Below are 144,179 nucleotides of genomic sequence, written 5' to 3'. Positions count from 1 at the left end.
AAGCGTCAATTCTTCTGCACTCAGCTTTCTTTATAGTCCAACTCTCACATCCATCCATGACCACTGGAAAATCCATCGCCTTGACTAGACAGACCTTTGTTGACCTTGTGATATCTCTGCTTTTTAATATGCTGTTTAGGTTGGTTATAACTTTCCTTCCAAGGAGTAAGCGTCTTTTAATTTCATGACTGAAATCATGATCTGCAGTGGTTTTGGAGCCCCCAAAAATAAAGCCTGACACTGTTTCCACATCTATTTGGCATGAAATGATGGGACCAGATGTTATGATCTTAGTTTTCTGAATGTTGAACTGTAAGCCAACTTTTTCACTCTCCTCTTTCAGTTTCATCAAGAGGCTCTTTGGTTCCTCTTCACTTTCTGCCATAACGGTGGTGTCATCTGCATATCTGAGGTTATTGATATTTCTCCCAGCAATCTTGATTTCAGCTTGTGCTTCATCCAGCCCAGTATTTCTCATGATGTACTTTGCATATAAGTTAAATAAGCAGGGTGACTGTATGGTAGTGACTTTTATTTGAGGCTGGACATCATGAATATAAGATGAAGCCCCTATATAAATTATGTCTCTTGGTTCTGATTGAAATTCAAGCCCTATGATTCATATAGAGCTTGCACACTTAGGAGTTCAAAACTTCAGTCTATAGACTTAATGGAGACATACAGTAAAAGCACAAACACTGTTACAATTTCTAGGTGAGGCTCCACTGGAACTAAATTATTCTTTCCTCTCAGGTTTCACCATTTCTTTAGTGTACTGAGAAATGTAATGCCCAGTTATGTCCACAGCCTATATTATAAATTTCTCATGCCTGGCTTTGTTAGGTCTTTGTAACTGATGCTTACCAAGGCCTGAGATGAAAACCATATGGTTTATCCATAGCAAAAACCTCAGTTGTTTTAGTTACCTCATTCTACACTTAATTTTATCTGTGAAAATGTCAAGCGAGCTCACCAATAAATAGCATTCTTCTCTTGCTCACCTTAAAAGAGAGAGAGGAAGAGGAATTTTGAGATGAAAAATGACAGGTAAAACCACAAATTTCTACTTCCAGGCCATCTTCTCTGGTGGCTCAGATGGTAAAGAATCTTCCTGCAATGAAGGAGACCCAGGTTCGATCCCCCGTCATGAAGATCCCCCAGAGAAGGGAATGGCAACCTACTCTAGTATTCCTGCCTGGAGAATTCCATGGACAGAGGAACTTGGCAGGCTATAGTGCAAGGGGTCACAAAGACTTAGAAATGACTAAGTGACTATCACTTTCACTTCACTACTTACAGGGCATGATATAAGGGGTTTGGATATATTGGTTGGCCAAAAAGTTCGTTGTTTTGTTGTTGTTGTTGTTTTCCTGTTAGATGACTCTGCTGCTGCTGCTGCTGCTGCTAAGTCACTTCAGTCGTGTCCGACTCTGTGTGATCCCATAGACGGAAGCCCACCAGGCTCCCCTGTCCCTGGGATTCTCCAGGCAAGAACACAGGAGCAAGCTGCCATTTCCTTCTCCAATGTGTGAAAGTGAAAAGTGAAAGTGAAGTCGCTCAGTCGTGTCCGACCCTTAGCGACCCCATGGACTGCAGCCTACCAGGCTCCTCCATTCATGGGATTTTCTAGGCAATAGTACTGGAGTGGCTTGCCATTGCCTTCTCCGGTTAGATGACTCTAATTGTGTTCAATTGTCTTTAACTGCATTTGAAACATTGTTGTTAGATTGTATTGTGACTGCTGTCATATCAATGTGCACTCAAAAAGAAAATAAAAATTAGTGAATTTTTGTGTGTCCACTTTAATGTTAAAGATGGAAGGAAAAAAGCAACATTTTGTTATATTATGCTTTATTATTTCAAAAAGATAAAAATGCAACTGACACAGTACAAAAGATTTGTGCAGAATATGGAGAAGGTGCTATGACTGATCAAATGTGTCAAAGGTGGTTTGCAAAGTTTCATGCTAGAAATTTCTCACTGACTATAATACACAGTTGGGTAGACCAGTTGAAGTTGAGAGCGATCATATCGAGGCATCAGTTGAAAATAATCCACATTATGCAGGAAATAGCCAACATACTTAAAATATCCAAATCAAGTGCTGAAAATCATTTGCACTGGGTTGGTTATATTAATCACATTGATGTTTGGGTTCTACGTAAGTTAAATGAAAGAAAACTTCTTGACCATATTTCCATATGAAATTCTCTGCTTGTTTGAAGAACAAATACATCCTTCAGTAGGTGAGTGTATAAATAAACTGTAGTAGATGAAGACAATGGAGTAGTATTCAGTGCTAAAAAAGAAATGAGCCATCAAGCCACAAAAAGACATGGAGGAACCTGAAATCTCTCTTACTGAGTGAAAGAAGCCAGTCTTAAAAGGTGACATGCTGTATAACTCCAACTGTATGGAAAATGCTACACTATAGACAATAAACAGATCAATGGTTTCCAAGGCTTCCAGGATGAAGGATGAATAGTTGGAGCACTGAATATTTTTTAGGGCAGTAAAAGTAATCTGCATGATATCATAATGATGACTGCAAGTCAATATACATTTGTACAAACTCAAATAACATACAAGAGCTTCCTTGGTGGCTCAGATGGTAAAGAATCTGCCTGCAATTAAAAGAGACCCAGGTTCTATCCCTGAGTGGAGACAGTCCCCTGGAGAAGGAAATGGCAACCCACTCCAGTATTCTTGCCTGGAGAATTCCATGGACAAAGGAGCCTGGCAGGCTACAGTCCATGGAACTGCAAAGAGTTGGATATGGCTGATCAACTAACACAATAACAAATAACGTACAATACCAACCCTGAACCATAATGTAAACTATGGACTTTGGATGATTATGATATGTCAGTATGAGTTAGTCAGTTGTAACAAACCATTCTGGTGGAGAGATATTACTAGGGGGAGAAGCTATGCATGTGTGAGAGTAGGGAGTATAAGTGAAATCTCTGCACCTTCTCATTTCTGCTGTGCATTATTAAAATGCTCTAAAAATAAAGTCAATTTAAAAAAAAAGTCTGTTTGATATGTTTTTTTAATATGCCTCATTTTAAAATAGCTTTCTTTTATATACTTTTATCAACTAAATATGAAAGAAACCTTATTAAATTCGTTATTATTTTGCAAGCTGTAAACATAGTATTTTAGATAACCTGCAACACAAGACTTGAACTAGGAGGGCTACCATATAGTTTTGATAAATATACAACAAAAATAAGAACATATTGTAAGGTATTATAGAAAAACTGTTGTGTGTCAGTCTTTCCCCTGCAATTGAAGGGTCACTGGCTGGAATGTGTAAGAAGTTTCTCATCTCTGACAGTTGATACTGAAGACTCACTGACAGTACAATACTATCATACGGCTGGGCATCATATTAGGTGTCAACATTTCAGTACAAATCCAAAACTCTTTGTAGCATGATTTTTTAAGCCAAAGGTACAATTAGTTTCCTTAAGCCTTTCTGCTGACCTCAAAAGTCTCTCTTTTTAATCTTCTGAATGGTCTAAAACCTAATACAGACATTTTTATTATTAGTATTAACATTGTATACAGGGCTGTGTTTTAATTAAACTTAGGAGTCAAAAATGCCAATAGTGAAGATTTTTTACGTATGTCTATCTACCTGCTTAAATTACTCATTAATTATTAAAGTCAATGTGGATAGGCATTTAAATTAGTTTCATCAATAATAGAATATATTAATCCCATATATCTTATCTGTCATATCTAACTGATATCTGATGATAATTTTCTTATCAATATAAATATTTTAAAACAACCTAATTTAAAAGATTTAAATAAGATGGCAAAATGTTTGGAGAACTATAGGAGATTCCAGAGATTGAGTAAGAAATTTCACTATATATATATATCTCTCACATATATGTATGCACTTATATATAAGGACAAATCTATCTATATATCTTTTTTATGTGTTAAGAATACTATGGACAATATATTGTTAAATATAGATACATTGTTGTACAGCAGCTGTCTAGAACTTTTTCAGATTGCATTACTGAAAGTTTATACCCTTTGAACTCCACAATTGCCCCTCCCCCCAGCCCTTAGCTACCATTCTACTCTCTGCTTCTGTGAGTTTGACTTCCTTGGATTCCTTACATAAGTGGAATCATAAAATATTTGTCCTTCTGCAAATGGCATGTTTCACTTAGAATAATGCTCCCCAGTTTCATTCATTCACATTTTTTTTTATTGTAAGTCATATCATTTTTTTAAATTTTTAAATATAAAAGCAGTTTATTTGTAAGGTCAAAAATGATAAGCAAAAAAGCAAACAAACTAGCAATATTTAAAGCTATTTGAGGTAAAAATTTAGCATAGTGCCTGCAACACAGGAGACATGGGTTCAAACCTTGGGTGGGGAAGATCCCCTGGAGGAGGGCCTGGAAACCCACTCCAGTATTCTTGCCTGGAGAATCTCCATGGACAGAGAAGCCTGGTGGACTGCAGTCCATAAGGTCGCAAAGAGTTGGACACAACTGAGTGACTAAGCACATCAGTTCAGTTCAGTTCAGTCGCTCAGTCTGTCCGACTCTTCGCGACCCCATGAATCACAGCAAGCCAGGCCTCCCTGTCCATCACCAACTCCCGGAGTTCACTCAAACTCATGTCCATCGAGTTGGTGATGCCATCCATCCATCTCATTCTCTGTCGTCCCCGTCTCCTCCCGCCCCCAATCCCTCCCAGCATCAGAGCCTTTTCCAGTGAGTCAACTCGTCGCATGAGGTGGCCAAAGTATTAGTGACTAATAATCTGTCTCCCACCCTCTAGTTAGAGGCGGTCGCTATGTAGATTTAATGTGTATCCTTCCAGACACTTATACCAGTTTTAATCTTTTAAGCCATTAATAGAATGAATTATACGAATAGAATTTTTAATATTACAATATTATTTAATTCCTGCAATAAGCTATAATTGGTCAGAATGCATTACTCTTTTAATATCCTGCTACAATTTGTTAGAATATATTGAAACTTGTTGCTTCAGTATTCAAAATGAGATTTTTGTGCCATTTTCTTTTATGTTCTTTATCAGATGTTGGTGTCTGTGTTATTCTGTCTTTATATAAATGTTTATGGATTGTATATTTTGCATCAATTTAAGCAGCTGTATCAAAGATTGCATCTTGTGTTTGAGACAATGCATACATGGAATTTTCTTACCTGCTGATTTTTGGAAAAGGTGATATTTTGATTTTTTTTTTCTGTCCAAATAATTGAATAGTATGAGTTTCCCAGTTTCCTTGGGATCAGTGTTTTCATAAAGTATGAATTTCACTAAAATGGTCAAATTTATAAACATGTATATAGGCTTTTATCTCTTTGTACTTAAAATCTTGTGTGTTATAACTTATGTTCTCCTTTTTTAATTCAGTTAGCTTTCAGAATATTTTTCAATGCTTGTTTTTACAGAGCAACTCGATAGTATTAATTTTCTTAATTTATAAATAATTGTAATTTATATTTATAGTTTATCTCTGGATTATTTCAGATTTTTAACATTATTTTCAGGCTTTTTAACTAACTAACCAGTTTTGCCTTCTTAAAAAATTTACATGTGTTTTCTGAATTTTCCTCTCATTGCCAGTGCAGACATAATGTACAGGATATGTATTCAATATTTCATTGTTTTTATTTCTCTTACCTACTTATAATACAATTCTCTCTTTTTCCCCTTTCCTCCTTTTTCTCCTCCTCTAATATTCTCCTTCTCCTACCAATTATCTCCCCAATCCCTTTCTACTGCCTTTTCCTTCCTCTTCTTGCTCCTCTTTCTCTCCTGTCTCCTGCTTTTCTTTTTTTCCCTTGGCCCTCAGATGCAGGGATATGAGTTAGTTCCACCTCACTGCTCATTTGATGTTGTTTAGTCACTAAGTCGTGTCTGACTCACTGCTTACAGTTTATTATTATCATCAGTCTCATTAATCCCTCTGTCCTTTTCCTTTTTTTCTGATGTATTTGCTTATCCATTTATTTATTCCCATTTTTCTTTTCCAATTCCTTTTTTTATTCCTCACTATTGGCAACTTTTGTTATTGTTTTCAATGGGTATCTTAATTCATGTATATCAAGCCAAAAAAATAGCTATGGTTTAACTTTCTCCACTCTTTGACACTGAAAGCTATACTGCTTCTAATTCACTGCAACCACTGCTGATATTGAGATAGCAATCTTTGCACCTATTCCTTTGCTAATTCAGTTCAGTTCAGTCACTCAGTTGTGTCTGACTATGCAACCCCATGGACTGCAGCATGCCTGGCTTCCCTATCCATCACCAACTCCAGAGTTTACTCAAACTCAAGTCCATTGAGTCAGTGATGCCATCATCCTCTGTCGTTCCCTTCTTCTCCCACCTTTAATCTTTCCCAACATCAGTGTCTTTTCAAATGAGTCAGCTCTTCCCATCGGGTGGCCTAAGTATTGAGTTTCAGCTTCAATATCAGTCCTTCTAATGAACATTCAGGACGGATTTCTTTTAGGATGGACTGGTTGGATCTCCTTGCAGTCCAAGGGACTCTCAAGAGTCTTCTCCAGCACCATCCTTTACTAGAGGTTGCACCATTTTGTAGTTGCAGTGCTGATCTGCCGATGAGCTGAAGTAATATAGTTGAGCTCCCACAGAATGCTAAATAGTTGTGTATTATTTAACAACTGAATTTACAAACATTATGGGCATACACTGTTTTTACTTCATTACCAATCATTATCAAACTTTTAATATAACAATGCACATTGGGAATCTTCAAATAATGGTACACTATACTATTGCAAATGTATTTGAGCGTGTAATTCTTATCTAAAAAGTGTCAGGTAAGGCCAAAAATATTGGAAAACCACTTCAAAAGTTGTTGTTTTTTTTCTTAATTCTAACTCTACATTTTTAGTGACTTTTTCTTTGTCTTTTCTTTTTTTCCTTTTCTATATGGGTAAAGGCTATATTATTTTGTTTTTTTCTGAACTGATTAATGAATCAATTCTGCATATATACATATATATATGTATATGGGCTTTCCAGGTGGTGCAGTGGTAAAGAATCCACCTTCAGGAGATGCAGCTTCTATCCCTGGGTGGGGAAGATCCCCTGGAGAAAGGAGTGACAACCCACTCTAGTATTCTTGTCTTGGAAATCCCATGGATAGAGGAGCCTGTCAGGCTATGGTCCATGGGGCCACAAGAGTTTGGCATGACTGAGGGGTTAAAACAACAAACAGCAGCAACAATATATGTAAGTATGTGTGTGTGTATAGTAAGTCACTAAGCGACTTAGTATGTGTGTAACTGAAGGAGATGGGAATACCAGACCACCTGACCTGCCTCTTGAGAAACCTGTATGCAGGTCAGGAAGCAACAGTTAGAACTGTACAAGGAACAACAGACTGGTTCCAAATAGGAAAAGGAGTACGTCAAGGCTGTATATTGTCACCTTGCTTATTTAACTTATATGCAGAGTACATCATGAGGAACACTGGGCTGGAAGAAGCACAGCTGGAATCAAGATTGCAGGGAGAAATATCAATAACCTCAGATATGTAGATGACACTACCTTTATGGCAGAAAGTGAAGAGGAACTCAAAAGCCTCTTGATGAAAGTGAAAGAGGAGAGTGAAAGTTTGGCTTGAAGCTCAACATTCAGAAAACAAAGATCATGGAATTTGATCCCATCATTTCATGGGAAATAGATGGAAAAACAGTGGAAACAGTGTCAGACTTTATTTTTGGGGGGCTCCAAAATCACTGCGGATGCTGATTGCAGCCATGAAATTAAAAGACGCTTGCTCCTTGGAAGGAAAGTTATGATCAACCTTGATAGTATATTGAAAAGCAGAGACATTACTTTGCCAACAAAGGTCCGTCTAGTCAAGGCTATGGTTTTTCCCGTGGTCATGTATGGATGTGAGAGTTGGACTGTGAAGAAAGCTGATCGCCAAAGAATTGATGCTTTTGAACTGTGGTGTTGGAGAAGACTCTTGAGAGTCCCTTGTACTTCATGGAGATCCAACCAGTCCATTCTAAAGGAGATCGATCCTGGGTGTTCATTGGAAGGACTGATGCTAAAGCTGAAACTGCAATACTTTGACCACCTCATGTGACGAGTTGACTCACTGGAAAAGACTCTGATGCTGGGAAAGGTTGGGGTCAGGAGGAGAAGGGGACAACAGAGAATGAGATGGCTGGATGGCATCACCGACTCTGTGGAGATGAGTTTCAGTGAACTCCAGGAGTTGGTGATAGACAGGGAGGCCTGGCATTCTGTGATTCATGGGGTCGCGGAGAATCGGACACAACTGAGCGACTGAACTGAACTAATGACTGAACACATGAGAATGTGATCATTCCTATGACAATATATCCCTTCCTCTTCTAATCTAAAGGTAACCATTATTGCTAGCTTGTCTTTATACTCTTACTAGAGATATAAATATTATATTTCCACACTATATATGGCATTTTGTTAGTTTGTTTCCATTTTATTCAAATGTAAAAATAATCAACTGTATTATTATTAATAGCCTATTAATAATAATACCCTAGTAAATGCAATAATAATACCCTATTATTCTGCTACTTGCTTTTTTTACTCAACATTATTTTTGAGTAGTTATTCATAGAGAACACATTATTCAGCATCATTATTGTAATTACTGTGTCCCTGGTTTCTCAGTCAGTAAAGAATCTGCCTGCAATGCAGGAGACCCAGTTATGATTCCCTGGATCAGGAATATCCCCTGGAGAAGGAAATGGCAACCCACTCCAGTATTCTTGCCTTGGAAATCCCAGGAACCGAGGAGCATGGAGGGGTACAATCCATGTGATTGCAAACAGTCGGACACAACTGAACGATTAAACCTACCAACCTACTGTACAAAATCACATTGTATGAATACACCATAAGTGGTGTATTTATTTTCCTTCTCTTAGCAAAATTTATTGTTTTGATTTTTGTAATATTGCATACAATGGAGATACAAATTTTGTATATACATATATATGCATTTCCATTCTAGAAAGTAGATAGAAAGATATTGATGTAGGTTAATATGGGGAAAAGCCTATCTATAATCATAATTTTGATTTCAGGTGGCCTCCTGAGAGGCCTGTAACAGCTTGGAGCAGGGCATGGGTTCTCAGCCAGAGACTAGACTGAGTCACAGAAGTGAGAGTACCAGATTCTAGCTACTAAGCTACTAGACCAGTATTCAGGGACACAAGCCTGGACAAAGATGGAAAGCAGTAAAGCAAGTAAAGTATTTATGAAGAGGAGAAAGAGTACTGCACATGTGTATAGGCACATAGACAGAGGGAGAGTCCCTGAGTTGCTGAGTCGTGTACTCATGGCAGATTTTTTTATCATTATTATGGGGGCATTTCTCCTGGTTTTCTCTTGGCCAGTCATTTCATTTTGCTTAGTTCCCAGTCCATAGTCGGTATATCCAAGGATCCTCTCATATGTGCACATCCATTTCTTGGCCAAAATGGATTCTACTAAAGAAGTATCTGGGTAGAACATCCCTTGACATTGCTCCCCATTTGGCCTCCAAGGAGCCTTTTCTGTTCTTGTGTGTTTGGGTAGATCTTCTGACTTTGGAAATGAGAAATATGTGGTCTACGTAGGGCCCAGCCTTCTCTCTTAATGTCCTGCTGTTCTCATCTTGGAGTTTTGGTCAATAGGGAATGTATCTCCAATTGCTTTACCCTGGGGGAGGGGGCATTCGCTTCCTGCCTCAGTTTGACTACTCTCTTGTTCTGCTCCATTCTGTTCATTAATTTATAGTAGCATAAGAGTAAATATATTAATGCTAGAAAATAGACATTTTATATTTATTATAAAAGAAATTCAAATATAGCCATATAACTTCAGAAAACAATTATTTTAGCTGTAAACACAAAAGGTTAATATCAGTTCAGTTCAGTTCAGTTCAGTCACTCAGTTGTGACCAACTCTTTGTGACCCCATGAATCACAGCACGCCAGGCCTCCCTGTCCATCACCAACTCCCGGAGTTCATGCAAACTCTTGTCCATCGAGTTGGTGATGCAATCCAGCCATCTCATTCTCTGTCGTCCCCTTTTCCTCCCGCCTCCAAGTTTTTGCTTTTGTAAAATATATCACCTAACTCTATTCACTAATATGAGCAGTGATACTCTAGTTAAAATGGACACTCCTACTGCCCATATCTTGATTTTTAAAGTATCATTCTCCAACTAAAAAGAAAAAAAGGAAAAAATCCAAGGCTCCTCAAAGAAATGTCTAAACTAAGTCGGAGGCAGTGGACATATAAGTCAGTTTCTAGTATCTTGTGCCAAAAAGCAAAGAAGTGTTCAAAGATGAACGAAAGTGAAACAAATGGACATAGGCTCCCAGTCATAAAATTCCAGACAATCTGAACATGAAAAATAAAGATTTTAATTGATTTTAAATGTTGAATAAATAAAAGTTTATGCATCCATTGTGCTAATCAAGTAAGAGTTTACAATTTTATATGTTTCCATTTTAGATGACTATATAAAAAATCTTTCATCTAAAAATGGGTCCAATTTTCTGGTCCAATGGGCACTTTCCAGAATGATTATAATTCCACTCAGTAATATAGAAGTAACATTCCAAATATGCACAATGTTATGAAACAACAGGCATATGCATATCCTGCTACTGCAGCTGTGTCTACAATTTGTTATCCAATGCCAACAGAAAATTCTCAATAAATCTTTAGAATTATGTAAATGTATATTTTCCATACTTGCTCTTTGTGTGTTATCAAACAAGACAGTTACTTAAGAAACATGGGAAATGCAGGACTAACCATAGTAAACATGGTGCTCTTTTTCATCATTAAAATTGTATAGTTTCCTACATTACAGAAAAAAAAATAATTTTTGGTACTAGAAGGTAGGTAATGCTGTCAAAAAAGTAAATGTACCATTATTAAACAGAAAATTAAGGCAATGCATGGCCTTCCATTGAAAAAAATGAAGACAATTATAAGAGAAAAAACATTTAAAATACAGTATTTCCATTTTATGAAAAAAAAATATCACCACAGTTGATGAGGAAACCTCTATTTTGTAGAGGAATCCCAAATATTGAATGTAGAAGGGGATGTAAAATTAACAGATAGTATATTTATAATATTCTATAGTGGTATATGTTTACAAGGAGAATCAATGAGTGCTAAAAATTACGTATAATATGATGGTAAATAGGCTACTCCCATAATGTCACTTTATCACCTTATAAATGAGATGTAAATTGCATACAAGATCAAACAGTGTCAATAATTATGAGTAAATCATACTGATATGTCTTCTAATGTGATTCAACATAAAATACATAGCCTCACTTAATATTACTGAAAAAAAATACTACATTTTACCTAAATTTAATTAAAGTTTAATTAATTTAATTAACCTGTATACAGGTCAAGAGGCAACAGTTAGAATCTGACATGGAACAATGGACCGGGTCCAAATTGGGAAAGGAGTACATCAAGGTTGTATATTCTCACTCTCTTTATTTAACTTCTATGCAGGATACATCATGAAAAATGTCAGACTTGACGAATCACAAGCTAGAATCAAGATTGCCAGGAGAAATATCAATAACTTCAGATATGCAGATGATACCACTGTAGTGACAGAATGAAGAGGAACTGAAGAGCCTTTTGATGAAGGTGAAAGAGAATGGTGAAAATGCCAGTTTAAAGCTCAACATACAAAAAACTGCATCCGGTCCCATCACTTCACAGCAAACAGATGGGAAAAAAGTGGAAATGGTGACAGATTTTACCTTCTTGGGCTTTAAAACCACTGCGGACAATGACTGAAGCCATGAAATTAAAAGTCACTTGCTTCATGGTAGAAAAACTATGACAATCCAAGACAGCATATTTAAAAGCAGAGACATCACTTTGCTGGCAAAGGTTTGCATAGACAAAACTGTGGTTTTTCTATTAGTCATGTACAGATGTGAGATTTGGACCATAAGCAACTCTGAACTCTGAAGAACTGATGGTTGTGAACTGTGGTTCTGGAGAAGACTCTTGAGAGTCCCTTGGACAACAAAGAGATCAAACCATCCAATCCTAAAAGAAATCAACCCTGAATATTAATTGGAAGGATTGATGCTGAAGCTGAAGTTCCAATATTTTGGCCACCTGATGGCTAAAAGTCGATTCATTAGAAAAGATCCTGATGCTGGGAAAGAGTGAGAGCAGGAGGAGAAGGAGACAACAGAGGTTAAGATAATTGGATTGGCATCACTGACTCAATGGACATGAGTTTGAGTAAACTGAGAGACAGTGAAGGACACAGAAGCCTTGCATTCTGCAGTCAATGGGGCCACAAAGATTTGGACTTGACTTAGCAACTGAACAACAACAGTTAAGTGTTTAAGCATGAATTTCAGTCTATACAAAATTTAGAAGATGGAACTTTTTTTAGAGATTTGTCTGGTTTCCTCAAAAAGTTAATGTTATATTGAAAACGTGAGGAGGGACCCATGCTTCTATTAAAAGGAATTAGATTGACAAATGTCTATAGCAAAGTGGGAAGCTTGATTGGATTTTTTATTTAAAACATCAATTTGAGGAATTTGAATATGATTGAATAGTAGGCATTTAGATGTCATAAAGCTACTGTATTTATATAAGAGAAATTTGTTGAGTTTATGATATGCATGCTGTGTTGCAGTGCTGTAACTGAGTCATGGCCAACTCTCTGTAGCCCCACTGACTGTAACCCACCAGGCTCCTCTGTCCATATAAGTTTCTAGGCGAGAATAATGGAGAATTGACATTTCCTACTCCAGGGAATCTTCTCTACCCAGAGATTGAACATGTGTCTCCTTGGTCTCTTGCATTGGCAGGTGGAATTTTTACCACTAGCACCACCTTGGAAGCACTTCATGATATGCATGCTAAAGTATTTCAGGTCACTTTGCCTATAAATATTTTCCCCAAATATATCTGCATTTTTCCACAAATGCCACACATACAAATACATGTTAAATTACACTTGTCTGTATGTGTATATTGTTGTTGTTCAGTCATTCAATCCTGTCAGACTCTGTGCAACTACATGGACTGTAGCATGCCAGTCTTCCCTGTCCTTCACTATATCCTGGACCTTGCTCAAACTCATGACCATTGAGTCCGTGATGCCATCCAAACAGCTCATCCTCTGTCATCCCCTCTCCTCTTGCCTTCAATCTTTCCCAGCATCAGGATCTTTTCCAATGAGTCAGTTCTTCCATTCAGATGGCCAAGTATTGGAGCATCAGTTCCAGCATCAATCCTTCCAATGAATATTCATAATAGATTTCCTTTAGGATTGACTGGTTTGATCTCCTTGCAGTCCAAGGGACAATTAGAGTCTTCTCCTAAACCTCAGTCCAAAAGCATTAATTCTTCAGTGCTCAGGGTTGGACACGACTGAGCGACTTCACTTTCACTTTTCACTTTCACACATTGGAGAAGGAAATGGCAACCCACTCCAGTGTTCTTGCCTGGAGAATCCCAGGGATGGGGGACCCTGGTGGGCTTCTGTCTATGGGGTCACGCAGAGTCAAACACGACTGAAGTGACGCAGCAGCAGCAGCCTTCTTCATGGTCCAACTCTCACATCCATGCATGACTATGGGGAAAACCATAGCTTTGACTAGATGGACCTTTGTTGGCAAAGTAATGTCTCTGCTTTTTAATATGCTGTCAGTTATGCCATAGCTTTTCTTCCAAGGAGCAAGCGTCTTTTAATTTCATGACTGTAATGACTTTGAAGCCCAAGAAAATAAAATCTGTCACTGCTTCCATTGTTTCTCTATTTGCCATGAAGTGAAGGGACCAGATGCATGATCTTTGTTTTCTGAATGTTGAGTTTTAAGTCAGCTTTTTCACGCTCCTCTTTCAACTTCATCAAGAGTCTCTTTAGTTCCTCTTTGCTTTCTGCCATAAGGGTGATGTCATCTGTATATCTGAAGTTATTGATATTACTCCCAGAAATCTTAATCCTAGCTTGTGCTCCATCCAGCCCAGTATTTTACATGAAGTACTCTGCATATAAATTAAATAAGCAGGGTGACAACATACAGCCCTGACATACTCCTTTCCCAATTTCAAATCAGTCTGTAGTTCCATGTGTGGTTCTAACTGTTACTTCTTGACCTGCATACTGGTTTCTAAGGAGGCAGGTAATTGGTCTGGTATTCCTATCTCTTTAAGAATTTTCCACAATTTTTCATGATCCACACAGTGAAAGGCTTAAGCCTAGTCAAGGAAGCAAAAGTAGATGTTTTTCTGGAATTCTCTTGCTTTTTCTATGTTCCAATGGTTGTTGGCAATTTGGTCTCTTGTTCCTCTGCCTTTTCTAAATCCAGCTTGAACATCTGGAAGTTCTTGGTTCATGTACTGTTGAAGCCTGGCTTGGAAAATTTTAAGCATTAATTTGGTAGCATGTGAAATGAGCGCAATTGTGTGGTAGTTTAAGCCTTCTTTGGCATTTTCTTCTTTGAGACTGGAATGAAAACTGACCTTTTCCAATCCTGTGGCCACTTCAGAGTTTTCCATATTTGCTGGCAATATGCAACACTTTCACAGTATCATCTTTTAGGATTTGAAATAGCTCAGCTGGAATTCTATCACCTCCACCAGCTTTCTTCACAGTCATGTTTCCTAAGGCCCACTTGACTTCACATTGCAGGATTCTTCATATTGCAAGATTTTGGCTCTAGGTAGTGATCACACCATCATGGTTATCTGGGTCTTTAATATTCTTTTTGTATAGTTCTGTGTATCCTTTCTACCTCTTCTTAATATCTTCTGCTTCTATTAGCTCCATACCGTTTTTGTCCTTTATTGTGCCCATCTTTGCATGAAATGTTCCCTTGGTATCTCTAATGTGATACCACACACACACACACACACACACATATATGTGTGTGTGTGTGTGTGTGTGTGTGTGTGTATGAAGGGATTCTCAGTTGGCACCAGTGGTTAAGAACCCACCTGACAATGCAGGAGACCTAAGAGAGGCAGGTTTGATCCCTGGGTCGGGAAGAGCCCTTGGAGAAGGGCATGACAACACACTCCACTATTCTTGTCTGGAGAATCTCATGGACAAAGGAACCTGACGGCCTAGGGTTCATGGCGTTGCAAAGAGTTGGACACGGCTGAAGCAACTTAACACAGGCACATATGTATTATACATGTGTATATATGCATATTATATATGCATATATATACACCATGAACTAGGATGACAAATATTGATAACTGTGGAATCTAGGTCATCTAGGTGATTAGAATGTAGGTAGCCTTACTTTTTACCTTGAATGTTAATATTTTCAATTTAAACATTGAAAACCTTTAATTTTGGCTAAAGTCATGTTCTGATCTTTTGTTGGGAAGCTTATCTTTTTTAACATTATAAATATTAGGTTTCTTATATGTTGGAAATTTGTTTTTGTGCCACTTTTTGAAAAAGTTGAAAGAAAGTTTTTGTTTTTGCTATATTTTTTTTCTATATATACATATATTTTCACATTTTTGCAGGTTTGTGTTGCCTCTGCCTCGTTCTAAGCCTCTGTCCTGAGCCAGGTGTAGTATACACAAGCTGTTGCTAGTGCTTTGTAGTCGCTTTTGGGTTAGAAATTCATTCCGGTGTCCAGTGGGAGAAATGGATCAACTTCTGCTTGCAAAGCTTCTTTTCCTCTACCATTCAGAGGCTTGCATCTTACTCTAAAGTTATCACATCGGGCTTAGAGTGCAAAGCTTTTATTTTTAGCAGGATTCTAGGATAGAGAAACCTCACGTGACCTGCTGATTTTAAAGTCTGAAACTGGCTTCAGGCTCTCCTTTCACATTAAGCACTTCAGGCTGATGATCTGAGTATTTTTTGAGTATTTTGTGCCATCCTGCTACTGTTTTTATTAGTATCTAGAGCATGGTAACCCACTCCAAAATTCCTATGGAAGGAGGAGCCTAGTGGGTCCCAATCCATGGGGTCACAAAGAGTCGGACACAACTGAGCAACTAACACACTCACTCAGGGCTCAACAGACCCACAGATTCTACTTACAGCTTTGAATTTTGTTCCTTTTTAGGCAAAAAAGATGTGCATATTCTTTTAGTCTTTAAGTGTCTTTTTCTTATTTATTTATGTATTTATGTATCATTTTTCTGTATGCTTGCCATCTATTGGTCAACATGTAATAACTTGTGTATTACATTTTAGACATCTAGATATCAATCGGTCTTCCCTAGTGACACAGACAGTAAGAATCTGCCTTCAATGTAGGAGATCTGGGTTCAATCCCTGAATTTGGAAGATCTCTTGGAGTAGGGCATGGCAACCCACTCTGGTATTCTTGCCTGGAAAATCCACATGGACAGAGGAGCTTGGCGGGTTACAGTTCATGGGTTACAAACAGTTGGACACAACTGAGCAAACTAAGTACAGCACAGATATAAATTATTTTCAGGCTTTATCACTTCATAAGACAATTTGCTTATATTTTCTTCAGTGCTTTAGTGTTGAGAATGCAATGGCACCCCACTCCAGTACTCTTGCCTGGAAAATCCCATGGACGGAGGAGCCTGGTAGGCTGCAGTCCATGGGGTCGTAACGAGTCGGACACGACTGAGCGCCTTCACTTTCACTTTTTTTTTCATGCATTGGAGAAGGAAATGACACCCCACTCCACTGTTCTTGCCTGGAGAATCCCAGGGGCGGGGGAGCCTGGTGGGGTGCCATCTATGGGGTTGCACAGAGTTGGACATGACTGAAGCGACTTAGCAGCAGCAGTAGCAGTGCTTTAGTGATTCACTTTTTAAAATTTCAATGCTTATTCTTTCACTTTGGAGTTAAATAGATTAAAAAAAAAAAGAATATCACATCAAATCCAAACCATGAAAAAAATTCTAAAAATCTACAAAATGTGGTGTTCATGGACCCATTTCCATACTGAGTTCTCAAGGCAATCAGGTGAACTTAATTTGAAAGGGTGATATACCCCTTCACGAAAAGACTCACAAGGTGTTTTCCTACCTTCAGTGTTAAAGGAAAAAGCTTGCTGCCATACAAGCAGAGAGCTAAGAATTGTTCATGGAGAGATGGAAATTTTAGTGGAGATAACAAAGCTATGAAAAGTGAATAAAACAGACGATAGATTTTTTTTAATGTTAGTAATTGTGTGGATCACAATAACCTGTGGAAAATTCTGAAAGAGATGGGAATACCAGACCACCTGACCTGCCTCTTGAGAAACCTATATGCAGGAGAGGAAGCAACAGTTAGAACTGGACATAGAACAACAGACTGGTTCCAAACAGGAAAAGGAGTACATCAAGGCTGTATATTGTCACCCTGTTTAATTAACTTATATGCAGAGTACATCATGAGAAACGCTGGACTGGAAGAAGCACAAGCTGGAATCAAGATTGCTAGGAGAAATATCAATAACCTCAGATATGCAGATGACACCACCCTTATGGCAGAAAGTGAAGAGGAACTAAAAAGCCTCTAGATGGAAGTAAAAGAGGAGAGTTAAAAAGTTGGATTAAAGCTCAACATTCAGAAAACGAAGATCATGGCATCTGATCCCATCACTTCATGGGAAATAGATGGGGAAACAGTGTCAGACTTTATTTTTTTGGGGCTCCAAAATCACTGCAGATGGTGATTGCAGCCATGAAATTAAGACGCTTACTACTTGGAAGGAAAGTTATGACCAACCTAGATAGCGTATCAAAAAACAGAGATATTACTTTGCCAACAAAGGTCTGTCTAGTTAAGACTATGGTTTTCCAGTGGTCATGTATGGTTGTGAGAGCTGGACTGTGAAGAAAGCTGATCACCGAAGAATTGATGGTTTTGAACTGTGGTGTTGGATAAGACTCTTGAGAGTCCCTTGGACTGCAAGGAGATCCAACCAGTCCATTCTAGAGGAGACCAGTCCTTTTTGTTCATTGGAAGAATGATACTGAGGCCGAAACTCCAATACTTTGGCCACCTCATGCGAAGATTTGACTCATTGGAAAAGAACCTGATGCTCATAGGGATTGCAGGCATGAGGAGAAGGGGGCGACAGAGGATGAGATGGCTGGATGGCATCACCGACTCAATGCACATGAGTTTAGGCAAACTCCACGAGTTGATGATGGACAGGGAGGCCTGTCGTGCTGGGATTCATGAAGTTGCAAAGAGTCGGACAAGACTGAGCGACTGAACTGAACTGATTGAAGACTATTTTTTATTGACTTAACAAAGACCTGAGAAAAGAATTCATGAAAGTAATGGCAAGTAATAGAAATTATCCAAATTGAAGTATAGAGGGGAAAAAAAGTGAAAAAAATTAAAAAAAAAAAAAACCAGAATATCAGAATTCTGTTAGACATCAAGGAGTCTAACACTGTTTGGACTCGCACATTTAAAAGAAAGAAAGGAACTGAATAGAAACCTAGAAGCATTTCCTTTTGTCTCACTGAGGTGAAGTGTTACCTTACCTTATCATATACAAAATTCCTATATGTATTTATATCTTTCTATGAGCTATTGTTTTTTTTTATTTAGCTGTTTATTTCACATTCAGTAGGGTTTTGCATTAATAAATGAAAATTTATAATATATTTTAATATCTGATTTGACAACCCCCCTTTTTTTTCCTTTTGTTTTGTTTTACTTAATACTGGTTCTAAAATTATTTTCCTTGTAACTTAAAGAATTAACTTATCTAGTGTAAGAAATATGTTAAAATCAGTTTATTCACTGGAATCACCTCAGGTTTTTAAATTAACTTAAGAGAGGCTTGTCATATTTAATATAGAAATTTTCTTTTCGATAAATGCTATATTTTCTCCTTTTTAGAGACTATTTTAGTGTATTTGGTAATATGTCAGTTTTTCCTCATATGGGTTTTGAACATTTTTTGTTAATGGAGTATATTTTCACAAAAACTAGTGATCCTAAGCTGCATGTTCATTTTAAGATAAGGATTATGAAGTGCTACTCCACTGAATGGAAATTGGATGAGGACCAAAACCTTTGTTGGGAATCATCAAAAGGTTGTCTGTTATTTGGACATAGACAGGATATTTACTTCACATATTATTCATTACTTTTTACTCACTACTCATGTTCTATTAAGCTTTCTGGTGGAAATAGAATTAAATACTCTTAAACACTGCAGAGCATACTGATTAAAATCATCATACTATTTTGGAGCCAGAGAAATTCTTAAATTTGGTGTTGTTTTCAAAAAATGCAAAAACTGAATAGTGTTAGAGTATGAAAAGATAAATGTGAATTTAAAATGATAATAGCACAGATATTTTTCAAAGAAATATATATAAGGAAATTTATTAAATATATATATGTGAAATTTGAGGATTACGGAAGGAAATATATGACTGAATGAAAAAGCAAATGCTATACCAAAAAAAAAAAATGATTAATGTTGATGTTGCAAAATAAAGAAAATGAAAAGTAATTTATATCTCCTTATGATTTTGTATTTCTGCTTCATTGACTATGACAAAGCCTTTGACTGTGTGGATCACAACAAACTGTGGAAAATTCTGAAAGAGATGGGAATACCAGACCACCTAACCTGCCTCTTGAGAAACCTGTATGCAGGTCAGGAAGCAACAGTCAGAACTTTACATGGAACAACAGACTGGTTCCAAATAGGAAAGGTAGTGTGTCAAGGCTGTATATCGTCACCTTGCTTATTTAACTTATATGCAGAGTACATCATGAGGAACGCTGGGCTGGAAGAAGCAGAAGCTGGAATCAAGATTGCTGGGAGAAATATCAATAATCTCAGATATGCAGATGACACTACCTTTATGGCAGAAAGTGAAGAGGAACTAAAAAGCCTCTTGATGAAAGTGAAAGAGGAGAGTGAAAAGGTTGGCTTGAAGCTCAACATTCAGAAAACAAAGATCATGGCATCTGGTCCCATCACTTCATGGGAAATAGATGGGGAAACAGTGGAAACAGTGTCAGACTTTATTTTTTTGGGCTCCAAAATCACTGTAGATGCTGATTGCAGCCATGAAATTAAAAGACGCTTACTCCTTGGAAGGAAAGTTATGACCAACCTTGATAATATATTAAAAAGCAGAGACATTACTTTGCCAACCAAGGTCCGTCTAGTCAAGGCTATGGTTTTTCCCGTGGTCATGTATGGATGTGAGAGTTGGACTGTGAAGAAAGCTGATCGTCAAAGAATTGATGCTTTTGAACTGTGGTGTTGGAGAAGACTCTTGAGAGTCCCTTATACCGCAAGGAGATCCAACCAGTCCATTCTAAGGGAGATCGATCCTGGGTGTTCATTGGAAGGACTGATGCTAAAGCTGAAACTGCAATACTTTGGCCACCTCATGCGACGAGTTGACTCACTGGAAAAGACTCTGATGCTGGGAAGGGTTGGTGGGGGGAGGAGAAGGGGACGACGGAGAATGAGATGGCTGGATGGCATCACCGACTCTGTGGACATGAGTTTGAGTGAACTCCGGGAGTTGGTGATGGACAGGGAGGCCTGGCGTGCTGTGATTCATGGGGTCGCAGAGAGTCGGACACGACTGAGCGACTGAACTGAACTGAACTGATGATTTTGTGTGTGTGCAGATGGTTCGCCAGTTATTGAAACACATATGTAAACATTACATTCAGCAATACTTCATTTTAAATACAATTGCAGGTCTATATATTTGTATTGTTTTATTCTTAAAATACAATACTTTTTTTAAGTTATACTCTGAATTTCCGTCTTTGCTTCTTTCAGTTGGGCCTGAGCAGTTGCTCAAAATATGATTTTCATTTCTCTATTCATTTTCTCTCATTCCTTATTAATGTATGAAAATAGTGCTATGCATAGCTATTAAATTATATCCTATAAATGAATATCTTATCAAGATGTTAAAGTGAATTTTTTGTGAAAATATTTCCCTCAGTTCTTTTTTTCACATGACAGTCCTAAACTTCTCTAAATTTTATGTCAATTAGGGTTTGTACTCTAGAGTTATGAAATCAATTTAGATAAATCTGAGATAATGCCATTAAACTGCTCAGTGAGGCCCTTTTGTATAACTGATTCTGATTTTATATTCTGATTCAATTTTATTTTGAGGTATTCATATCCAACTGTTGATTTATTTCATGTAATGTTATATGACAATCAATTGTCACATCATTGTTTTATATGTCGATGTTGATTTCAAAATTATTCTATTTTCCATAAACATCTTCTTGTTGCTTTGTTATTCTAAATTTTATTTAGCTATATAAAATTTGAATTAAATCTTAAAAAATAATAGATATTTTCCCCCATTACATCACTTTGAATTACTAAAAGGAAAAAGATGAAGAAGGTAAGCTCTCAGATGTCTGTTATGAGTATTTTTGACATTTTAGAAATAGGGAATCATCAGATTTTATTCTCAAAGGATGTTCAGTCTCTTAGGATTATTAGGCAGTGTAATATAAGAAAAAACAGTCAGAAAAGGTGTCCTAAATAATTGGACAAAGTTTGCTATTCCTCTGCAAGAGGTAACGGATGGCATCAGTTTGCATGATATAATTGTTAGTAATTGGATGTCATAGGTAAGAGTTGTCCTGATTAGAACCTTTGACATGAAGATTGATAAAATTGATAAATCATTGTGCTCATTTAGTGGAAATTATTTGATACTATAACTAAATTTTTGGTATGGCAACAAAATATCCAATGGAACAGTGCAATTCGTTTCAGTTCAGTCACTCAGTCGTGTTTGACTCTTTGCGACCCCATGAACCACAGCATGCCAGACCTCCTTGTCCATCACCAACTCCGGGAGTCCACCCAAACCCATGTCCATTGAGTTGGTGATGCCATCCAACCATCTCATCCTCTGTCAACCCCTTCTCCTCCTGCCCTCAATCTTTCCCAGCATCAAGGTCTTTTCAAATGAGTCAGCTCTTCGCATCAGGTGGCCAAAGTATTGGAGCTTCAGCTTCAGCATCTGTCCTTTCAATGAATATTCAGGACTGATTTCCTTTAGGATGAACTGGTTGGATCTCCTTGCAGTCAAACCAGGGCGTCTCAAGAGTCATCTCCAAAACCACAGTTCAAGAGCTTCAATTCTTCTATGTTCAGCTGCCTTTATAGTCCAATTCTCACATCTACATGACTACTGGAGAAACCATAGCCTTGACTAGATGGACCTTTGTTGGCAAAGGAATGTCTCTTTTTTTTAATATGGTGCCTAGGTTGGTCATAGCTTTTCTTCCAAGGAGCAAGTGTCTTTTAATTTCATGGCTGCAGTCACCATCTGTAGTGATTTCAGAGCCCAAGAAAAGAGAGTCTGTCACTGTTTCCATTGTTTCCCCATCTATTTGCTATAAAATGATGGAATGGTTTCCTGCTTTTTAGTTACTTGTTTTTTCTGATAAAGGTACTAAACCTTTCAGACCCAAAGTTGTATTTCTGAATAAAACAAAAGTAACTCTGTTTGTTAGTTCTCTATCCAGTACTGTTGGGAAAAGCATAAGCATGAAGCTGTTGTTTTAAGCATAATTTTTATTATTATAGTAGTAAATTTTGCAGTAACCAAGATATTATATTTTTAAAAGAAAAATATTTTATCCATAAAGTACAAAGTATGCCATTATAACTTTTTACTTTTAAAATTTTTATTATTTTCAACTTGCCTTTTTTAATTTTTTTAATGTTTTGCTATTTTATTTTATTTCTTGTTAATTTTTTAATTTTAATTGGAGGCTAATTACTTTACATTATTATAGTGGTCTTGCCATACATTGACATGAAAATGGATAAGAAAGCTGTGGTACATATACACAATGGAGGATTACTCAGCAATTAAAAAGAATACATTTGAATCAGTTCTAATGAGGTGGATGAAACTGGAGCCTATTATACAGAGTGAAGTAAGCCAGAAAGAAAAACACCAATTCAGTATACTAACGTATATATGGAATTTAAAAGATGATAATGATAACCCTGTATATGAGACAGCAAAAGAGACACAGATGTATAGAACAGTCTTTTGGACTCTGTGGGAGAGGCGAGGGTGAGATGATTTGGGAGAATGGCATTGAAACATGTATATTGTCATATATGAAATGAATCGCCAGTCCAGGTTCAATGCACCACCTTACATTTTTGATAATTCAAACAACTGAGATTTGCTTGCTCTTAAGAGCTGTTGGTTTAAGTGTGTGATGACTTTTACTTATTAATATTTTTCATAATAATTTCCTGTACATTGTTATCATGTTGTCAATTTCCCATTGCCATCTAATAGACATAACTATTTGTTTTATATTTGTATTTGAATACATTCTTTTCCTGTTAAAATAATTTCTTCCTGGACAGCCCAAAAGATAGTATTAAGGAATTGCCTTAATTCATGTGCTTTTCAGATACCATATTATAATTATCATTAAAAAAAAAAATAACTCAAATAATAGAGTCTGTACCCTTTATCAACATCTCCCTATTTCTCCCAACTCTTAGTCCCAGCAGTCACATTTTTACTCTGCTTCTATGGTTCAACTTTTTCTTTTTTATAATTTCACATATAAATGATGTGATAAATTCTGAGGATCTAATGTATAATATTATACATTATTGGTTTTTCCAGTGGTCATGTATGGATGTGAAAGTTGGATTGTGAAGAAAGCTGATCGCCGACGAATTGATGCTTTTGAACTGTGGTACTGGAGAATACTCTTGAGAGTCCCTTGGACTGCACAGAGATCCAACCAGTCCATTGTAAAGGAGATCAGTCCTGGGTATTCATTGGAAGGACTGATGCTGAAGCTGAAAGAAACTCCAATACTTTGACCACCTCATGTGAAGAGTTGACTCATTGGAAAAGACTCTGATGCTGGGAGGGATTTGGGACAGGAAGAGAAGGGGACGACAGAGAGTGAGATGGCAGGATGGCATCACTGACTCGATGGACATGAGTTTGAGTGAACTCCGGGAGTCGGTGATGGACAGGGAGGCCTGGTGTGCCGTGATTCATGGGGTCACAGAGTCGAACATGACTGAGTGACTGAACTGGACTGAACTGAATGTATAATATGGTGACTGTAGGTGATAGTACTATATTGTATAACTAAAATTTGCTAGGAGAATAGAAGTTTCTCCGGTGGCACAGTGAAGTGAAGTGAAGTGAAGTCGCTCAGTCGTGTCCACTCTTTGCGACCCCATGGACTGTAGCCTAACAGGCTCCTCCATCCATGGGATTCTCCAGGCATTAATACTGGAGTGGGTTACCATTTCCTTCTACAGGGGATCTTCCCGACCCAGGTATCAAACCCAGGTTTCCCGCATTGGAGGCAGACGCTTTAACCTCTGAGCCACCAGGGAAGCCCAGTAGTAAAACATTATTATATATATGTCATATATATTATTTATGACATATATATTTAGGACATTAATATTATTATTATATGACATCATTATGATTAAGCAAATTTTTTTCCTCAATTTAAGGTAAATTTAAGATGAACCTAAACATGTCTTTGTTCTAAATCATTTATGGTAGTAAAAATCATGGTATCATTAGGCTTAGTAAAATTGTGATATATATTTTAGTTTAAATAATATGAAGATAAAGAATTTTTCCAAATATAAATAAAATGAAAGAAAAGACAGATTTCCTATAGCATCTTTTAAAAAGAAACATATTGCATATGAAACTAATTTAGGGAAATTAAACCAACATCTTATATATGAAAAGGGAAATTTTCAAAGAATTTGAATTGGCTGTTTACAAGTGAAAAACATTTTTGATACATCTATATATACAAAATTTTAATATATTATTGATATTAAATATTACAATATTTTAAATGGTTTTAAAAATGAAACTGAAAAAGTTTCTCATTTAAGTAATTACACTGATATTTAATATTAATAAATTTTGCTGTTATACTATTTTTAGTAGCTGTATTTTATGTAGATATTGCTGATGTCATGCTGGAATTTATTTAAAAATAAATTTGATAGCATATTTCTTGTCCTTGCTTTTAAAGCATCTATCAACAATATTTAAGACAAAATATTTTGAATCTGTAATCAGTCTGTATAAAAAAACACATTCAAAAATGTGATATTGCTTTTGGGATTTAAATTATACCTTTCTTTCAACAGCAACAAATATAACTCATAAACTTTCAAATATCATTTGAAAATATCTTTTTTATTATTTTTAGATGATAGAACATCAGTTATTACTATTTCAACTATTCTCATCAGCTGAAACCATACACATGTATACCATTTTGTGATGTTAAATAGTTTAAAAAGCACTTGCATAATGGCATTCATAAGTGAATCATTTAGAGCTACAAGAGTTGGCAAACTTTTTTTTTTTATGTAAAGTTCCAGATGGTAATATTTTAGCATCTCTAGGTCATTCAGATTCTGAGGGAACTACCCAGGTGTGCCATTTAACATGATCGTGGTCATAGGTTTTACACACACACATACATAAAACTACACATGGACAAAGAAATAGTTTGTATGATAAAACTGTTTGTATGAATAGGTGTGGGTCAGTTTTGACTCACAGACCATAGTTTGTGCACCAGGAAACTAGACCAATGCAAATAAACCTTGAAATCTATATACAAATACATATTCTAAAAGGAAAAAGAATACTATAAAAGTAGAGTCATTGTAAATATTTTAACTTGTTATTAACCATTTCCTCTCCCCTAAACATTTTACATTTTTTTTTACTTTAAAAAAAAAAAGGATTTTCTATTTATGTCCAAAACAAAATACCTAAATCTTTTTATTTTCTTGTTCCTCAAAATCTACCTAATGTTTATAGCTCCTAACTCACTATTATATTTACCTCATTTTTTCTCATTTATACTCTTAATTATTTATATTTCTGAGGAATGAATTATACTTTAAAGCTTCATTTATAAAAATGAATGGAAAAAAGATAGAGGTGATAGAGATGACTCTGTAATATTCTGTCTTTTCTTATTTCATGTTTCTTTACCTCTTTTTATATCTCTGCTTGCCTATTGTTTCCAATAAAGCGTCTAAGAAGAGAGGAACCCAAACCAGACCTAAGTCACTAAAAGTATAGATTCAGAGACAACACTCTTTATACTCCACTTGGCATTGAAACAGAGACTTGTTGGTCAGACTAAATGAAATGGTACACATATACTTGTCAAAGTGGCATGGAAAATAAGAAGACAAACCAACTAAAGCATTTCTGGCACTCCTTTCTTTTTATAATTGTTGTTCAGTCACTAAGTCATGCCCAGCAGTTTGCAACACCATGGGCTGCAGTACTCCATGCTTCTCTGTCATTCACCATCTCCATGAGTTTGCTTAAACTCATGTCCACTGAGTCAGTGATGCCATTCCAACCATCTTACTCTCTGTCAGCCCCTTCTCTTCCTGCCTTCAATCTTTCCCAGCATCAGGGCCTTTTGCAATGAGTTAGCTTTTTGTATCAGGTGACCAAAGTGTTGGAGCTTCAGCATCAGTCCTTCCAATGACTATTCAGGTTGATTTTCTTGAGGATTGACTGTTTTGATCTCCTAGCAGCCCAAGGGCCTCTCAAGAGTCTTTTCTAGCATCACAGTTCAAAAGCATCAATTCTTCGGCACTCAGTACATGACTACTGGAAATACCATAGCTTTGACTAGACAGACCTTTGTCAGCAAAGTGATGTCTCTGCTTTTAATACACGGTCTAGGTTTGTCATAGCTTTTCTTCCAAGGAGCAAGTACCTTTGAAATTTGTGGCTGCAGTCACAGTCCTCAGTGATTTTGAAGACCAAAAAAATAAAATCTGTCACTGTTTCCAAGTTTTCCCCATCTATTTGCCATCAAAGGTTTAGCATCAGTGTGCGTGTATGCTCAGTCATGTCTAACTCTTTGCGACCCTATAGGGTATAGCTCACCAGGTTCCTCCGTCCATGGGATTTTCCAGGCAAGAATACTGGAGTGGGTTGCAATTTCCTTCTGCAGGGGATCTTCCCAACTCAGGGATCAAACCCAGGCTTTTCACATTGTGGGCAGGCTCTTTACTATCTGAGCCACCAGGGAAGCCCTAGACTTCATGGTGCTACAATAAATGCCATTCTTTTCACTTATGCAGAGGAAATTTCTTGGCCATTTTATCTTAATTACTTAAAAATAAGCTTTCTACAGATAGTTCAAAACAAAATTTTAGTATGTTGTAACATAACTTAAATGTTACAATAGGCCAAATACATACCTGGCCTGAAATAATTTGTTCATATTTCACATAGTTTTCAAATGTAATTTTGAAGAAATCCATGGTTCTGTAAGATGTATAAGGAGGACACTTTTTTATTGATTGATTTTTGGCTGTTCCTGGTCTTCATTGTGACATGTGGGCTTTCTCTAGTTGTGGTGCATGGGCTTCTCATTGCAGTGGCTTCTCCTGTTGTGAAAAAAAGGCTCTAGGCTTGTGGGATCAGTAGTTGTTGCACAAGGACTTAGTTGCCCTGTGGTATGTGAAATCTTCCAGGACTAGGATCGAACTTGTGTCCCCTGCATTGGCATGCAGATTCTTAACTACCGGACCACCAGGGAAGTCCAAGAAGGAGAAAAATTTTTAATCAGTGATGTGCACACACTAAACTACAAAATCATTACAGTGTATTTATTTCCTTAACTCAAACCATCATTTGTCTTCTTTCTAGGTAGATATATCAGAGGTTATGTAGTTCTAATGAGATGGATGAAACTGGAGCCTATTATACAGAGTGAAGTAAGCCAGAAAGAAAAACACCAATACAGTATACTAACACATATATATGGAATTTAGAAAGATGCAAATGATAACCCTGTATACGAGACAGCAAAAGAGACACAGATGTATAGAACAGTCTTTGGGACTCTGTGGGAGAGGGTGAGGGTGGGATGATTTGTGAGAATGGCATTGAAACATGTATGTTGTCATATGTGAAACGAATCACCAGTTCAGGGTCAATGCATGTTACAGGATGCTCGGGGCTGGTGTGCGGGGATGACCCAGAGGGAGGATAAGGGGAGGATGGAGGTGGGAGGGGGGGTTCAGGAGGGGGAACTCATGTACACCCAGGGCGGATTCATGTAAATGTATGGCAAAACCAACCAATATAATATTGTAAAATAATTAGCCTCCAATTAAAAAAAAAAATGTTAAAAAAAAAAAAAAAGCAGTCTACCCCCTCATGCACATGCAACGTCACTTGGGAGGATTAGTTGAAAAATAATGTCTCTTAAAATCTCTGGATCAGATTTTGTTAACTCAAATTCCTTCAGGAGCCACACAGAAAATATAAATGGGTAAATATAAATGGATCCAGAATGACAAATGGAAATGACTCTCCTACAAGTGGGAGAGTATATGCTCCAATTAAATGGAACTGCTAAATAGATGCTTCCCAGTTCAAGTTGTAAACTTCAGTTCAGCTCACTCACTCTTTGCCACCCCATGGACTTCAGCATGACAGGCTTCCCTGTCCATCACAAACTCCCAGAGCTTGCTCAAACTCATATCCTTCGAGTCAGTGATGCCATCGAACCATCTCATCCTCTGTCATCACTTCTCCTCACACTTTCACTCTTTCCCAGCATCAGGATCTTTTCCAATGAGTCAACTGTTTGCATCAGGTGGCCAAAGTATTGGAGTTTCAGCTTCAACATTAGTCCTTCCAATGAACACTCAAGACTGATCTCCTTTAGGAGGGACTGGTTGGATCTCCTCACAGTCCAAGGTACTCAAGATTCTTTGCAAACACCACAGTTCAAAACCATCAATTCTTCTGCTTTGAGCTTTCCTTATAGTCCAACTCTCACAACCATATATGACTACTGGAAAAACCATAGCCTTGACTAGACAGAAATAATGGGACATGTTTGTTGGCAAAGTAATGTTTCTGCTTTTTAATATACTGTCTAGGTTTGTCATAACTTTCCTTTCAAGGAGTAAGCGTCTTTTAATTTCATGGCTGCAGTCACCATCTGCAGTGATTTTGGAGCCCCCTAAAATAAAGTCTGCCACTCAGTTCAGTTCAGTCGCTCAGTCATGTAGGACTCTTTGAGACCCATGAATTGCAGCACACCAGACCTCCCTGTCCATCATCAACTGCCGGATTTTTCACAAACTCATGTCCATCTAGTCGGTGATGCCATCCAGCCATCTCATTCTCTGTTGTCCCCTTCTCCTCCTGCCCCCAATCCCTCCCAGCATCAGGGTCTTTTCCAATGAGTCAACTCCTCACATGAGGCGGCCAAAGTATTGAGTTTCAGCTTTAGCATCAGTCCTTCCAATGAACGCCCAGGATTGACCTCCTTTAGAATGGACTGATTGGATCTCCTTACAGTCCAAGGGGGTCTCAAGAGCCTTCTCCAACAACACAGTTCAAAAGCATCAATTCTTCAGTGATCAGCTTTCTTCACAGTCCAACTCTCACATGCATACATGACCACCGGAAAAACCATAGCCTTGACTAGATGGACCTTTGTTGGCAAAGTAATGTCTCTACTTTGCAATATGCTATCTGCTGCTGCTGCTGCTAAGTCACTTCAGTCGTGTCCGACTCTGTGTGACCCCATAGATAGAAGCCCACCAGGCTCCCCTGTCCCTGGGATTCTCCAGGCAAGAACATCTAGGTTGGTCATAACTTTCCTTCCGAGGAGTTAACATCTTTTAATTTCATGGCTGCAGTAACCATCTGTAGTGTTTTTGGAGCCCAAAGAAATAAAGTCAGCCACTGTTTCCACTGTTTCTCCATCTATTTCCCATGAAGTGATGGGACCGGATGCCATGATCTTAGTTTTCTGAACGTTGAGACTGAAGCCAACTTTTTCACTCTCCTCTTTCACTTTCACCAAGAGGCCTTTTAGTTCCTCTTCATTTTCTGCCATAAGGGTGGTGTCATCTCCATATATGAGGTTATTGATATTTCTCCCAGCAATCTTGATTCCAGCTTGTGCTTCTTACAGCCCAGCATTTCTCATGATGTAATATGCCTATAAGTTAAATAAGCAGGGTGACAATATACAGTCTTGACATATTCCTTTTCCAATTTGGAACAGTCTGTTGTCAGTTCTAACTGTGGCTTCCTGACCTGTATATAAGTTTCTCAGGAGGCAGGTCAGGTGGTCTGATATTCCCATCTCTTTCAGATTTTCCACAGTTTATTGTGGAAAGTTAAAGGTTTGGCATAGTCAATAAAGCAGAAATAGATGGGGTTTTTTTGTTTGTTTCTTCTGGAACTCTCTTGCTTTTTTGATGATCCATCAGATGTTGGCAATTTGATCTCTGATTCCTCTGCCTTTTCTAAAACTAGCTTGAACATCTGGAGTTCATGGTTCACATATTGCTAAAGCCTGGCTTGGAGAAATTTGAGCATGACTTTACTAGCGTGTGAGATGAGTGCAATTGTGTGGTAGTTTGAGCATTCTTTGGCATTGACTTTCTTTGGGATTGGAATGAAAACTGACTTTTCCCGTCCTGTGGCCACTGCTGAGTTTTCCAAATTTGCTTACATATTGAGTTCAGCACTTTCACAGCATATTCTTCAGGATTTGAAATAGTTCAATTGGAATTCCATCACCTCCATTAGCTTGTTCATAGTGATGCTTTCTAAGGCCCACTTGATTTCACATTCCAGGATGTCTGGCTCTAGGTGAGTGATCACACCATCATGATTATCTGGGTCGTGAAGATCTTTTTTGTACAGTTCTTGTATTTTTGCCACCTCTTCTTAATATCTTCTGCTTCTGTTAGGTCCTTACCATTTCTGTCCTTTATTGTATTATCTTTGCATGAAATGTTCCCTTGGTATCTCTAATTTTCTTGAAGAGGTGTCTAGTCTTTCCCATTCTATTATTTTCCTCTATTTCTTTGCATTGATCACTGAGCTAGGCTTTCTTATCTCTCCTTGCTATTCTTTGGAACTCTGCATTCAGATGCTTATATCTTTCCTTTTCTCCTTTGCTTGTCGTTTATCTTCTTTTTGAAGCTATTTGTAAGGCCTCCTGAGACAGCCATTTTGCTTTTTTGCATTTATTTTCTGTGAGGATGGTCTTGATCCCTGTCTCTTGTACAATGTCACCAACCTCTGACCATAGTTCATCAGGCACTCTATCAGATCTAGTCCCTTAAATCTATTTCCCACATCCACTGTAAAATCATAAGGAATTTGATTTAGATCATATCTGAATGGTCTAATGGTTTTCCCAACAATCTTCAATTTAAATCTGAATTTGGCAATAAGGAGTACATGATCTGAGCCACAGTCAGCTACCAGTCTGGTTTTAACTGACTATATAGAGTTTCTTCATCTTTGGCTGCAAAGAATATAATCAATCTGATTTCTGTATTGACCATCTGGTGATGTCGATGTGTAAAGTCTTCTCTTGTGTTGTTGGAAGAGGGTGTTTGCCATGACCAGTTCGTTGTCTTGGCAAAATTATTAGCCTTTGCCCTTCTTCATTCCGTACTCCAAAGCTAAATTTGCCTGTTATTCCATATGTTTCTTGACTTCCTATTTTTGCATTTCAGTCCCCTATAATTAAAAGGACATATTTTTTAAGGTGTTAGTTCTAAAATTTCTTGTAGGTCTCCATACAACAGTTCAACTTCATCTTCTTCAGTGATTATGGTTGGGGCATAGGCTTGGATTACTGTAATATTGAATCGTTTGCCTTGGAAACAGAGTTCATTCTTTAATTTTTAGACTGCATCCAAGTACTGCATTTCGGACTCTTTTGTTGACCATGATGACTACTCCATTTCTTCTAAGGGATTCCTGCCCACAGTAGTAGATATAATGGTCATCTGAGTTAAATTCACCCATTCCAGTCCATTTTAGTTCACTGATTCCTAGAATGTCGATGTTCACTCTTGTCATATCCTGTTTGACCACTTCCAAGATGCCTTGATTCATGGACCTAACATTCCAGGTTCCTATGCAATATTGCTCCTTACAGTATCGGACCTTGCTTTTATCACTAGTCACATCCACAGTTGGGTATTATTTTCGCCGTGTTCCATCCCTTCATGGCAGTACTTACTCATAAATCAATGCATCACACTCATAAATCAATCCTCCTTTGATGGAAATTCACTTGTTACATATATATCCATGCAAAAGAAAATCCTGTAGAATAAATTGTTAGAATTGTAAGAAAGAATAAAATATGTAAGGTAAACAAAGTAAAAAAGAGGCTTGATTATCAAATAAATTATTAGGCCTGAATTTGGGAAATTTGTCAATGTTTGAGTTAGTGATCATTATTACTAAGGTCACAGATATGAGATCATGTTTATCCTCCTTTCTCTCTCTCTTTCTTTCTTCCTCATTTTGCCCTCCCTTCTTTCATGTGTCCCGCACATCTTTCCTGTCTCCTTCTTTCTGGCCTTCTCTGTCTTTCTCTCTGTTTTCTTTCTTTAATATGGTGCATTTTTTATTTTAATTAAATTTTATAAAATTTCAAAGAACTTTCATTTTATTTCATTTTATATTATAAATACATATTCATGAAATAAGTATTATATACAATAGATATAAAAATATATATTTCCCATAACAAAATGATAAATGGTAGTTCTTCCCTGATGGACAGATGTTATTGAACCAAATGATAAAATTCAGTTGCAGATTGAAAAACTGACAAAATAAATTAGTAAAGCTATATTTATTCAAATAATTTCATGGTTTTAAGGTACTATAAAAGGGAGTCAACTCATTCATTTATAAGTAACTGTTGTAGAAACATAGTTGTGAAAACCACTGGAATATTGTATAAGATTGGAAATAAACAAGAAAGTAATTATACACATTATGTGTATGGTAAATACATAGTAATACAAAATAAAACACATAATATTTGTATTTGTAAATACAAATAATAGATTATGTATATGGTAAATACTATAATAATTCATATGCATAATACTAACAAATTGACAAAAATACATGGCATTTCACTGTAGATATGATATTTCATACAACTGTTGTTCAGTTGCTCAATTGTGTCCAACTCTTTGCTACCCCCCAAATTGTATATTTCATAAAATTATTTTGGTGTAAAAAATTCAATTGACTTTTACCTCTTCAAATTTTTCTGTCTTTGTCGTTCTACACACCTTTTTCAATTTTTGCTCTGCCTTTATTCCTAATGGTATAAAGTCAGAGTATTCCCTATACAGGCATAATCCTGTCTGTGACATGTGTACTTAAAACTACAAATTCTTTAGATTTTTGTTATATTTAGAAATTCATAGTAATTAACATTTTCTAATACTGCAAGGAGATGCAACCAGTCCATTCTAAAGGAGATCAATCCTGTATGTTCATTGGAGGGACTGATGCTAAAGCTGAAACTGCAATACTTTGGCCACCTCATGAGACGAGTTGACTCACTGGAAAAGACTCTGATGCTGGGAAAGGTTGGGGGTGGGAGGAGAAGGGGACGACGGAGAATGAGATGGCTGGATGGCATCACCGACTCTGTGAACATGAGTTTGAGTGTACTCTGGGAGTTGGTGATGGACAGGGAGGCCTGGAGTGCTGTGATTCATGGGGTCGTGGAGAGTCAGACACGATTGAGCAACTGAACTGAACTGAACTGAACTGAAGAATCATCATCCCAAAAGCAATGGCAAATTAGATCATGACCCCATATAATAGAAGGGCAGTTGGGATAGTTGCAGGGAAAAAAAAAAAATTGAAAACACAATTATCCAAGACAAATCTATTTTTTTTGCATGTCACACCATTTATCTAATAATGTATAGATACAGCAGTTACCACACAATGTTGGAATGAGTTTGTTTTATCCAAGAAAAACATAAAGTTGATAATTTTTATCCAAAAGCATATTCCAGGAACATAGAAAACTCTCAGCTTATAAAAACAAACAAGACATGTTTTCTAATATTAGTTACTTGCTGCATGAAGTGTTTTATATTCTGTTACTAAGTATGTATAATAGAGATGCTGATTTATACTTGCTAGCTGACTCAACAATGAAAAAAATGCCAGCAATAAATAAGGAGGAGCAACTGTCCTGATAGTTAAATATTTCCTTAAAATAACCTATATTTGGAAGCAATTATATCCAGTAGTAGTTGTAATTTCTGCACTTTCTTCTTAATCTCTAAAATGTCTCCATTAAAGCCTAACTCGTTTAAAAACATCTCCCCATAAAAACAGAGGTAAAGCAAATACAGTTTTAATGGAGAATGAGCCAACCCAAGCAATTTTATGCAAAGATATGTTTGTGTTCAATTTATTTCTTAACCTAACCTCTAGGGAGTAGCTGTAAAAAAATTGACTCTGAAATTATTCTCTAAGGGTAAATTTTCTTTTAGTCTTCTACTTGAACTGAAATGCTGTTGGGTAAAAGGCCACCTCACCTTATTGACTACTTGTACTAACACCTTTAAATGGGGTGTTCTTTGGGATAAGTACAGGAGAGAATTTCAAGAGCTGCAGAATTATTTCCTTTTTTTCATTTTGTATGTGAATACCATAGTGATGAGCTATTGTAAAGAAAAGTGGAAATTTTAGCAACCAAGAAAATATTCAAAATTTTATCTATGTTTCTACAAAACTTTCCAGTGCTTCCTGGTTATAATAATATTTAAAAACTTTTTATTTAGTCTTTGTAAAAATTTCAATAGATTTAAGACCTTTGATTTATTATATTTTAATTAATAAGAGATTGCTTAATCTCAGAGTCAAATATGGTTGCTTACAAAGGGAAATCTCCCTTTCCAGTAAAAGACCACCTACAACATTAAAATCACAAAGTCTAATTCTCATAGTACATATTCATACTGAAAATTAGAATCAAGTAATCCATATTGTTTTTTTTCCTTCTATTAATATCAGTGATGATGTGATACATATTACAATTACTTGCAACTAGAACTAAAGATATTCTGTCTGTTACTCATAACACATATAGTCTGTTTTTCTGGTTTCATCAATCTCATGTCCAAATTCCCCTAATGTCTTAAAGAAGGAGCTATTTCCCTAAAAATTGTTGTATTATGCCTTGTAAGAAAAAGAATGATTACTTTCAATTTAGCAAAAAGTATTATAGGCAAACCATGTGCAAGGCAATCTGTTATGTGCTGAGGATATGAAGATGAATAGAGCCAGATTCTAAGAACATTACAGTCAAAGCATAATACAGGGATATATAACAATATAAATCATTCATGCTGAGTGCACCACCAATGGGAAAACTCAACAGGCCCTTGTTGATTGTGTCAGAAAATGGTGTCTAAAGTGATGTTTAACTGGAGAAAGGACATTTGTGCTAAATTCTTGAGAATGTGTGAGAATTCATCAGATATTGATGTAGAAATGCATATTCTATAGAAAAGGAACAGGATCAAATATATTCAGTACTGATAGTGCATAACTTATTCATTTACAAAATATTTATTGAGTACCTATTAGTTGTCTGAAAATGGGAAACAGGAATTACAAATTTAAGATATCTTTCTTCCAAAGCTCAAAATCAGTTGGGGAATATGGTGCCAAAGTAGTAGAAAACCCACCTGCAAATGCAGCAGACATAAAGAGACATGGTTGGATCCCTGGGTTGGGAAGATTCCCTGGAGAAGGAAATGGCAACCCATTCTAATATTCTTGCCTGGTGAATTACATAAACAGAGGAGCCTAGCGGGCTGCAGTAGTGTCGCAAAGAGTTGGACAAGCTGAAGCACACACGTACACGCACGCACACACATAATCATCTATGACAACCCAAGACAACAGAGTTCAATAGGGTCCTATTAAAGATGGGCACATGAGAGTTTTAGACAAGTTATTTAACCACTTTGAGTTAATAATATGCAGTTTTCTAAAAGCGAGGGCACCACCAATGTATAAATGAATCTGAAAGTTGCACAATCATGTCCTATTCTTTGCAACCCTATACAGTCCACGGAATTTTCCAGGGCAGAATACTGCAGTGTATTTCACTTTCCCTTCTCCAGGGGATCTTCCCAACTCAGGGATCGAACCCAGGTCTCCCACATAGCAGGCTGATTCTTCACCAGTTGAGCCACCAGGGAAGCCCATAAATGAATCTAAAATTAATCCAAGTGAAGAAACATGGTGAAAATAAGTACTGAAACAAACAACAACAACAAAAAGTCTGTTTGAAAATACAACAATGTGTAATAGCATAGCAACTTTGAGAAGCTGAAATTAGGTGAAAGAAGGATACCATGAATTGTCCAACTAATTTGAGAAAATTCACTGTTGATAAAAATATTTATAGATTACTTATACTATGTGTTAGGATCTATAGTTAATGTTGGATACACAATTAGCAATATGTTTTTTGTTCCCTCATATTGAAAAGACAGGTACTCAGGAAAATGCAATTAGAGTAATAATAAAATGAGTCTTTAGGTATGAGGTGGAGAAGGAAATGACAACCCTTGCCAGTACTCTTGCCTGAAAATCCCATATATGGAAAAGCCTGGTAGGCTACAGTCCATGGGGTCGCAAAGAGTCAGACACGACTGAGAGACTTCACTTTCGCTTTAGATATGAGGAAAACATTTGTGCAGATAAAATGTTTTATTTAATCCTATGCACATACTCAATTGCTTCAGATATGTCTGACTCTTTCCAACCCTATGGACTGTAGCCCGCCAGGGTCCTCTGTCCATGGGATTCTCCAGGCAAGAATATTGAAGTGGGTTGCCATGCCCTCCTCCAGGTGATCTTCCTGACCCAGGGATCGAATATACATCTCTTATATCTCCTGCATTGGCAGGTGAGTTCTTTACCAGTAGTAAAGTAACAAAAGCAAAGAAAGTGTGGCACTTTCAAGAAACTACAAGGTATTTAGTGTGGCTAGAAAAAAAAAAAAAAGAAAATGTGATAAAGGCCAGTTGAAGTGAAGCATTGTGAAATCAGATCTTGGAATATCTTTTTACATTATGAATCTGGGCTTCATTTCCAGGGAAACGAGAAGGCATGAACTAGAAAGATAACTGTGCTCATATCTGGGCACTGGAAAAAAGACATTTTCTGTAATGTGAGTAGATGCTCTTAATAAGGATAGGAACCATAACTGGGGACTATTGTAGTAATCCAAAAAAGAGATGATGGGAGTCTGCACTAAGGTAATAGGGATTAGGTTATAAATTCGCCAAAAAATTGTGGATACTCTTATTTGCTCAGTTGTTTAAAGAGAAAGATAATATTAAACTGTAACCGGGTTTGGGGCAACTGCATTAAGTGGTGCCAGTAAATAAATATTCAATACTTGACAAAGAAAAATTAAGGAGTAAAAAGTCGTAGCTTTAGTTTGGATGTGTCATTTGAGAAGAGTAAAGCACAAGAGGAAAATATATAAGGAAATTAAAATAATTTTTTGGAAGTGGCATGATATGACCATATGACATTTTAGAATGATAATCAAAATTAAAATAATTGATGGAAGAAAAACAGTGATGGAAACAAGTTTTAATATTACAGATCAAGTTACTATAGATAGTATAAACCAGAATATCATCTGAACGTGAGGCAAAGAGAGGAGCAGATAGGCCGTGTGTCAAGATTTAATCTTGGAAAACTTAAGGAGATGACAAAAACTAGGGAGATGAAATGGATAAAAAGAAAGTTTAAGGAAAAAGATAGGGATAGTGCTTAAAAGTCTACATGTAACCAAAATAAAAATGATAAGGCTGCATAGTCACTGCATATGAAAAGATGGGCTCAATAAAGTACAGAAATAGTATGGACCTAAAGCCACTCCAGTACTATTGCCTAGAAAATCCCATGGATGGACTACTACCCTGGTAGGCTGTAGTCCATGGGGTCGCTAAGGGTCGGACACGACTGAGCAATTTCACTTTCACTTTTTGCTTTCACACATTGGAGAAGGAAATGGCAACCCACTCCAGTGTTCTTGCCTGGAGAATCCCAGGGACGGGGGAGCCTGGTGGGCTTCCGTCTATGGGGTCACACAGAGTCGGACACGACTGAAGTGACTTAGCAGCAGCAGCAGCAACAAAAGACGAAGATATTAAGAAGAGATGGCAGGAATACAAAGAACTGCACACACAAAAAGAATCTTCATGACCAGATAATTATGATGGTGTGATCATTCACCCAGAGCCGGACATCCTGGAATGTGAAGTCGAGTGGGCCTTAGAAAGTATCACTATGAACAAAGTTAGTGGAGGTGATGGAATTCCAGTTGAGCTATTTCATATCTTAAAAGATGATGCTGTGAAAGTATTGCACTCAATATGGCAGCAAATTCAGAAAACTCAGCAGTGGCTACAGGACTGGAAAAGGTCGGTTTTCATTCCAATCCCGAAGAAAAGCAATGCCAAGAGTGATCAAACTGCCACACAATTGCACTCATCTCAAACGCTAGTAAAATAGTGCTCAAATGTATCCAAGCCGGGCTTCAGCAATATGTGAACAGTGAACTTCCAGATGTTCAAGCTGGTTTTAGAAAAGTCAGAGGCACCAGAGATCAAATTGGCAACATCCACTGGATCACTGAAAAAGCAACAGAGTTGCAGAAAATGATCTAATTTTGTTTTATTGACTATGCCAAAGTTTTTGACTTTGTGGATCACAATAAACTGTGGAAAAATCTGAAAGAGATGGGAATACCAGACCACCTGACCTGCCTCTTGAGAAACCTGTATGCAGGTCAGGAAGCAACAGGCTGGTTCCAAATAGGAAAAGGAGTAAGTCAAGGCTGTATATTGTCACCCTGCTTATTGAACTTATATGCAGAGTACATCACGAAAAATGCTGGGCTGGAAGAGGCACAAGCTGGAATCAAGATTGCTGGGAGAAATATCAATAATCTCAGATATGCAAATGACACCACCCTTATGGCAGAAAGTGAAGAAGAACTAAAAAGCCTCTTGATGAAAGTGAAAGAGGAGAGTGAAAATGTTGGCTTGAAGCTCAACATTCAGAAAACTAAGATCATGGCATCTGGTCCCATCACTTCATGGCAACTAGATGGGGAAAAAGTGGAAACAGTGGCTGATTTTATTTTGGGGGGCTCAAAAATCACTGCAGATGATGAGTGCAGCCATCAAATTAAAGTTGCTTACTCCTTGGAAGGAAAGTTATGACCAACCTAGACAGCATATTAAAAAGCAGAGATGTTACTTTGCAAACAAACGTCCGTCTAGTCAAGGCTATGGTTTTCCAGTTGTCATGTATGGATGTGAGAGTTGGACTATAAAGAAAGCTGAGCACAGAAGAATTGATACTTTTGAACTGTGGTTTTGGAGAAGACTCTTGAGAGTCCCTGGTTTGACTGCAAGGAGATCCAACCAGTCCATCCTAAAGGAGATCAGTCTTGAGTGTACATTGGAAGGACTGATGTTAAAGCTGAAACTCCAATACTTTGGTCACCTGTTGGGAAGAGAAGGGGATGACCCAGGATGACGTGGTTGGGTGGTATCATCGACTCAATGGACATGAGTTTGAGTAAACTCCAGGAGTTGATGATTGACAGGGAAGCCTGGCATGCTGCAGTCCATGGGGTCACAAAGAGTCCGACATGACTGAGCAACTGAACTGAACTGATGACCCTAGAAAATTCATTTTTATTTTTATGCCTCAATTTCCTCATCTGTAAAATAGATGATATTAGCACTGAAGTTATGGAGTTGTTTTGGAAAATTAGTTTCTCTCTTTCTCAAAGATTTTCCAAATAATTTTAAATTCTATAGAATTCGTAAATATATTATACTTGCTATACAGGCACTTTAACCAGCTAAGCCATAGGTCAACCTAAATACAGTATATTTATAAATTATTTATTATGACAGCAATTTAATATTAAGCACATTTCTATTAATTGATCTGTATTATATTCAGTTTTATCAACGTCAGCATTAAATTGTTGTTGCTGCTGTTCAGTTGCTCAGTTGTGTATGACTTTTTGCAACCTCATGGACTGCAGCATTCCAGGCTTCCCAGTCCTTCACAATCTCCTGGGATTTACCCAAACTCATGTCTATTGAGTCAGTAGTACCATGCAATCATCTCATCCTAGCTCACCCTCTTCTACTTTTGCCCTCAGTCTTTCCCAGTTAGGGGTCATTTCGAGTGAGTTGGCTCTTCTTATAACGTGGCCAAATTTTTCTAGCTTCAGCATCAGTCCTTCCAATTAATATTCAGGGTTGATTTCCTTTAGGATTGACTTGTTTGATCTCCTTACAGCCCCATGGTCTCTAGCTCACCAGGCTTATCTGTCCATGTAAACTTCTAGGTGAGAATAATGGAGAATTGCCGTTTCCTACTCCCAGCGAATCTTCTAGACCCAGGAATTGAACCTGTGTCTCCTTGGTCTCCTGCATTAGCAGACAAATTTTTTACCACCAGCACCATCTTAGAAGCACTTTATGATATCCATGCTAAAGTATTTAGGGTCATTTTGCCTATAAATATTTTCCCCAAATATATCTGTATTTTTGAACAAATGCTACACATACAAACACATGGTAAATCACACATCTGTATGTGTACATTGTTGTTCAGTCGTTCAGTCCTGTCAGACTCCCTGCAACTCCATGGACTATAGCATGCCACGCTTCCTTCACCATATCCTGGATCTTGTTCAAACTCATGATCATTGAGTCCGTGATGCCATCCAAACATCTCATCCTCTGTCATCCCCTTCTCCTCTTGCCTTCAATCTTTCCCGGCATCAGGGTCTTTTCAAATGAGTCAGCTCTTTGCCTCAGGTGGCCAAAGTATTGGAGCTTCAGCTTCAACATCAGTCTTTCCAATGACTGCTGCTGCTGCTAAGTCACTTCAGTCGTATCCGACTCTGTGTGACCCCCTAGATGGAAGCCCACAAGGCTCCCCCGTCCCTGGGATTCTCCAGGCAAGAACAATGGAGTGGGTTGCCATTTCCTTCTCCATTCCAATGACTATTCAGCATCAATTTCCTTTAGGACTGACTGTTTGGATCTCCTTGCAGTCCAAGGGACTCCCAAGAGTCTTCTCACACCACAGTTCAAAAGCATCAATTCTTCAGCACTCAGCCCACTTTATGGCTCAACTCTCACATTTGTACATGACTACTGGAAAAACCACAGCTTTCATTATATGGACCTTTGTCAGCAAAATGATGTCTCTGCTTCTTAAATACCCTTTCAATTTAAACGTGCTCTTTTTGCCCCTTTTTACATATTTATAATGGATATATTACATTATAATATTTACACTTAAATATCACTTCAGTATTACATTTACCATATTTTATAACTTCAAAGGGAAAATGAAATCTACATGGATTCTATCTACCTTAAACAAAATTGGTATTTGATTTTGTCATAAAAATTAATATTTTTAATTCTGTGGCATAATTTTGAATGCTTTTCTTTGGACTAAGCAAGCAAGAATTGAAATGTAAAAAAAGAAAAGCTATATACTGAAAAATTTGTTTTGATATAATTAAGGTTATGAGGACATTTTGTAATTTAAAATTGTTAAAAAGAAATTTAAATGAACATTAAATTTCAGTATCAATTTTAATTTTTATGAATTCAATTTATTGTATTTTAAGTTGACTATCAATATTTCTGGAATCAAAGTGATAAAATATACTATTATACAGAATAATAGTATTTTAGTTTTTCAATAATTTCTGTACATTTAATGAATGAGAGCTCAAAAAGTTGAATGCATAGAAGTTAAACTAAATCCTAAATCTTGAAGTACCAATGTAAGTGTGTACATAAACACCTTTACCAGACAAATGTATCATCATCATTCCCATTATATCATTATTCCCATTGCATAGTCTAGAAAATTGGAACTTCAAATGGATTTTCAAAAAATGTCTATAGCTATATTACTTATGTATTGTTGAATTACACCAAGCACAGATTAAGTATAATAACTCTGCCTATTTCACTTCCATGAATATCACATACTCATGAAGTGGATCTGTCTTTTCTTCTCAATCACTATGTATTTTTATGTGCTGTGCTCCAAACCTGCAAAGTTTCTATCTTAATTCCTGGACAAAACTCCTGTAAAACCAGATATTAAAAATGAAAACCTGTGATATGGCAAGAATTTATAAAATATGAGTAAGTGAGAAGAAACATGACACCTGTTTTCACTTCTCAAGTAAGATAAGTGATGATATTTTTGACCAAGTTAAGAATCAGTTTGTAAATGTGAGAATTGTTCAGCATTGCTAGGAGAAACTGTAAAAGGCAGACATCAATGTTGACTTTTGATAAGAGAAAATTAAGCCATGGACTTCCAGCCATTGATAATTTCCAAAATGTCTGCATTTTCCATTAGTCATTTCAGTGACTTGAAAAACTATAAAAAACACATTATTTCTTCAAGGAAATTGCAAAAAGTGAAACAATGAAACAACACATATAAATGAAAGGTAAAAATAGAGATATGCAAAAACATAGAACAGATACTAAACAAAGAGGGCTTGTATTATAGTATTAGTGCCAGACAGAATTTAGGACATAAATATTAAAAAGCTCTGTCTATAATGATCAGTTCAGTTCAGTCCCTCAGTTGTGTCCGACTCTTTGTGACCTCATGAATCACAGCACACCAGGCCTCCCTGTGATAAAGGGACCAATTCAACAGAAAAGGAGCTCAACAAAGAGACTAAGAAAGATGGAGCAGAATAAGAAGTCATGTAAAAGGAAGATAACTCCAATATGTAAAGAAACTTAAAAAATCAATTACAAGTAAACCTGACAGGATAGGATCTTCCAGTTTTATTTTTCTTACTTATCAACTTTTATGACTTTCTCTCTCTGCATATATATAGATAGATAAATAGATAGATAGATAGACAGATAGATACAGATTTCTAACAGAATATTGATTGAATATAACATTTGATATTAAAAGAGTTAATTAACAGCATTGTAATATAGTTTTAATATGAGATATATCAATATTGTGCTTCCCTTGTGGCACAGACAGTATAAAATCTGCCTGCAACGCAGATAAACTGTATTCTAGACTCTTGAAAGTTCCTTGGACTGCAAGGAGATCCAACCAGTCCATTCTAAAGGAGATCAATCCTGGGTGTTCATTGGAAGGACTGATGCTAAAGCTGAAACTCCAATACTTTGGCCACCTCATGCGAAGAGTTGACTCACTGGAAAAGACTCTGATGCTGGGAGGGATTGGGGGCAAAAGGAAAAGGTGACGACAGAGAATGAGATGGCTGGATGGCATCACCGACTTGATGGACATGAGTTTGAGTGAACTCCGGGAGTTGGTGATGGAGAGGGAGGCCTGGCGTGCTGTGATTCATGGGGTCGCAAAGAGTCAGACATGACTGAGTGATTGAACTGAACTGACTGAACTGATCCCTGGTTCAGGAAGATCCCCAGGATAAGGGAATGGCTACCCACTCCAGTATTCTTGACTGGAGAATTCCATGGAAAGAAGAGCCTAACTGGCTATAGTCCATGGTGTCTCAAAAATTGGACACAACTTAGCAACTAACACTTTCACTTTATTATCAGCATTAGTTAAAAAAAAAAAAAAAACTCCTATGTCAACAAAACAAATCCAAAACAAGTTGTATTAAAAAATATTAAAAATCATAACTTGAAAATATAACCTGATTTTGTTTATTGACTTCAGTTCAGTCGTTTAGCCATGTCCAAGTCTTTGTGATCTGATGAACCGCAGCATGCCAGGCCTCCCTGTCCATTGCCAACTCCCGGAGTCCACCCAAACCCATGTCCATTGTGTCGGTGATGCCATCCAACCATCTCATCCTCCGTCGTCCCCTTCTCCTCCTGCCCTCAATCTTTCCCAGCATCAGGGTCTTTTCCAAAGAGTCAGTTCTTCCCAGCAGGTGGTCAAAGTATTGGAGTTTCAGCTTCAGCTTCAGTCCCTCTAATGAACACCCAGGACTGATCTCGATGGACTGGTTGGATCTCCTTGCAGTCCAAGGGACTCTAAAGAGTCTTTTCCAAGCCACAGTTCAAAAGCTAAAATTCTTCGGCTCTCAGCTTTCTTTATAGTCCATTTCACAGATCTACCAAGGAGAAGGAAATGGCAACCCACTCCAGTATTCTTACCTGGAGAACCCCGTGGACAGGGGAGTCTGGTGGGCTGCTCTCCATGGGGTTGCACAGAGTCGGACACAACTGAAGTGACTTTAGTAGCAGCAGCAGCAAAGAACTACAAAAATATCAGTGCTTTCAAATTATGTAAATGAAATTGTAAAATATTTGACAAAGTATCCATTATTTTACCAGTAAAAGATAAAAGTAGGAAAGTTAGGTCAGGATATTTATTTTCTAAGCTTTCTGCTTGCTACTTTGCAATGGGTTGACTCTCTTCCTCTATAAAAGTCATAGTTCCATTCACAGAATCCTCACACTTTACCATCTTTTTGTTTTGCAAATTGAGCTTTTTATTTTCAGGCCTTGAGTTGGTAATTGCCCCCTTCATATTGCTAGCTTCAGGGTACATAATGTTTCTTTCTGGTTTCCTTAAACCCTGACCACATTTGTATGGTAGTCAGTTTATTAATATTACAAATTACGCAGTTTGGGAAAGCCATTTTTATTTGTTGACTAGAATCTAACTGATACAGTTAAAGAGTCTATGTTAGAATGACGTGGAAATATAACTCAAAAATAATTACGCTAGATTTAACTTAGTTTTATTGTTGGTTTCTTTCTAGTTCTTTAATGTATAATACAATGTTCTAAATAACTACTCACCAGAGCACTAGCCTTTTTATCTTATAAAATTTAATCTTTAACATTTTGTTTTTTTAATATTTAGAGCAATGATAATAGTTTATATAAAATAATATTAAAGTCTGATAGTAATTATTGAGAAATGACGATATTAACAACAGATTAGGTTCTCTTTTCATTAGAATAAATTTTACACATAAATAGGAAAAGGAGTACGTCAAGGTTGTATATTGTCACCCTGCCCATTTAAATTATATGCAGAGTACATCATGAGGAACGCTGGGCTGGAAGAAGCACAAGCTGGAATCAAGATTGCCAGGAGAAATATCAATTACCTCAGATATGCAGATGACACCACCCTTATGGCAGAAAGTGAAGAGGAACTAAAAAGTCTCTTGATGAAAGTGAAAGAGGAGAGTGAAAATGTTGGCTTGAAGCTCAACATTCAGAAAACAAAAATCATGGCATCTGGTCCCATCACTTCATGGGAAATAGATGGGGAAACAGTGTCAGACTTTATATTTTGGGGCTCCAAAATCACTGCAGATGCTGATTGCAGCCATGAAATTAAAAGACGCTTACTCCTTGGAAGGAAAGTTATGACCAACATAGATAGCAAATTAAAAAGGAGAGACACTACTTTGCCAACAAAGGTCCATCTAGTCAAGGCTATGGTTTTTCCCGTGGTCATGTATGGATGTGAAAGCTGGACTTTGAAGAAAGCTGATCACTGAAGAATTGATGCTTTTGAACTGTGGTGTTGGAGAAGACTCTTGAGAGTCCCTTGGACTGCAAGGAGATCCAACCAGTCCATCCTAAAGGAGATCAGTCCTGAATGTTCATTGGAAGGACTGATGCTAAAGCTGAAACTCCAATACTTTGGCCACCTCATGTGAAAAGTTGACTCACTGGAAAAGACTCTGATGCTGGGAGGGATTAGGGGCAGGAGGAGAAGGGGATGACAGAGAATGAGATGGCTCGATGGCATCACCGACTCGATGGACATGAGTTTGGGTGAACCCCGGGAGTTGGTGATGGACAGGAAAGCCTGGCGTGCTGCGATTCATGGGGTCGCAAAGAGTTGGACATGACTGAGCGACTGAACTGAACACTTTACTCTTATGGAAAAAAAAAGGAAACTGCTAGGTTATTATGCAGATTTCTCTGCCTCGGTGAATTGTACTTTATGAAAATTATAGTTGGAAAAAAAGTAGGCATCCATGATGACAGGAGGAGGAACAATGCTTACTGTTTAATAATTGTTTTCTCTTCATGTTAAACTGATCTCTTAAATTGTTAACATGTTTTTTGAAAAACTTAATCACAAACAAGCCACCATGATTATCTCATTTGTTATATAACTAAAACATTCTGTATGAAAAGTAAAGTTATCTGAGTGTTTAGCTTGGATCTTATATGAAAGAAAAGAAAGTGCAATTCTTAGGATGTGTAAGATTTCATATGTAAAACAACTATGCAGCTGTGATTAATCATGGGCTAAATGCCTCCTCAGAAGGGTCACATAAGAAGCCTTTTATTCCTCCTGTTTGAATCACGAATATTCTGTTGACTGCCTTCATTATATGAGGAAATTTACAAAGTAACGGATAGATTCTTTCATGCTATGTAATCTTTCTTAGTGTGGTAAGTACTGAGAACTGCATTCTCAGAGTTTTAAAAACTTGCAGAAAAGTGAATTGAATTTCTGAAGCCTGGGAAATGATAAGAGAAAGGTGAAAGAGAGATAGTGTGCTAATGACGCTAGAGAGTTTGAAAATGTTATGGTCATGTCTTTGGAGAGAATCTCCTAAAAGGAGATAATGGGCATGGCTGAATCTGTAAAGAAAAGATCTTGCTATCAAGTGCCTGAGAGCGTGGCAATCAAGAGCCAGGGGCAGTCAGCCAGAACCTGAGTAAGTTATTCAATTTCTTCAGAGTTGAGGCTGTGCCTACACTACCAGAAACGAATTAACCACTGTCACTTTCCCCCTCATGCTAAAATTAACAGACTATTCTTTTTTTTTTTTCCTTTGTTCATTTTATTGTAACATGTGTTAAACTCACGCATCATGAAAGATATATAAAGGATATTTCATGAGATTATCTGACTTGGTATTTGGGAAATGAAATCTAAGATTTGTAATTCTTTAATATTGTAAATTCACAAATCTTTTTCCTGTTCAGTTAATAGCTTTAAACCACTGTATTTTACTTCTTTAATATTTCAGTCTTGCATCAAATATGTTCCTTGTGAGCACTGCTATCACCCAGAATTGTGTCATACTTGTTTTCTCAAACTCCTGAATTAATCAGTTAAAATATTCCTATATATTCTAACTTTTTACACACTTATATTCCACTATATCTCCCTCCAAAATTTAATTTTTCAGTGTAATTGTATTCTCTCTATATAGACCAAATTTAGGCAATCAACCATACTTTTTGAAGTGCTGAACATAAACACCTCATTTCTTTTGTTTTTTTCTCTGCCTGGATCTCAGTTCCCAGACCAGAAATCAAATCTGTGCCCCTGCAGTTTCCACTGGAATCCTAGCCACTGGACTGTCAAGCAATTTCAATCACTTCATTTCTTAATCCATGACTTTAGTTTCTTTTATGGTATTAAAAGGGGCTTCTCAGGTGGTGCTAGTGATAAAAACCTGCCTATCAATGCAGGAGAAGTAGGAGACGCAGGTTCGTTCCCTGGGTCGGGAAGATCCCCTGGAGAGGTGAATGATTACCCACTCCATTATTCTTGCCTGGAGAATCCCATGGACAGAGGAGCTTGGCGAACTATATAGTCGATGGGGTCAAAAAGGGTTGGACATGACTGAAGTGACTTAGCATGCATGCACATACATGGTATTAAAATAGAAGCAATGAAATTTGAGAATCTTGAATATTATTTCCCTTATCTAAATGGCAAGATAAATTTTTTGTAGCTAATTGTATTGTCTTTGCCTCCAGAAAAAAATGTACTGTTTATTTATAAGTTCTAACAGTTGTTAGTGTTGAGGACTGGAGAGGTGAAAGCCCTGTAGGCTTGTAAACAACTGGTATCCTTTCTTTCATTAAAACCTGAATAATGCCTGTGGCGCATGTTTTATTTGTAGCAGCTTGCAGACACCAATCTCTGGGTGAGTGAGGAAAGTCTTGTACCCACAAGGGCAAATAGACTTCGTTTTCTGGGTCACTGACTAAAATTTGATCTCTTTTTTTTCTGTTCTGCCTGCCTATCCCAGGGTGTCTGTGTGGAAAACGAGTCTTGGTTCATAGAGTCTAGAATCTCCCTGGAGTGTGCCTTCTCCTGTAGCTCTGTTTGTCTTATTATTTTGCATCAGAAGACCTCAGTATCTCTTGGCAGAACATGGCCATTCCGTGTTTGGTAGGGGAGGGAATTATTTCACCTGGGCATTTATTTTTGGTGTAGCATCTAATTCCATCTAGTTTGTGGTGTTGGCCTCGTGCAATATTGCTACATAGACATTTCAATCCAGGGAAATGTCTACATAGTCTACCTTCTCTTGCTAGGACAGAAATTGGGAAACACTGAATTTGTGTGGGCTTCTCTTGGATGAGGAGAGGCGAGATGTTGTACCTAGCTGTCTTTGGGTCTGCAACCAGTCTGTTATAGCTTTCCTTTCATTGTTTCTTATACCATTTTCTGGATTTATAAATGTGATTAGCATATGAGAGCTAGGAAAATGGCTATATATCACGGATTTGGTCTCATCATGATTCTTTAATATTAAGTAGTTTCTTTTAAGTCAGATATTTTAAATGCATTGGGCATTGTATAAAAATGACTAGTCCTATATGAAATACTCGTTTTTCTTATTTCTGTAGTGCTAAAATCTACTGTTTTAAAAAATATTTTCTTCAAAATAATCTTTTACCTTCTTAGTTTTCCTGTGCTCAATATTTAAATACAGGTACTCAAAAAAGAATTGTTTTTGTCTATTTCCTAAAATCATGCTACATTTTATCTTCTGATTTACTATATATTTTGCTCAGTTTTTAACTATTAACACAGTTTGTAATAATTTAGGGACACCTTTTTTTTCTCTGATCCTCAATCTTATATTTATATTCTGTTGTCAGACATAGTTACATGAATGCATCAAGAATTTGACAAAAACAAATGCTTAATATTTCATTCAACAGCTATCCAACTGCTAGTATTTCCTCTAATATTTCCTAACATTAATTCTCAAGATTCAAACCTGAATAACGTTCTTTGTCTTTTCGTTGCTACTTCTAAAAATTCCCCATTGAAGTTTATTCACTGGAACAAGTTAGGCCATTACTACCTTGCTCATGGAACATTAGGACAGTATCTTCCTCACTGTTATTCTTGTATCCACTCTCTTCCTCTTATAAGTCATTCCACATTCTACCACTACAGCTAAACACAATATATTTTTCCATGGAAACTGAACTAGTCTCAAATCCCCATACTTGACTCAACTCTTCCTGCCTTCACACTCTACTCAAATTATTTCTAGGCCTTTTCTAGTTTCATACACATATATTTATATTAATATATTTAAATATAAATATATTATGGCAGCTCAATAACATTAGATATTATAATAAAAATAATACTTTCCCAAAACTCCTGTCTAAATGCCAACTTTTCATCAAAATAGATGAGCCATACCTAACACAAGCACAGTTTAATTCATGTTTGGGAGACTGGAAAAATAGTGGTCTCCTACTTAACAAGCTTAAGCTTCTATTTTGTAAAATATACATATATATAATTTTATTTGAGATTAAAATATTTCTGTCACATTCTGCTAAATATAATAAGGAAGAAAAATAAGCAAAATTGAGTTTTTTTACATAAATAAATGCCAACCTTTCATACAAGTAGTTTTTATGCAAATAAAGAAAATTTAGATCAAGAATGAAGGAAATGAAACTAATTTTTACTATTCTGATACATGAATACAAAGATGATTTACTTACATATTTTATTTAATACCTCTGTATTGGTACAAGTGAACATGATATATAATTCAAAAGGAACAAACTGCTAATTGGTTTTTTCCTTAAAAGAATATATTGTTCCTAACTTTTTAAAATTCCTTTTAAGACATAGTATGCAAAATGGAGAAGGAAACGGTAACCCACTCCAGTATTCTTGCCTGGAGAATCCCACGGACAGAGAAGCCTGGTAGGCTACAGTCCACGGGGTTGCAAAGAGTCTGACACGACTGAGTGACGGAACGGAACAGATGCAAAATGGAAGTGTGCATATTTATGTTTCACTCTCTTGTTTACATGTATGGTAGCAAATGTTACAAAATGTTTTTGTCTTATTTCTTAAAATATAAATCTTGTGAATTGTTCCATATCAGTAAAAGTAGGGCTAGCTTTATTTTCAGTAACTTAATATTAAGTTTGGTTATATATATATTATATATATCTAATATACACACCTATATATATATTTATATTTTTATTTGGCTTGTACATTATGCTGTACATATAGGTTTCAATGTAATTTTGATATTGCAAACAACAATGCATTGACTACTCCATCAACACTGAGAATAGTCTGAAAGTTTAATTTCAAATTGAAAATTTATCATGCCACAGTTTTGTGGATGCCCCCAAAAGATATGAGACACTTCATATTTTACCCTCATAAAGAAAAATGCATTATTCAAAGGCAGAGTTTAGTATTTGCTCTGATTCCTGGTTCCCCAGTTTCCACTGGGTGATGTGACAAGATCCAGGTGACACGTGCACACTGAGTACATAGTGTGAAAAGAGGAACTCTGAATTTAGAAAACCCAGGGCAGTAAGTCCTCCACCCAGACTTTGCCCCAGAAGGAGACATCATCTTTATTATACTGGGCAATAAACAAAAGTGATTTTTGCTCTGAACAGAACATTATCTGTGTTTTCCAAAGCTATTCAGTCCACTAACTTCCTTAAAGAGATAGTTTAGACTATCAGTGACAGCTCACAAGACATGTGGAAATGTGAAAGACTTTTGGAGGACTGTCTCCCAATATGTCTCTATTCAAATGTCACATATGTGTTTTGTTTTGTTTTCCAATGAGAGATAACATTTTATTTTGTTACTTTTTTCCTCTGTCTTTTTTTTCCTTTTTTTTAAATTGGAGGCTAATTATTTTACAATATTATATTGGTTGGTTTTGCCATACATTGTCATGAATCCGCCCCGGGTGTACATGGGGTCCCCTTCCTGAACCCACCTCCCTCTTCCCCTTATCCTCCCTCTGGGTCATCCCCATGCATCAGCCCCGAGTGTCCTCTATCACGCATTGAATCTGGACTGGTGATTCGTTTCATATATGATAATATACATGTTTCAATGCCATTCTCCCTTATCATCCCACCCTCACCCTCTCCCACAGAGTCCCAAAGACTGTTCTAAACACCTGTGTCTCTTTTGCTGTCTCGTATACAGGGTTATCATTTCCATGTTTCTAAATTCCATATATATGCGTATGTACTGTATTGGTGTTTTTCTTTCTGGTTTACTTCACTCTGTATAATAGGCTGTGCTGTTTGTGAAGCATTTTTAATTTGGATCAAAATTTCAAACCATTCTATAGCAATGTGTAGTTTCCAGTTTCTCCAGCAATATTGAGGAGTGTCTATTTTGTGAAATCCACTCCAAATCAATGAGTTACCAAAAAATTTTAAAAATTGTTTAGATATAATTAACATATATTATATTAGTTTCAGATATGTAACATAATGATTCAATATTTGTATATATTGTGAAATATTCACCAAAATAAGTCTAGTTGACATCCGTCACTATACATAGTTGCAAACTTTTATCACTATGATGAAAACTTCTAAGAATTACTCTCTTTGAAACTTTCAAATGTACAATACAGCATTATTAACTATAATCATCATGCTCTACATCACATAACATACTCATTTTTATAGCTAGATGTTTGTACCCTTTGACTCCGTTCACTTATTTCGCGTATCCCCCAGCTTCTGGCAACAAGAAGTCTACTCTATCTGTGAACTCATTTTTATTTTCTTAGTTTTATTTTTTTTTTAAGATTTAACATATAAGTGAGATCATACAGTATTTGTCTTTCTCTGCTTGACTTATTTCACTTAGAATAATGCCCTCCAGATATGGTAGTTCTATTTATAATTTATTGAGAAACCACCATATACTTTTTCATAGCTTTGGCACCAATTTTTATTCCCAATAACAGTGCACAAGGTTTCCCTTTTCTCCAAGTCCTCCTCCTCAGTTATTTCTTGTCTCTTCGTAATAATCATTCTGATATGTGTGAGGTAGTATGTGATTGTGGTTTTGATTTACCTTTCCCATATGATCAATAACATTGAGCACTTTCTCTTTACCTCTTATATTTATATCTTCTATGGAAAAACACTTTTCAGATCCCCTGCATATTTTTAATCAGATTTTTTTTTGCTACTGAGTTGCCCAAGTGTTTTTGATATATTTTGAATAAAAGCACTAATCAGATATATAATTTGAAACAGTTTTCTCTCATTTGGTAGGTGGCCCTTTTCTTTTGTTGATTAATTCCTTTGCTATGCAGAAGCTTTATAGTTTGATGTAGTCCACTTGTAATTTTTGCTTAAACTTTTAAATATTTTTACATTTTATGGATGAAATACTATTTTCATAATGTTAGGGAAGAAAATGATTTGCTTTGAATAACTAGTATAAACTATAAATTATTTTAGTGTAGCTACCTAGATTATTCTTATTTATCATTACCTATAAATGTTTGCAACCTTTCTGAGAAGCCTTGGGCCCGCAGAGCAGTGTTTCAATGATATTTATATTGATCACATTTTAACAGAAACATTAAAACTTATCCCTTCCCTTTAACTTATGGGTTATAAGAATGTGACTGAAATAACATACTACTGAATTCTACCTTGGTAGAATGAATATCCGTAACGTTTCTTAGAAAAAGATGGAATTTTGTCCTTCTGTTTCATTTTTTATAAATATTATATTATACATGACATTTATTATCATTTATTGCATTACTGCACTATTTAGAACCTTGAATATCATACAGGGCAGAATAGAAGGGATAAGAGTGTATATCTCCAGACCAGTCTCAAGTGGTAAAATACTCATGTTTTCACCATTAAATATCTTAGCTGAATTCATTAGTTTCATTAATGTCTTCTTTCAGTTGAAAAGGTGGTTTAATTCCTTCCTGGTTTAACCAAATGTTTCTTTATAAATGAATATGTATTGAATTGTATTAAATAGTTCTGCATCTTTTGAGATAACCATAGATTTTTATTGTTTATAAACAAATATATTGGTAGATTTTCCATTATTGAATCAAATTGCATTTCTGGATAAAACACATTTGGTCATGCATCATTAAATGTATTACTTATTTTTATTGTATTCGTTAATTAAAAATTTGTTGAAAAAGTATATATCTTATATTCATAAAAAATACCTAGTATAGATTTATTTGTAATATCTAGGTCTGACCATGGTGTCAGGGTAATGTTAATCTCACAGTATGAAGTGAGAAACTTTTCAGGCAATTCAGTTCAGTTCAGCTGCTCAGTCATGTCCGACTCTTTGCAACCTCATGGACTGCAGCACACCAGGCCTCCTTGTCCATCAACAACTCCCAGAGTTTACTCAAACTCATGTGCATTGAGTTGGTGATGCCATCTAACCACCTCATCCTCTGTCATCCCCTTCTCCTCCCACTTATATCTTTGCCAGCATCAGGATCTTTTCAGATGAGTCAGCTCTTCCCAACAGGTGGCCAAAGTATTGCAGTTTCAGCTTCAACATCAGTCCTTCTGAATAATATTCAGGACTGATCTTTACGATCGACTGGTTGGATCTCCTTGCAGTACAAGGGACTCTCAAGAGTCTTCTCCAACACCACAGTTCAAAAGCATCAATTCTTCAGTGCTCAGCTTTCTTTATAGTTCAATTCTCACATCTTACATGATGACTGGACAAACCCTAGCCTTGACTAGAGGGACCTTTGTTGACAAAGTAATGTCTCTGCTTTTAAATATGCTGTCTAGGTTGGTCATAACTTTCCTTCCAAGGAGTAATTAATTTCATGGCTGCAATCAGCATCCGCAGTGATTTTTGAGCCCCCCAACATAAAGTCAGTCACTGTTTCCAATGTTTCGTGTCTATTTTTCATGATATAATGGTGCTGGATTCCATGATCTTAGTTTTCTGAATGTTGAGCTTTAAGCCAGCTTTTTCACTCTCCTCTTTCACTTTCATCAAGAGGCTCTTTAGTTCTTCTTTGCTTTCTGCCATAAGTGTGGTGTCATCTTAATATCTGAGATTATTGATATTTCACTTGGGAATCTTGATTCCAGCTTGTGCTTCATCCAGCCCAGTGTTTCTCATGATGTACTCTGCATATAATTTAAATAAACACGGTGACAATATACAACCTTGAAGTACTCCTTTTCCTATTTGGAACCAGTCTTTGTTCCATGTCCAGTTCCAACTGTTGCTTCCTGACCTCCATACAGATTTCTCAAGAAGCACGTCAGGTGGTCTGGTATTCCCATCTCTTTCAGAATTTTCCACGGTTTATTGTGATTCACACAGTCAAAGGCTTTGGCATAGTCAATGAAGCAGAAATAGATGTTTTTCTGGGACTCTCTTGCTTTTCCAATGATCTACTGGATGTTGCCAATTTGGCCTCTGCCTTTTCTAAAACCAACTTGAACATCTGGAAGTTCACAGTTAATGTATTGCTGAAGCCTGGCTTGAAGAATTTTAGCATCCCTTTACTAGAATGTGAGATGAGTGCAATTGTGTGGTAGTTTCAGCATTCTTTGGCATTGCTTTTCTTTGAGATTGGAATGAAAACTGACCTTTACCAGTCCTGTGGCCACTGCTGAGTTTTCCAAATTTGCTGACATATTGAGTGCAGCACTTTAACCGCGTCTTTGAGGATTTGAAATGGCTCAACTGGAATTCCATCACCGCCACTAGCTTTGTTCGTAGTGGTGTTTCCTAAGGCCCACTTGACTTCACATTCCAGGATGTCTGGATCTAGGTGAATGATCACTCTATCATGAATATCTGGTCATGAAGATCTTTTCTCTGCAGTTTTTCTGTGTATTCTTTCCACCTCTTCTTAATATCTTCTGCTTCTGTTAGGTCCATACCATTTCTGTCCTTTATTGTGCCCGTCTTTGCATGAAATATTCCCTTGGTATCTCTAATTATCTTGAAGAGATCTCTAGTCTTTCCCATTCTATTGTTTTCCTTTATTTCTTTAGAAGAAGAAATTTTTACTCCTCGTTTATTTTCACGTAAAATTGCAATGTAATTCTGCCTTAAACTTTTGTTAGAATTCACCAGGAAAGACTTCTGAGCCCAGAGTTTCTGTTTTGTGGAAAAATGTTTAAACAAAAATTCATTGTCTTAGTAAATACAGAGTCATTCTTGTTATTCTCAAAGGAATTTCAGTATCTTTCCAACAAATGTGGTTGTTTCATTGAAGTAGTCAAATATACTGGAATGGAATATTTATGTTACCTGCTCAGTCACTCAGTTATGTCCAACTCTTTGCAGACATATGGACAGTACCCTGCTGGGCTCCTCTGACCCAGCATTGTCCAGGCAAGAATACTGGAATTTGTTGCCATTTCCTACTCCAGGGGATCTTCTCAACACGGGGATCAAACCCACATCTCTTGCATCTCCTGCATTGGCAGGTGGATTCTTTATCACTGTGGCACCTGAGAAGCCATGCTATGTGTGTGTTTGTGTGTGTTTGTGTGACTAGAAAAGGAGATCTGTATGTTTTATTTTTACAGAGGGGCAAATAGAGTGAGTCAGTCTAAAAAAAAATAAAATTTTTCCAGATTTTTGATTTGTGCTTGTGGGTTTGAAAAATAGTTGCATCACTTTCATAATTGTTTTAAGTTCCTCTTTCTATTTACATAACTTTCTTGTATTGTATATAGCTAGCTTTTTGCTTGTTTTGGCAAGGATATGAAACCTAATTCAAAAATAAATGCTATAATATATAGAGGAGAAAAAAAGTAGTTTAAGACATTTCACACTGGTTGAAGAAAAATGGTTTTTCTATCATGAAAAATATAAATATATCTTAATATATAATGTGGCAATTGTAAAGCAAATTTTAAAGCTTACTGCCAATATAGGAGATTGTTTGGTTCACTGATTTATATTTTATTTCAGTAAAGGAGAAAAGTACAGATGCTTTGGACCTTAGTTCAGAGCTCAATTAACTTTGAAAATTTTGAAAGTAATTTACAAGGCTATACAAGTATTTAATGAATCGAGTGCCAAGGGAGGTGAAAGTGCTTGAGCAAGTGATAATATAAATCTCTCCCTTTTTGACCCACAAATCATGGATGAATTTCTATAGCCTGGTAAGTAAGAAAACAGATTTTTCATGCTCAGGATGAAGTAAATCAAATAAATATAAGGAAAATAAGGGTATTCTTTATAAAGTAAACAAATAAAACTTAAATATAATAAATACATTTGGATAATTAAACTTATTATTCATCAAACACTTTTTCCCTGGAATTCCTTTGCATCTTTGTAGAATATGAAATTGTTGAAGGATCAGTTTTCTTTTCTTTTTTTCTTGTAGCTTTACCTCCTCTAAGAAAGTTAGGGTGTCTGTCAAAAAATTACTTGTTTTTATTCTTTTGATGCTTTTTTTTAGGTGACTTAAGGTCATTTAAACAAATCATGTGTGTTCTCTCTCTCTTCTCTGCTTGGTTTTTACTAAAATCCTCTGTAGTCTTATTATGAAAATGGTTTTTAAAGGTCGCTTTTATTACATACTGTGAGAGCATCCCAGTATGAATACTCACGGGCCCATATACCACATTTTTCATGTTATCTAAAGTTTTCTAACATTTTGCATATTGTGATTGCTTGTAACACTGATAACTTGTGCTGTTAAGTCACTGTACTAGAATATATAATAGGAGAATAAGAGTAAATTTTTAAATTCTAACATAATACATTAGTTGATATACTAAATACTAGTTAGAATTAAAAATTATTTGCCATTGAAAATTGCTTACATTGACATATATAATAGAAAAGAAGCAGACTTTTTTCCACAATAATACATTAATTAATGAAGTAATATTTATGTGTAAGGACAAAGTGCTCCATAGATTTTGAGTCTTATTTAGGAATAATCAAATGTATGTCTAAGTAATTGATAGTGGGAATCCAATGCTTCATTTAGAATTGAAATATTGTGTCAGAAGAGCTATTCAAATCATATTAAATACACATATATTTTATGGAATATTTAACTTTTCCAATTAAGTCCTATACCATAATTATTTCTGAGTCCTTCTGGCATTATACTATCCAAGTGCATAATGTTTAATAACAAAGCAAGCATAGAAAGCATCTCCATAACTTACTAGTGTGCTATCTCACATAGCCAATATGCAATTTACCTTTAGAATTTAAGTATTCTAGACCCAAATTATCTATTATCTTGCTGTTAAAAATATCTAGTTTATCATATTGTGTGCAAGATTATTAAAATTGCTAAATTTTTCTCAACTTATCTGAATTTGGACTTATCTTTACATTTTTAAAAAAACTCCTTATAGTTTTAGAAATCTTCCTATCTACTGTCAGAATAAGCTCCCTTTGAAATTCTTTCCCTCATGTTTCACTTCACCTGTGTAGTTTTTTTTTTTTTCTTTTTGTTACTTACACTTTATCAGCTAAAATAATAGGAATTTTAAAGTGTCATTCACTTGTTATTTTATTGCCCTTCAGTCAAACATAGGCACATTAAAAACAAATTTCTTTGTTAATATGTAGTGAATGAAAAAAACTGTAAAATGGCCAAAAATCCAAAAAACCACATGGAATTCTGATGTGGTCTATCCATCATGCAATGAAGCCTCAACGTACATAAATAAGAAGTATATGATTAGAATCATCAAAGGAATATGAATGGGAGATATTTACAGTTTCCTTTAATATAATGAAATAGAATATTGCTTCTTCAGAAGATATTTCATATCAGGAAAATTTTTTAAAATTTATGAAAATAAAGTCTATGTTATAAACTTAAGGAAAATTGGTATTTAATTCTTATTAGATTTGTTATATCAAACTAGAAACTTCACTGAGTAAGTGAATCAATTAAAACAGATTTGAATACAGTATTTTTAGAAGAAAGCTGAAGTTACATATATTTTTAATAAAACTTCCTTTTTGATGTATCTCCAAATGAGACCTCAGAGGCTTATTTCAGGAGTAGAGGCCCATTCTTTTCATTAACATTCATAAATCATCAGTTATTAAAAATCTAAGCTTGATATTAATACCTTGCAATTTAATTCACAAGTATGAAATTTTCTCACATTTGAAGAGCTGCATGTATGAAATCTCAAGTTCTTTAAGCAATGGCTTTAGGGATTTATTATATTATTAGCATATTTATTGGTAGGTATTTATAGATAAAGTTTTAGATCTGTTAGCTACATATATGAATATGACTATAACACTAAATATCACTGTTAAATTTATCTTTTATTGAACTTGTAGATAATTACACTACATAAAATGCCTTAACCAAACCGGTAAAAGGAAATATGACTGCATGTCCCTAGTATTAAATTACTCAATGTTTAAATTAGAGACCCAGATTGAATCTTTGACATGTTTGAAGATTGCTGGTCATATTTTATGCAGATAAATGCAATAACCTTTTCCAAGACTTGGGCAGTAAATAAAAGAGGCACTGATTTTATTGACAGCCCATGAGATGTGTTCCTACACATCTCAGTTTCTAGATAATCTGTTTATTAAAAAGGTACAAGGTAGTATATAGATTATCACATTGGGAAACAAAATTTGCTTAAGATTATGAAGACTAATGCTTATATCTGTTTGCATGGTGCAATCACTTTTTGAAATCTATTTTTAATTTTTGACTTCTCCGGGTCTTTGTTGCTGCATGCAGGCTTCCTCTAGTTACAGAGAACAGGGGCTACTCTCTAGTGTGATGCACGGGCTTATGAAATATTCGACAGGTAAAGGAACATGATAAATGCCCACCAAACCAAACAAAAGAGGAGGCAATAGGGAGTCTACCTGAAAAATAATTCAGAATAATGATAGTAAAAATGATCCAAAATCTTGAAAACAAAACGGAGTTACAGATAAACAGTCTGGAGACAAAGATTGAGAAGATGCAAGGAATGTTTAACAAGGACCAAGAAGAAATAAAAAAGAGACAATGAATAATGAATAATGTAATACCTTAGATCAAAAAACCTCTGGATGGGAACCAACAGTAGAAAAACGGAGGCAGAAGTTAGGATAAGTGAGGTGGAAGATAGAATGGTGGAAATAAATGAAGCAGAGAGGAAAAAATAATTTAAAGAAATGAAGAAAACCTCAGAAACCTCTGGGACACTGTCAAACAACCCATCCTTCATATCATAGGAGTCCCAGAAGAAGAAAACAAAAAGAAAAGCCATGAGAAAGTACTTCAGGAGATAATCGTTGAAAACTTCCCTAAAATGGGGAAGGAAATAGATACCCAAATCCAAGAAACCCAGAGTGTATCACACAGGATAAAACCAGGGTGAAACACTCCAAGACACATGTTAATCAAATTAAGAAAGATCAAACACAAAGAAAAAATATTAAAAGCAGCAAGGGAAAAACAACAAATAACACACAAGGGGATTCCCATAAGGATAACAGCTGATCTTTCAATAGAAACTCTTCAGGCCAGAAGGGAATGGCAGGACATACTTAAAGGGATGAAAGAGAAAAAACCTACAACCCAGATTATTATACCCAGTGTGGATTTCATTCAAATATGAAGAAGAAATCAAAAGCTTTACAGACAAGCAAAAGCTGAGAGAATTCAGCACCACCAAGCCAGCTCTTCAACAAATGCTAAAGGATCTTCTCTAGACAGGAAACACAGAAAAGGTGTATAATCTCAAACCCAAAACAACCAAGTAAATGGCAATGGGAGCATACTTATTAATAATTACCTTAAATGTAAATGGGTTGAATGCTCTAACCAAAAGACAAAGACTTGCTGAATGGATACAAAAACAAGACCCCTATACATGCTGTCCACAAAAGACCCACCTCAAAACAACAGACACATACAGACTGAAAGTGAAGGGGTGGAAGAAGATATTTCAGGCAAATGGAGACCAATAGATATCAAGAGAAGCAATACTCATGTCAGATAAAATAGATTTTGAAATAAAGGCCATGAAAAGAGACAAAGAAGGACACAACATAATGATCAAAGGGTCAATCCAAGAAGAAGATATAAAAATTATAAATATTATGCACCCAATACAGGAGCACTACAATATACAAGGCCAATGTTAACAAGCACGAAAGGGGAAATTAACAGTAACACAATAATAGTGGGAGATATTAATACCCCACTCACACCTATGGATAGATCAAGCAAACAGAAAATTAGCAAGGAAACTTTAAATGATACAATGGACCAGTTAGAACTAATTGATATCTATATGATATTTTACCCCAAAACAATGAAATTCACCTTTTTCTCGAGTGCACATGGAACATTCTCCAAGATAGATCACGTCCTGGGCCATAAATCTAGGCTTAGTAAATTCAAAACAGTTGGAATCATTCCAAGCATCTTCTCTGATCACAATGCGGTAAGATTAGAAGAACTAAAGAGCCTCTTAATGAAAGTGAAAGAAGAGAGTGAAAAAGTTGGCTTAAAGCTCAACATTCAGAAAAAATAAGATCATGACATCTGGTCCCATCACTTCATGGAAAATAGTTGGGGAAACAGTGGAAACAGAGGCTGACTTTATTTTTCTGGGCTCCAAAGTCACTGCGGATGGTGATTGCAGCCATGAAAATTAAAGACGCCTGCTCCTTGGAAGGAAAGTTATGACCAACCTAGACAGCATATTAAAAAGCAAAGACATTACTTTGCTAACCAAGGTCCGTCCAGTCAAGATTATGCTTTTTCCAGTGGTCATGTATGGATGTGAGAGTTGGACTGTGAAGAAAGATGAGTGGAGAATTGATTCTTTTGAACTGTGGTGTGGAGAAGACTCTTAAGAGTCCGTTGGACTGCAAGGAGATCCAAACAGCCCATCGTAAAGGAGATTAGTTCTGTATGTGCATTGGAGGGACTGATGTTGAAGCTGAAAATTCAATATTTTGGCTACCTGATGCAGAGAGCTGACTCATTTGAAAAGACCCTGATGCTGGGAAAGATTGAAGGCAGGAGGAGAAGGGGATGACAGAGGATGAGATGGCCGGATGGCATCACTGACACAGTGGACATGGGTTTGGGTGGACTCCGGGAGTTGGTGATGGACAGGGAGGCCAGGGGTGCTTCAGTTCATGGGTTCACAAAGAGTCAAACACAACTGAGTGACTGAACTGAACTGAACAGGAAAAAAAAACTATAAAAAATACAAACATAGGGAGGTTAAACAACACACCTCTGAATAATCAACAAACCACAGAAGAAAAATAACCTAACCCTATTCCTCACCTGGAGCCAGACATCTTGGAATGTGAAGTCAAGTGGGCCTTAGAGAGCATCACTATGAACAAAGCTAGTGGAGGTGATGGAATTCCAATTGAGCTATTTCAAATCCTGAAAAATAATGCTGTGAAAGTGCTCCACTAAATATGCAAGCAAATTTGGAAAACTCAGCAGTGGCCACAGGACTGAAAAAGGTCAGTCTTCATTCCAATCCCAAAGAAAGGCAATGCCAAAGAATGCTCAAACTACCACACAATTGCACTCATCTCACACGCTAGTAAAGTCATGCTCAAAATTCTCCAAGCCAGGCTTCAGCAATATGTGAACCATGAACTCCCAGATGTTCAAGCTGGTTTTCGAAAAGGCAGAGGCACCAGAGCTCAAATTGCCAACATCCGCTGGATCATGGAGAAAGCAAGAGTTCCAGAAAAACATCTATTTCTCCTTCATTGACTATGCCAAAGCCTTTGACTGTGTGGATCACAATAAACTGTGGAACATTCTGAAAGAGATGGGAAAACCAGACCACCTGACCTGCCTCTTGAGAAACCTGTATGCAGGTCAGGAAGCAACAGTTAGAACTGGACATGGAACAACAGACTGGTTCCAAATAGGAAAAGGAGTACATCAAGGTTTATATTTTCACCCTGCTTATTTAACTTATACGCAGAGTACATCACGAGGAACGCTGGACTGGAAGAAGCACAAGCTGGAATCAAGATTGCTGGGAGAAATATCAATAACCTCAGATATGCAGATGACACCACCCTTATGGCAGAAAGTGAAGAGGAACTAAAAATCCTCTTGATGAAAGGTGAAAGAAGAGAGTGAAAAGTTTGGCTTTAAGCTCAACATTCAGAAAACAAAGATCATGGCATCTGGTCCCATCACTTCATTGGAAATAGATGGAAAAACAGTGGAAACAGTGTCAGACTTTATTTTTGGGGGGCTCCAAAATCACTGTAAATTTTGATTTCAGCCATGAAATTAAAAGACGCTTACTCCTTGGAAGGAAAGTTATGATCAACCTTGATAATCTATTAAAAAGCAGAGACATTACTTTGCCAACAAAGGTCCGTCTAGTCAAGGCTATGGTTTTTCCCATGGTCATGTACGGATGTGAGAGTTGGACTGTGAAGAAAGCTGATCGCCGAAGAATTGATGCTTTTGAGTTGTGGTGATGGAGAAGACTCTTGAGAGTCCCTTGGACTGCAAGGAGATCCAACCAGTCCATTCTAAAGGAGATCAGTCCTGGGTGTTCATTGGAGGGACTGATGCTGAAGCTGAAACACCAATATTTTGGAAACCTCATGTGTCGAGTTGACTCACCGGAAAAGAGTCTGATGCTAGGAAGATTTGGGGGTGGAAGGAGATGGAGACGACAGAGAATGAGATGGCTGGATGGCATCACCAACTCTGTGGACATGAATTTGAGTGAACTCGGGAGTTGGTGATGGACAGGGAGGCCTGGCGTGCTGTGATTCATGAGGTCACAGAGTCAGACACGACTGAGCGACTGAACTGAACTGAACCCTATCCCTAAAGCAACTATAAAAACATAAATGAAGAACCCCATGGCTAGTAGAAGCAAAGAAATCATAAAAATTAGGGCAGAAATAAAAAGAAACAAAGGAAACCATAGTAAAAATCAACAAAGGTAAAACCTGGTTCTTTGAGAAGATAAATAAAATAGACAAACCATTAGCCAGACTCGTCAAGAATAAAAGGGAGAAGAATCAACTCAACAAAATTAGAAATAAAAATGGAGAAATCACAAAAGACAAGACAGAAGTACAAAGAATCCTGAGAGACTACTATCAGCAAATCTATGCAAATAAAATGGACAACCTGAAAGAAATGGAGAAATTCTAGAAAAGTATAACTTTCCAAAACTGAACCAGGAAGAAAGAAAATCTTAACAGACCCATCACAAGCATGGAAATAGAAACTGTAATCAGACATCTTCCAACAAACAAAAGCCCATGACCACATGGCTTCACAGTTGAATTCCACCAAAAATTTCAAGAAGAGCAAACTCCTATCCTACTCAAACTCTTTTAGAAAATTGCAGAGGAATGTAAAGTTCCAAATTCATCCTATGAGGCCACCATCACCCTAACAGAAAAATCTGACAAAGATGCCACATAAAAAGAAACTACAGGTAATTTCACTGATGAACATAGATGGAAAAATCCTTAACAAAAATTCTAGCAAACAGAATCCAACAATATATTACAAAGATCATACATCATAACCAAGTGGGCTTTATCCCAGGGATGCAAGGATTCTTTAATATCTGCAAATCTATCAATGCGATACACCACATTAACAAATTGAAAGAAAAAAACCATATGATTATCTCAATAGATTCAGAGAAAGCCTTTCATAAAATTCAGCATCCATTTATGATAAAAAACCCTCCAGAAAGCAGGCATAGAAAGAACATACTTCAACATAATAAAAGCCATACATGATAAACCCACAGCAAACATTATCCTCAATGGTGAAAAATTGAAAGCATTTCCCCTAAAGTCAGGAACAAGACAAGTGTGGCCACTCTCAGCACTACTACTGAACATAGTTTTGGAAATTTTAGGCATAGCAATAAGAGAAGAAAAAGAAATAAAAGGAATCCAGATTGAAAAAGAAGTAAAATTCTCACTGTTTGCAGATGACATGATCCTCTACACAGAAAACCCTAAAGACTCCACCAGAAAATTACTAGAGCTAATCAATGAATATAGTAAAGTTGCAGGATATAAAATTAACACAGAGAAATCCCTTGCATTCCTATATACTAACAATGAGAAAACAGAAAGAGAAATTAAGGAAACAATACCATTCACCATTGCAACAAAAACAATAAAATACATAAGAATAAATCGAGCTAAAGCAACAAAAACCTATATATAGAAAATTATAAAACACTGATGAAGGAAATCAAAGAGAACACAAAAAGATGGAGAAATATATCATGTTCATGGTTTGGAAGACTCAATATAGTGAAGATGAGTATACTACCCAAAGTGATCTATAGATTCAATGCAGTCTCTATCAAGTTACCAATGGTAATTTTCACAAAACTATAAGAAATAATTTCACAATTTTTATAGAAATACAATAAACCTCGAATAGCCAAAGCAATCTTCTGAAAAAAAAATGAAACTGGGTGGATCAACCTGCCTGACTTCAGACTATATGACAAAGTTACAGTCATCAAGACAGTATGGTACTGGCACAAAGCCAGAAATATAGATCAATGGAACAAAATAGAAAGCCCAGAGATAAATCCATGCACCTATGGACACCTTATCTTTGACAAAGGAGGCAAGAATATACAATGGAGAAAACACAATCTTTTTAACAAGTGGTGCTGGGAAAACTGGTCAACCACTTATAAAAGAATGAAACTAGAACACTTTCTAACACCATACACAAAAATAAATTCAAAATGGATTAAAGATCTAAACATAAGACCAGAAACTATAAAACTCCTAGAAGAAAACATAGGCAAAAGACTCTCCGACATAAATCACAGCAGGATCTTCTATGATCCACCTCCCAGAGTAATGGAAATAAAAGCAAAAATAAACAAACGTGACCTAATTAAACTTAAAAGCTTTTGCACAACAAAGGAAACTATAAGCAAGATGGAAAGACAGCCTTCAGAATGGAAGAAAATAACAGCAAACGAATCAACTAACAAAGATTTAACCTAAAAAATATACAAGCAGCTCCTGCAGCTCAATTCCAGAAAAATAAATGACCCAATCAAAAAATGGGCCAAAGAACTAAACAGACATTTCTCCAAAGAAGATGTGCAGATGGCTAACAAACACATGAAAAGATGCTCAACATCCCCCATTATCAGAGAAATGCAAATCAAAATCACAATGAGGTACCATCTCACGTCAGTCAGAATGGCTGCTATCAAAAAGTCTACAAACAATAAATGCGGAGAGAGTGTGGAGAAAAGGAAACCCTCTTACACTGTTGGTGGGAATGCAAACTAGTACAGCCACTATAGAGAACAGTGTGGAGATTCCTTAAAAACACTGGAAATAGAACTGCCATACGATCCAGCAATCCCACTTCTGGGCATACACACCCAAGAAACCAAAATTGAAAGAGATACGTGTACCCCAATATTCATCACAGCACTGTTACAATAGCCAGGACATGGAACAAACCTAGATATCCATCGGTAGATGAATGGATAAGATAGCAGTGGTACATGTACACAATGGAATAATACTCAGCCATTAAAAAGAATGCGTTTTAATCCATTCTAATGAGGTAGATGAAACTGTAGCCTGTTATACAGAGTGAAGATAGCAAAAGAGATAGAGATGTAAAGAACAGTCTTTTGGACTCTGTGGGAGTAGACAATGGTGGGATGATTTGAGAGGGTAGTATTGAAATGTGTATATTATCATCTGTGAAGCAGATGGCCAGTCCAGGTTTGATGCATGAGACAGGGTGCTCAGGGCTGGTACACTGGGATGACCCTGGGGGATGGATGGGGAGGGAGGTGGGAGGGGGTTTCTGGATGGGGAACACATGTGAGCCTGTGGATAATTCATGTAGATATTTGGCAAAAACCACTACAATATTGTAAAGCAATTAGCCTCCAGTTAAAACAGATAAATTAATTTAAAAAAGAAAAGAAACCAGATGTAAGTACTGGTAAGTACATGATGTGTCACTTCTCTGAGCTTGCTATGTTTGTCACTAAAATTTGTCTGCTTGTTAAAAAAGAAAGACAAGATGGGAAGTAATGTTCTATAACATTTAAATTTAAACAAAGTCCATTGGAAATGACCATAAAATTGAGGCACAGATTATATTTTAATTCTTTAATTTTGAAAGGTTAATTATTTCCTTTCTAACAAAAATTTATGAAAGAGTATTCGAAAGATTTTATTTTGCCTCTGCACATTAAAGTATTAATGGACATCAAACATTCACATATTCATATATTTATTTATCAACACATATTTTGTACACTTATTATATACAAAATATTTTTTGTCTACCATTAGGGTTAAAAAACTCAATCAACTATACAAAGTCTAGAATAGAAATCATAACTGAGTTAAATAGGATATAAACCTAAATAAGTATAATAAATAGTATAAACCTAAATACAAAAGGGGAAATAAAAGTTTCTTTAACAAAACTCATTGATAGATAAAATGTTGCAGAATTTCAGAGAAAGGAGAAACATCTGTATTTGAGGGACCAAGGAAGAATACACACTTGAACCAGGAAGCAGAATTCTTTGTGGGGAAATGGGAAGTTGAAATTATTCAACTATATGAGATAATTATTAGAAAATATATAGAAATATATTTAGAAAATTGAGTAGAGTTCCCTGTGCATTACAGTAAGTCCTTATTAGTTATCTGTTCTATATATAGTAGTGTGCATAGGTTAGTCCCAATCTCCCAATTTATCCCTTCCCTCCCCTTATTTCTGGTAACCGTAAGTTTGTTTTATACATTGTAACTCTATTTTTGCTTTATGGGTAAATTAATTTTTCCCCTATGTTTAGAATCCACATATAAGTAATATCATATAATATTTGTTTTTATCTGACTGCATTTAGTATGGCAATCTCTAGATCCATCCATGTTATGGCAAAAGGCATTATTGCATTTTTTTTTATGAATGAGTAATATTCCATTGTATATATGTACCACTTATTTTCATCCATTCATTCAGTGATGGACCTTTAGGTTGTTTCCATGTCCTGACTATTGTTACAATGAACATTGGGGTGCATGTATGTTTTTGAATTCTTGTTTTCTGCAGATGTATATCCTGGAATGAAATTGCTGGTTAATTTGACATCTCTATTTTTACTTTTTTAAGGAAGCACCATGCTGTTCCCCATAGTGACTGTATCAATTTACAGTCCCATCAAAAATGTACTTATTGTCAAAACAGAAATAGACTCACAGGTGTAGAAAACAAATGTACAGTTCAGTTCAGTTCAATTCAGTTCAGTCGCTCAGTCGTGTCCGACTCTCCGCGACCCCATGAATCACAGCACACCAGGCCTCCCTGTCCATCACCAACTCCCGGAGTTCACTCAAACTCATGTCCACAGAGTCGGTGATGCCATCCAGCCATCTCATTCTCTGTCGTCCCCTTCTCCTCCTGCCCCCAACCTTTCCCATCATCACGGTCTTTTCCAGTGAGTCAACTCGACGCATGAGGTGGCCAAAGTATTTGAGCTTCAGCTTTAGCATCAGTCCTTCTAATAAATACCCAGGATTGATCTCCTTTAGAATGGACTGGTTGTATCTCCTTGAAGTACAAGGGACTCTCAAGAGTCTTCTCCAACACCACAGTTTAAAAGCATCAATTCTTCAGCGATCAGCTTTCTTCACAGTCCAACTCTCACATCCATACATGAACACGGGAAAAACCATAGCCTTGACAGATGGACCTTTGTTGGCAAAGTAATGTCTCTGCTTTTTAATATACTATCAAGGTTGGTCATAATTTTCCTTCCAAGGAGTAAGCGTCTTTTAATTTCATGGCTGCAATCAGCATCTGCATTGATTTTGGAGCCCAAAAAAATAAAGTCTGACACTGTTTCCACTGTTTTTCCATCTATTTCTCATGAAGTGATGGGGCCAGATGCCATGATCTTTGTTTTCTGAAGGGGTGAGGAGAAGGATAAATTGGGGGATTGGAATTGACATATACACATTGGTGTGCTCATGCTCAGTCATGTCCAACACGTTGCAGGCTCCTCTGTCCATGGAATTTTCCAGGTAAGCATACTGAAGTGGGTTGCCATTTCCTCCTCCAGGGTATCTTCCCAACCCAGGGATCTAACCCATGTCTCCTGTGTATCCCGCTTTGGCAGGTGGATTCTTTACCACTGTGCCACATGGAAAATCTATGTACACACTATTATATATAAAATATGTAACTAATAAAGACCTACCATATAGGACAGGGAACTCTTTTCACTATCTGTAATTACCTACATGGGAAAAGAATATAAAAAAGAGTGGATATATCTATAACTGATTTACATTTCTGTACAGTAGAAATTAAAACAACATTGTAAATCAACTATATTCCAATAAAGTCAGAAAAATATAAAAACAAATCTATGCTAAAAAAAAATGTCAGGCAGAGAAAAATACTGTATAATATCACTCTTACATTAGGAATGTAAAAATGTACAACTAGTGAATGTAACCAAAAGGGAAATGGACTCATAGATATAGAGAACAGACTAGTGGTTATGGGGAGGGGAGGATGATGAGTGGGAGGAGGGGCAAGAGAGTAGTAGGAGATTAAGATGTAGAAATTATTGATGAAGATATACAACACAGAGAATATGGTCAATATTTTATAAACATATAAATGGACTATAAACTTTAACCCATAACCCAATACTGTTCATCAACTGTATCTCAATTAAAAATTGTTAAAAGGAAATATATAGAAAATAATAGCAACAAGAAAATATTTGGCCCAGAAAAAGAAATAATATGTTTTTATATTTTAATAAGAATATATATTCTTTCTCCCATGGATTATTAATATCTTCAGTTCCAGAACATACTTTGCAGTTTATATCCTAAAATCATTCATGTTTACAAAATAACTCAAATTTTTAAAATTAATTTTAGAAAAGTAAAGGATATGACATTTGCTTATTGAGAATCTGAGACACCTAGAATGAGTTTTGCATATTATCTCATTGTACATTAAAAATTATCAAAGCAATTCTGACCACAAATACCAAGACATTTTAAAGTATTAAAAATATAGCAATTTATTATTCCTTTCAGGGCACATATTTTCTTGTTTATACATGGAGTGAGAGAAAGAGAAAGAGAGAGATTGCAGAAAAGATTTCAACAACAATTTCACATACTTTTTACAGAAGGAAAAATAATAATTGGATATGTTCCTTAAATATTAAATCTTCATGAATAAAAACAAAGAGAACTGGATGTTTAGCTCTTATTTTTTCTATTCTATATTGAGACTGTATAGATAAGTATCTCAAATTAATTCTGTGTTTTGTGATATGAATTTGTACATTCATATTCCTGTGAATTTATAGTTCCTTTTTTTTATTGGAGGCAAATTATTTACATTAATATATTGGCTGGTTTTGCCATACATTGACATGAATCTGCCCCGGGTGTACATGTGTTCCCCCTCTTGAATCCCCCTCCCACCTCCCTCTTCCCCATATCCTCCCTCCAGGTCATCCCCGTGCACCAGCCCCAAGCATCCTGTATCATGCCTCGAACCTGGACTGGTAATTCATTTCACATAAGATACATGCTATAATGCCATTCATTTAAATCATGTCTTGAAAGAAAAGCAAATGGTTAATTATATCAATGAATTTCTTGAGAGATGACTCCATATTAGCTTAAGTTTGTTAGTAAAACAAAATATAAAATTCATTTTTAAATACTGCTGCTGCTGCTAAGTCACTTCAGTCGTGTCCGACTCTGTGCGACCCCATAGATGGAAGCCCACCATGCTCCCCTATCCGTGGGATTCTCCAGGCAAGAACACTTGAGTGGGTTGCCATTTCCTTATCCAATTTAAATACTGCAGTCATATGAAAATCTTTGATTAAGAAGAAATATGCAGTTGTTGCTTTGTTAATTAACACGTTAGAAAATCCTATCTAAAAAATGTATTTACTAACTCAGTTCAGTTCAGTCACTCAGTCGTGTCTGACTCTTTGTGACCCCATGAATCACAGCACGCCAGGCCTCCCTGTCCATCACCAACTCCCGGAGTTCACTCAAACTCATGTCCACAGAGTCGGTGATGCCATCCAGCCATCTCATTCTCCGTCATCCCCTTCTCCTTCTGACCCCAATCCCTCCCAGCATCAGAGTCTTTTCCAGTGAGTCAACTCATCATATGAGGTGGCCAAAGTATTGGAGTTTCAGCTTTAGCATCAGTCCTTCCAATGAACACCCAGGATTGATCTCCTTTAGAATGGACTGGTTGGATCTGCTTGCAGTCCAAGGGACTCTCAAGAGTCTTCTCCAGCACCACACTTCAAAAGCATCAATTCTTCAGCGATCAGCTTTCTTCACAGTCCAACTCTCACATCCATATATGACCACAGGAAAAACCATAGCCTTGACTAGATGGACCTTTGTTGGCAAAGTGATATCTCTGTTTTTTAATATGCTGTATAGGTTGGTCATAACTTTCCTTTCAAGGAGTAAGCGTCTTTTAATTTCATGGCTGCAATGAGCATCTGCAGTGATTTTGGAGCCCAAAAAAATAAAATCTGACATTGTTTTCACTGTTTTTCCATCTAGTTGCCATGAAGTGATGGGACCAGATGCCATGATCTTTGTTTTCTGAATGTTGAGCTTCAAGCCAACATTTTCACTCTCCTCTTTCACTTTCATCAAGAGGCTTTTTAGTTCCTATTCACTTTCTGACATAAGGGTGGTGTCATCTGCATATCTCAGGTTATTGATATTTCTCCCGGCAGTCTTGATTCCATTTTGTGCTTCTTCCAGCCCAGCGTTCCTCATGATGTACTCTGCATATAAGTTAAATAAGCAGGGCGACAATATAAACCTTTACGTACTTTTTTTTCCTATTTGGAACCAGTCTGTTGTTCCATGTCCAGTTCTAACTATTGTTTCCTGACCTGCATATAAATTTCTCAAGAGGCAGGTCAGGAGGTCTGGTATTCCCATTGCTTTCAGAATTTTCCACAGTTTATTAAGATCCACACAGTCAAAAGCTTTGGCATAGTCAATGAAGCAGAAATAGATGTTTTTCTGGAACTCTCTTGCTCTTTCCATGATCCAGTGGATGTTGGCAATTTGATCTCTGGTTCCTCTGCCTTTTTGAAAACCAGCTTGAACATCTGGAAGTTCACGGTTCACATATTGCTGAAGCCTGGCTTGGAGAATTTTGAGCATGACTTTACTAGCATTTGAGATGAGTGCAATTGTGTGGTAGTTTGGGCATTCTTTGGCATATCCTTTCATTGGGATTGGAATGAAGACTGACCTTTTTCAGTCCTGTGGCCACTGCTGAGTTTTCCAAATTTGCTGGCATATTGAGTGCAGCACTTTCACAACATCATCTTTCAGGATTTGAAATAGCTCAACTGGAATTCCATCACCTCCACTAGCTTTGTTCGTAGTGATGCTTTCTAAGGCCCACTTGAATTCACATTCTAAGATGTCTGGCTTTAGGTGAGTGATTGTGCCATTGTGATCATCTTGGTCGTAAAGATCTTTTTTGTACAGTTCTTCTGTGTATTCTTGCCACCTCTTCTTAATATCTTCTGCTTCTGTTAGGTCCATACCATTTCTGTCCTTTATCGCGCCCATCTTTGCATGGAATATTCCCTTGGTATCTCTAATTTTCTTGAAGAGATCTCTAGTCTTTCTTATTCTGTTCTTTTCCTCTATTTTTTTGCATTGATTGCTGAGGAAGGCTTTCTTGAATATTTGCATTAAATTTGATCTCATGCCGAATTCATAAGATCTAATTAAACATTATTCCTGTTTTTTGAAATGCAAGTTTTTTTCATGTTGGTTTTTAATAGTTTGCAAAATAAAAATAATTAACTAATACAAATTCACGTTTGAAACTGAAGTTTGAAACAATGATTTTCAATAGTAAAAGTACATCATTTTATAAACACTTTCCCCGAGTTTTGATACATTTTTTTTGGCTTTTTGTCTTTTTGGTTTTCTTGTTCTGTGCCAAGTCATGTACTAAATCTGAAAACATATAGCTTAGTTTCCTTGGGGAGATATGTATTTAGTTTCCTTGCTATTTTTTCATGATATTTAATTTTTTTTTCAATGGCATGATCTTTTTAAGAAGTCTTGAAAGACAAAATTACTACTTTAGCATTTTTACATTAATTGTTCAACAAAATTTACCTTCCCAAAATCAAAACTATTACTTTTTTTTTTCCCAAATCAAATTATTCTTAGTTTCTCCAAGGTTCTAGTCTTGAGTTCTCAGGCTACTTACAATTGTCCAAAGGACCCAGATGAAAAACATCTCACTTCCTTGTTCTGCAGTCAGAAAGTTTTTTTTTACTGCCTTTCTATGTTGATTAAAAACATTTTTCTTCCTGCCTGATTCTCTAGCCTTTCTATCTTGATGACTCCTTTTTATTTTGACCTGATTTGGTTTAGATTAAAAATTATAGCTTAGGACATTTTAATGACTTATCATCTATTCTGGAAACTACTCTGAAGCCCTATACTATATTCATACCTAAAAGATGTTGCATAATTGCACACTGGAGGTTTTTAAGATAATTATGCCACTGTTTCTCACAAAAATTCACCAATGCATGCTCACACCCACCAGCACACCTCCACTGCCACCACTCTCCTACATGGGAGAGGCATCATACATTTATAAATATAATCACATATTTTTCATCCTTTGTATGCTTGTATGGATAAAATAACTTTTCATAGGTCCTAGATTGTGGAAAAGAACTCTAGTAAATTAAGTAAAGAAGTCATACTATATGAAAAGTTTAACATACCACCAGAAATCACCTTATAAGTCTTTAGGTACAATCAATCTTCTTATCTGTAATTTTCTTAGGTTCAACATTGATTTGTATAACCTTTCTTAGTAGATAATAAATTTTAAATGTGTGCCAATTGTAGTTGGCACAGAGTTTTATGAAATGGATGGATGCTTTCACATTTTTGACTTTAATTCTCATTGCCCCTTTCCTAAGCTGTATTTTTCTTCCTTGGTTAGAAAACCAAAGGATCTAGTTCTCAAGTTTTGTTTTTATCTTTGCATTTCTCCTCTCTTGAGATATGGTGATGAGTTCTGTCACCTTGTAAGTGTTGAGGAAACCAAAATTAAATGATCCTTTAAGATGTGTTTCAGACTGTCCCCATGTTCCTTAGAGACTCCAGGTCTAAGGTGAAGATTCAAATTCCAAAATTGTTAATGTTTCATAACATCATAAAATACTAAAGCTTGAAGGTGTAGGAAAAATAATCCTATTCTGATTTCCTTGTTTTATGTGAAAGAAAACAGTTTCAAAGTGGTAAAGCCTATCCCAAAGTCACAGAGTTTGTTAGCAACTGAAGATGGACAGAAACCTAGACCTCCTGATTTAACATAACCTTCTAATTGGATATGGAATTTTACATACATCAAAGTAGTAACAGTGTAACAATACATCATTCTTCTTGATTAATGACCATAATGAAAGGCTTGCTTAACACAACAAAAGTTAATGCACCAAGCAGACTTATTGAATTTTAAAAGTTGTGATATCTTTCTGTCTGTGGTCTGCTTGTATTTCAACCACGGTCTTTTGAATCTGCTTATGTTATAGTTACCAGGTCTATAATACCTGGTTATTCAGGAGGTCATGAAGAAGAAAAAAAAGAACCTCAAAGATGAATCATTATGTTGGAAAGGATGAAGTTAGGTAAAATTCACTCATATGTTAGAGAAAACTGTGTTGTGTTCATGAATGTGTTAAATTTATACATTCAGCAAAGGAAAACTATCCTATATGTTCATTTGGAAATATTTAATACAAAGTAAAGGGGAACTGAAAAGGAAAATATAGTACTATTTAAAATTAAATATTAATTTTAGACATTTATGAAAGTTCATTAACATTTACAACTAGTGAGAAAAGCAGCTAATTTTTTATTAGAAATTTTGTTTTACAAGAACCTTTATAATCACCATCTTAATAATAACTGTGCCCCATAATAACTGTGGGACAAAGGCAAGGGAAATTTTGTTTTCTTCATATTAGTAGTGAGTCAACATGGTTAAATGATTTGTCCAAGATGAATAAACTAAGCTGTTTAAATCTTAGACCAGTAATCATCTATTATATGTCAAATTAACACTTTCACTCACTTTCAATACCAAATTGTTTACAAAAATACAATTATCTGTAACATACATGGTATGATTATCTGTGTACTGTTGTTTACTGTTTGCTTCACTTCCTCCCTTTCACAGAAATCTTCCTTAAAAAGAAACTATTACCATTAACTCTCACCAAATGCATTTCATAATAGCACAGTTCTGTCTCTAAAGTATAGCTCAAGCAACCTAAGGTCCTCCATATACTCTGAGACCCAGCATGACCTAATCTAGAAATGATCTTAGAAGCAGGAAGTATCAGTTTATACCCAGGTCTACCAAGTATGGAAGAATGTGCTAACCCTAATATGTGTTACCAAAAGATGATTTTATTACATAGGCTAATCCCTGCCATATTCTAAATTGGTTCTTACTCAGACAGAGTTTATGGTGAACATGGGGTTAGTCATGATGCATTAATCTTAGTTTACACTGTGAGTGCTTCCCTAATAGCTCAGTTGGTAAAGAATCTGCCTGCAATGCAGGAGACCCCAGTTTGATTCCTGGGTCGGGAAGATCCGCTGGAGAAAGGATAGGCTACCCACCCCAGTATTCTTGGGCTCCCCTTGTGGTTCAGCTGGTAAAGAAACTGCCTGCAATGTGGGAGGCCTGGGTTTGATCCCTGTTAAGACGATGCCCTGTGGAAGGGAAAGGTTCCACTTCAGTATTCTGGCCTGGAGTATACCACGGACTGTATAGGCCATTGTCACAAAGAGTCAGACATTACTGAGCAACTTTCACTTTCACTGTAAGTGCAAGACACTGTTTTCACTAATATATGAACATTGACTATATTCAATCATTCTGCCTAAGGGGGCATGATATTGTCCAGACTCAACAAACTTTATGCTGCTACTTTCAAATTTCTTGAATTATCATGGTTAGAGATTATGGCTTTTCTCTCTACCTTATTGCAACTTAGTTTTCACTATGGAACTTGTGGTTTGGATAGTTGAAGCCCTTGACCCAGTATTAGTCCTCTCCCTTTCAGCATTTATATTTTCCAATCCACATCCCTTCCTCTAGAATATATGTTTTTAGTATTTTCATTGAAAGTGTTGAATTCAGTAGGGTGCACTTCTTAGGGCACAATACTTGACATTTTCAATGCTGCTGCTGCTGCTAAGTCACTTCAGTCGTGTCTGACTCTGTGTGACCCCATAGACGGAAGCCCACCAGGCTCCCCCGTCCTTGGGATTCTCCAGGCAAGAACACTGGAGTGGGTTGTCATTTCCTTCTCCAATGTGTGAAAGTGAAAAGTGGAAGTGAAGTCGCTCAGTCGTGTCTGACCCTTAGCGACCCCACGGACTGCAGCCTACCAGGCTCCTCCATCCATGGGATTTTCTAGGCAAGAATACTGGAGTGGCTTGCCAGTGCCTTCAATGCTACTTCCTAGCAATTCTATCGACCTTTCAATTCTTTTATGCAGATTCACAGCTTTTACATTTACCTTTGGACTTTGGTATAGTTTTGTTTTCAGATATAAAATTTCCATCTACATTAAATCATTTATCTAAAATCTAATTTAATCTGCATATCTTATCTGCAGTTTAGATCTCTCTAATAAAACACTAAAAATATTTAGAGAATCATTACTGACCACAGTATTACTAACTGGAAACTCAAGAACAATAAGAATATTAGAAAATATCCAATTTCATGGAAAATTTTTTAAAAATATAAATAATGTATGATTAACAGCCAAAATTGATTTCATTATAATAAGGATAGTAACAATACATGGAATAACTACTTGGCTGAGCCAGGAGATGGCCACTGAGATTTACATAGCTTAAGTCTCTTAACCTTCACAATAAATTATGAAATTACACAAAATAATGCTCTTGATTCCACTCTTTACAGTCCTACTAATTTATTCCTGACTAACTTTTATGTCGCATCAAAATGTTTTATATTTATTTATTTTCTTGAAATGAAACCCATATTCCTTGTATTTTAGCCCTTCAATCAAATCATTGTCCATCAAATCCATTGTTAAGTAAAACTGGTTCTGCTTCCAACATATATTTCAAATCTATCCAGTCCTTTTTCCATGGCCCCAATTCTACCAGAAGTCAACGTTATATCTGGCCAGGAATACTACATTTGTCACTTCTTCATAGAATTATTCTTCAGAGAGTATGTCAGAATTATTTTTTACAAGGCAAATTTGGTCTTGTTTTTCCTGTTTTTTGGGCTTTCCTGGTGGCTCAGGTGGTTAATAATCTGCCTACAATCTGGGAGATCCAGGTTCAATCCCACTGTTGGGGAGATTCCCTTGAGGAGGGAATGTCTATCCATTCCAGTGTTCTTCCCTGGAGGATTCCATGCACAGAGGAGCCTGGTGGGCTAGAGACCACGGGGTTACAAAGAGTCAGACACAAATGAGCAACTAACACTTTCCTCTATTCAAATCCTCCAATATATTCTCATTGAACTTCAAATAAAATGTAAACTATGATGTCACCTTCCAAGTCTTACAGATCGGGGTGTGTGTTAGTGACTCTCTTGGCCAACTCTTTGTGATCCCATGGACTGTAACCCGCCAGAATGGGGTTCCTGCCTATAATCATGGTGTCATTTTATAGAACTATCCCATAGCTACAGTGGCCTTCTTCCTACTTCTTACTGTGAGTCTGTGTGTGTGTGTGTGTGTACTCAGTTGTGTCCAACTCTTTGCATCCTCATTGACTCTAGTCCACCATGCTGCTGTATCCATGGGATTTGCCAGGCAAGAATATTGGAGTAGGTTGCCATTTTCATCTCCGCTCCTCACTATAATAACAGCTTTTCCCCATTACTTTCTCTTTGCTGGTTTCTTACCTGAAAAGCAATCTCCAAAATGTCTCAACTGGCCAACACATTCCAATTTTAAAGTTTCAGTTCAAATGTAATTTCCACTGAAAAGTTTTTCCCAAATTAATTCATCTAACACTTCATTCAGTTCAGTTCAGTCACTCAGTCGTGTCTGACTCTCTGCGAACCCACGAATCACAGCATGCCGGGCCTCCCTGTCCATCACCAGCTCCCGGAATTAACTCAAACTCATGTCCATCGAGTCGGTGATGCCATCCAGCCATCTCATTCTCTGTCGTCCCCGTCTCCTCCTGCCCTCAATCACTCCCAGCATCAGAGTCTTTTCCAGTGAGTCAACACTTCACATGAGGTGGCCAAAGTATTGGAGTTTCAGCTTTAACACCAATTCTTCCAATGAACACCCAGGACTGATCTCCTTTAGAATGGACTGGTTGGATCTGCTTGCAGTCCAAGGGACTCTCAAGAGTCGTCTCCAGCACCACAGTTCAAAAGGATCAATTCTTCGGCGATCAGCTTTCTTCACAGTCCAACTCTCACATCCATACATGACCACAGGAAAAACCATAGCCTTGACTAGATGGACCTTTGTTGGCAAAGTAATGTCTCTGCTTTTTGATATGCTATCTAAAGTTATGACCAACCTAGATAGTATATTAAAAAGCAGAGACATTACTTTGCCAACAAAGGTCCGTCTAGTCAAGGGTATTGTTTTTCCAGTGGTCATATATGGATGTGAGAGTTGGACTGTGAAGAAAGCTGATTGCCGAAGAATTGATGCTTTTGAACTGTGGTGCTGGAGAAGACTCTTGAGAGTTCCTTGGACTGCAAGGAGATCCAACCAGTCCATTCTAAAGGAGATCAGTCCTGGGTGTTCATTGGAAGGACTGATTCTAAAGCTGAAACTGCAATACTTTGGCCACCTCATGCGACGAGTTGACTCACTGGAAAAGACTGATGCTGGGAGTGATTGGGGGCGGAAGGAGATGGGGAAGACTGAGAATGAGATTGCTGGATGGCATTGCTGACTCAATGGACATGAGTTTGAGTGAATTCCGGGAGTTAGGTAATGGACAGGGAGGCCTGGCGTGCTGTGATTCATGGGGTCGTGAAGAGTCGGACATGATTGAGGGACTGAACTGAACTGAGGTTGGTCATAACTTTCCTTCCAAGGAGTAAGCGTCTTTTAATTTCATTACCAACTATTATGTCTTTCTATTTCCTGTACAATGTATTTACAAACCGAAATAAGTTTTGCTTTATGAATTTTTCTATTTCTTATCTATTCAAAATAGAACTAAGATCCTTGATGGATCTGACATTGCCTATCTTTGTTTCACTTTCTTCAGGACCTGAAACAGTCATATATAGAAAAAAATAAACAAGTAAAATGCCATTTTGTGTTGAAATTATGTGAACGGTGAGTTGCTTCTTACACAGAGTAGGATTTTAATGTCAAACAGAAAACTAAAATTATATAGTCAATGGTGATTTCAAACTACATTTAAAAATTTTTAATTGAATGATAATTGCTTTATAGAATTTTGTTGTTTTCTGTCAAATCTCAACATGAATCAGTCATCAGTTCAGTCGCTCAGTCGTGTCCGACTCTCTGCGACCCCATGAATCACAGCACGCCAGGCCTCCCTGTCCATCACCAACTCCCGGAGTTCACTGAATCAGTCATAGGTGTACATATATCTCTTCCCTTTTGAACCTCCCATCCATACCCCTCCCCTTCCCACCTCTCTAGATTGATACAGAAGCCCTGTTTGAATTCCCTGAGCCATACAGCAAATTCCTGTTGGCTATCTATTTTACCTTTGGTAATGTAAGTTTTCATTTTACTCTTTCCATACATCTCACCCTCTTCATCCCTCTGTCCATGTCCGTAAGTCTATTCTCTATGTCTGTTTCTCCATTGCTTCCCTGTAAGTAAATTCTTCATTTACCATTTTTCTAGAGTCCATATATGTGCATTAGAATACAGTTTTTATCTCTCTCTTTATGACTTACGTCACTCTGCATAATAGGTCTAGTTTCATCCACCCTCTTAGAACTGACTTGAAGGCATTCCTTTTTGTGGCTGAGTAATATATGCACCACAACTTCTTTATCCATTCATCTGTCAATGGACATCTAGGTTGCTTCCATATTCTAGCTATTATAAATAGTGCTTCAATGAACAATGGGATACATGTGTCTTTCAATTTTGGCTTCCTCAGGGTTCATGGATGGTCAACACCGAAATCAGATTGATTATATTCTTTGCAACCAAAGATGGAGAAGCTGTATACAGTTAGCGAAAACAAGACCAGGAGCTGACTGTGGCTCAGATCATGAACTCCTTATTGCGAAGTTCAGACTTAAATTGAAGAAAGTAGGGAAAACCACTAGACCATTCAGATATGACCTCAATCAAATCCCTTATGGTTATACAGTGGAAGTGAGAAATAGATTTAAGGGACTAGATCTGATAGATAGAGTGCCTGATGAACTCTGGACGGAGGTTCGTGACATTGTACAGGAGACAGGGACCAAGACCATCCCCATGGAAAAGAAATGCAAAAGAGCGAAATGGCTGTCTGAGGAGGCCTTACAAATAGCTGTAAAAGAAGAGAGGCGAAAAGCAAAGGAGAAAAGGAAAGATATAAGCATCTGAATGCAGAGTTCCAAAGAATAGCAAGGAGAGATAAGAAAGCCTTCCTCAGTGATCAATGCAAAGAAATAGAGGAAAACAACAGAATAGGAAAAACAAGAGAGCTCTTCAAGAAAATTAGAGATTCCAAGGGAACATTTCATGCAAAGATGGGCTCGATAAAGGACAGAAATGGTATGGACCTAACAGAAGCAGAAGATATTAAGAAGAGGTGGCAGGAATACACAGAAGAACTGTACAAAAAAGATCTTCACGACCAAGATAGTCACGATAACGTGATCACTGACCTAGAGCCAGACATCTTGGAATGTGAAGTCAAGTGGGCCTTAGAAAGCATCACTATGAACAAAGCTAGTGGAGGTGATGGAATTCCAGTTGAGCTATTTCAAGTCTTGAAAGATGATGCTGTGAAAGTGCTGCACTCAATATGCCAGCAGATTTGGAAAACTCAGCAGTGGCTACAGGACTGGAAGAGGTCAGTCTTCATTCCAATCCCAAAGAAAGGCAATGCCAAAGAATGCTCAAACTACCGGACAATTGCACTCATCTCACACGCTAGTAAAGTCATGCTCAAAATTCTCCAAGCCAGGCTTCAGCAGTATGTAAACCGTGAACTCCCAGATGTTCAAGCAGGTTTTAGAAAAGGCAGAGGCACCAGAGATCAAATTGCCAACATCCGCTGGATCATGGAGAAAGCAAGAGAGTTCCAGAAAAACATCTATTTCTGCTTCATTGACTATGCCAAAGCCTTTGACTGTGTGGATCACAATAAACTGTGGAACATTCTGAAAGAGATGGGAATCCCAGACCACCTAACCTGCCTCTTGAGAAACCTGTATGCAGGTCAGGAAGCAACAGTTAGAACCGGACATGGAACAACAGACTGGTTCCAAATAGGAAAAGGTGTACGTCAAGGCTGTATATTGTCACCTTGCTTATTTAACTTATATGCAGAGTACATCATGAGGAACGCTGGGCTGGAAGAAGCACAAGCTGGAATCAAGATTGCTGGGAGAAATATCAATAACCTCAGATATGCAGATGACACTACCCTTATGGCAGAAAGTGAAGAGGAACTCAAAAGCCTCTTGATGAAAGTGAAAGAGGAGAGTGAAAAGGTTGGCTTGAAGCTCAACATTCAGAAAACAAAGATCATGGCATCTGGTCCCATCACTTCATGGGAAATAGATGGAAAAACAGTGGAAACAGTGTCAGACTTTATTTTTTTGAGCTCCAAAATCACTGCGGATGCTGATTGCAGCCATGAAATTAAAAGACGCTTGCTCCTTGGAAGGAAAGTTATGACCAACCTTGATAGTATATTAAAAAGCAGAGACATTACTTTGCCAACCAAGGTCCGTCTAGTCAAGGCTATGGTTTTTCCCGTGGTCATGTATGGATGTGAGAGTTGGACTGTGAAGAAAGCTGATCGCCGAAGAATCGATGCTTTTGAACTGTGGTGCTGGAGAAGACTCTTGAGAGTCCCTTATACTGCAAGGAGATCCAACCAGTCCATTCTAAAGGAGATCAATCCTGGATGTTCATTGGAGGGACTGATGCTAAAGCTGAAACTCCAATACTTTGGCCACCTCATGCGACGAGTTGACTCACTGGAAAAGACTCTGATGCTGGGAAAGGTTGGGGGCGGGAGGAGAAGGGGACGACGGAGAATGAGATGGCTGGATGGCATCACCGACTCTGTGGACATGAGTTTGAATGTACTCCGGGAGTTGGTGATGGACAGGGAGGGCTGGCGTGCTGTGATTCATGGGGTCGCGGAGAGTCAGACACGACTGAGCGACTGAACTGAACTGAACTGACAGGGTTCATGCCTAGGAATGGGATTGCTGAATCATATTTGGTTTTATTCATAGTTTTTTTAAAGAATCTCAATACTATCTTCCATATGGCTGTATCAATTTACATACCCACCAACAGTACAAGAGCATTCCCTTTTCTCCACACCCTCTCCAGCATTTATTGCTTTTAGACTTTTTGATGATAGCCATTCTGACCAGTGTGAGGTGATATCTCATTGTGGTTTTGATATACATTTCTCTAATAATGAATGATGTTGAGCATCTTTTAATATGTTTGTTAGCCATCTGTATGTCTTCTTTAGAGAAATATCTATATTTGTCCTTTTCCCACTTTTTGATTGGGTTGTTTGTTTTTCTAGCATTGAGTTGTATGAACTGTTTTTATATTTTGGAAATTAATCCTTTGTCAGTTGTTTCATTTGCTATTATTTTCTTCCATTCTGAAGGTTGTATTTTCACTTTGCTTATAGTCTTCTTTGCTGTGGAAAAGCTTTTAAGTTTAATCTGGTCCGACTTGTTTACCTTTGTTTTTATTTCTATTGCTCTAGGATGTGGGTCATAGAGGATCTTGCTTTGATTTATGTCATTGAGTGTTCTGCCTATTTTTTTTTTTTTGTCTTTTTATTTTTTATTTTTTTTAAATGGAGTAACTTTTGTTTTACGAGCAGCAAGCAAAGTACAGAAGCAAAAATGCATTACAGGAGCATTAAGTTCTACATTAGGTCACAGCGTCTAATCTGAAATCACACCCATAATATCATTTTTTAGGATATCTGGGAAATAGTTATTTCCCAGGATGTCTGAACCATAGCTACTCTATTTTGACTTTTAATTGTAAAAAAAAAGAAAAAAAAATTTTTTAATAGCCAAAGCAGATTTCACCATTAATGATGTCAGTGTTGTTCTAGGTATGGGAAGATGCAAGAATTGGAACTCATAAAACCTTTTTCTGAAAAGATCTAACTATCTGAAGGCCTGTTCTGCCAGTTTTTTTTTTGTTTGTTTGTTTTCAGAGCACAGAGTGCCTCATTCCTGATTTTCACCCTGAACTTCTTTCAGGGGGTGTTGAAGGTCAGCAGCTTGCAATGGTCATGATGTAATCTTTGTAGAGGCAGCTGGCAAGTACCAACTTCCAGTCAGCAGGGTCCCTTCATAGCCACATATCTGACCATGTGACACCATTTCTTGGCCATTGTGTCCCGCGGTGCCTATGTTTTATTTGAAGAGTTTTATAGCTTCTGGTCTTCCATTTAGGTTTTTAATCCATTTTGAGTTTATTTTTGTGTATGGTGTTAAGAAGTATTCTAATTTCATTCTTTTACATGTAGCTATTCAGTTTTCCCAGCACCATTTATGAAAGAGGCTGCCTTTGCCCTCTTGTATATTCTTGCCTCCTTTGTAAAAAATAAATTATCCATAGGTGAATGGGTTTCTTTCTGGGCTTTATATCTTGTTCCATTGGTCTATATTTCTGTTTTTGTGCCAGTACTATAATGTGTGCCAGTACCATAATACAGATGACTGTAGCTTTGTAGTATAATCTGAAGTCAGGTAGGTTGATTCCTCCAGCTCCATTCTTCCTTCTCAAGATTGCTTTGGCTGTTCCGTTTCCTTTGTGTTTCCATATGAATTGTGAATTTTTTTGTTCTAGTTCTATGAAAATTGTCATGGGTAATTTGATAGGGATCCCACTGAATCTGTAGATTGCATTTGGTAGTATAGTCATTTTCACAATATTGATTCTTCTTACCCAGGAACATGGAATATCTCTCCATATTTTTATGTCTTCTTCGATTACTTCCATTAGTGTCTTCCTTTTGTCTCCTTAGGTCAGTTTGTTCCTAGATATTTAATTCTTTTTGTTGCAGTGGTGAATGGGATTGATTCCTTAATTTCTACTTCTGATTTTTTGCTGTTAGTATATAGAAATGAAAATGATTTCTGAGGATTGATTTTGTGTCACACAACTTTGCTAAATTCACTGATTCAGTTCAGTTCAGTCGCTTGGTTATGTTTTACTCTTTGCAAACCCATGGACTGCAGCATGCCAGGCTTCCTTGTCTATCATCAACTCTGGAACTTACTCAAACTCATGTCCATTGAGTTGGTGATGACATTCAACCATCTCAATCTCAGTCGTCCCCTTTCCCTCCCACCGTCAATCTTTCCCAGCATCAGGGTCTTTTCAAATGAGTCAGTTATTTGAACTCTGATTGAAGTCATTTTAGGGTATAATTTGTCATTGTGTGTCAGTTACTCAGTCATGTCTGACTCTTTGTGACCCCGTGGACTATAGCCCTCCAGGTTCCTCTGTCCATGGGATTCTTAGGCAAGAAAACTTCAGTGGGTTGCCATTCCCTTCTCCAAGATAATTTAACCTTATTGATTTATAAATTTGTAACAGATTGTTAATTCTCGGAGGATAGTGTTTGAATCTTGTATGTCCATTTCACACTATAATTTATTGCATATTATTTATAAGACAAAATATTTTTTAAATGAATTCAATGTTTTAGACAAAAGTATATTACTTTTCTTTCAAAGTGTTTACTTTCCTCGTCTTCCTCTTGTCTACTCCTTACTCTTATACCGGAAAGATAAAGATAATAGATTTGTTCATACCTCAAGCTCTTTCTTTTGTAGCACATAGGCCATGCTGCCACTTTTTGTTCCTAAATCTTTCATTGATTTAAACATTTCAGAGACAGTGTAAGAACTTTATAGAATTTCACACTGCCTACAGGAAAAAGTCTATATTCCTTAATAGAGGAATATAGACAACAAAATCCTCACCCTAATTTATTTTCTTAGGCCTTCTGTCAGTCACTTCAACACTCTCTCTACCAATTCTGAACCCAACATCTTTATTCGATGTCTATTTCAGTGAATCCACAACTTTAATATACTGAATTTTTATTGAATATTTGTGTTTTGCCCCAATCTATACCAGCCCATGATCATGCAAATAAAATTAGTAAGGCACAATCCCCATTTATTGCATATCTGTTTGACTCCTAATCTTCCACAAATTTTCTTCTCTCTCACACTAGTGAATTGATACTCATTTTTCATGATCTGCTTTTCCTTGAAAGGCATTTTCAATGTCAAAGAAAGAACTAATTGTTTTTGCCCTCCTTATGCCCATAACATTTTGACCAAATCATTGGAAGATCCCTAATAATTATGAATATAGTTAGTTATATATATTATTGTTCCCCATTTGTTGATGTCCTTGGGATCAGGGACCATATTTTACTCATATATGTATTCCCAGCAAAATATACTGTGGCTTACACATAATATATGTACAACAATCTATTGAATGACAATTTTATTTTAATAATAATAAAGTAGTCATATGTTTGCAATTTAACTAATTCATATTCCTGCCTCACTGTAAAATAAAACATTATCTGGAATTTTGTAGGAGAATATGTATCTATATGTATGTATATAGCACAGAGTTACAACAAATAGTTCTAACTCTATGCCTACATATATACAAAAGTAATTAGGAAATGGTGATTTCTGATCTTATTTCAATTTGATACTCACCTGCCATCTATATGAAATATTTTAATGTCAAATGTATAAAAGAGATACCCATAGCTATAAAAATCACCATGATAAACAAATATATGTGCAAAATCGAAAATGTTCAAATAAAAATTTACTTCAACCTTAATTATAAATAATATGCTCATAGATTACTCATATAAAATTTGTAAGATAATATGTCATATTTTACTTGGAGTAATATTAATACCTGTAAACTGCTGAAAAGAAACTGTTAGAAAATACTGTTTTCCTTGAGACACACCTTTTCTGCTGCTGATTTACCCTAAAATGAATTTTATGATGTCCTTTGAGAAGTACTGATAGTATAAGAATATTAGTTAGCATGTTTATGACTATGGCACTATCTGCTAAAGCTCTCATATTACTTTTAAGCAATTTTGAATATTTTTATATTATAAATTATGTCTCAATAATCAAATTTTAAGAAAAGTGTGTGATTTATTTATAAATATATCTGATATAGGGTTTTCCGGGTGGCTCAGTGGTAAAGAATCCACCTGCCAATGCAGGAGACGTAGGGGACATGGGTTCAATCACTGGATCAGAAAGATTCCTTGGAGGAGGAAATGGCAGACCACTCCAGTATTCTCGTCTGGAAAATCTCATGGACAGAGGAGCCCTATATATGTGTTTGTGTGTGTGTGTATAGCTTCTTGCACTGAAAGACATATTAGCATATATTTATACCATTTGATGTTTACTCCATGTACACAAAAGGAAAAAGAGAAGTGTACCTTGAAGTACACTGGCTTCTTGCATAAACAAATGAAAAAACAAAAAAAAAATCTTTTTATAGGTTTGTGATCATTTGTTAAATGAAAATTAAGAGAGACATGGTGCATCAAAATTATCCATCAGTGTTCATTTACTTGAAGATTGAGGGCAGGAAGAGAAGGGGACTACAGAGGATGAAATCGTTGGATGGCATCACCGACTCAATGGACATGGGTTTGGGTGGACTCTGGGAGTTGGTGATGGACAGGGAGACATGGAATGCTGTGGTTCATGTGGTCTCAAAGAGTCGGACACGACTGAGCAACTGAACTGAACTGAACTAGGAAGCGGAAAACTGAGCATAAAATAATTTTTAAAAATAATGTGTTTAACTCATTAGAGACACAGAAGTTCCCATGCTAATGGGGAAAAAAAATAAGATATGGGAAATAAGCACTATAGAGTAATTATAAAACAGTTTTTACTATGACACATTAACATTTATATGACTATTTCAGCACACATAAACACACTCATGTACATAGACACATGGAGAAAAAGAAAGAGATATTAAATGCTTGATTTAATTATGTCCATCAAGGAAAGCTCCAGAAGTATAGCATTAAATTAGAAATTATATCACACTCTCCTGGTTTCTTCCTTCTCTTTCTCATCCTCTTTTACTAGCCTTTCTCATTCACAAAATACTGAGTTTTGAATTGTTCAGGGTTCAGTGTCAATTCCCACTTTCTCTGTGCTCAGTCCCTTAGTAATCTCATTCATGGCCACATTATATATACTGCCTCTAAAGAGATAACTACAAAACTTTATCCTCCAGCCAAATATCTCTCTTTTATTTCACACTGTGATATAGAACTATATTTATAATAGTCAAAGTGATTTCTTTAAAAAATTTTAAATCTGACCTGTTCAAAACAGAAACCAGTTTTGTTTTATCACCCACTACCTGATCTTTTACCATATCTTTAATTGAAACCACCACTCATTCAGTTATTCTATCCAAAAAATTCTTCTCTGACTCAAAAATTAACAGAATTTTTTAATATCTGAGATTTAGAATCTTTAATCTTGTCATAAGTCATAAGTATATGTTTTGAATTGTTGCAACATTGTCAGTAAATAAGTAGGATAATTTGTTTTTGAGGAAACTGTCAACGTTTCCAGTTTCATTAGTTATACACATCATAAATGAGGTGATAATTTGAAAAATACTTAACAGCTATTTGGAAAAGACAATCACTTTCTCTCAATTAAAAAAAAAAAAAGAAGAGGTGGAGAGGAGGGGAAGAAGGAGAGAAAGAACAAGAAACACTGCAAAACAGCTCATAAGTAAATCTTATTTCTATTATTCAAGTAAACTTTAAATTTTCTAGTTTACTTGGAGAAAGTTGTGAAAAGACCAGGAAAAAATTACCAAATATTTAATTGACTGCTATGGAGAAATCATGACTAAAAAGATTTAGAGGTGTTAGCAATGTCAGCTACAGAAAATATTATTCTACATGCAAAATATCTGCTCTGTAATTCAGTTCAGTTCAGTTCAGTTGCTCAGTCGAGTTTGACTCTTTGCAACCCCATAGACTACAGCATGCCAGGCTTCCTTGTCCATCACCAACTCCCAGAGCTTGCTCAAAGTCATATTCATCCAGTCAGTGTTGACATTCAACCATCTCACGCTTTGTAGTCCACTTCTCCTCCTGCCTTCAATTTTCCCCCGCAACAGGGTCTTTTCCAGTGAGTCAGTCCTTCACATCAGGTGGCCAAAGTATTGGAGCTTCAGATTGAGCATCATCAAATATTCAGGACTGATTTCCTTTAAAATTGACTGATAATATCTTCTTGCAGTCCAAGCGACTCTGGAGAGTCTTCAACAACGCCAAGTTCAAAAGCGTGGATTCATTGGTGTTCAGCTTTCTTTAGAGTCTAACTCCCACACCCATACATGGCTAATGGAAAAACCATAGCTTTCACTAAATGAACATCTCTGCTTTTTAAAACACTGTCTAGGTTGGTCATAGCTTTTCCACCAAGGAGAAAGCATCTTTTAATTTCATGGCTGCACCATCTGCAGTGACTTGGAGCCCATTAAAATAAAGTCTGTTACTGTTTCCATTGTTTCTCCATCTATTTGCCATGAAGTGATGGGACTGGATTCCATGATCTTAGTTTTTTGAATGCTGAGTTTTAAGCTAGCATTTTAAGTGTTCTGTTTCACTTTCATCAAGAGACTCTTTAGTTCCTCTTCACTTTAAGTCATAAAGGTGGTAGCATCTGAGTATCTAAGGTTATTCATATATTTCCGAGCAATCTTGATTCCAACTTGTTTCACCCAGTCCAGAATTTATCATGAGATACTCTGCATATCTGATTTTGGGCTCCAAAATCAATGCAGATGCTGATTGCAGCCATGAAATTAAAAGACGCTTACTCCTTGGAAGGAAAGTTATGACCAACCTTGATAGTATATTAAAAAGCAGAGACATTACATTGCCAAAAAAGGTCCGTCTAGTCAAGGCTATGGTTTTTCCCGTGGTCATGTATAGAGGTGAGAGTTGGACTGTGAAGAAAGCTGAGCACCAAAGAATTGATGCTGTTGAACTGTGGTGCTGGAGAAGACTCTTGAGAGTCCCTTGTACTGCAAGGAGATGTAAACAGTCCATTCTAAAGGAGATCAGTCCTGGGTGTTCATTGGAAGGACTGATGCTAAAGCTGAAACTCCAATACTTTGGCCACCTCATGCGACGAGTTGACTCACTGGAAAAGACTCCGATGCTGGGAAGAATTAGGGGCGGGAGGAAAAGGGGATGAGAGAATGAGATGGCTTGATGGCATCACTGGCTCGATGGACATGCTGCTGCTGCTGCTAAGTCACTTCAGTCGTGTCCGACTCTGTGCGACCCTGTAGACGGCAGTCGACCAGGTTCCGCCGTCCCCGGGATTCTCCAGGCAAGAACACTGGAGTGGTTTGCCATTTCCTTCTCCAATGTGTGAAAGTGAAAAGTGAAAGGGAAGTAGCTCAGTTGTGTCCGACTAGTAGCGACCCCATGGACTGCAGCCCACCAGGCTCCTCTGTCCATGCGATTTTCTAGGCAAGAGTACTAGAGTGGTTTGCCATTGCCTTCTCCATCGATGGACATGAGTTTGAGTTAATTCCGGGAGTTGATGATGTACAGTGAGGCCTGGTGTGCTGTGATTCATGGGGTCGCAAAATGTGGGACACGACTGAGCGACTGAAATAAACTGACTGAACTGAATGAAGATAATGGCAACCTTCTTCAAAAGTTCCTGTTCTGCTGCACTTAATGCTCCTGACCCTGAAGAAGGCCATTGCCAACCCACGCCTCTGCGGGAGACTCATAGACACTCACAGGCAAGTGTGCTTCAGTCTCTTGGGGTAACTGCTTCTTTCTCTGTTCTGGTGCACACAAGTTTTTCTTTGTGCCCTGAAAGAGTCTGTTTTCCAGTTCTGTGGCAGTTCTGTAATCAAATCCTACTTGCTGTCAAAGTCTGTAAATACTGATAATTAAAGGTACATTTGCAGAGAACAAGATGGCAGAGGAGTAGGTGAATACGGAATACATCTCTCTCCATGGATACATCAGGAATACAACTTCAGACACAGAAGTGCATGCAGAATACCAGCTAAGAGCAGACAGGAATACCTGCCCAGTAGAAAAGAATATATAGAACCACTCAAAACTCAGTAGGACGAAGGAACTAAGGAGGAAAACAGGAGTATTAGTAGGAATTTCACTTAATGTCATAACAAACCATTTGTGGGATCTTTGTTGCTGACCAGAGATGAAGCCCTAAGCCTTTGGAGTGGGAGCACTGACTCTAAGACCCAAGAATAGATCTGATAGATAAAGTGCCTGATGAACGATGGACGGAGGTTCATGACATTGTACAAGAGACAGGGACTAAGACCATCCCCAAGAAAAAGAAATGCAAAAAAAGCAAAATGGCTGTCTGAGGAAGCCTTACAAATAGCTGTGAAAAGAAGAGAAGTGAAAAGCAAAGGAGAAAGGATAGATATAAGCATCTGAATGCAGAGTTCCAAAGAATATCAAGGAGAGACAAGAAAGCCTTCCTCAGTGATCAATGCAAAAAAATGGAGGAAAACAACAGAATAGGAAAAACAAGAGCTCTCTTCAAGAAAATTAGATATCAAGGGAACATTTCATGCAAAGATGGGCTCAATAAAGGACAGAAATGGTATGGACTTAACAGAAGCAGAAGATATTAAGAAGAGGTGGCAAGAATACACAAAAGAACTGTACATAAAAGATCTTCACGACCAAGATGATCACGAAGGCATGATCACTCACCTAGTGGCAGACATCTTGGAATGTGAAGTCAAGTGGGCCTCAGAGAACATCACTACGAACAAAGCAAGTGGAAGTGATGGAATTCCAGTTGAGCTATTTCAAATCCTGAAAGTGCTGCACTCAATATGCCTGCAAATTTGAAAAAGTCAGCAGTGGCCACAGGACTGGAAAAATTCAGTCTTCATTCCAATCCCAAAGAAAGGCAATGCCAAAGAATGCTCAAACTACTGCACAATAGCACTTATCTCACACACTAGTAGTGTCATGCTCAAAATTCTCCAAGCCAGGCTTCAGCAATATGTGAACCGTGAACTTCCAGATGTTCAAGCAGGTTTTAGAAAAAGCAGAGGCACCAGAGATCAAATGCCAACATCCGCTGGATCATGGAGAAAGCAAGAGAGTTCCAGAAAAAAATCTATTTCTGCTTGATTGACTATGCCAAAGCCTTTGACTGTGTGGATCACAATAAACTGCGGAAAATTCTGAAAGTGATTGGAATACCAGACCACCTAACCTGCCTCTTGAGACACCTGTATGCAGGTCAGGAAGCTACAGTTAGAACTGGCCATGGAACAACAGACTGGTTCCAAATAGAAAAAGGAGTACGTCAAGGTTGTATATTGTCACCATGCTTATTTAACTTATATGCAGAGTATATCATGAGGAACGCTGGGCTGGAAGAAGCACAAGCTGGAATCAAGATTGCTGGGAGCAATATTAATAACCTCAGATATACAGATGACACCACCCTTATAGCAGAAATTGTAGAAGAACTCAAAAGCCTCTTGATGAAAGTAAAAGAGGAGAGTGAAAAAGTTGGCTTAAAACTCAACATTCAGAAAACTAACATCATGGCATCCAATCTCATCACTTCATGGGACATAGATGGGGAAACAGTGGAAACAATATCAGACTTTATTTTTTGAGCTCCAAAATCACTGCAGATGCTGATTGCTGCCATGAAATTAAAAGATGCTTGCTTCTTGGAAGGAAAGTTATGACCAACCTAGCTAGCATATTAAAAAACAGAGACATTACTTTGCCAACAAAGTTCCGTCTAGTCAAGTCTATGGTTTTTCCCGTGGTCATGTATGGATGTGAGAGTTGGACTGTGAAGAAAGCTGATTGCCGAAGAATTGATGCTTTTGATCTGTGTTGTTAGAGAAGACTCTTGAGAATCCCTTGTACTGCAAGGAGATCCAACCATTCCATTCTAAAGGAGATCAGTCCTGGGTGTTCATTAGAAGGACTGATGCTAAAGCTGAAACTCCAATACTTTGGCCACCTCATATGAAGAGTTGACTCACTGGAAAAGAGTTTGATGTTGGTAGTGATTTGGGGCGGGAGGAGAAGGGGACGACAGAGAATGAGGTGGCTAGATAGCATCACCGACTCTATGGACATGAGTTTGAGTGAACTCCGGGAGTTGGTGATGGACAGGGAGGCCTGGCGTGCTGTGATTCATGGGGTCGCAAAGAGTCAGACATGACTGAGCGACTGAAATGAACTGACTGAACTGAATCATAGGGATATCAAATTTTGAGAACTCACACAACAGAAACCACTGGAATACAAGACCAGTCATCACCCAACCGTCAGTAGCACCCTGTGCAGTGTGCCTCCTCTAAACAAGAAAGAATGAAAAATTATAAAGCCAATCATCAGCAGACAGGATTATCACCTCACTCAGCCTTGCCCATCGAAGGTAAACAATCCAACAAAATTATCTCAGTACATATCTCACCCTATACACAAAACGCTGGATCTAACTTGGGAGGACATAAACCAAGGAAGAAAGATTTCAGCCTTGAAGCCTGAGAATAGACTTCAAACAAAATAAGTTAAAAAAAAAAAAAAAAAACAATGAAAGGGCAGATAAATGCTACACAAATGAAGGAAGAAATTAGAAAGAAGTTCAAATAAATGTAGAGGAACTAGGCAAATGACCTGAAAAAGAATTCAAAATAATGATAGTAGTGATAATCAAAAACTTTGAAAACAAAATGGAGAAATTGAAGGATCAATTAACAAAGACCCAGGAGAATTAAAGACTAAACATACAGACCAACAACACAATTACTGAAATTAAAAATACTTTGGAAGGAATCAACAGCAGAATATCTGAAGCATTAGAACGAATCTGTGAGCTGGAAGATGAAATGGTGAAAATAAATTCTGAAGAGCTGAATAAAGTAAAAAGAATGAAAAGAACTGAGGATAGTCTCAGAGATGTCTGGGACAATATCAAACACACCAACATTCGAATTATAGGAGTCCCAAAGAAATAGAAAAAATACGGTATGAGAAAATTTTTTAGAGCTTACAGTTGAAAATTTTCCAAACATGGAAAAAGAAATAGTCAATCAAGTCCAAGTGCTACAAAAAGTCCCATACAGGATAATAACCCTAAGAAGAAATAGGCTAAGACATATACTAATCAAACTAACAAAGACTAAACGCAAAGAAAGAATATTAAAAACAGCAAGGGAAAAGCAAAAAGTAACATACCAGGGAAAGCCCATATTGCTGAGCTTCAAGCCAGCTTTTTCACTCTCCTTTTCACCCTCATCAAGAGGCTTCTTAATTTCTCTTCGTTTTCTGCCTTTAGAGAGGTATCATCTGCATATCTGAAGTTGCTGATATTTCTCCTGGCAAATTCCAACTGGTGATTCATCCGCCCTGGCATTTCCCATTCAGCAAAACCCTGCAGGCCAGAAGGGAATGGCAGAATATATTTAAAGTGCTGAAAGGGAAAAATCTACAACCAAGATTACTGGCAAGGATCTCATTCAAAATTGGTGGAGAAATAAAGATTTTCAGACAACCAAAGTTAAGAGAATTCAGTACCACCAAACCAGCTTTACAACAAACTTTAAAGGGACTTATATAGTCAAGAAATACAAGACAATAAAAAAAAATCTTTAAAATAACTCAAAACAATTAAGAAACAGCAATAAAAACATGTATATCAATGATTACTTTAAATGTAAATTGAATAAATGCTCCAACCAAAATACACAGACTGGCTGAATGGATAAAAAAAAACAAGACTCATATATATGCTGTCTACAAGAAACCCACTCAACCCACACAACAAAAGGAAACTATTGGCCAAAAACACATATAGACTGAAAGTGAGAGGATGGAAAATATATCCCATGCAAATGGGAAACAAAAGGAAGCTGGAGTAGCAATCCTCACATCAGACAAAATAGACCTTAAAGAAGATTACAAGAGATATGGAAGAAAACTACATAATGATCAAGAGATCAATCCAACAGGAAGACATTACAATTTTAAATATCTAAGCACCTAATATAGGTGATTTGCCTAGTGGGCTACAGTCCATAGGATCACAAAGAGTCAGACACAGCTGAAGCGATTTCAGGCATGCACATACATATGTGTGGGATTCTCTGGTGGCTCAGTGGTAAAGAATCCGCCTGCCAATGCAGGAGAGGTGGATTCAACACCTGGGTTGGAAAGATCTCCCAGGGAAGGAAATGTCAACGCTATCTAGTATTCTTGCCTGGGAGATCTCATTTCAGAGGATTCTGGTGGGCTACAGTCCCAGGAATCACAAAGAGCCAGACACAACTTAGTGAATAAACAACAAAACATACATACATACACAGAAGCAACAGTTAGAACTGGACATGGAACAACTGACTGGTTCAAAAGTGAGAAAGGAGTACGAAAAGGGTGTATATTTCCACTGTGCTTATTTAACTTATATACAGGGTTCAGTTCAGTTCAGTTCAGTTCAGTCTCTCAGTCGTGCCCGACTCTCCGCGACCCCGTGAATCACAGCACGCCAGGCCTCCCTGTCCCATCACCAACTACCGGAGTTCACTCAAACTCATGTCCATAGAGTCGGTGATGCCATTCAGCCATCTCATTCTCTGTCGTCCCCTTCTCCTCCCGCCCCCAACCTTTCCCAGCATCAGAGTCTTTTCCAGTCAGTCAACTCGTTGCATGAGGTGGCCAAAGTATTGGAGTTTCAGCTTTAGCATCAGTCCTTCCAATGAACACCCAGGATTGATCTCCTTTAGAATGGACTGGTTGGATCTCCTTGCAGTACAAGGGACTCTCAAGAGTCTTCTCCAACACCACAGTTCAAAAGCATCAATTCTTCAGCGATCAGCTTTCTTCACAGTCCAACTCTCACATCCATACATGGTACATCATGTTAAATGCCAGGGTGGATGAATCATCGGTTGGAATCAAGTTTGCCAGGAGAAATATCAACAACTTCAGATATGCAGATGATACCTCTCTAAAGGCAGAAAATGAAGAGAAATTAAGGAGCCTCTTGATGAAGGTGAAAAGGAGAGTGAAAAAGCTGGCTTGAAGCTCAAAATTCAAAAAACTAAGATCATGGCACTCAGTCCCATCACTTCACGGCAAATAGAAGCAGAAAAATTGGAAGCAGTTACATATTTTCTTCTCTTGGGCGCCAAAATCACCATGGATGGTGACTGCAGCCATGAAGTTAAAAGATGCTTGCTCTTTGAAGGAAAGCTATGACAAACTTAACATATTAAAAAGCAGAGACATCACTCTGCCAACAAAGGTCCATATAGTCAAAGCCACGATTTTTCCAGTAGTTATGTACAGATGTGAGAGTTGGTCCATAAAGAAAGCTGAGTGCCAAAGAATTGATGCTTTTGAACTGTGGTGCTGGAGAAGACTCTTGAGGGTCCCTTGGAAAGGAAGGAGATAAAACCAGTCAATCTTAAAGGAAATCAACCCTGAATATTGTATGGATTGATGCTGAAGCTAAAGCTCCGATACTTTGGCCAAATAATGGGAAGAATTGATTCATTGGAAAAGACACTGATGCTGGGAAAGCATCAGGCAAAGGAGAAGGGGGTGATAGAGGATGGTTAGATAGCATCATTGAATCAATGGACATGAATTTGAGCAATGTCTGGGAGAATGTTGAGGACAGAGAAGCTCAGTGTCCTATAATCCATGGGATTGCAAAGAGTTAGACATGACTTAGCAACTGAAAAACAACAACAGCAACACACATAAATATTCAACCAGAATATTGTAAGATATGTTTCTCTTACTATAGTGTTTTTAGTTCCCTGTGACCAAGAAAATGTTAATTTATAAACAGGGAAGTTGGAAAATTTCTAGTTCTTTTTGATAATCTATATCTCCATATCTAGATAAATTGTTGTGTATACCACTGCTTTGTAGAGTGAATAATGTGTTGGAATTTCTAACTTTTTAACATGTTAGTCATTTATTGCTTCTAGTATAAGCTTTTTATACAGATTTCTCTGGACCTGTTGTTTAAAATGTGAAGACATTAAAATTTGATTATATAGAAATTCAATTTTTATGTTTTTATTGTATATTTATTAAATCTAAAAATATATAAAATGTTAAAAAGTAGTGTACTTCTTTATATTCTCTACTACACAAAATTGTCAGTGATTTTTGTCATTCTTTCCAAAGATTTGCATTGTAGTGATTCTATAAATCTTTCTTAACTCTTGCAAGGATGGTTGATCTTTAGAATGCCATTGAAAATGAACTTGTGGGACAGGTAATTCCTATGTGGAAAACCTATTTGCACACTGCCATCAGCATGTGATGACAAGATATAAAAACTGTCAGAGCAATTCTTGTGAAGAACATCACACCAAATAACATCGTAGAGGACCCGTGTAACCAATGATAACACCTTTTTCCTAATCTTGTTAATGCTATACATGAAGTAAATTATTCATCTGATTACATAATATAAAATCATGACATGTAGATTTCATTCAAACTGTCATGTGTTCCTGTGCACAATAACTGCATAGACACGCACCAGCTTCCAGTGCATTAAGTCCCAGTGAGAAGAAATAGGAAACAGGCAGAATTGGAGAGTTTCTGATAGAAGAAAACCTTTATTAACCCATAGCACCACTGTAGTAGTTCTAGCCAGCAATTCTACAGACACTTAAATCTAAATTAGTTAATGGTCCTTGTCAGTACATTGTAGTTCTAGGGAGGCTGCAAAGTATTTGTTACTTTCAGACACAGAGGGCCTAGACTATAGTGAAGGGTATTGAAGAAGTAAGATATGTGTCATCAATGAAATATATTGGATCAGTAATGTACATCTCCCAGAAACTGTTATTAATCCCAAGTTTCTCAGCCTAGAAGTCTAGTAGCTGCCAAAGGAATCACTAGCAGTGGCAGTTAAAACAACTGAGGCTTAAAAGGTATATGTCTTCCAGGCACAGACAATTTAGTGCTAGAGCTCAAACAAAAACTTCTGCTTCTAAATATAAACCTATTTGTGGGAGATGGGAAGGAGTTTCAAGAGTGGGGGACATATGTTTGCCTATGGCTGATTCACACTAATGTATGGCAGAAACCAACTCAATATTGTAAAGCAATTATCCTCCCATTAAAAATAAATAAATTTAAAAAACCAAAATAAATTCCAAAACATATGACTTTATTGCATTTCCGAATTTAGTTACATATGTGCATCTATTGAAAAGAAAGTATTCATAGGCTATGTGATCTTTAGCAAGTTACTGAATATTTTTTGCCCCAGTTTCCTCCTCTTGTAGGGATATTACGAGTAAATTTATATACGTGTATGTATTCATGGGGTTGCGGAGAGTCGGACACGACTGAGCGACTGAACTGAACTGATATATATATATATATTCCTTAGGACAGCACCTGGCACCTCGTTGGCATGATGTGTGTGCATTGTAAATAAAGAAAGAGTTGAGAAAACTAATCAAGAGAGTTCAAATCAAATAGACTGTTTCACTAAGGAGATGGGATGAGGCAGATACCAACTCTGCCATTTACAAGCTCAAGGTACTTGAACAAATTGCTTAACCTTGCTAAACCTCATCTGTGAAATGGAAATACCACTTGATTCTGAACACTATCTTAGAATTAAAGGAGCAAGTGCCTGTAACCTAATAGATTGAATCAAGTAGATGTTCAGCACAGAAGTGATAATATTATCCAGCCATTCTTTTCACTAATTAGTGCTGGGCTTATCTCTGGGTTACTTTCAACTTGTCATCCTTGTGACCTATGCTGAACCTGATTCAAACTTCTACCAATGTTTTGATAGCAAAAACACTTCTAGGCAGCTCTTCTGTAGTGCAAGCCTAGAGGAAATGAAATTGTAAAAAAGGAAAACCTTGGAGTGTTATAGCCAAAAGCACGTCTGGAAGTATAACCTAGGATGTGACTTGGAATCAGGGATTTTTAAAAATGGAGAAGACTTGCTCTGGTCAAATTCAACTTAGAAGTTATTCTTTTTCTATTAAAAGCAGGAGTTAAGAAGAATTGACATTCTTTACAATGAATACGGTGTAGCACAGAGGAACAGTTGATAAAACCTCTACACATGAGTTTCAAGAGAAAGCAAGTGCAAATGGAGAGAATGCAGTTACTATCCAAGCAGCAACATAAGAAAATGACTATTTTGACTGAATTAGATTACGATAGGAAAAAGCTCAGTTGATGACAGCACATGGATAAAAAATAAGATATTATGCAGAAGACTAGGTAAAAACATAGATCTTAATAACATCTAATTGAAGGGTATCATTTTTTTTTTAATGTAAAAAGCTACACGCTAACATGACAACCATGCTGAATATTATGCGCTATTGTTTGAGTGAAAATATATTTACTATGTAAATATGTATAGTATGTATATGAGCTTCAAGAATCTAATAGAGAGGCAAGAAAAGATGAAGCAATACATAAATAGAAATATTTTTGAAGTGTTAATGAGGAAAAGAAAACAAAACAACTAACTGATGGGATTTTTTTGGAATCTCACAGGAAAAGGAAAAATAGAAGAAAGTATGATGACTACAGGAAAGTGAATTAATTTTCCTGTTCCTCCTTCAGTGGGCTACAGAATAAATTTGGAAATAAACAAAATAAAAAAATCTGAATAAACAGAAGTGGGACCATAGATGCACAGACAACTGTAATAGCAAACATAATTGAGTGCAACATAATTCTGCAGAGTTCTATTTAGGAATATAACTTGCTATTGGAAAAATATCAATTTTGGAATTGGTAGATTAGCCATTGGGAGCTTCGATGACAGTAGCCTTTGGAGATGTAAAACCTGTAATGATCTTCAGCTTCAAACAAGATTATTTGTCTAAACATAAACACTTGAGATAATCTTAAATTACTAATAAAATGAGACACATAATTCCAAAAATCCTACTGTCATAATCCAAAGACCTTATTAGAGTAAAATAAAGAGGAGTGGCATTAGAATATGATGGAATTGAGTTAAAAATATGATAGTTTTTCTTACTTTGATTATCATATGTGTAGCCTTATTAATTCACTTATTTCAGTACAGTTCAGTTGTTCAGTCGTGTCCAACTATTTTTGAACCCATGGACTGCAGCACACCAGGCCTCCCTGTCCATCACCAACTCCTGGAGTGCACCCAAACTCATCTCCATTGAATCAGCAATGCCATCCAAACATCTCGTCTTCTGTCGGCCCCTTCTCCTCCTGCCTTCAATCTTTACCAGCATCAGGAAAAATTGATGGCGGGAGGAGAAGTGGACAACAGAGGATGCAATGGTTGGATGGCATCACCAACTCAATGGACATGAGTTTGGGTAAACTCTGGGAGTTGGTGATGGACAAGGAGGCTGGGTATGCTGCAGTCCATGGGGATGCAGAGTCAGACACGACTGAGTGACCGAAATGAACTGAAAATGATCCATATGGATAGGGCGTCAGAATGGGTAAATTGAAAGGGAACAGAAGCATGCAGTGTTATGCAATTTTGAGTTAATAAAGGAGCCTGTAGGAAGCCACTGAAAGAATGTAATAAGGATGTGAAGTGGATTGTAGGTCACTTGGATAATGTAGGGCTTTCCTGATAACTCAGTTTGTAAAGAATCTGCCCACAATGCTGGAGACACTGGTTGGATTCCTGGGTTGGGAAGATCCCTTGGAGAAGGGATAGGCTACCCACTCCAGTATTCTTGGGCTTCCCTTGTGGCTCAGTTGGCAAAGAATCCACCTGCAATGCAGGTGACCTGTGTTCAGTCCCTGTGTTGGAACGATCTCCTGGAGAAGGGAAAGGCTACACATCCCAGTGTTCTGGCCTGGAAAATTCCATGGAGTGTATAGTCCACTGGGTAACAAAGAGGTGAACACAAATGAGCGACTTTCATTTTCACTTTGGATAGTATAACGGATGCAGTTTGTGCTCTGTCTGCTGCTGCTTCTGCTGCTGCTAAGTTGCTACAGTCGTCTCCAACTCTGTGCATCCCCATAGATGGCAGCCCACCAGGCTCCCCCATCCCTGGGATTCTCCAGGCAAGAACACTGGAGTGGGTTGCCATTTCCTTCACCTAGATAGCCTTTTCTGAAAAGTTTAATCTATTTCTTCCCCCAACTGCTGCTGCTGTTGTGACTTACAGTAACTCATCTTTAGAGAACTGCCCTTAGTTATGTTGACCTGCCATACCCATTAGGCTGTGCTCATCCCTTTCTTGAGGGCTCCATGGGTATATGACTGACTGACATGGAAGTATGCAAGCATACCTCATAGATATGGAGGTTCAGTTCCATGTACTCACAATAAAGTGATTATCACAATAAAGTAAGTCACACAAGTTTACTTGACAGTATTGTAGTGGTTTATGCCATGCATTGATATGAATCAGCCGTGGGTGTACATGTGTCCCCTTATCCTGAAATCCCCTCTCACCTCCCTCCCCATCCCATCCCTCTGGGTTGTCCCATAACACCAGCTTTGAGTGCCCTGCTTCATGAATCAAACTTGCTCTGGTCATCTATTTTAAATAAAGTAATATATATTTTTCAATGCTATTCTCTCAAATCATTCCACTCTCACCTTCTCCCACATAATACTAAAGTCTGTTCTTTCCACTTGTGTCTTGCACATAGGGTCATCGTTACTGTCTTTCTAAATTCCATATATAGGCATTAATATACTGCATTGGTGTTTCTCTTTCTAACTTTCTTCACTTTGTATAATAGGCTCCAGTTTCATCCACCTCATTAGAACGGATTCAAATGCATTCTTTTTAATAGTTGAGCAATATTCCATTGTGTATATATACCACAACTTCTTTATCCATTCATCTGCTAATGGACATCTAGATTGCTTCTATGCCCTAGCTATTGTAAATAGTGCTGCAATGAACGTTGGGGTACATGTGTCTCTTTCAATCCTGGTTTCCTTAGTGTGTATGCCCAGAAGTGGGATTGCTGGATAGTATGGCAGTTCTATATGCAATTTTTTAAGGAATCTCCACACTGTTCTCCACAGTGGCTATACTAGTTTGCATTCCCACCAACAGTGTAAAAGGGTTCCTTTTTCTCCACACCCTCTCCAGCATTTAATATTTGTAGACTTTTTGATGGCAGCCATTATGACCGACATGAGATTGTACCTCATTGTGGTTTTGATTTGCATTTCTCTGATAATGAGTGATGTTGAGCATCTTTTCATGTGTTTATCTTTGAAGATATGTGTTTTTAGTTCTTTCGCTCACTTTTTGATTGGGTCATTTATTTTTCTGGTATTGAGCTTCATGAGCTGCTTGTATATTTTGGAGATTAAGTCTTTGTCAGTTGTTTTTTTTGCTATTATTTTCTCCCATTCTGAAGGCTGCCTTTTCACCTTGCTTAAAGTTTCCTTCGTTGTGCAAAAGCTTTTAAGTTTAATTAGGTCCCATTTGTTTATTTTTGTTTTTATTTCCATTGCTCTGGGAGGTGGGTCACAGAGGATCTTGCTGTGATTTATGTCAGAGAATGTTCTGCCTATGTTTCCCTCTAAGAGTTTTATAGCTTCTGGTCTTATATTTAGATCTTTAATCCATTTTGAGTTTATTTTTGTGTAGGTGTTAGAAATTGTTCTAGTTCCATCCTTTTACAGGTGGTTGACCAGTTTTCACAGCACTACTTGTTAAAGAGATTGTCTTTTCTCCATTGTATATTTTTGCATCCTTTGTCAAAGATAAGGTGTCCAAGGTACATGGATTTATCTCTGGGCTTTCTATTTTATTCTATTGATCTGTATTTCTGTCTATGTGCTAGTACCATACTGTCTTAATTACTGTAGCTTTGTACTATAGTCTGAAGTCAGGAATGTTGATCCATCCAGTTCCATTTTTCTTTCTCAAGATTGCTTTGGCTGTTCGAAGTTTCTTTTGTTTCCATACAAACTGTGAAATTGTTTGTTCTAGTTCTGTGAAAAATACTGTTGGTAGCTTGATAGAGATTGCATTGAATCTAAAGATTGCTTTGAGTAGTATACTCATTTTCACTGTATTGATTCTTTGAATAAACAAACATGGCATATTTCTCTATCTATTTGTGTCATCTTTGATTTCTTTCATAGGTGTTTTTTTACTTTTCTATATATAGATCTTTTGTTTCTTTAGATACATTTATTCCTAAGTATTTCATTCTTTACATTGCAATGGTGAATGGTATTTTTTCTTTAATTTCTATTTCTGTTTTTTTCATTGTTAATGTTAGGGATGCAAGGGACTTCTGTGTATTAATTTCATATACTGAAATTTTAGTATATTCATTGATTAGCACCAGTAATTTTCTGGTGGTGTCTTTAGGGTTTTCTATGTAGAGGATAATGGCATCTGCAAACAGTGAGAGTTTTACTTCTTTTCCAATCTAGTTTCCTTTTATTTATTTTTCTTCTCTGATTGCTGTGACTAAGACTTCCAAAACTATGTTGAATAGTAGTGGTAAGAGTGGGCAGCCTTGTCTTGTTCTTGATTTTAGAGGAAATGCTTTCCATTTTTCACCATTGAGGATAATGTTTGCTGTGGGTTTGTCATTTATGACTTTTATTATGTTGAGATATGTTCCTTATTTGCCTGCTTTCTGGATATTTTTATCATAAATGGGTGTTGAATTTTGTAAAAGGCTTTCTATGCATATAATGAGATAATCATATGTTTTTTATCTTTCAATTTGTTAATGTGGTGTATCACATTGATTGATTTATGAATACTGAAGAATCCTTGCATCCCTAGGGTAAAGCCCACTTGGTCATGCTGTATGATTTTTTTAATATGCTGTTGGATTCTGTTTGCTAGAATTTTGTTGAGGATTTTTTCATCTATGTTCATCAGTTATATTGGCCTGTCATTTTCTTTTCTTGTGGAATATTTGTCTGGTTTTATATTAGGGTGATGGTGGCCTCATAGAATGAGTTTTGGAGTTTACCTTCCTCTGCAATTTTCTGGAAGAGTTTGAGTAGGATAGGTGTTATCTCTTCTCTAAATTTGTTGGTAGTATTCAACTATGAAGCCATCTAGTCCTTGGTTTTTGTTTGTTGGAAGATTTTTTTATTACAGTTTCAATTTCCGTGCTTGTGATAGGTATGTTAAGATTTTCTATTTCTTCCTGGTTCAATTTTGGAAGGTCATACTTTTCTAAGAACTTGTCCATTTCTTCCAAGTTGTCCATTTTATTAGCATATAATTGTATATGTATAAGAGTGGTAATCTCTTATGATCTTTTGTATTTCTGTGTTGTCTGTTGTGATTTCTCCATTTTCATTTCTAATTTTATTGATTTGATTCTTCTCCCTTTTTTGCTTGATGAGACTGTCTAACATTTTGTCTGTTTTATTTATCTCCTCAAAGACCAGCTATTAGTTTTGTTGAATTTTGCTATTGTCTGCTTCGTTTCTTTTTCAGTTATTTCTGTTCTGATTTTTATGATTTCTTACCTTCTACTAACTTTGATGTTCTTCTTTTCTTCTTTTTCTAGTTGCTTTAGGTGTAAAGTAGGGTTGTTTATGTGATGTTTCTCGACGTAGGCTTGCATTGCTCTGAACATCCCTCGTAGCACTGCTTTTATTGAATTCCATAGGTTTTGGGTTGTCATGTTTTCATTTGTTCCCGTACATATTTTTATTTCTTTTTTGATTTCTTCTGTGGTCTGTTGGTTATTTAGAAGCGTATTGTTTGGTCTCCACATGTTTGTATTTAAACAGTTTCTTTATTTCCTGTAGTTGACATCTAATCTTACCACATTGTGATCACAAAAGATGCGTGAAATGATTTAAATTTTTAAAAAATTTACCAAGGCTAGATTCATGACCCAGGATGTGTTCTATCATAGAGAAAGTTCTGTGTGCACTTGAGTAAAGATGAATTTCATTGTCTTGGGGTGAAACGCCCTATGTTGCTGATGCTGCTGCTGCTAAGTCGCTTCAGTTGTGTCCGACTCTGAGCAACCCCATAGATGGCAGCCCACCAGGCTCCCCCATCCCTGGGGTTTTCCAGGCAAGAACACTGGAGTGGGCTGCCGTTTCCTTCTCCAATGCATGAAAGTGAAACGTGAAAGTGAAGTCGCTCAGTCGTGTCCAACTCTTAGAGACCCCATGGACTGCAGCCTACCAGGCTCCTCCGTCCATGGGATTTTCCAGGCAAGAGTACTGGAGTGGGTTGCCATTGCCTTCTCCGGGAATGCCCTATAAACATCAATTATTCTAACTGGTCCATTGTATCATTTAAAGCTTGTGTTTCCTTGCTGATTTTCTGTTTTATTGATTTACCCATAGGAGTGAGTGAGGTATTAAAGTCTCCCACTATTATTGTGTTACTGTTAATTTCCCCTTTCATACTTGTTAGCATTTGCCTTACGTATTGAGGTGCTCCTATATTGGGTGCATATATATTTATAATTGTTATATCTTCTTCTTGGGTTGATCCTTTGATCATTATGTAGTGTCCTTCTTTGTCTCTTATCATGGTGTTTATTTCAAAGTCTATTTTATCTGATATGAGTATGGCTACTCCTGTTTTCTTTTGGTCTCCATTTGCATGAAATATCTTTTTCTAACCTCTAACTTTCAGTCTGTATGTGTCCCTAAGTTTGAGGTGGATCTTTTTTAGACATCTTATACAGGAGTCTTGCTTTTATATCCATTCAGCCAGTCCTTGTCTTTTGGTTGGAGCACTTAACCCATTTGCATTTAAAGTAACTATGGATAAGTATGATCTCACTATTTATTTTGTTATTTTGGTTTCATCTTTATAAACCTTTTCTGTTTCTTGTCTAGAGAAGATCCTTTAGTATTTGTCGAAGAGTTGGTTTGGTGGTGCTGAATTTTCTCCAGCTTTTGCTTGTCTGTAAAGTTTTTTGATTTCTTCTTCATATCTAAATGAGATCCTTGCTGAGTAGAGTAATCTTAGTTGTAGGTTTTTCTTTTTCATCACTTTAAGTATGTCCTGCCATTTCCTTCAAACCTGAAGAGTTTCTATTGAAAGATCAACTTTTACCCTTATGGGGATCCCCTCGTGTGTTATTTGCTGCTTTTCCCCTGCTGCTTTTAACATTTGCTCTTTGTGTTTGATCTTTATTAGTTTGATTAATATGTGTCTTGGGGTGTTCACCTTGGGTTTATCCTGTTTGGGATTCTCTGGGTTTCTTGAACTTGGGTGGCTATTTCTTTCCCCATTTTAGGGAAGTTTTCAACTATTATCTCCTCAAATAATTTCTCAAGCCCTTTCTTTTTGTCTTCTTCTTCTAGGACACCTATGATTCAAATTTTGGGGCTTTAACATTGTCCCAGATGTCTCTGAGGTTGTCCTAAATTTTTTTAAGTTTTCTTTTTTCCTCTCTGCTCCATTGATAAGGATGTGAATGCTCTTAATGACATCTAGAATAGTTAATGCTTTCTAGAAGATTTTCAATTTACTTTGCCCAGGTCCATCAGAGGAATTACTATCTATGGTAGCTATGGCCTTAATAAGTCTATTTCTTAAACAGTTATTTGCAAATCAAAATTACTTCTTGATCCATGGGCTGAAAAATGAATATTGTGTTGTTGTTTAGTTGTTAAATCATGTCCAACATTTTTGTGATGCCATGGACTTTAGACCACCAGGCTCCTCTATCCTTTGGATTTCCCAGGCAAGAACACTAGTGTCCTTTTCCATTTCCTTCTACAGGGGATGTTATTGACACATGGATTGAACCTGCATCTCCCACATTTGCAGGCAAGTTGTTTGCCCATGAAGCACCTGGAAAGCTGGATATTGTGTTAGCAGGCATGGGGGGAGGGGAATGAAACTCATTGTACTTCTTGATCAGAGCTCTTGGAGCTTTGTCAGTGAACAGTAATATTTTGAAAGGAATTTTTTTTTTCTTTTCAGAGCAGTAGGTTTTAACAGTGAGTTTAAAGTATTCAGTGAATGATCTGTGCTTTGCTGTTTCATGTGTAGAGTCTAGGATGAATTGATTTAGCATAACTCTTAAGGGCTTTAGGATTTTAGAGTGATAAATGAGCATTGGCTTCAACTTAAGGTCACCATAGTTGCATTAGCCACTGACAAGAAAGTCAGCCTATCATTTGAATCTTTGAAGCCGGGCATTGACTTCTTCTTTCCAACCAAGAATGTCTTTGGTGGCATCTTATTTCAATATAAGGCTTTCATCTACCAAGAAAAAAAAAATCTAACTTTGAGTGGCCACAATTATTAGTTGTCTTAGCTTGATTTTCTGGATAACTTGCTATAAGTTCTACATCAGCACTTGCTGCTTCACCCTATAGATTTACATTATGGAGACAAATTCTTTACTTAAACTTCATGAATCTATCTCTGCTGACTCAAGCTTTTCTTTTGCAACTTCCTCAACTCTCCCAGACTTCACAGAATAGAAGGAAGTTAAGGCCTTGCTCTGTATTAGATTTTGGCTTAAGGGAATGTTGTGACTGGCTTGATCTTCTATCCAGACCACTACAAATTTCTCTATATGGGCAATAAGCCTATTTCACTGTGTACATTTGAGTAGCACTTTTAACTTCCTGGTACCCCAAAACAATTATAATGCTAACAATAAGGATCACTGACCCATACAACAAATATAATAATAATGAAAATATTTGAAATATTGCAAGAATAAAGAAAATGTGACACCAAAACACAGAATGAGCAAAAGCTGTTGTAAACATTGTGCCAATGGTCAGGCTTGAGCAGTGTTGGTATAAATCTATTTGCTGAAAAAAAAAATCAATGTATGTGAAACACAATAAAAGAAAGTACAATAAAATGAGGTATGCCCCCATACAAAGCAGACCCAAGCAAGCACTAACCCTATAGAGTATTTCCTGCTCTAGCACAACCTAAAAGATCAAGTTGCATGCAGATATGCACAGAAATCATCATATATTGGCCTAGCTATCATCTTCTTTTCTATCCTGTATCCATCATTTCCTTTCTCTAGAGAGCATACTCTCAGCAAATTATTTGTGCAACAGTTTTCAAATATCATTTTGCATTGAGAGACTCCAAATGAGTCACGTATGTAGAGAATAGGCCTGAAAGGGATACAGAAGGTTGGAGAAAAGTGTTAATAATTTCAAATCAGAATAATTATAGAATTCTTATTGAAATTTGGGTTAAAAAGATAAATGAGGACTAAAACTATAGCATACCACTTAGACTAGAGAAAATGGAAAATTTCCCAGGGTGGAATTGACAGGACTGAGAAATATGGAATGGGAAGAAGGCAATGTCCATTTTTGACATCAGGCTTTAGTTATTGGTATTGGTATTTACTGAAAAAAATAATGCAGTTAAACACATTATGTAAACATTCAAATACACAGAAAACAACTGAATTTTTAATATACATTCACTTTAAAAGATATCAAAAACATTAGAATGTCTGGATTGGGGAGAAGGATTGAGTTTGAAGAGAAAGGAGAAAAAATACAAAATAAAGTGAGATATTATACCAATAGATAATAAAAAGCTAAACTTGAAATATGTAGTTAATTCAGCTTTTCAGTTTTATATAATTGAGGTAGGAAAAACAGTATTAGAGACAATGGAGTGAGTGAAGAAAATGTGTTGAAAAAACATACATTAAGCTTTGAACTATAGTGTTGGAGAAGACTCTCGAGAGTCACTTGGACTGCAAGATCCAACCAGTCCATCCTAAAGGAAATCAGTCCTGAGTGTTGTTTGGAAGGACTGATGTTAAAGCTGAAAATCCAATACTTTGGACACCTGATGTGAAGAGCTGACTCATTGGAAAAGTACCCTGATGCTTAGAAAGTTGAAGGCAGGAGGAGAAGGGGATGACAGAGGATGAGATGGTTGGATGGGATCACTGATTCAATTGACATGAGTTTGGGCAAACTCCGGGTGTTGGTGATGGACAGGGAGGCCTGGCATGCTGCGGTCCATTGGGTCACAAAGAGTTAGACACAGCTGAGCTACTGAACTGAACTGAACTAGAACATTGAAAATTCTAGACTAAGCTTGAGAAAAGTTTGATTCTGATATATTAATCGACAATGGGAAAACACTTATCACACATGATGAAAAAATACTCTACATTATATGCAAAAGTGCAAATCTTGCCTCAAACACATGCACTCAATAAATGTCAAGTTTCTCTTATCATGCCTACCTCCTTATTCTTGTGATTACATTTTATTTTATGTTAAAGAAATTGCTGTCGGTTTTCACAAGTTGCCTTATTTTCTAATATTAATGTTTTAAATACCAAATATAATCACTTCTGCTTGGACTTCCCAGGTGGCTCAATGGTAAAAAATCTGCCTGCAATTCAGGAGACACATGATCAGTCCCTGGGTAGAGAAGATCCCCTGGAGAAACAAATGGCAACCCATTCCAATATTCTTGCCTGCAAAATCCCATGGACAGAGGAGCATGGGGGCTAAAGTCCATGGGGCCGTAAAGAGTTGAACACAACTTAGCAATTAAACAACAGCAACATGTTAAGCTTATAAACCTAAATTCTTTGCATGGCTTGGGTGAAGGGGGCGAGAAATCTGCCATTTTCCATGCAATTTCCTAGCCTTCAGCAATGACATTTTATATAATAGAGTTTTCCAAAGAGAATGCACTGGGCATAGAAAACACCCTCTTCCAACAACACAAGAGAACTATACACATGGACATCACCAGATGGTCAACACTGAAATCAGATTGATTATATTCTTTGCAGCCAAAGATGGAGAAGTTCTATACAGTTAGCGAAAACAAGACCAGGAGCTGACTGGCTCAGATCATGAACTCCTTATTGCCAAATTCAGACTTAAAATGAAGAAAGTAGGGAAAACCAATAAACCATTCAGATATGACATAAATCAAATCCCTTATGATTATACAGTGGAAGTGAGAAATAGATTTAAGGGACTAGATCTGATAGAGTGCCTGATGAACTCTGGACGGAGGTTCGTGACACTGTACAGGAGGCAGGGACCAAGACCATCCCCATGGAAAAGAAATGCAAAAAAGCAAAATGACTGTCTGAGGAGGCCTTACAAATAGCTGTGAAAAGAAGAGAAGTGAAAAGCAAAGGAGAAAAGGAAAGATATAAGCATCTGAACGCAGAGTTCCAAAGAATAGCAAGCAGAGAGAAGAAAACCTTCCTCAGTGATCAGTGCAAAGAAATAGAGATAAACAACAAAATAGGAAAAACAAGAGATCTCTTCAAGAAGATTAGAGATTCCAAGGGAACATTTCATGCAAACATGGGCTCAATAAAGGACAGAAATGGTGTGGACCTAACAGAAGCAGAAGATATTAAGAAGAGGTAGCAAGAATACACAGAAGAACTGTACAAAAAAGATCTTCACGACCAAGATGATCACGAAGGCGTGATCACTCACCTAGGGGCAGACATCTTGAAATGTGAAGTCAAGTGGGCCTTAGAGAGAATCACTATGAACAAAGCTAGTGGAGGTGATGGAATTCCAGTTGAACTATTTCAAGTCTTGAAAGATGATGCTGTGAAAGTGCTGCACTCAATATGCCAGCAAATTTGGAAAACTCAGCAGTGGCCACAGGACTGGAAGAGGTCAGTTTTCATTCCAATCCCAAAGAAAGGCAATGCCAAAGAATGTTCAAACTACCGCACAATTGCACTCATCTCACACGCTAGTAAAGTCATGCTCAAAATTCTCCAAGCCAGGCTTCAGCAATATGTGGACTGTGAACTTCCAGGTGTTCAAGCAGGTTTTAGAAAAGGCAGAGTCACCAGAGATCAAATTGCCAACATCCATTGGATCATGGAGAAAGCAAAAGAGTTCCAGGAAAACATCTATTTCTGCTTCACTGACTATGCCAAAGCCTTTGACTGTATGGATTACAATAAACTGTGGAAAATTCTGAAAGAGATGGGAATACCAGACCACCTGACCTGCCTCTTGAGAAACCTGTATGCAGGTCAGGAAACTACAGTTAGAACTGGACATGGAACAACACTGCTTCCAAATAGGAAAAGGAGTATGTCAAAGTTGTATATTGTCAACCTGCTTATTTAACTTATATGCAGAGTACATCATGAGGAATGCTGGGCTGGAAGAAGCACCAGCTGGAATCAAGATTGCCGGGAGAAATATCAATAACTTCAGATATGCAGATGACACCACCCTTATGGCAGTAAGTGAAGAGGAACTGAAAAACCTCTTGATGAAAGTGAAAGAGGAGAGTGAAAGGGTTGGCTTGAAGCTCAACATTCAGAAAACAAAGATCATTTCATCTGGTCCCATCACTTCATGGGAAATAGATGGGGAAACAGTGGAAACAGTGTCAGACTTTTTAATTTTTGAGGCTCCAAAATCACTGCAGATGCTGATTTCAGCCATGAAATTAAAAGACACTTACTCCTTGGAAGGAAAGTTATGACCAACCTAGATAGTATATTAAAAAGTAGAGACATTACTTTGCCAACCAAGGGCCGTCTAGTCAAGGCTATGGTTTTTCCAGTGGTCATGTATGGATGTGAGAGTTGAACTGTGAAGAAAGCTGATCACCGAAGAATTGATGCTTTTGAAGTGTGGTGCTGGAGAAGACTCTTGAGAGTTCCTTGGACTGCAAGCAGATCCAATCAGTCCATTCTAAAGGAGATCGATCCTGGGTGTTCATTGGAAGGACTGATGCTAAAGCTGAACCTCCAATACTTTGGCCACCTCATGCGAAGTGTTGACTCACTGGAAAAGACTTTGATGCTGGGAAGGATTGGGGGCGTGAGGAGAAGGGGACAACAGAGAATGAGATGGCTGGATGGCATCACCAACTCAATGGACATGAGTTTGAGTGAACTCTGGGAGTTCATGATGGACAGGGAGGTCTGGCGTGCTGTGATTCATGGGGTCGCACAGAGTCGGTCATGGCTGAGCGACTGAACTGACCTGAACTGGATTTCTGCTTTTTAGCTGAGAAAAAAAGGCAAACTATGATAGATATATCTAATATTCTTATAAGTCCCTTAATGCAATGCAGAGGAAATCAGGTCCCTGATGATTAACTGGCTGACATGTTAGGTCACTCCATTCATGTTCTACTCTTAGCAACCCTATAGACTGTAATCCTCCAGGCTCATCTGGCCTTAGATTCTCCAGGCAATAATACTGGAGTGGATAGCCATGCTCTCTTCCAGGCGATCTTCCCAACCCAGGGATCAAACCTGCAGTTCTTACATCTCCTATATAACAGATAGGTTTCTTTAACACTACCACTACCTGGGAAGCATACATATATATATATATATATAATTTGCACACAAAAGATGGAAAATAGGGATGAACCATTTTTATTACACTTGGATTGCAATAGTCTCCTGCTTGATTGTCTTGACATTACATAAATGTATCTTATCATGACTTCTTCTCATAGGAAAATTCCAATTCCAGTAGCAGTATTTGAGGCCAAAATTGCTTGCAGACTGTGTCAAGACACCAAACTAAAGAAGATACCAAACATGAGAGCCAGAAAGAGATTGCACAATTAATCACACCATATCCAAAGCCAACTTAAGAGGTCCCTGACAGCCAGAACATGACACCATGCTGTTTCTTATGATCTAGATCAGATGGCATACATTTTCCTTTCAGGCCAAAGAGTTAAGGACAGAGAGTAACACTAGAACCTGAGAGAGAACAGGGGAAAGAAAACTAGGATTGAGAATTGACATTTACCTCATAAATGCATCCTTGTGCTTTTAAGTGAGAATGTTCAGAAAGCCATGACCATTCTCCATGCTTTCACACTCTCCACCACAAACACACTATACAAGACATACCAAGAAAGAGAATCTATCTATATTAATAGAAATTTGCCATGTCCACTTAATGTATATCCTTCAAAAAGAGAGAGGGCTAGTGCTAGGGCTATAGTTTCCATAGGTTTAAAAGATTTTCTTTTATTTTTTTGATATTAATGAATATATTTATATCATTATACATGACTATATAGATATTTATATGAAAATAAATATATGACTGAAGTGAAAATAGTAATACCTATTCTACTATTTCTACTGTATTTCCATTCCTTACTTTTAATTTTTTATTATTCTGTCCTTCATCCTTTTCTTCCTTCTTTCCCTTTTTTTCTCTATTTTACTTTTTCTTTCTTTGATCATTCATATTTTCTTTCTTCTCTTTTTTTTTTCTTTCTTCCAACTGAAATAGCTAAATTAATTTCATGACAAACAAAAATAAATAATGAACTTCATGTTGAAAAACATCTGGGGATCTGGTTAGGTATATGTGACATTTTAACCCAATAATCAGATAAATCAGAGAAAACATGGAGTATCTAAGGGGTTAGAATGGACTGAGGATAAATAATTAGTACATTTTAATGTCAAATTTAATTAATGCTTTGTTACACTCTTCAACTACTAAGGTTAAATGATATATTTTATCACCTCAGGCTGAAGAACATGAAATTGCATTGTCTTTAACAAGATAGCCAACTTGAAAAACCTATGTTTAAACAAAAATCATATCTTTTAATTTACTTACATGCTTCTTTGAGGAAATAAGTTCTTCATTCCTCAGTACAAAGACCATATGTCTGAGAGTCAAGATTAGCTATGGACCCTGAGTGGTAAGGAAGGAAGATAACAGACAATGCCTTACCCTGCTATACATATGGGTTTGGGGTAGGAGAAAAATATACAAGTATCTCCTCTATGCATCTTGGTTCTCATAGAAGAGAACACAGTTTTTAGTAGTTCTATACAACATGGAGTGAATTCGAGAATGTAGATCACATACCAGAGATAAGAAATAATGAAGTTTGTATAAGAAGCATTAAGGATGGAGTTTCATAATCTTTAAATTGTATATAACCTAGGTAACTAAGGAGCTGAATTTAGGTCCAAAATGGGTCTTCTCTGGTGACTCAGATGATAAAGAATCTGCCTGCAATGTGGGAGACCCAGGTTTTATCTCTGGGTCAGGACATTCCCCTGAAGAAGGGAATGGCTACCACTCCAGTATTCTCACCCGGAGAATTCTATGGACAGAGGAGCCTCACAGGCTACAGTTCACGGGATCACAAAGAGCTGGACATGACTGACTGACTAACACTTTTACTAGGTAACTCAGGAGCTGAATTTCAGTTCAGTTCAGTTTTGCAAGAATAGATGTTCTGAACCAAGAGGATGGGTAAAGAAAATTATAGTGTCCCAGTTGGACTGAAGAAAGGACATGCCTTCCAAAGAGCAACCAACAAACTCTATCAAGCCCAGGGAGATCAATTAACAGCAGTCCTAGAAACCAACCAAGAATGTCAGAAAGAAATCCTGAGAAGACCACTCACTTCTCAAAGATAATCAAACCATCCACATCCAAGGGCCAGAATGAGGACATTGGTTCCAAATCTCCAATACCAAATTATAAAGACCTTTTTTCATTCTCTCAGATGCCAGTTTGAAGAAGAGCAGGAACAAATACTCTCCAAAGTCTAAAAATTATAAATATCAAGTTTAAATTGTTAGAGTTGACAAAATTGTATATTTGTCAGGACTAAAATTTATCCAAACATGAGACTCATGAATCTCCTGTCAATTATAGTCAAGATAAAGGACCAGTAATTTCTCTATACAAGTTGTGATATGATTAAGTCTGATATGTCATTCATAGTTACAGGGTCTACTTTTCTAGATCAGATAAGATACTCAAGGTCATATAGTAAAATGAATTTAATATTCCAGAAAAGGCATTGAGACCTATTGTCATTGTCAATTTCCTTTTGTTAATAAATCTTAATACCAAAGATGTGTGAATTCTCCATTTGGCATGTTTTTTTTCTCCCAAATAAAAAGGATTAATTTCAAGGTTGCTCAGATGGCTAATCCACTTATGCTGGGGTTTGCTGCTAATCTTTTGCTTATTTTCCTGTATATTCTAAAAAGAATGCTACTTTGTAGAATTAGACTGATGGAAAATGCTCTCATAAATCATAGATTGATTTTAGATTTTATTTGCCTTCAGTCAACACTAAAGCATATTCTAATGCCTAGTTATTTGTCAAAATCAGACATATACAGATTCTATGTATAAGGATTTATAATACATTATGCTAGTAATTATAGTCTGAACATAAGAATATTTGAGAGATGAGTATCACCTCAACAGCACCTTTATATCTATTACTATTTTATGTTTATTAAAATAATAGAATTCTAAGTAAATTTGTTGCTAAGTCTGCAATTTCTTTTTAACATAACATTTTACCTGAAACTATGACCTGGAAATGCACTTTTTTTTTTTTTTTACAGTGTATCACACAGGATAAATTCATGGTTTGTGACACCCTCCTAAAATAGAAAGCTTTCAAGTTTACACATCCAGACACATCCTTGTGAATCCATATGCAGATTTCCAAAAGTTCACATCTAGATGAGTTGTGAGATCAGGATTTCATTATTAGATTGTGTGGCAAGCAAAGGCAATACTGAGAAGGTCACAATTTGAATAATGAATTGATGTTAATGAAGACATAAATCAGCAGACATTTGGAGCATTCAAGTCAAGAGAACAAGAAACTACCAATGGTCTGAGACGGGAGTGTGACTGGCAAGGAGGCCAAGACTGCTGGGGTAGAATGAGAGAGAAAGAAGTGAGAACAGAGAGGTAACTAAAGGCAAAGTGTGTGATCTCCGGCTTTTACTGTAAGTGAGATGGGAAATGATTGGAGGATTTTGAACAAAGTAACATGGATTGGTTTATGTTTTATTATGATCAGTGTGATTATTTTATTAAGAAGAGATTGAAATTCAGAAGACAGGGTACTAGTGGGATCCTGTTAAGACACTTAAATCATTGAAAATAGTCTATTGGAAAATTAGGACCTTAGTTCAGCTTTGCTGTCTCTCTCTTTTATTTTTTTAAATTTAAAGTTTATTCATTCATTAATTTAGCTTTTTTTAAAAATAATCATATTTTGCTATGCATCTACTTCAAAGCAGAATGAATAGAGTCAGTGGCCTCAGTGACTTTAGATATTAGAAAGAATGATTTGCCAGGCAGGGAAGAAATTTTATGTTCATGAGATTCTCTCTGTGCAACTGACTTGAATTAAAGATGACTAAGGGATGTCAGGCTAACAGTGGAGGCAACAACAACAGAAAGTCAAAAGAGTAACTGTAAGGATTCAGAGAGTAGAAATATATTCAGTTCAGTTAAGTTCATTCGCTCAGTCATGTCCGACTCTTTGCGACCCCATAAATCACAGCACACCAGGCCTCCCTGTCCATCACCAACTACCGGAGTACACTCAAACTCATGTCCATCGAGTCGGTGATGCCATCCAGCCATCTCATTCTCTGTCGTCCCCGTCACCTCCCACCCCCAATCCTTCCTAGCATCAGAGTCTTTTTCAGTGAGTCAACTCGACGCATGAGGTGGCCAAAGTATTGGAGTTTCAGCTTTAGCATCAGTCCTTCCAATGAACACCCAGGATTGATCTCCTTTAGAATGGACTGGTTGGATCTCCTTGCAGTCCAAGGGACTCTCAAGAGTCTTCTCCAGCACCACCGTTCAAAGCATCAATTTTTCAGTGATCAGCTTTCTTCACAGTCCAACTCTCACATCCATACATGACCACAGGAAAAACCATAGCCTTGATTAAATAATACAACTTCCTTACTAAAAGCTTTTAGTGTGCCCCCTTTATAAATTAACCGAGTATCAAAAGGGTCCTTCAGTTTATGACACCTGGCCAGAAGTTGAAGGCAGGTGTCATAAACTGAAGGACCCTTTTGATAGTTGGTTAATTTAGAAAGTGGGCACACTAAAAGCTTTTAGTAAGGAAGTTGTATTATTTAATTCTTTTATTTTTTTATTGGAGGCTAATTATTTTACAATATTATGTTGGTTGGTTTTGCCATACATTGACATGAATCCACCTGGGGTGTACGTGAGTTCCCTTTCCTGAACCCCCTTACAAAGAATACTCTTAGAAAGGAACTGAGGTGGAAAGACAAGAGTAGAAAAGAGAAGATAAATAAAAAGATCATTGCAGAGGACTGATGCTGCCTGATTTCAAGACTTACTATAAAGCTAACCATAATCAAGACAACATGGTATTGATGAAGAGACAAATAGAACAATGGAGAAAAGCAAAGTCCAGAGATAGAGATGTATAAACAGGGTCAGGTGATGTTGACAAAGTTGCTGAGGCAATACAATGGAGAAAAAAATAGTCTTTTGAACAAGTGATGCTGGAAAACAGGACACCTACACACAATAATAATAATATAGATATAGATCTTACACATTTCACAAAAATTAATTTAAAATAGATTATGGAATCAGTGTAAAATGCAAAGCACTAAAACTAGAAAATAACATAGGAGAAAATCTAGGTGACCTTGGGTTTGGCAGTGACCTTTTGATACAATAAAAAATCATATAATGCATGAGATAAATAACTGATAAACTAGATTTCATTAAAATTTAAAAAGGAAAGACTTACTAAACACAAACACACATATACACAAACTGTCAAGAGAATGGGAAGATAAGCCAGAAACTGGGGGAAAATATTTGCAAAGTATGAATTTGATAAAGAATACTGCAACTCTAGGAAGCTAGTATACCAAGTATTAACATCTAAGTTATTCCTAAAGTAAAAATTTATATGATGGATTGATAAATTGGCTATTATAATGAGTGATACTTTAATATAGGGATATTTAAATACTATTAAAATGTCATAAATGAAATTTTAAAAATTTGGGTGAGTAAATCATAAGGTTTACATTTTTAAGTCTGTTTTTATCATCTAAGTAATATAAGAATCTGTAAGTGACAGAATTAACATGAAGATATGTTTTTATGTGAAACATAAATCAAGTTCAAAATAGTGCCAAAGAAGTGAAGTTTCACAGTTCTGAGTTTAATAATGCCCATAGGGAAAACAAGGTAGGTTAAAAAGAATAATAATTAACATAAAACAGAAAAAGGTCAGAATAAGAAATTATTTAAAAAAAAAAATACTTAACATGAAGGACACAAAATACATTACAGAAGAAAATTAGCTCCCCAAGAAGTGAGATTCTATTAAATTCTGAGATATTTTTAAAATATTTTTTAACTTTGTAGTGATTAAAATGACAATGGAAGTTGGGAAGGTTAAGAAAATAAATATACAAAAATTGAATTGATTTAATTTAAATAAAATATAATACATTTAAAGACAATTTTAAAAGATTCAGATCAGATCATATCAGATCAGTCGCTCAGTCATGTCCAACTCTCCGCGACCCCATGAATCACAGCACGCCAGGCCTCCCTGTCCATCACCAACTCCCAGAGTACACTCAAACTCATGTCCACAGAGTCGGTGATGCCATCCAGCCATCTCATTCTCCGTCGTCCCCTTCTCCTCCCGCCCCCAACCTTTCCCAGCATCAGAGTCTTTTCCAGTGAGTCAACTCGTCGCATGAGGTGGCCAAAGTATTGCAGTTTCAGCTTTAGCATCAGTCCCTCCAATGAACATCCAGGATTGATCTCTTTTAGAATGGACTGGTTAAAAGATTACACTTATCATATTATTAAAACTATTTTATATCAATAAATCTAAAAAATGGTTGTAGAAGACATGCAAATAGGAGATTATAAAATAGTAAATGATACTAAAATATACAGGAAAAGAATGTTTTTTCATATTTTGGGAGGCTTTTCATTTGATCTATAGATTTGATCAATATCGAATCTAAATCCCATATGCTTTGTTTGTTTTTTATAGGAACTCGATATATTGTTTTTAAAAGACATAAAAAAGCAAAGCCAGGAATAGCTAAGGGGGGTTCAAGATGGGGAACACATGTACACCCGGGGCAGATTCATGTCAATGTATGGCAAAACCAATACAATAATGTAAAGTAATTAGCCTCCAATTAAAATAAATAAATTAAAAAAAAAGAAAAAAGAAGTATCCAATGCTGAAAAAAAAAAATAGAAGATGTTAAGAGAATGTACCTGGGCAAATAAAAACAATAATTGTAAAGCTGTCATTGCTAAGATAATTTGTTATTTGCTAAGTATAGGAAAACAGAGCACAGTAAAATAGAACCACTTGACCTCTGGTCACTTGTTTTGTTAAAAAGACAGCATTAGAAACAAATGGGATATCTTCTTACAAAAAGTAAATGATTTGAAGAGGCATTTTATAGACAGGAACATTCATGAAAGTAAATATTTAAAATATGTTTAATTGTATTAGCTATAAAGCATGAGTTAAAACTGTAATTTTATGCCCCTTCATGAAAACACACACTTGTTCACAGATTCTAAAAGTAAGGGTTTCCCTCAGCTCAGTTCATAAAGAATCCGCCTGCAATTCAGGAGACCCTGGTTGGATCACTGGGTCAGGAAGATCCCCTGGAGAAGGGATAGGCTACCCACTCCAGTATTCTTGGACTTCCTTTGTGGCTCAGCTGGTAAAGAATCCACCTGCAATGTGAGAGACCTGGATTTGATGCCTGTATTGGGAAGATTCCCTGGAGAAGGAAAAGGTTACCCTGTCCAGTATTATGGCCTGGAAAATTCCATGGGCTACACAGTCCATGAGATCGCAGAGTTGGACATGACTGAGCGACTTTCACTTTCAACAGAAATTATTTAATGAGGTGGAAGAACAACGCATCTATACATTTTGGTGATGTGGTAAATTTCTCAAACTACTCTCACGCTTTCAATCATAACAAACATATCCTCAGGCCCAGAAATTCCACTACTCCTTATATACCCTAGTAAACTCTTTGCAGATATGCACCTGATGACTATAAATATTGTTCTTAGTAGCATTATTTGTGATAGTAAAAAATTATAAATAGCTCAACTATCCATGAGTATTTGAATGCATGAATTTTTTGGTGTATTTTTGCAAAATAATGTTAAAAAACAATAAAAATGGATGAATTGTAAATATATTTTTCAAATATATATTTCAGTGGAAAACATGAGTTTTAGACAAATATATTTATTTTTTATTTTTAAATTTTTTTAAATTTAATTGGAGGCTAATTACTTTACATTATTTTATTGATTTTGCCATACATTGACATGAATCTGCCCCGGCTGTACATGTGTTCCCCATCTTGAACCCCCTTTCCACTTCCCTCCCCATCCCATCCCTCTGGTTCATCCCAATACACCAGACCCGAGCATCCTGTATCATGCATCAAACCTGGACTGGAGATTTATTCTGAATCTATAGGTATATCATTTTTCCTGTTTTAATTGAAGTGTATTTCCTGTACAATATTATATGTTACAAATGTATAATACAGTGGCTCACAAATTTTAAAGATTATATTGCATTTATAGTTATTATAAAATTTTGCCCCACCTCCTTCCCTCTCCCCACTGGTACCCACTGGTTTGTTCTCTACACCTGTGAATCTATTTCCTTTTTGTTATATTTGTTTGGTGTATTTTTTAGATTCCACATATAAATGATACCATACAGTATTTGTCTTTGTCCATCTGATTTGTTTCACTGAGCATAATGCCTTTCAAGTTTATCCACGTTAATGCAAATGGAATTTTTTTTATAGCTACCTGGTATTCTATTGTATGTACTAGTGCGTGTGTGTGTTAGTTGCTCAGTCATGTCCAACTCTTTGAGACCCCATATTCGTTCGATGTGTAATTTATTTTTTGTTGTTGTGAAGTGGCAGTAAATATATATGTATGTATAAATATATCCATATGACTATCCAGTTTGAGGTTTCATTTATTGAAAATATCATCCACAGTCCCTCTTAGTGATAGTGTTATCACTTTCAAAATTCAAAACTTTGGGTCAATTTCTGTGGTCTCTTTAGTTCCACTGGTCAGATTTTATACATTTGTACCGGTGTCACCCTACCCTGTATTCATTCCTATAGCTTTACAAGTCAGTCTTGATGCATGGTACTGTTGGACATAAAGATTCATCAACACAGTCAATTGTTGTTGTTTAGCCGCTAAATTGTGTGTGACTGTTTGTGACCCCATAAACTTCAGCATACCAGGCTTCCCTGTCCTTTACTGTCTCCCGGAGTTTGCTCAAACTCATGCCCATTGGTCAATAATGCCATCCAAACATCTCATCCTCTGTCACCTCCTTCTCCTCTTGTCCTCAAATCTTTCCCAGCGTTTTTTCCACTGAATCAGCTCTTCACATCAGGTGGCCAAAGTATTGGAGCTTCAGCACCAGCCCTTCCAAAGAATATTCAGGACTGATTTCCTTTAGGACTGACTGGTTGGATCTCCTTGCAGTTGAAGGGACTCTCAAGAGTCTTCTCCAGCACCACAGTTTGAAAGCATTATTTCTGGGGCTCAGCCTTCTTTATGATCCAACTCTCACTACCATACATGACTACTGGAAAATCCATAACTTTCACTATATGGACCTTTGTTGGCAAAGTGATGTCTCTGCTTTTTAACACTGTCTAGGTTTGTCATAGCTATTCTTCCAAGGAGCAAGCATCTTTTAATTTTGTGACTGCAGCCACTGTCCACTTTTATTTTGGAGCCAATAAGCTCCACTCAATAAGCTTGATAAAATGCACATATACTCAATCCTATTTATGAAAATTAAAAAAATTTTTGTTATCTTTAAGTTCACATGGAAAACTGTTTTTTTTTAATAATCAAATAATGGACTAAAGACAAATTGCCAGAAACTCCAACCAATTGTATTATATATGACATTAGTGTAAATGCAGTTCATTAGTTTTAAAATAGTAAAAAAAGAAAACTAGATTTTATTTTGGAAACTTCCAATCAAAAAGTTAAATAATTTATGGTGTAAAATATATATTAAGGAGATCAGCAAAATGTGTGGAGTTGAAAAACAAAGAAAAGAATAAATGTACCTTGTGCAGCATGCAACTAAAGTAGTAGTAGCACTGAGAGATAAATATAATTATTACATAAATAAAATTTAAAAGAAGAGATGAATTTGATTTAAATGAGCTAAGAATTGAAATTAGTAAGTTAGAAAACCAAAATAAATAAAAGCAAACCCCAAAATAGTGAAAGAAAGAACAAAGTAAAGCTAAAAGCAGCTATAACACTGTAGAAAACCTAGAATTGTTAGGGAAGATAAAAGTAATCAGAAGCAGATTTGTTGATTTGTGGATTCTTCACAAACCCCTGTCCAGTGTGTGCTACTAGCTCCACTTTACAGAATAAAAATCTGACCATCAGAAAGTCTATTTAAACCACTTCATTCAAAGAGCAAGTGTGGGAACTGGAGTAAAAACCCAGCTCTATAACAAAAGCTCTGACCACTAGGAATAAATCCTAAAAAAAAAAAAAAAGAAAGAAACCAAAAAGCAAATATGTACAAATATATGGAAATAAGTAAATAAATAAAAAGTAGTTAAATTCTATTTATCCCAAAATTGCAAAGATGATTTAACATCATCTTTGATAATGAATTTGACCTATCCTTACTTTATAATGAAAGTGAAAGTCTTTCAGTCATATTTGACTCTTTGCAACCCCATGGTATGCTATTACATCTATTATTTTATTTAATCATTACTATAACCTTGTAAAGTAAATAGACTAAATGATGTCATTCTAAAGTTAACTATCTTTTTTATCATAAGTCACAAAAAAGTCAAGTTAAAGTAACTGTATTAATGAAAAAAATTATTAACCATAAATGAAAAGTGTTCAGAAATATATATGTTATGATGAAGGCTAATTTAACCTTTTACATGATGTCTGCAACAACTGTTATAGATTTCTCCTTTTGTCTCTTCTCTGCTTTTGACTTTTTTTTTTTTTGCTCCAGTATCTGGCTCCAAAATGTTTATTACCCCAACAGTACAAACCAGGCTTTCTTTTCTAAAAATGAAAATGCCCACAGTTGCTTCAGATTCAAATTCTCCTACCAGGCAATTGGGAGAGATGGAGAGAGAGAGAAGCACGTGATAAATGCATACTATTTCTTTTATCAGGGTGAACCTCATGGGCCAGAGGTTGAACTCTACAAATATTAAACGTCTTTGAGTAGTAATTGGGTTGAATTATCTTCCCACTTAACTCCAAAAGTTGAGTCCGTTCTTTTGATGTCCTTATTAGGATTACGTATGCTTGGCAGTACCAGTCCCATCACTCCATGGCAAACAGATGGAGAAACAATGGAAACAGTGACAGACTTTATTTTTGGGGGCTCCAAAATCACTGCAGATGGTGACTGCAGCCATGAAAATGAAAGACGCTTGCTCCTTGGAAAAAAAGCTATGACCACCTAGACAGCATATTAAAACATTATTTTGCCAACAAAGGTTCATCTAGTAAAAGGTATGGTTTTTCCAGTAGTCATGTATGGATGTGAGAGTTGGACTATAAAGAAAGCTGAACACCGAAGAATTGATGCTTTTGAATTTTGGTGCTGGAGAAGACTCTTGAAATTCCCGTGGACTGCAGGGAGATCCAACCAGTCCATCCTGAAGGAAATCAGTCCTGAATATTCATTGGAAGGACTGATGCTGAAGCTGAAGCTCCAATACTTTGGCCAGCTGATGCGAAGAACTGACTCATTGGAAAAGGCCCTGATGCCGGGAAAGACTGAAGGCAGGAGGAGAAGGGGGCAACAGAGGATGAAATGGTTGGATGGCATCACTGACTCAATGGACATGAATTTCAGCAAGCTATAGGAGTTGGTGATGAACAGGGAAGCCTGGAGTGCTACAGTCCATGCAGTCACAGAGTCAGACACTACTGAGCGACTGAACTGTACTGAACTGACCTGAACAAAAGTAATCGCATATAATGCACTTTACAGATTGAAAAGTACATACTACTATTTTGCTCTAAATAACTTGAGAAATTTCTGTCATACAGAACCTAATTGGAGGATTTTTGGAGATAGGATTTCTTATTTCAAAATTTGGTGGTTTGAGAGTCTCTTGGACTGCAAGGAGATCCAATCAGTCCATCATAAGGGAAATCAGTCCTGGGTGTTCATTGGAAGGACTGATGTTAAAGCTGAAATTCCAGTATTTTGGCCACCTGATGTGAAGAGCTGACTCATTTGAAAAGACCCTGATGTTGGGAAAGATTGAAGGCAAGAGGAGAAAGGGACAACAGAGGCTGAGATGGTTGGATGGCATCGCCGAATCAATAGACATGAGTTTGGGTAAACTCCTGGAGTTGGTGATGGACAGGGAGGCCTGATGTGCTGCGGTTCATGTGGTTGCAAAGAGTCGGACACGACTGAACGACCAAACTGAAAATACATTTACTGAAGTATTATTTATTTTTATAACTGCTAACTTAATGTGGTATTTTTTATAACATAAATATTTGTTTTCAGATATTTTCATGTTTTGTATGTATGTTTATGCATATATCAAATACTGCTAGTAGCAAATATTTTTAGATAAAATGATAAGCTTTAAAACCAAAATGAATTGCCAATAAAAACTTTATAAAATGCTATCATAATAAGTGAAATAAGTCAGAGAGAAAGAAGCAACATATGATATCCCTTGTATGTGGAATCTAAAAATAAAATTATACAAATGAACTTATTTACAAAAGAGATACAGTCTCACAGACTTAGAAAATAAATTTATGGTCACAAGGGAGGAAGGATGTGGGAGGAGAGAGATAGATGTGAGTTTGAGTTTGACAGGTACACACTACTATATTTAAAATAAAATGCCATTCCATGAAAAAATGATAAGTTATGACTATATTTTAGTAATCTTAACATAAACACTTACCCAATTCAATATTTTCATTGTATTATCAGTTTTAATATCTGATAATGTAAAAAGATTTTTTATAAGTTACCTGTATAGGGAAAACCCTTATAAATGTGCTATGTATAACATGTATTATTGATTAAATGAAAACACATTGATTGTGACTGAATATGGATTAAAAATATAACTATGCTTGTTGCTTCCATTTGTGAATCATTAATCATAAAGGATCATGGCATCTGGTCCCATCACTTCATGGGAAATAGATGTTCAGTGGAAACAGTGTCAGACTTTATTTTTTTGGGCTCCAAAATCACTGCAGATGCTGATTGCAGCCATGAAATTAAAAGACGCTTACTCCTTGGAAGGAAAGTTATGATCAACCTTGATAGTATATTAAAAAGCAGAGACATTACTTTGCCAACAAAGGTCCGTCTAGTCAAGGCTATGGTTTTTCCCGTGGTCATGTATGGATGTGAGAGTTGGACTGTGAAGAAGGCTGAGCACCAAAGAATTGATGCTGTTGAACTGTGGTGCTCGAGAAGACTCTTGAGAGTCCTTTGTACTGTACGGAGATCCAACCAGTCCATTCTAAAGGAGATCAATCCTGGGTGTTCATTGGAAGGACTGATGCTAAAGCTGAAACTGCAATACTTTGGCCACCTCATGCGACGAGTTGACTCACTGGAAAAGACTCTGATGCTAGGAAAGGTTGGGGTCAGGAGGAGAAGGGGACGACAGAGAATGAGATGGCTGGATGGCATCACCGACTCTGTGGACATGAGTTTGAGTGAACTCTGGGAGCTGGTGATGGACAGGGAGGCCTGGCGTGCTGTGATTCATGGGGTCGCGGAGAGTCGGACACGACTGAGCGACTGAAATGAACTGAACTGAACTGAACTGAATCATATTTCAATTTTATTGAAAATTATAAAGTAGTTTATAGAGGTTTTATATATATATATATATATACACATGCGTATGTATATATACAATTTCATCATTCACTAACAAATAGACACTACCAATATTTAACAAGTCTAATTTTGAAGAATAACAGTTATTAAGGCAAAAGAATATTAAGATTCCTTGGAGTAAAAGTTATAAATGTTGATTCTTCTCTTTTGAAAGAATTCCTCCGTCAACAGCTCAGGAGCTGGAAAAAGTCACAGCAGTGCACACAAAAGCAGACAGGCTTTTGAGTGAAAACACGTAATATCATCTCCTTGAGTGGACTCCTCTGACCATAATATCTGATATGGGTGATGATATTTAACTAAACATATAGGTATTAATATCCAGTTTAAAATAGAATGCTATCATGAAATAAATAGGTAAAATCATTGTGTGAAGGTCCTTCACAAAGACAGAGTAAATTTGTAAATACCTAAAATATTTACCTAAATGTTAGATGAAATTGAATGTCTATCATTTAAATAGCTACCATAGTCAATACATAAATAGCAGGCAGCTACTAACGGAGTAAACTAGGTCTTTGTGATTTGAAGAGACTATAATATTAGTAGAAATTCAAACAAAGCAATCGCTTTTGGTTGACTTGATTATGACCAGATCCTATAGAAGTTGAGTGGTGTGTAAGTCTGAATTTAAGTGTGAATCACTGAAACATAAACAGTCTAAGTAACACTGAAAGGAAAACACATTCTTTCTTCCTGACATACACACACAAAAACATACACACATTTCTTTGAAAATCCAAATATTTAAAAGAATTTAATGTGCCCATTCAAATATTCTCTAAAATGTAGTCAAGTTGGGTAAAAATAAATCACATATTTTTTTAAAAATATGAGTTCTATTCCTGGATCTATTTTCCAAAATGGAATGAACCATTGTATTTATTCAGCTTTCAAGGATCTATTCTTAAGCTAAATGAAGAAGAACAGACATTAGAAACAATTATAAGTTATTTATTCAGAATCTCATGGCTAGAAATTCAAAGTATTTACATAATTTTAATAAATAAAATGTAGTGTTAGAGAATGATTTATGGCCTCTCTTAAAATTATTCTCAAAGTGATTCTCCTCTTTGTTTTCATATTGATTTTGACTTTTGAGTTTTTCTACTCGAGGCCATTAGTTTATATTTGTTTGAAATTTGCTTAAATGTTTCTTTTGAGATTTTATGACAGGAAATTAAAATTAAAAGTATAAAATAATAAACTAAATACACTTTAGGTTATAACATAGCATAATACAATTGAAAGTTCTGGTTACTAAGAAGGCTATTAAATAGAATTGCCCACCATCCCTGTTCTAATGTAGAGTTGCAAACTTACTCTATTGAGGGAAAAAAGTAATTGCTCGTCATTGTTGGAGACCATACAAGGATAAAGTTTTAAAATAATTTTACAGATAACTAAATGAATCTGTAATGCTAATTCAAGCTAATATTAACTGTAAATAATATTAATAGGCTAAAATTTAAAATTATCAAAGGCAAAGTTAGAATTGTCAGATCAGCTTTAAAATATTGATTGTAAGAAAACAATGAAAATGGGGTAAAGGAATACTTTATGAGGTTTTACTCAGAAAGGCAGATACAACAGCAAGAACAAAAGGGTGAAAAACTATACTTCTAGGTACACAGAATGATAAAGCAACTAGGGATACATATTAAGGTGTCTTTAGGCAAAGATAAGAATTAGAATGCATTGCAAAAAGTCCTCTGGAGGAGGAAACGCCAACTCACTCCAGTATTGCCTGAAAAATCCCATGGATGGAGGAGCCTGGGAGGCTACAGTTGAAAGGATCGCAGAGTCAGATGTGACTGAGCAAAGAAGCAAGCAAAGAGGCAAAAAGGCTTTCCCCATGTTTTAAGAAGAGAGGGAAACTGGTCTAATAATGATGCAACTGAAAATAAAACAGTGCTGTTCAGAAATTCATCATACTATAGAGGAAAATTTCTGAAACTGTCTCTGCAAGATCCATATAATATGTCCTTATGAAGAGTGTCCATTATGATTGTTCTCATTTTTCACTTTTGAAGCCTAAATTATAGTACTTCACTTTTTGATTAAGTAGGGTTAGCAAAGTGATGACCTATGGCTCCTTCTCCTCCTCCTTACCCAGTGTGAACATTCCTAATTGGATTGATTTTAGCATTATTTAGACTTCCCTGGTGGCTCAGACGTAAAGCATCTATCAATGCGGGAGACCTGTTTTCGATCCCCGGGTCGGGAAGATTCTCTGGAGATGGAAATGGCAACCCACTCCAGTACTCTTGCGTTGAAAATCCCATGGATGGAGGAGCCTGGTCACAAAGAGTCGGACACGACTGAGTGACTTCACTTCACTTTAACATTATTTAATAATGTAGGTTATGACTATCTCAGAACCCCCAACACAGTGCTCCAGCCAACTAGCAACTGGGTTGTCTGGTAAGGTCTCAGAAGCACTTAACATAAGTTCCTTTGTGTAGCTACTCAATCAACCTGTTTCTCCAACTGTTTTATAAGCACTCATGTGTGTATGCTCTCGCTTCAGTCATGTCCGACTCAGTACGATCCTATGGACTGTAGCCCGCCAGACTCCTCTTCTGTCCATGGAATTCTCCAGGCAAGAATTCTGGAGTGGGTTGCCATGCCCTTCTCCATAAACACTGATAGCTAAGTTCATTTCATAACTTTGTAGTGCAAAATTTCTCTTTTAATGAGTGTACGGGCTTCCCTGGTGGATCAGACAGTAAAGCGTCTGTCTGCAATTCAGGAGACCCGGGTTCGATCCCTGGGTCAGGAAGATCCCCCGGAGAAGGAAATGGCAACCCATTCTAGTACTCTTGCCTGGGTGGCAAAAGTATGCCAATAAAAATCCCATGGACAGAGAAGCCTGGTGTGCTACAGTCCATGGGGTCTCAAAGAGCCGGACACGACTGAGAGAAGTCACTTTCACTTTCTTTCTTTCAATAAAAAATTATTTATAGTAAAGATCATAGAAGGAATGAGCTAGGGTCCAAGCAGAAATATTTTTTCCTCATATTTTAACTTATGTGTATTCATTCGCTGACCACCAGATATTTCTGTTTCTCCTTAGAGCACTGGTATGATAGTATACCCAACTCCTCTGAAGTTAGATTTAGATAAGGTTTGTCTAATTCAGTGGTTTTCAACACTTATTGTGCATTAAAATTTGATGAAGTGCTTGTGAAAACAAGCGAAACTTTAAGAATCAGGGAGTGTTCTGTAAATATCTTTTTTCCCGCCATCCACCTTAGAAACATACAATATCCACATACTGGCTTCTTCTTTAGCCTGAGTCCCAAATTAAGGAGACATGGAGGAGACCCCCGGTCATGGAATACAGTTAGTATCCGTGTAACAAGAGTAAGAACTATACCTTGTTGCTTCAAGTAATTAAGATTTACATGTTTTTGGTTTCCACAACATACATAACCTACTCCAACCTCAGTGGAAAATATGCTTTGCAATTTTTTAAACATCACCTTCTTCTCTGTTAGATTAATATCTGATTCTAGGCAGTAAAAAAAAAAGTTCATATATCTCTTTTCTTTCTTAAGTGTCCCAGAATTAAATTTGCACTCTTTTCTTTATATTAGCAGATTAAACCACATTCTATTTCAATTTCAAAATACATACAAATAATTGAGTAGATAATTATGGAAATTAAAATAAAGTATACATCTTTACAGATCAAGCTTAGTAAAAGTGTCTTTAGAGGAATTTGGTGAAAATCTGATTTTGGATAGCTAAAGAAGTTTGTTGACTAGTTGTTTGCATTAAGATAATAACTGATTAACAGGAAAAAATATTGCAAAGCAGAGCTATAGTATATAAAATACAAGACTTTCAGAATCTAGGGGATAAATTAATAATATTGTAGTGTTCAGACAAATAAATTTCAAATGATGTGTAAAATTCAATATTGGAGTGAGAGAATGTTCCTAGCTGTTTCTCAAAGTCCTCATTTATAAGGTAGGGAGAATACATCTTATAAATAAAATATATACCCCCAAAGAGGTAGCATTTTAAAATGACTCTAAAAGATTAGTTATCATTTGTTTCTCAAGCCACAGGTCTTTTTACTTTAGATATAAAAAACTGAAGAAAAACTCATCACGTCTCACATTCTGTATATTGGCATTCAGATGGTAGTACTGGAAACATTTGAACTACTGTATAGAAAACAATCTTTAAACCAATTTCACTTGACATATCTTGAAAAATCAAATTACACATAAGAGTCAGATTAATGTGTCTTAAATATCCTCCAATTTCTTATAAGATTATATCAGCACTGTGAGATCATTCAATAGTAAAAGATTAAAGTACAAAGACCTACAAATTGAAAAGATAAGACAATATTTCATTGTTAGATCTGTCTGATTAAAGCACAACAACAAACTGCATATCAAATGGCTGTTGAAGGAAAGAATACTTTAGCTTTCCCTCTCAACAACTTATTAAATTGTGTCATGTTTATTAAATCACTGCTTAGCATAATTTTTCTGTATATAAATTTTTTTCTTAGGCAATTTCAATAAAATATCTGGTGCTAAGATACTATTGCTTGACTTATATGATATAATATTTAGCCATAGTATGTGCATAGTGTGCACTACATGACATTTGTCCCTTATCTAATAATTTTATCAAGATAAAAATTCTTCTATTATGAAATATCTTCCTTGAAATGAGGTAGGATCTTCAAATAACTAAATAGGATACAAGTATCTTTAAAAATTTTGGAGTTTCCTGGAGATTATTTTCCATACCATTTAATTTTATACAAAGGTAAAGTGTAGAACCTGAAAAATTTTTAAGATTTTTTTTTTTTATTTAGAGATTGAGAAAATACTCATGAGATTTTATATACTGTTTTGTGGACTTTCTTTAAATCAATTATTTGCTATAAAGTACTATCACAAAATAGAAATTTACTTTTAAAACTGTCAGTGTGATCTATGTTCTATTCACAGTTCTCAACAGGACTATGTATCAATATAATGTGGGTGTGTTACATACACACAAATACATATTAATATACAAATAGTATACATATATATAAATATAAAAATAGTATACATGTCAGACACAACAGTGAATGAACAATACATGAATGTATATGTGTGTTCATGTACATATATATGGGCTTCCTTGGTGGCTCAAGGAAAGAATCTGCATGTAAAAGATTCTGCCTTGTAAAGAACCTGCATGCCAATGCAGGACATGGGGATTCAATCCCTGGGTGAGGAAGATTCCCTGAAGAAGGAAATGGCAACCCACTCCAATATTCTTGCCTGAGAAATCCCATGGACAGAGGAGCCTGGTGGGCTACAGTCCATAAGGTCACAAAAGAATTAAACATGACTTAGCGACTAAAACAATATACATATAGACATACATGTACAAGAACACACACAAACACACATATATACACACACACATACAGATATATGACGTTCAGTTCAGTCAGTTCAGTCGCTCAGTCGTGTCCGACTCTCCGCGACCCCATGAATCACAGCACGCCAGGCCTCCCTGTCCATCACCAACTCCCGGAGTACATTCAAACTCATGTCCACAGAGTCGGTGATGCCATCCAGCCATCTCATTCTCCGTCGTCCCCTTCTCCTCCCGCCCCCAACCTTTCCCAGCATCAGAGTCTTTTCCAGTGAGTCAACTCGTCTCATGAGGTGGCCAAAGTATTGGAGTTTCAGCTTTAGCATCAGTCCCTCCAATGAACATCCAGGATTGATCTCCTTTAGAATGGACTGGTTGGATCTCCTTGCAGTATAAGGGACTCTCAAGAGTCTTCTCCAACACCACAGTTCAAAAGCATCGATTCTTCGGCGATCAGCCTTCTTCACAGTCCAACTCTCACATCCATACATGACCACGGGAAAAACCATTGCCTTGACTAGACGGACCTTGGTCGGCAAAGTAATGTCTCTGCTTTTTAATATACTATCAAGGTTGGTCAAAACTTTCCTGCCAAGGAGCAAGCGTCTTTTAATTTCATGGCTGCAATCAGCATCTGCAGTGATTTTGGAGCCCAAAAAAACAAAGTCTGACACTGTTTCCATTGTTTTTCCATCTATTTCCCATGAAGTGATGGGACCAGATGCCATGATCTTTGTTTTCTGAATGTTGAGCTTCAAGCCAACCTTTTCACTCTCCTCTTTCACTTTCATCAAGAGGCTTTTGAGTTCCTCTTCACTTTCTGCCATAAGGGTAGTGTCATCTGCATATCTGAGGTTATTGATATTTCTCCCAGCAATCTTGATTCCAGCTTGTGCTTCTTCCAGCCCAGCGTTCCTCATGATGTACTCTGCATATAAGTTAAATAAGCAAGGTGACAATATACAACCTTGACGTACACCTTTTCCTATTTGGAACCAGTCTGTTGTTCCATGACCGGTTCTAACTGTTGCTTCCTGACCTGCATACAGGTTTCTCAAGAGGCAGGTCAGGTGGTCTGGGATTCCCATCTCTTTCAGAATGTTCCACAGTTTATTGTGATCCACACAGTCAAAGGCTTTGGCATATATGACGTTACTTGGCCTTTATATCATCTTTGAAATACAGAAATGCTAATTTTTATATACTATGTATAAAAATGTTGAAAGCGGTACTAAATAATGAGTATGCTCTGAATATTGTTGAATTATGCTGAGATATTTGGACAACCTAAAAATGCCATGATTTCATTGGAAGAAACAATGTCATTCTTTTAATGCTAGGTCAGTTAATAAACTGCATATGTGAAAGGAAATAAAATGAAAATGAAAGATAATGAAAGGGAAATTTCACACTGAAAGGGGAAATGAAAATTTAAAAAACACTAGTCTCATTAACTCATTTACCTTAGCAAATCAGATATTTTATTATGCCTTCTTTGAAATTTGGCATAGTTTATTACTGCTAATTGTGTTCACATAGTCAATGGTCCATTGTAAACTTTGTAAATACTAAGCAATAGGGATCTCTCTCTCTCTCTCCCTATCTTTCTCTCCTTCCTCATTTGTTATCTATCACAAAACCCACGCACTTAACAACACTAAGCCCAAACTGATTAAGATAAACAAACTTTTTTGTCATAAATCGATATTCCAAATTCAATTATTTATGTCTTAAACCACACATTTCTTTCCCTTAAAGGTAAAATTTCTTGTTAAATATTCTTACTATAATTTTCAATATTTGTTATTTTATAAATTTCTCATAGATAGCAAGAATATTGCTTATTTTTAAATCAGTAATTCCATGGACAGTGGAGCCCCGTGGGCTACAGTCCATGGGGTCGCAAAGAACAGATATGACTGAGCAAATAGCTCACAAAGTACTTATATAGTTGATTGCCTTGATATTTAAGAAGATTTTTAATTAAAGAGTGAGCTTTATTTTTAAATAAATTGCATTTTTTATACTACTTGACACTAAAGACATCAGCATTTTTTAAAATTTTATCTTACGTATGGTCATACATATTTTTCCATGATGAATCTGTTACTACTATTACTGTTTCATTAGTGTATGCACGTATTATATGAAAATATGATAAGCCTAATTTCTAGTGACAATTATATAAGCTCAGAATTGAAAGTCTTCACGCCTACAGAGACAATGTAGATAGCACAAATTAACGAAGTTGCATATTGAACGAGTAAGACAATTATTTTCACAAAATATTTAATTGCAGAGGCTACAGTTGATCTTTCATTCTTACATTAATTTAACTTTCCCTTTGAGTCATATTATTTTTTTTTAATTTTTATTGGAGGCTAATTATTTTACAATATTATATTGGTTTTTGCCATACATTGACATGAATCCGCCCCGGGTGTACATGAGTTCCCCCTCCCAAACCCCCCTCCCACCTCCCTCCTCCCCTTATCCTCCCTCTGGGTCATCCCAAACCATCCCACCCTCACCCTCTTCCACAGAGTCCCAAAGACTGTTTTATATACCCGTGTCTCTTACGAGTCAGACACGACTGAGCGACTTCACTTTCACTTTTCACTTTCACACATTGGAGAAGGAAATGGCAACCCACTCCAGTGTTCTTGCCTGGAGAATCCCAGGGATGGGGGAGCCTGGTGGGCTTCCATCTATGGGGTCACACAGAGTCGGACACGACTGAAGTGACTTAGCAGCAGCAGCAGCAGCAGCATACAGGGTTATCATTTGCATCTTTCTAAATTCCATATATATGTGTTAGTATATTGTATTGGTGTTCTTTCTGGCTTACTTCACTCTGTATAATAGGCTCCAGTTTCATCCATCTCATTAGAACTGGTTCAAATGCATTCTTTTTAATGGCTGAGTAATACTCTATTGTGTATATGTACCACAGCTTTCTTATCCATTCATCTGCAGATGGACATCTAGGTTGTTTCCATGTCCTGGCTATTATAAATAGTGCTGCAATGAACATTGGAGTACATGTGCCTCTTTCAATTCTGTTTTCCTCAGTGTGTATGCTCAGGAGTGCGATTGCTGGATCATATGGCAGTTCTATTTCCAGTTTTTTGAGGAAGTGCCACACTGTTCTCCATAGTGGCTGTACTAGTTTGCATTCCCACCAACAGTGTAAGAGGGTTCCCTTCTCTCCACACCCTCTCCAGCATTTATTGCATGTAGACTTTTGGATAGCAGCCATTCTGACTGGTGTATAATGGTATCTCATTGTGGTTTTGATTTGCATTTCTCTGATTATGAGGGATGTCGAGCATTTTTTCATGTGTTTGTTAGCCATCTTTATGTCTTCTTTGGAGAAATGTCTGTTTAGTTCTCTGGCCCATTTTTTGATTGGGTCATTTCTTTTTCTGGAATTGAACTGCAGGAGCTTCTTGTATATTTTGAAGATTAATCCTTTATCAGTTGCTTCATTTGCTATTATTTTCTCCCATTCTGAAGGTTGTCTTTTCACCTTGCTTATAGTTTCCTTTGCTGTGCAGAAGCTTTTGATTTTAATTAGGTCCCATTTGTTTATTTTTGCTTTTATTTCCAATATTCTGGGAGGTGGGTCTTGGAGGATCCTGCTGTGATTTATGTCGGAGAGTGTTTTGCCTACATTCTCCTCTAGGAGTTTTATAGTTTCTGGTCTTACATTTAGCTCTCTAATCCATTTTGAGTTTATTTTGGTGTATGGTTTTAGGAAGTGTTCTAGTTTCATTCTTTTACAAGTGGCTGACCGGTTTTCCCAGCACCACTTGATAAAGAGACTGTCTTTTCTCCATTTTTTTAAAGCACCACCATAAGGGCAATGACAATGGCAAATGAAATTTATGTTACTGATCCTCTGGAGCTTGTTTCTGTTAAGTGTCCTTCTGCCTTGTGCCCCTTTAGGCAATAGAAAGAGACCCAGTTTGGTTCAGAACAAAAGAAAGCTTTACTTTCTGATCAGACAATGGAGAGGAGCTCCAGCTCTAGGGCATAGATTCTCCTCAAAAGGCCGTGGGTGGGGCTGCTTTGTAGGGATCTCATCAGCTAGGAGGAAGGTGGAATTCTAGTGGGGCAGGTGCAGCTGTGCTGCTCAGGTCTCAAGATCGCAGTTCTGGGGTCTGAATCTCTGCAGAAGGCCGGCCACTCCCATCTTGAATTGCTTTTCTACACACAGTCCCTGAGGTGAGTACAGCTCTTTCACTCAAGGATCTAAAGGTCTGCACATAGTACCATATGAGCTAGTGAAACTAGACAAAGCACAAAGGAAAATTAAAAGGTTAAATTTTATTATTCAGATTCTCAGGTGAATGTTAATGGGCTTTGTTGGTAACACATAAACATCTCTGAGAGAAAAATAAGAAATGATGGTGAAACAGTCCTACTTATTTCTAGCTATTTGCCTTCCTTTGGTACATGTACCCAGTTTTTCCAAATCTTCCATTACTAAAGAGAGTCCAGCAATCAAAACTGTGTTCATGACGTTAGTGTTGTTACAATTCTTGATTTTTATATAGTTATAATGTTTTAATATATTTGATTTTTATATAGTTATAATGTTTTAATATATATCATTTTTAATACCATGTGAGTCAACATTGTAGATCCCCTTGATACATCCATAAGCAGAATACTAACTATAGCATGAAAAGTTGGAGGTATCTTAATCAGCAATACTAGGTATATTGAGAAAAGTGAGCATTGTTTTTCTTCATAATACCTGATAAACTAGATATCAGTGTCATTCCCATTAATTCTTTATAATACATAATTATACCTGTTATAGAGAACAGGTTGCATATCAATTTTCTTTTTACTGATCTTATGATTTCAAGAGTCTGAAACATGATTTTAAAATTCTATGTCTCTAACATTTAAATTCCCCAACCATTTTAAGCGTTGTACTCCTACTGTATAGAACTGAAAGATAAATGACATAATTATAGTATCTGCTGATAATCATCTTATTACAAACACCTTTATAACACTCCTCCACTGGAAAAGACTCTGATGCTAGAAAAGGTTGGGAGCGGGAGGAGAAGGGGACGACGGAGAATGAGATGGCTGGATGGCATCACCAACTCTGTGGACATGAGTTTGAGTGAACTCCGGGAGTTGGCGATGGACAGGGAGGCCTGGTGTACTGTGATTCATGGGGTCGCGGAGAGTCGGACACGACTGAGCGACTGAACTGAAATGAACTGAACTGAATATATTATTCTGCAGATAGAACCAAAAGAGTTTATCTTACAGCAAACCTTTGATGATTGGAGATTCTTCAATCTACTGTAATTGAATAAAGTGACCAATTATGCATACTATTTTACCTTGAAGCAACAAATGCCATAGTATATAGGTATTCAGTTTGGAATTAAAGAGTATTATAAATTGAATTAAATATACACTTTTCTAAAGTACAAAATTTATTCTGGGCTTGTCACACCTTCAGATTTTGCAGTATATTACATATTCTGTTTTTAAAAGCTTATTCATTACTATCTTGTCTTTTTGAATCACACTTCTTATGGGTAAAATTATTATTTTATATTATATTTTATGTGGATATCTTTTCATCCTAAATTATTTTCTTAATATGAATTAAAAATTGAATGTTATTGGGACTTCACTGGCAGTCCAGTGGTTAAGACTCTATACTTCCACAGCAGGGGGCATGAGTTCAATCCCTGGTCAGGGAACTAAGATCCTGTATGCCATGCATGCCACATGGCATGGCAAAAAAATAAATGCATTAGTGTTATTACAAATTTGTTGGTCAATAGAATTCAGAGAGTTAAAGTTTTAGTCAAAAGTGAGTTACAATTAAAATTATTAGTAAATAATTTATCAAATACATAAATATAAAATAAAAATAAACTTTGACTGGAAATGTATTTCTTGCCAAATACTTTTTTATTAGTTATTTTAATTAGTTTAATTATCTGTGGATGGGTATTATTTAAATGCTAAATGAGACAGTGCACATTCTTTAATCCAATTTTCATTTTATATTTGTTTTTCACTGTTTAGTGTTAATAAGTGAGAAATTTTCACTCAAGTATTTAGAAACTAAATTTTCAAGGCACTGCCATTCAGTTCTGTGAATTACTTCTTTTTTAAAAAAAAGCCCAAAATAGCATGATGCTCTATCATTAAAATGTAATTTAGATATCCCTTTATTTTGCTGAAAGCACTAATTAGAAATTATAAGATTTTCTATATGCCATTACTCAATAAACTGCCATTCACTTTTCTAATTGTTCCCTCTCACTTGCTACGAGAAACACATCTTATTAATATTTAAGAGTGTATTCCAATATCAAATGCCAAAGCTCAACAATATAAAACCGTAATTTTTACTTTTCCACCAATCTAATAATACTGGCCATGGGCAATATTAGGCAAAGAGGAAAACATTTGAGAACCTGTGATCTCTGTAATCAGGCAAAATCTAGAGAGACTGAGCTATGTATACAGACCTTGTATCTTCTTCTACACTTAGTGTCATGAAAAATCATTACTAAAAGGATGATGATTATGTGGAGAGAAATCAAGTGTGCTACATTATTAGAAGTAACATTAGAGTAAGAAGTGACAACAGTTTTTCAATATTTGCTTAATATTACATGAACAGTTTCACAACTTAACCTTGTCATTACAGACATTATCAGCGCATAGTAGAACCTATTTATCTGAACACATACCTGTATGTGGTATATGTGATTCTATAAGATTTGCATGTTATTCTTTAAGAATCACATAAATATGCATGTGCTTATAAAAATGTGCATGCACATATATATATAGTGAAAGTGAAGTCGCTCAGTCGTGTCCGACTCTTTGCAACCCCGTGGGCTGTAGCCCACCAGGCTCCTCCGTCTGTGGGATTCTCCAGGCAAGAATACTAGAGTGGATTGCCATTTCCTTCTTCAGGGGATCTTCCCAACCCAGGGATCGAACCTAGGTCTTCCGCATTGCAGGCAGATGCTTTAACCACTGAGCCACCAGGGAAGCCGCACATATATATATATACATATATATATATATATGTATATGTATATGTATGTATATATATAATGCTTTTTACATAAAAGATCAATTGTATTAAAGGACAATACTAGGCTACTTACTTTTCTTTGCTTAATATTATATTGTGGAAAGCTTTCTATATTAATACAATCTTTTTCTATATATTTTTTTCCATTTGATGGTATTCTTTTCTCATAACTTTCTTATGTCTTAGAATTGAAGAAATTTGATCTTAAAGCAAGCTTGATATTACAATTCACTAAACGTATATATATATATATATATATATATATATATATATATGTTTAAATTTCTGAATAGTGTAATTTGTTACCAGGATAACTTTTCCTTCCATTTCTTAACTGAAATTCTCTAAATCATATTTCATTACATCTTTACATATTTTATCATCTGTATTATCCAAGGAAGGTTCTCCAGAAAAATAGAACCAAAAGGAGATAAAAAAATTATTAGAAAAAAAAGGAGATTTTATATAGGACTTGGTTCATGTGATTGTCGGAATAAATATCCCATGATATGTGCTGTCTACAGGCTGGAGAACCAGGAGTCAATAGTTCAATTCAGTTTGAGTTTAAAGGCCTGAGAATCTGGGGGCCAATGAATAAAGCTCTGTCCAAGCCAAGTGCATTGGCTTGAGGACATGGATGTCACAGCTGAAGCAGAGAGAGCAAATTAGCACTTTCACCCCTTTTTATTCTTTTCAGACCATCAATGCATTGGATTGTGTCTACCCCACTTTGGATGTTCATTTACTAAGTCTATGGAATCAACCACTTTCTTCCAGGTACATCTCACAGACACAATCAGAAATAATATTTTAGAAACCATTTGGACATACCTAATCCAGTCAAGTTGACATATAAAATTAGCCATCATATCATCATTATTGTTATCTTGCAACATTTTATTGAATATTTTTTCATTGCTTTTTTAATTTTTTTAACATTAAGAACTTTTTATTTTATTTTTTTCTGAATGTCTACTCAGCTTCCTAGAGCAAAGTGTTTCCAATAAGTATTTTTATGTGATTCATTTTTTAATCTCTCCCCCTGTTTTTCCTATTCTTCTCACACATAGAAAACACCAAAATATTTTCATCTATTTTTCTCATTTATTTACTATAATTTTTAAATGCTAAATTTATCTACTATAAATTTATGTAAGCATTACAAAACTTCTTTTAATACTCCAGTTCTCCCTTATTGTCCTCTCATATTTCTTTTTTAAGCAAGTGATAAAAGTTCATTCTTTGAACATAATTAGGAGAAAATAATATCTATTTAGCAATAAATATTCCTAAGACTCTTGAGATATTATTAAATTATCCAGATGCTTAATTATGTTTCAGTGTATACAGTGGATTTCAAATATTGTAACATCAGCAATTCTGGGTATTTTGTATTTGATAATATTATGAAGTTTTATCACATTCCTATGAATTAAGTAGATAACTAATGTTCTTATTCCTTAGGTGACCAACTCTCAATTTAATTATTGAAATTTTAATCATTTTATTTTTTAATTTGTGTAATCTATGCTTTGTATTTACTCAGTGAAATTGATTTCTGAAAACATTGTTATGAAATATAGAAGAACAATAAAGATATGATCTATGTCCTTTCATTAAACATTTTTTACTTTCTGGGTAGACATAAAACACTAATATTGAACAAATATTACTGCCCTTTCTTATTTATAGTGTTTTTTCTTAAATACTCTTGTTAGTTTATACTAATAAATGTTAAACTTGTAATAGTAAAACACTTTGGTGTATATAATATCAGATATGCTTCCAAAATTTAATGTAGATAATGGGGAAAAATAAAAAGCATAGAATGAAAATTATTGAGATTATCCCTTTCTTATTAATAATGGGAAAAGGTGTATTTTTTCCCAATCAAATGAAAGTTTACCCAAGGGTATTTTCAATGGCTATTAACATAAGGCTAGTGTGTCTTACTCAGTGAGCAAATTATATCAAATTAATTCTATATTCTTCATTTTTTACAAGCACAAGTGCTAGTTCTATATAGAAAATCAAAAGGTTTATGATTGCTTCCAATTGTAGATTTTAAAATTTCTGAAAGATTAAGGCTACTAAAAATGAAACTGCTAAATATTGCTTTAAATACCCATTCTGTTGTTACTGTTCAGTCTCTGAGTCATGTCCAACTCTTTGCAAACCTGTGGATTCCAATATGCCAAGTTCCCCTGTCCTTCACTATCTCCCCAAGTTTTCTCAGATTCTTCCCCATTGAGTCAGTGAAGCTATCTAACCATAGAATCTGCCTGCTTCTCCTTTTACACTCAATCTCTCCCAACTTCAGAGTTTATCCTATGATCTGGGTTTTCACATCAAGTGGCTAAAGTATTGGAGCATCACTCCTTCCAGTGAATATTCAGAATTGATTTCCTTTAGGATTGACTGGTTCAATCTCCTTGAAGTCCAAGGGACTATGCTGCTGCTGCTGCTAAGTCACTTCAGTCGTGTCCGACTCTGTGTGACCCCATAGACGGAAGCCCACCAGGGACTATAGGAGATAACAAATCAATTTTAATTTAGCAAGTGCATAACCAGACCACCATTTATAGTATGTTTACATTTAATTATTTTCTCTTATTAATGATGTGGGTAATTACTGAGAAGTATAACTATTAAGTCTTTCTTTTATGTGCATCTCATTATCAGAATTTGTACTTTCAAGGCTGTTTCTCTGTTAAATAATGTATAATGTCTTAGAATAGTTTTAAAAACACAATTACATATTTTACTCTGTAAATGTTACTGTTTTATGAGAACTTTTATAGCATCTAATGCTGCTGCTCTTTTATTTTAATGGCTTTTCTGTTATGCTAAATTTGTGATATGTGGTGAGACAAACAGAAATAAACATATATGCTAATTCTGTAAAATTAATTTAAAATCCTTTAGAAACACTATCACAACCTTGTCAATTAGTTTATAATTCACGCCCCATCAAAAAGAAGAGGCTTTCTTAGCACTGTGACATATCAGTTAATTAGGGCTCAGGTAAATGTCTGAAGAAAACAGCACTTTTTCCATACAGCATTATATAATGCTCTATTAGACCATAAACGGAAATAATGAGGCAAGAAGAAATTAGCACTAGGGAAGAAAAGGTTAGATTTTTATAAACTGTATAGAAATGTGAGATTAGATCAGCTTCTCTTATTATAATCATTTACTTCAAATAATTTTCCAGGAAAGGCTTACTTTGGTTACCTACTTGTTCTCTACATATATGGGGGTGAAAGAGGGAGAGAGAGAGAAAGAGGGGGGGAGAGAAACTTTCTACAAATCTTTTAGTTATTTGTTGCACCATTCACTTTTTAGTCACCAAAATATGTATCAGTACTTTCTGGATAAAAGAATATTTAAATATTCTTAGAGGTTCTAAGTAACATTAAGCACATATTTTATAAATGATTGGACAAAATAAATGTATTTAGGAGAATAGACATCTATATCTGAGCAGCAAAATGCATTCCTTCCTATAAAAGTATCATCAGGTAAATTTGCTGGCAATGTAAATTGGCATAATCACTTTGAAAAACAGTTCTTATTAAAAAAAAACTTTCTTAAAAATTGAGTTTCTCATATAATGAAAATACACTCTTTCTATAGCCCACAATTTCACTTGTAGGCATTTACCCTAGAATAATGAAAATATATTTATTGAGAAAAATTACATAAAATATTCATAAGAGCTCTTAACCTAATAGCCTAAAACTGGAAATAACTCCATTACCCATCTAATTTTGAATGGATAAATATATATTCATATATTTATTATAATAAATTAATAATATATTCATATTGCATATTATAACTCTTAAAGTAAATAATGAATTAATGATACATACAGCATGGTGAATCAAAATAATTTAGTTCAGAACAGAATAAAATAGACACAAAGAGATACATATGCAGTGACCCAATCAAAATTAATTTCTTGAAAAGATAAAATTTAGCTATCTTAATAGATATTAGAGCAGTGATTGAACTGGAGTGAAAAGTTAACTAAAAAGGAACATAATAAAAACTTATTTGTGTGAACGAACTTGTTCAATACCTTAATTGGGATGAAGTTACACAAATAGATATGTCAAACTTATTAAAATCCTTTCCTCCCTTCTTCTTTCCTTCTCTTTTTCCATCCTTCTATTCTTCAAAATCAGTCAAAAATCATTAAACATAAACAGATGGGGCAGCATCCCAGAAAGATTCAGAGATTGCTTATGTATGGTGAATTAAATGAATACAAAAATGAACACAATGAAGATCACTGGAGCCAAGTTTCACACTTCGAAAAAATATATTCAAATATGAATTCAAGAATGAATCCTAAAGTATTCTATTGAACTTTTAATTATAGGAGGGACGTTAATGATGTAGAAATAACTAGATGTAAAATTTTGTGGGTATGTGTATATATATGCATGTATTTCCTGACTTGATCCACCAACAGAGCCTGGAATCAGAAATCCCCAGGGAAATGAGAATACCTAGCACTGAGACCTTGGTCTACAATACAAATATTCTCCAGTAAAAGAAACCACCATTCTTTAGAAAAATGGTTGATTCCAGGACTGCAGCAGGGAACTCTGGAAGATTTTGTTAGATAAGAAAACAAGTTTAGTTCAGTTCAGTCACTCAGTCACGTCCGACTGTGACCCCAGGGACTGCAGCACACCAGGCCTCCCAGTCCATCACCAATTCCCAGAGTTTACTCAAATTCATGTCCATTGAGTTGGTGATGCGATCCAACCATCTCATCCTCCGTCGTCCCCTTCTCCTCCCACCTTCAATCTTTCTGAGCAACAGGGTCTTTACTGAGTCATTTCTTCCCATCAGGTGGCCAAAATATTGGAGTTTCAGCTTCAACATCAGTCCTTCCAATAACTATTCAGGACTGATTTCTTTAGGATGGACTGGTTGGATCTCCTTGCAGTCCAAGGGACTCTCAAGAGTCTTGTCCAACTACGCCAAAGATTTTGACTGTGTAGATCACAAAAATCTGTGTAAAATTCTCATAGGTATGGGAATACCAGACCACCTTACCTGCCTCCTGTGAAACCTCTATGCACATCAAGAAGCAACAGTTAGAACAGGACATGAAAAAAGGACTAGTTCCAAAAGGGAAATGTGTGTGTCAAGGGTGTATATTGTCACCCTGCCTATTTTCCTTATATGCACAGTACATCATGCTGAATGCTGGGCTGGATGAAACACAAGCCAGAATCAAGATTGCAGGGAGCAATATCAATAACCTCAGTTAAGCACATGATACCACCTTTATGGCAGAAAGTGAAGAGGAACTAAAGAGTCTCTTGATGAAAGTGAAAGAAGAGGCTGAAAAGGCTGGCTTAAAACTCTACATTCAAAAACAAAGATCATGGCATCCAGTCCTATCACTCCATGGCAAATAGATTGGGAAACAATGGAAACAGTGACAAATTTTATTTTCTTGGGCTCCAAAATCACTGCAAATGGTGACTGCAGCTATGAAATTAAAAGATACTTGCTCCTTGGGAAAAAAAAAAGCTGTGACATTCTAGACACTTTATTAAAACACAGAGACCTCACATTGCTGACAAAGTTTCCTCTAGTCAAAGCTATGATTTTTCCAGTAGTCATGTATGGATGTGTAGAGAAAGTTATGGCATCCCACTCCTGCATTCTTGCCTGGACAGTCCCACGGACAGAGGAGCCTGGTGGGCTATGGTCTCTTGGGTCTTAAAGAGTCGGACACAACTGAAGCAACCAAGCATGCACGCATGCACACATGTATGGATGGGAGAATTGGATTATAAAGAAGGCTGAGTGCCAAAGAAATTATGCTTTTGAACTGTGGTGTTGTAGAAGACTCTTGAGAGTACCTTGGACTCCAAGGAGACCCAGCCATTCAATCCTAAAGGAAATCAGTCATGACTATTCATTGGAAGACTGATGCTGAAGCTCCAATACTTTGGCCACCTAATGTGAAGAGCTGACTCATTAGAAAAGAACACTGATGCTGGGTAAGATTGAAGGCAGGAGGGGAAGGGGATGACAGAAGGTGAGATGTTTGGATGGCATCACTGATTCAATGGACATGAAACTGAGAAAGCTCTGGGAGATGGTGATTGATAGGGAATCCTGATTTTCTGCAGTCTGAGGTTGTAAAGAGTTGAACACATACTGAGCAAATGAACATCAACAATTTCTTAGAATATTCTTTAAATTTTGAAATCTATTTCTTCCTGTTTAGATTTTAGTTCTGGGTTTTGGGCAGATATATCACAGAAATTTTGTACATTCTTATTGTTTTTGAAGAGGTACTATGCGATGTGAATTTGTTCCATATTTAGGATTTTAGATTAAACACTTGACTGATTTCAGGAAAATAATTATTTACTGCAGAAGTTGCTTCTTTTCCTTTTGTTAATGAACATATGGTTTGAAGGCAGACACACATAGAGACTATGCAGCTATCCTATTTCTCATCCTGGTTCTGGTCACTCTTTTACCAACAGTTTTTCTTACTTCAGTTCAATTCAGTTGCTCAGTTGTGTCTGACTCTGTGATTCCATGGGCTGCAGACACTAGGCTTCCTTTTCTATCAGCAACCCCTGAAGCTTGCTCAAACTCAAGTCCATTGTCTTGGTGATACCATCCAACCATCTCATCTTCTGTAGTCCCCTTCTCCTCCTTCCCTCAATGTTCCCCAGCATCAGGGTCATTTCCAATGAGTCAGTTCTTCACATCAGGTGGCCAAAGTATTGGAGTTTCAACTTCAGCATCAGTCCTTCCAATGAATATTCAGGACTGATTTCCTTTAGGATGGACTGATTGGATCTCCTTGCAGTCCAAGGGGCTCTCAAGAGTCTTCCCCAACACCACAGTTCAAAAGCAACAATTGTTCAGTACTCAGCTTTCTTTATAGTCCAACTCTCACATCCATACATGACTACTGGAAAAACCATAGCCTTCATTTGATGGACTATTGTTGACAAAGTAATGTCTCTGCTCTTTAATATGCTATGTAGGTTGGTCATAGCTTTTTCTTCCAACTAGCAAGCATCTTTTAATTTCATGGCTGTAGTCACCATCTGCAGGGATTTTGGAGTCCAGAAAAATAAATTCAGCTACTGTTTCCACTGTTTCCCCATCTATTTACCATGAAATGATGGAACCAGATGCCATGATCCTAGTTTTCTAAATATTGAGCTTCAAGCCAACTTTTTCGGCTCTGCTCAGAGAATTAATTAAGCACATCATAAGGACATTGAAGTCAGTTCTGAAAAGGCTGTGATCACTGGCCAAACTGAACAATTTAAGTTCCATAACAGTATGTATATTTACGCGTGCACACACACACACACACACTCACACATAAATACACACAAAACACGTTTTTTTTTGACACTGAATAAAATAAGAATCCATGAGTCTATACTGATATAAATAGTAAATAAATAAAAATATGTATATATATATAT

Source organism: Moschus berezovskii, chromosome 1 (assembly GCF_049115385.1).
Source record: "Moschus berezovskii isolate FMDL1 chromosome 1, NW_MosBer_1.0, whole genome shotgun sequence".
In the NCBI taxonomy this organism is placed as follows: domain Eukaryota; kingdom Metazoa; phylum Chordata; class Mammalia; order Artiodactyla; family Moschidae; genus Moschus; species Moschus berezovskii.
This window is presented reverse-complemented; position numbering follows the sequence as displayed.